The sequence below is a fragment of the Antechinus flavipes genome, chromosome X (assembly GCF_016432865.1).
Source record: "Antechinus flavipes isolate AdamAnt ecotype Samford, QLD, Australia chromosome X, AdamAnt_v2, whole genome shotgun sequence".
Taxonomy (NCBI): Eukaryota; Metazoa; Chordata; class Mammalia; order Dasyuromorphia; family Dasyuridae; genus Antechinus; species Antechinus flavipes.
Genome location: NC_067404.1, coordinates 57,488,761 through 57,604,831, shown reverse-complemented (window position 1 = coordinate 57,604,831; position 116,071 = coordinate 57,488,761). Strand labels below are relative to the sequence as shown.

Sequence of the window (116,071 nt, the reverse complement as noted above, 5' to 3'; positions counted from 1 at the left end):
GAGTATCCATGAGTCGCTAGAGCGACTTGGGCCACCTCTGCTGGACCAGGAGGTAGATTGAAAGGAAGGAATGCAATGAAAAGACCAACCTGCATATGTTTCTGTGAGAAGAGACATTCACCTCTTTGGGATCCATGTCCACACTGGAGATCCATGTAGGGCAGATTTTTCCATAGGAATATTGAAGAGCTTTGTGTCCTTTTGAAGAGAGGCTGATTCGTGGCAGGCTAATCCAGAAGCATTTTCTGACCAGACTTAAGAGTGTGTGCTGCCGTCTTTCTAGCCATCCCCAAATTTGTGATGCAGGCCTTGGAGAACTGGGAAAAAATCATTTATGTGGGAGTTAACTGGCATCATGTGGTTATGCTAAGTGTTAGCAAATTTGTTGACACATGTACCATCTTTCAGCGGGCAGAAGAGGGAGATCCAATGACAAGCTTAGGACTTAGTTTTCGGCTGGTGTAAGTACCTGATTTTTATTTATTTATTTATCGACTTCACAAGTTGTGTTTGGCTTCTCTAGGTGTTCATTTGGCAAACATCAAGTGTTCACTGTGTACTAGGTCCTGGGTGTACCAAGACAGACGAAACCATCCCTATCCTCAAGGACTTTACGATTAGTACCCAGCTTCTCCCTGCCCCAAAGTACTCCCAGCCGATGTTCTGACGTCCGAAATAGCCGCATGTGGGTTAACCCAATACCGGGAAATCTCTTAGGAACACCTTGAATGATGCAATTTAGCTTCCATGGTACTCTTACCATTGAGGTTCCTTTTTAGATATATACAATAGATACTAACATGTTTAAATCAGCTTTGGGGGTGGGGGTGGAGCCAAGATGGCAGAGAGTAGACAGGTCTTTGGCAGATCTCTTCTTAGCTTCCCTTAGATCTAACACCAGATCAAGCCTCTGAACCGGTTTTGGAGTGACAGAACCCACAAATAATTGTAGTGCAACAAATTTCCAGCGGGAGCTATTTTGTAAGAATTTCAGGAAAAGTCTGTCTAAATCAGGTCGGGGTGGTGGTGTTAGAATCACACAGTGCAAGGAGACCTAAGGCAGAGATGCCTCTGCGTGCAGGGGCAATCTGGTGAGAGGTGCTTGGCTACTTGGTCTTGGTTCAGAAGACCAGAAGACTAACTGTGGGACCTCCAATGCAACTACAGAAGGCAGAGAGCCCTGGAACAAGTGGGACTTGACCATGCCCACCCAGCATGGGAAGGAAGCCCACAGCCGCAGCCCCAGAGTGGCTTGAAGCACTGTCACTTGTAGAGGAGGCTGGGGCAATCTCCTTTTGTCCTAAGAACAGAACTCAACCTTTAGAAATGGGCAAAACAAGCAAAAAGAGCTCTAACCATAGCTAGCTTTTATGGAGGTAGGGAATAGGGGACCTCAAACCCTGAGGACAGCAAAGGCAAAACGGGTCCAGATGAAGTCCCAGAGGGTGATGTGAGTTGGTCTCCAACTTACAAGGTGCTCTTGGAAGAATTCGAAAATTATCTTAAAGGAGAGTTAGAAGGAAAATGGGGAAAGGAAACGAGAGCTTTGCAGAAGAGTTTGGAAAAGAGAACACAAAAATCGTCTGAAGAAAAGCAGTCCTTAAAAAAAAAAAAAAAAAAAAAAAAAAGCTCAGCCTCTGACGGCAAATAAAAATTTCAGAACAAGTTCAGAAGCAGAGAACGCCAGGTAGTTTTGTTTTCATTTTTGCTTGGGAGTGGAAAGCACACAGATGCGGATACTGTTCCCCGATGGGATCACTTCTCACACTTCTCCCCGGTGTGCTTTACCTGGGAGGAAGAAGGCCACATTGGAGGGCACCTACTCAAACCTCAGCATTAAGGAAAGCAAATATTTCCCAACAGTAAACATCTCTGTTGACACAGCTCCAAGTGGGCAAACATAATCCTTCTATGTTTGTCAACACAGAGCAAAGCAGTAACAGTCCCATGGGAAAGTACCCTCACCAAGGCTGAGGTTTTGGGAAAAAAACATATTCTCATGGCTTGTCTTTGCTGTGGGAATACACCCATTTTTTACACATGCCTTTCCCGACGGCCTTATAAGTGTGCAAAGTTGCACTTTGTAGATTGGGAAATTAAGCTCCTAAAACATAAGTGAAATTACCGCTCGTTTGGCCGGCACTCCAAAGCCAGAGGCATCTATGTGATGAAGCCACGGCCCAGTCTGCAAAGCTTATCTAGTCGCTTGGACCCTTGGTTCCCCTCACCTCCAACTCTGTGGTTGCCGGAGGAGGAGCGGGACAGCAGATATTTCCGTAGACTGGTATCGGCACAGCTGGAACCGAGTCCGGCTTGGTCACTGTGGGAACAGACGGAAGCAGACATAGCACAGAAACATCGGGGGGTGGTTCAATTTTGGGGGCAATCTTTCAAATGGGACCACCAATGTGGAATCATCCTGACACTGGAGTGGAGTGGGAATAATAAGTAGGCTAACTTGGAATAAGAGGCATAGGGCTTAGGACACCAACCACATCCCAATTATTGGGAAGGGAATGGAGAAGGGTAATTAAGATTGACGTGCATTTCATTAAAAATCATATGGGATGCACTGTTTGATATGTGGAACATGGGTTCCTGGGGCGCTATGTAGTGCCATCCCTAAAGTCAGGAAGATTCATTCTTGTGACTTCCAATCTGGCCTCAGACACTTCTTAGCTGTGTGATTGACTCTGGGTACCTCGCTTGACCCTGTTTGCCTCAGTTTCCTCATCTGTCAAATGAGTAGGAGAAGGAAATGGCAAATCACTCTAGTATCTATGCCAAGAAAATCCCAAATGGGGTCACAGAGAGTCAAGAACAACTGAAAAATGCTCGAACAATAACAACCACCATAGGTTGCTGATCCTTGACTTGAGTTGGCAAGAATAATATACGTGTTGTGCAAACCAAGGCTTGCCATGTTCACAAAATGGCAGTTTGGTCAGGAAGCAGCTTAAATTGATTATGTGAAGGATAATTTGCTTATTCTAAGCAATAGGGAATGGACTTTTTTGAGACTAAGTTTTAATGTTAATAACAATTAATGTTTATTTCCGTAGGATTGTGGTTTACGCATTGGAGACAGTCCCCAACAAGATTGTTCTCCCTAATAATAGTAATAGCTAACATTTCTATAACCCTTTAAACTTTGCAAAATGTTTTTCAAATAGCATCTCATTTGGTTCTCACAACAACCCTGAGAGGTCATTGCTATTAGTATCCCCATTTTATAGATGAGGAAATTGAGGCAGACACAGGCTAAATGACACGCCCAGGGTCACGCAGTCAGGACGTGTCTGGGGGAGCAATTAAAATCAGGTTTTCCTGACTCCAAATCCAGGGTTCTATCTGCTAGGATTTGGGCTTAGCCCACTGGAAAAAATCTGAAGTATTAGAAAATTATAGAACATTAGATTTGGAAGAAACCTTAGAGATCTGATCTAATCCTCATTTTACAGATGGGGAAACAGAGAGATGTGAGACTTGCTAAAGATCACGCTGAGCGTGGAGTCAGCTCGGTCCAGTGATCCTTCCATTGCACGACCTCGTATCCTTAGGTCTTCTAGACTGAAGGTAGCAATGCAGGAAGCTCCCAACCACTGCTTCCTGAATCCCTAGAGCCTTTTTCTTGCAAGGACCGTTAGGACCCAGATTATATGTTTGGGTCTCCGCTGCTTGGATGGGAAATGTGGCCCCCGAAGCCCCTAGGGGGTCCACTTCGGAACTCTTCATCAAGAAGTTCCTGAATACCCAGCTGTGGCGGCATCCCTACAGATGTTCTCAATTGACTTCGCCTATAGCCCATGATGCGGCTGCCTTTCCCCTCGGCGTCCACTAGAGGGAACTATTGTCTCAAGAATAGAACAAAGGGCCCAGAAAAACAAAACAAAACAAAACAAAACAAAAAACACCAAACCATCTGTTCTGTAGCATTTCAGGGGGTTATTCTAATTGATTCCGAGACCCCTTGGCTCCTGGCGCTGTGCTCTTTCCATTGCTAATTCTAGGATTTTCTCACCAGGGGATATGACAAGTTCTCCACTTTCCTCCTGTACCCTACAGTGAAGAGAATGACGGGACATGTGGGTTCGAGTTTGAACTGAAATGATTTTCTAGCCACGACATTTTATTCAAGTCTTTTCTGGACCGGCTTTTCCCGTAAAATGAGATTTGACTAAATGAAATCTATAATCTCTCAACTCTAGGTATTATTAATTTTTTGGAGGACATTAACTGCAGAGTCACAGCTCAGTTTTATATAGGGTTTATGGTGTATTAAGCATTTTGCATACATTCTCATTTTAACCCTCCCCACAATCTGGGATGAATGGCTCTTCTTCCCATTTTATAGATGATGAAACTGAATCTTGAAGGGGCACTTGGCCAAGGTCACAGTTAAGTACCTAAACTTGTACTTGAGCTTGTAAATTCAAGACTCAGTTCCTAAAATTCCAGAATCACATGAGGAAACCTTAGGTATCAGGGGTTCTTAACCTGATACCCATGGGAAATGTGGACAGATTTCAGGGGGGCCGTGAACTTGAATGGTAAAAAAAAAACTGTAATAATTTTTTTAAAAAAATTCCATCGTCATCATTTCGATCTGATTGGTTTTTTTTGGTAACCCTATGAATTGTATGCCTTTAAAGACATTATTATGAGAAGGGGCCCATAGATTTCATGAGATTGCCCTGGGAATTTCTGATATAAGGTTAAGAATTTATGAACTAGTCTGATTCCTTCATTTAACATTTTACTGACTTCTTGGTTTTAAAAATAACTTGAATTCCCAAATATATCCTTTCTCTTTATCTTCTCTCTCTCCAATAAGGTAGCCCTTGCAGCCAAGAACAAATTTAAATAAGAAATAAGTGAAATTAACTAACATATCAACTGAGTTTGACATTATAAATGTTCTGAATCCATAGGAGAGAGGAGGCAGCTAGCTCTGCAAAGGGAAGGAAGTTCCTTTTCTCTTTTTTTCTCTAGGGCCAAGCTTGGTCGTAATCATCCTGAATTTGAGGCTCTCTGTAACTGGAAGTCTTCAAGAAAAGTCTGGACGAACACCGGTTGGCTATGTTCAATTGAAACTTCTTATTCTGGCAGTTTTGGACTGAGCTCCCGTGATCACAAATCCTCTGAGGCTCCGGCTTGGCAGCCCCAGAGCTGTACTTTGCAGTTCCAGATCTTCTGGCTGCCTGTCAGGTGGTAGAAATGGGCAAGGCCCACTTTGGTCCCTGACTGCCGTCTTCCTAGCATAACAACCACTAGAGGAAGGCAGTTTCTCCTTGATGGATGTGGCCTTGGCTTGGAGAGCCACCATCACCAAGCCGGCACGCTCACTCTGTTAGTTTGTTTAGGGAATTCTCCTGATGTCAAGCCTATTTCTTCCCTTTTGCAACTTGGAAACACCTTCTCCTTTGATAATGCAAGAAAAGTTGATGACTGCCTCTCCTAACGTGTTCCTGGATGAGAATGCAGTACTCCAAATATTCTCGGATCAGGGTTAAGGCAGAGAGATCAGCAGCCCTCTCTTGGCCACCGTCTCCTTTGACACATAAGAGAGAACTGGCTCTCTGCAGCCATATCACAATACTAACTCAAATGGAGATTCCAATCCACTAAAACTCCCACATTGCCGAGTCACCCCCCCCCCCCCCCCCGCCCCATCTTGTCTTTGTTGCATTAACTTTGGAGTCCTAGATGATAGCTTTGCCTCTGATAAAGATGACTTTTGTTTGCTCTCCACACTCCCTCTCCTCTCTTCCTCTTCCTCCTCTTCCTCCTCCTTCTCCTCCTCCTCCTCCTCCTCCTCCTCCTCCTCCTCCTCCTCCTCCTCTTCCATCTTCTCTTCCTTCCTAGTTCTTCTTTTTTTCTTCTTTTTCTCCTCTCCCCCTCTCTCCCTTTCTCTCCCCCCTCCTCTCTTCTGTGTCTCTGTCTCTTCTGTGTCTCTGCTCACATGCCTACTTAAGTAGCAGAGCTGAAATTTGAACCCAGGCCTTTGTGGTTCAAATACAGTTCACTTTCCATTCTATCACACTGCCTCTGCTTGCTGTGTTCCCTGGAGCCGGATTCAGAGATTCTGAAGGAACTCTGGATCTCATGTTTAATAAATAGACCGTTGTATGGAGCAGAGAGCTGGAAGAGGCCAGCTAGTGACCCGAGGGGGTTCCCTGACCCCAGATGTACTTCCAAGCAGCACTTTTTAGCATAGGAAACAATCCTGTTGCTCAGGGGTTGAGAAATCAGCACCCTTAATTCTGAGAGTCTTTTGGAAAGCCATGAGTGGCACTGGGATGCCAGTAGCCATGTGACTTCCCTTGGATGACCAGGGGAGCCCGCCAGGTTTGTGGGGAATGAGCCCCCGAGGCAGACCTGGGCACTCTGAAACTGGACAGAGCCTGGCCATGACGACAAGTGAAAAGTCCCAGAGGACCCAAAACAAGGCTGAAAACCAGGAAGCATCAAATCAATGAACGTGGGATTTATCACTATGGCAACAGTTTTGGTTCATCCTGTGGCTACTCTTCTGTAACTGCAACAGGATCTGGTCAGGGAGATAATTAGATAGACCGGGTACAAATAAAATAATCCCCCCCAATGACACTGGTAATTGGCAAAGGAGCCTGTTAAGCCAGCCTTTGAAACCTGTGAATGTCTGCGCAGAGACTCCCCACAGACTGATCTCTTCAAAGGAGGGCTGTTTTAGTCAGTGGTAAAGATGATGACTGAAAGGGGAAGGAGAAATAAGTGGGGGACACAGACCTGGAGAGAAGTGTTGCTGGGAAGCTAGTGAACCCCCTTCCCCTCCCTCTTTGCTGTACCCCACAATTTGGTGACCTTTTGGCTGTGGCAGCTAGTGAGTGGCTCATCCTCTCTGAGCTGAGAATTGAATTCCCTGAAGGCTCTGGAGTTGAAGCCGAGAGGTGAGCATCAAAGTGGCTCCCGGGCCAGCGGCAACTAGCAAATGACCCCCAAAGCTGACAAAACCCAAAGGGACAGTCACTCTGGAGAGTTCCACTGCTCAGAAGTCTCCCTAATCGGCCTTCTAAGGACTCAGGGTTGTGGAACTCAAGGGTCGAGCTTCAGGAGCCTCACTACCTTGTAGAGAGGACACCTGTCTCTGAACAGCATGATGGTAGGGAAAGAACGAGGAAGTGGGATTTGGAGGACCTGGGCGGCAAGCTGTGTGACTGTGGGCACATTTAACTTCTTTCTCCTCTTGAAAATAAGGATGTTTTATTAGTGGTGTCAAACTCAGAAACAGGGGCAACACAGGGAACCCTGCAGGCCCCATCCAGTACTGACTTCTCTGTCAAAAGTAACATTATCTGTGTTTTACTTGTATTTGGATTTCTTTTATTGACTTTCCCAATGCCATTTTAATCTGACTCAGTCCCACCAGGGAGGGAGTGTCGTGGGCCCCGTGGCTAGCAGGCCCTTGCACCGGCAGCCTCTGAGCTCCATAACCTGGAGTTCCTTCTAGTTGACCGAAGGCTATTGAAGGCCCGAGCGGGTCAGAGAAGGGTAATTAAGGTGAGTTTCCCCAAGCCTGGGAGCTTCGTCAGCATGCTGTTGAAGGGCTTTGGGATTTCACCGGTCACAGCTGTTGATAGAACCGGTGAACTAGAAAGGATCCTGCATGAGACTTGGAAGTGTTCAGCTCTTCCCTGAGGGCCAGCCACAGCAAGCACCCGCTGTGGGCAATGGGGAGAGAAGCCCATCCTCCCAACTGCCCATCTCCAGCCTCCACTTCTACCGTCAACACCCAAGGCCCAGTGTCCCTTAAAACTACAGCAGAGGAGAGAGTGGTAGATGACGGCGGTCCCTACCGACTCAGCCTTCGGCTGGCCCGGCACTGTTTGACCATTTCTGGAATGCCAAGGGAGGATGTGGGCCTCAGGGGCCCAGGATGAAGCTGGCTGCTCACCTCCCATGGGCCAGGCTGTAACTAAGCATTGATTATTTTTTGGTATTTTTTAAATTAAAGCTTTTTATTTACAAAACATATGCATGGGGGGGCAGCTAGGTAGCGCAGTGGCTAGAGCACCACCAGCCCTGAAGTCAGGAGGATCTGAGTTCAAATGTGACCTCAGACACTTAACACCTCCTAGCTGTGTGACTCTGGGCAAGTCACTTAACCCCAATTGCCTCAGCAAAAACCAAACCAAAACAAAACAAAACAAAAAATATACATGGGTAATTTTTCAACATTGACCCTTATAAAACCTTGTGTTCCAAAATTTCCCCTCCTTCCCCCCACCCCCTCCCCATAGATGGCAGATAATCTGATACATGTTAAATATTTTAAAATACATGTTAAATCTAATATATGTATACATAGTTATACAGTTAACTTGCTGTACAAGAAAAATCAGATCAAGAAGGAAAAAAAACCGAGAAAGAAAACAAAATGCAAGCAAACAACAAGAGAAAGAGTAAAAAATGCTATGTTGTGATCCACATTCAGTTCCCTCCGTCCTCTCTCTGGGTACTACACATTGACTGTTGATTGCCATTGATTTTGGTTGTCAGTCAGAAGCAACCCTTCTCTGAGGAGGTTGCTAGGAGCTTGGAGCCCTCGGTCTGTCGAGTTCCCTGGCTCCCTGCACGGTCTGATGAAGCCAACTGAGCTCTTCTCTGAATTATATTTTTAAATGCATAAAATCTGAAGGTTTACAAAATAAGTCTATGAAAAGAAAGCTATTTCAATATTCTAAAAAGTTTGTAGACCTGAGGTTAAGAACCCCTGTCCAACCTCCTCCTTTTTCAGAGGGGGAAACTGAGTCTCAAGGGGAGTAGTGATTTTCCCGAAAGTCGTGCCCCCTGGATTCCAGCCCAGCTGACTGCTTTTTCTGCTATGTAATATCTCCTTTTGAGATTAGCAAGGCAAGTGCGCCAGCATTCCTGGCACCGACTCTTCCTGAGAGCAGAGGTAGTAATAGTCGGTTCGGGAAGCCTTCAGACTGATGCTCTGTGCATCGTGCAAGGTGATGTGCTGCTATGTGCAAGGTGATGGCTGTTTCTTGGACTGGATTTTGTCTTTAGGGGATGTAGCCGAGAGAGGATAGAAGGATGGAGTCCCGGTTGGCCCAGTTCTGTGCTCTCCTAACATCAATAATCACAGAATCTAAGTGCCGGGAGGGTCCTTGCAAGAGGTGAGCTAATCTAATGTAGATCTGAACGAAAATCCCCGATGGCTGGGCTCAGCTCACTACCCGGCAACCACCGCCTTCATCTTGTACTTGTGAAAAGAATCTTTGTCAAGTAATTTGTCTCTTCCTGTTCAACTTTGCATTCTACTATTTTTCCTTTTTTTGTTTTTTCTCTCTCTCATGGTTTTTCCTTTTAGTTCCGATTCTTTCACAGTATGATTAATGTAGAAATATGTTTGACGTGACCGTACATGTACAAACCATATTCTTGCTGTCTTGGGGAAGGGGAGAGAAAAGTTTGGAACTCTAAATCTTATAAACAGGAATGTTGAAAATTCTCTTCACAGTTAATTGGAAAAAATAGTATTTAGTAAAAACTAACCAAACTTCAGGTTATTAGATGTGGTCCCCATTTTCCAACTCCAAATCCGGCATCCTTTCCCCATCTCCAGCGTAGGGGTCCAGTGGCCATCTCCAGTGGAATGGCCCCCTCAGGCCTAAAGCCTACTGTGTTCACCAACAGAAGCCTGTTTGTGGTCCCCTTTTCCGGACCTCTCATTTCTAAGGAATATCCTGGACTTAGCTGCCTTTCTCCAGAGTGGGGAACATCCGGCCTTCAGGCCGTAAAGGGTCCCAGAATCATTTGCAAAGGCAACCGTGGGAGATGATGAGCTCAAAGCTGGGCACAGCCATCTTGAGTTCCATAAGCGGATCATTTTGTATGGCCCAAGAATGATGTCATCAATATCCAAACAGCCCTTGGCAGAAGGAAGGGTCCCCAGTGCTGCTCTGTGGCTGTTTCTTGCCCTTCAAAGACCAGCCTAGGGCACTGGTAGCCATTCAGATAGAAGGCTCCTCAAATGCAACCCAGCCTTCATTTTCCTAAATTCCTTCTTTTCTTTTCATCTTAAAGTAAGAACATCAGTCTTTCCTCTTGAATTTGGCAGTTCTTCTTCTCTCCTGCTCTTCACTGAGGCAGATCAGGACTTCAGTTATTACCACCCAGTCCCAAGCCTAAACCTGACCCAGAGGCCCACTAATTTCTGTGGTTTGTCAAGACAGCTCCCTCCCCTCTGGCTTCATGTGGGAGGCCTCAGAGCCTGGAAGGAAAGCTTGGCAGGCACATCCTAAGCCTATTGGGGCTGCTCTTGCCTTGATACTTTCCCCAGGAGTGGGCGATCTTGACTCCTGCTAAAGTAGGCTAAATGACAGCACCTGGACAGGAAACAGATGGGAGGGCTCATGGGAGGAAAGCAGAGGAGCTGGCTTCAGATTATGTCCAAACTGGGGGGGGGGGGGAGAAATGGATAGTAGAGAAGGACACAACTCCCCTGGCTTTAGGGTTCCCAAATTATGGGGTGATGCCATTGGAGGAAGGTTCAGAGAATGGGGCCATCTTTTGGCAAATGCTGCTGGGCTTTGTCCGGTTGCTGCCATGTGCTTTCTTTCCCTATCAGTGGCTGATTTGAAGAGCTCCCTACCCTCACACACCTTGATCTTCCTGAATGCTCTGGTAGGGTGACGTTGCCTTGATAGTGACAACGATGTTGTTGACTCAACACCCTGCCCCACATCTCCTGGAGGCCATGCCAGCTCTGCTCCCTTGACAGGAGTCACTTTCCCTGTCTGTTCAGTGGGTTCTACCCAAGCTGTTCGGGATGCCAAAACTCAGAATGATACAGGGGGGAGGGAACTCTGGATTTGGATCCAGAAGGTCTGGGTTCAAATTATATCTGTGCCACAGTGACTTGACTACTGAGAGCCTCAGTTTCCTCCTCTATAAAGTGAAAGGGTGAGATCTGATGGCCTCTAAAGTCTCTCTTGGTTCTGAATCTGTGAGACTGGGATCCAGCTGAAGAACAGTATCATTGGTAGCAAGCCAGTGGAGGCAGCCGGCTCAAGGTCTCCTTCGCCGGCTCTTGGGAGAGCAGCATTAATGGAGAACACTTAGCACCAGCCACCGTGGCTTGTGGAGAGAGAGCAGATCCCCCTAAGGAGAGAGCTGCTTCAAATTTACTTGGCACTGGAATGAGGTAGTGTCAGTGTATCCCTGGGGCAATGGGGGAGAAACGGTGCCTTCTGGACCCTCCAGACAAGTCTCTGGGGCGCCCCTTTTCTCTAAATCCCAGTTGTACTTCCTCTCCTACCTTGGCACTCTAGCCTTCATCTTGGAGAGGATCAAGAGAATGGGAAAGGAGGGAGAAGGGAGGAAAGCTGGCTCCATTCTGCTGCTGGGTAGGAGCTGGGCTCACTGTCTTGGCGGTGAGGGGGCTAGAGTGGGAGGACCTGGCCCAAGTGCCGACCCAAGTCACGGGGCCTCCACGGTTTCCCGAGTTTTTGCGAGGCTGCTTGGCTTGCTTCACACCTGGGTCGGTGGGGCCCATCGGGTGGGGGGAAAAACTGCCTGTTTGGAGGTATCCCAGTGTTCCTTGCTGCTTGGAGCCAGGAACTCTACTCATGGAGGCCAGCTCCCCCTTCCAGTCTTCCCCAACCATGCAACTAGTCCCTGCCCACATTTGGAAGTGACTTGCCCAATGTCACATATAGAACTAGAAATGACCCCTGAGGCTAGCTAGACTAACTCCCTCATTTTCCAGATGAGAAAACTGAGGTCTGGGAAGGTGAATTGCTTGCTCAGGATATCTGAAAGTAGCAAATCAAGCTGGGATTCAAACTCAAGTCCCTGTTTCCAAATTCAAGGCTATTTCCATTGTATGGTTTTTTTCCCTCTTGCTTCCTAATTAATCTTGAAAATGATGGGCAAGACTGGCCTTGGTTACTGGTCTACTCTGTAAGGGGGAAAAAGGCATGAGAAAGAGGCATCAATAGGAAAATAAGTCAGGTAACCCCCTCCCCCTTCCCAGCTTGCCCCAAAGCTGACCAGCAGGCTTCTGAAGGCACTGTGGGCCCTCCCACCCTCAAGTTTCTGTTTTTCCATATTCCTGAAGGAGGTGTCTGTGTATGTGTGTGGGTGGGTATCTGTGGCTCCCCTCCCTACATGGGAGCCACAGGCCAGGGGTTATGGTCTGGCTCAACTCTCTCCCTGCAGACTTGAAGGGGAGGGTGGCTAAGTGATGGGATTCATGCAAGCTGATTTCTCAAACTCTTTGCGAGACTGGCTGGCCCATTTCCCAATCGTGGAGGGCTGGGCCAGTCTCTGGTGGGCCGGGCTGTTTTGTTGGTTGTCCTAGCTTTCCTTGCCAGCTAGACCTTGGGTTCTTCATCACTGGCTCAGCGGCCAGCGGGAGTGGACGGGACTCTCCTCCAGCTTCGTACTTTTGAACATTTTTTCTCCTCTGTTGTTGAAGGAAAAGGTGCTACTGGCACATGTGGTGGCCACAGTTAGCATCTGTGCCTTCCTCTCCTTTCCCCCATCTGTGGCCCCACCCATGCTCCCCTCACCCATGGAGCATTCACAGCAAAGGGGTTGTCCCCCTGGTCCCATCTGCCCGTCATCATCCATGGCTAAGACCAGGAGGCCCAAGCCCTGGAGGCTCCGCTATGTTGCCCTGGGAGAGCATTCACAGTGAGGGTCTGTGGCCTTTTTAGAGCAGAGCATCCAGAGTTAGGGGCCGTCCCCCTCTCCTCCACTCTGATCACCCATGGCTAAAACCTGGAGGTCCTCAACACAAACATCTAAAGCTAGGCTACGTTGACTTCCGGAGCATTCGGGGCCAAGGTTTGCCTACTCTCCTACCGTCCCAATGTGTACACCACATTCGTGGCTAAAGTTTATTGCCAGTGGGTAGCCATGTCTACGTGGGATGGCAGCATACTTTCATGAGACTCTTGTCCCCCTATCGGCCATAAAAGGACACTAGGGCAAGTGATAGTGTTCCTGTTGGTGAGATGGGGAAACTGAGGCTTGGAGAATCTAGTCTCCCAGGTAGACTTAGGAACACCATCTCATTTGTGTCGCCAGCTCAATCTAGACAGGCACGGGGTTATGCTGTGTCTGTCATCCAAGGTGCAGCTCAGCCCAGCACACCCGCCCCCCCCCCCGGCCCCAGCTTTGGCTAGCCTCCTTGGATGAGGGCCGGCTACAAGTGTACCCTAAGGTCGAGGGCACATCCCCTGTTCTCCCTCCTGCTCAGGACCAAACTAGGTCTCAAGGCCCTGTTTTGATCAAGGGGGAAGTGATCGCAAAGTGTGTTTCAGTGGCACACACTGGAGGGGAATGGGCAGGGGAAAGGGGTAAAGGTCAAGATGAGGGGTGTCTATGGAGTGAATGGTGCTGACTGGTGGTTTTTGAAATTACTGGAGTGGCAGCAACAGAAGGATGGGCAGGGAGCCCTCCTGGCCCAGCTCCCAGGCCCCTAAAATGTCAGAGCTGGGAAGGAACTCGGAGGTCAGCCTGACCAGCACATCCCCTTTTGTCTTTGGCCCAGTTTATGCAGCTAGGGACTGACACCAATGCGCCTCCACGCTCTGCCTCTTAGACCAGTGCGCTCGCTCTCTGCCCTGTGGATTTCCCATTTCCACTCCCGGCGAGGAGGGTCTGGCTGGAGAGAGCACCCTTTGTGTCTGATCTTGATGGGGAGGGTCACTCCTCCCCCCAACCAGCCAAATTGCTGTCATCGGCCCTTCTTGCCTTCTCCCTTAGGGCTGGAGCCGGAGCCCGTACTCCCATGTACTCCCAAGAGCAGGGCAGCATTGTGGCCTTGAGCCTGATTTAATGTTTTCTTTAAGATATGGGGTAGGGAAAAAAAAAGCTCTGGAGTCAGAGAGCCTGAGTGTAAATTATGGTTCCCATGTTTTCTACCTATGTGTCCTTTGACGACTCCACCTATAGACATTTCCCAGTCACGTGACCCTGGGCAAGTTGCTTTAACCTCTTTTTGCCTCACTTTCCCTCGTCTGTAAAATGAAGGATTTGGGCTCAATGGCCTCCTGGGTTATTATCTTGTGATTCTTAGTCACTGCCTTTCTATGTAATCTTCTCTAAAATGAGCTGGGATGGGGGAGGTGGGGGAGTTGGCCCTCTCCAGTTCAGAAGCCTCTGGCCCTAGTGAGGAGAGGAGGCGTCGCCCAGCAGCTGCTATCTGATGGGCTTTGTCGTGGCCATCTTACCAGCTGTGGACCGGCTGGGTGGGTTGGGGGTGTATGTGGCTGTGACCCTGGCCCGGATAAAGAGCTGAAATCCTACCCTACTGAAATCTCTTTGGGGCCCTAGCCCCCATACCCACTCCTCCTAGGCACAGGTCACTTGTGGCTAAGATGCTGTCCATGTCCTTCTACCACCTCCACAGCGGACAGGCCATCCCTCCTATAGTTGCCACCATTCAGACCCGACCTTCTGGGCAGTGATCCCCAGGGCCCTGGAGTTATACCACAGGGGGAAGATTGTGTCGACCTGCATTCGGCACCTCCTCACCCTCAGTTGCTCAAGGCAGCTTCCTGGCCCGTTGCGGTCCCACATCCCACATCCCACAAAGTTCAGAGTACCAGGAGAAGGATTGTCACCTTTTAATACAATACTTGAGAGGTGTAGAATATAATCTCAGAATCTTCTGAAGGGCGGCTCTTGGTTGAGGAAGAAGGCCAATTTGTGAACAGCTGGGTTTTGCAAACATGACAGGAAAGCTCAGCAGATTGTAACAGCAGATTGAAGAGAAGGGAGGAAAATACGCGTGGCTACACAACTCTGTTCTAGGCAGTCCAGACGAGATATCCTATAGAGTAGACCCTGCCTCAATGCTGCCGAGAGCTCCCTCCGGCTCGGCCTGCTGACTCGGAGGTGGAGATGTCCCAGGATGGAGGGCCCGGGAGGGATGCTGATGTGAAGGCTGCACTCTGGCCCTTCCTGGAGTGGAGGCAGAGATGGCACTCTAGGGGAACCAAGCCCGAGTGGTCCTCTCAGTGGGGCCAGCCCAACAGCCTCAGGTCGGGTGAGAGGCAGAGAGGGAACTCTGGGGCCGCTGGAATCTTTCTGCCAGGCTTTGCTGCTGAGCAACCAGCTGCTGGAGGAGGAGGCTAAAAGGAGGAGAAGCAGATAGGGAGGACTCTTGGGGCTTCAGAAGAAGGCAATGTACTTTGGGAAACGGTAGGCCAGCTGGGCCTCGGGCAGACTCTGAAGCCAGCGGAACAGGGAGGCTCGGGGGTAATTTCAGGGACTGAGATAAGCACAAGACCAAGAGCGGGCAAGCTGAAAAGTGATCTTGGGCCTGCTCTGGACCAAGACGTGCAGATAATAGCCCTGTCCAGGAGAATCCGGGCTCGGGCTCGGGCTCGGGGCCTCCCTCTGGCCTCAGTTCTGACTGCTCAGTGGTCCCTCTGATCTCCTGGCCTGCAGCAGTCCTGAGTCTGGGTCTGTCTCCCTCCCAGGGAGAGTCACCAGGCAGAAGAGATCTTCTAAGATGCCAAGCCTTCAGCCAAAGGCATCATTGAACCGCCCCCCCCTCCTTGAGGGCTGGCCCCTTTCTTATAACTCTCAATGGAGCCAGCAACTGAGGCTACCATGTGAGGGAGGTAGGTCTGTTGCCTTCTCAGAGATGAAAGAGAGGAGAGAAAATGCTCATAAAAATTATGGGATTCACTAGCTTTGAAATCTAATGATTTGGGGTGATCAAACACAGACTGGGGCCTGGGGGGTTTCAGGGGGCTGAGGTGGGGGTGGAGGCGAGTGCTTGGATTGGGGGAAGGCCAGGGAGCAGCCTGTGACCTCGGGTGGTAGCTAGGAGCCGGGTGTTGGGGCTGAGTAATGAGCCCCAACAGGCAGAGCTGGGGGGTGGGGTGGGGTGGGGTGGGGGCAGAATTAGTCTGGCACCAGGGTCAGACAAGAAACCACATTACCCTGCAGGGAGAGTGAATTGGAGCAACCTCCCAAGGCTTTGCTTTTTTCTCAGCAGGGACAAGTAGCGGAGAGATGAGGCTGTCTGTCTCCCACCTTCCAGAAAGCGGCATCTCCTTTGTGCTGCTTGGGGGAGGGGATGGGGACAGGGATGGGGGGAAGAGAACAGCGACAGTGATCTGTCCCTTCCATCAGGTACTCCTTCGTTCAGAGCTTCGAGGCACTGATACCCATCTTGGCATCTTTCATCCAAGGGGAGTACAAATAAAACCTTAGAGGCTGGCCATATTGCAGATGGGGAAACTGAGACCCAGAGAGGACTTGTCCAAAGTCAGACCACCAGTAAGTGGCAGATTCAAGTCCAGGTCTCCAGATTCCCTGTCCCGCACGGTCATCTATAAGGTATGTTGGTGGATTGTCACAAAGCCGGCCTCCGCCATGTCGCGCCTCCCCAAGTGCCTCAAGTTCCATCATTGACAAATCATTCCTTAAACATCCCCCTCCCCCTATATCCTCCCGATATCCAATCCTCAATAGCTTTCAATGAGGGTGGGGGAGGTAGAAGAGAAAATAAATGCTTGATAGTTGAAAAAATATTTTAAAAAGTCATTTAAAAAAAAACCCTCATAAGTGAACTGAAGGTGGCCCCTGTCTCTAGCCCTATGGAGGCCTTTATTTACATACTCTTTTTGCAGGCTTTCCCAGGAATGGCTATCCGGGTGCACCAAGCCTCGAGGCTCGGGGTGGCACCGGGGATTCGGGACCACTGTCATAACTGACCAGTTCCAACAGCAGGCGGGAGAAGAAAAGGCCCTCCTCACCAGCGCGTGGCCCCTACTTCCGCCACCTGGCCAAAGGAAAGATGGGATGCTAGCCGCCCTAGGATGTTCCATTTTTGAAAGGAACGACTTTTTCCACTTGAGTCGAGAAGAAAGAATCCAATCCAAAGCAGCCCAACCCAGCCCCCTGCACGGCTCCATTTCCAATTTCCGCTCTGGCAGAGAATAAGGATTTGGGGATTTCAAACAAGACTGTGGCCTCCTTGGTCCCAAAGCCAAACTTCCTGCTGTTCACAGGGTCAAGCCTGTTGCACCCTGGGAGCCAGTGTACATACCGAGGCAAAGTTTGCACATTTGTTTATTTGTTCCAAACTCCTCCAGGATTTCAATGTCCATGGCCCCGAGCAGCAGGCAGCGAGGTCTGCTTTGACTTTCTGCTGAGGAGACTCTGAAGGGCCATCTTAGGAGTCCCTCTAAACCCTTTGCTGCCCCTGAGACTTCTACTCCCATTTTGCTGTTCTCGTGTCCCAGCCTTTGTGCAAGATCCCGGCCACTCACTAGACTCCAAATTAGGATTGTGCTCCCGTGGCCAACTTCCCCCAAAGACTTAGGTCACACACTCTCATTTGGGAGGCAGAGGTATGTTACATCACGTGGCCTTGGCTCATGCAGGCGAAGTGGGGTTCAGCCTTTCTGTCCTTCATCTAGACAGGAAGGGGGAACTTAGCCGACCGCCTGCAACAGGGGAAACTGAGCGAGGGCTCCCGTTTCCCCATGTGTCGGCAGGGCTGCCACTGGGCCAGCAGAAAGGCCGAGGGTGCCAGCCCTCTTTGTAGAGGAGGGATCAGGGTGAGACTGTTGTCGGTGAGGAATCTGAGATCAGCAACAGCCATCACTGGTGAGGCCCTAGGTATTACAGGTACCAGGAAGTCCGCTTTCTTCCCAGGCGGAAACAGAATGCCTGTGACAGGAAGGAAGTCTCCAAGCACTCCGAACAAAAGCCCGTGTTGTCTCATTCCTCCCGTGCCCACCCTTTTTGTTCAGCAAGGCTTAACAGGTCTTAGGCCTTGGAATGTCTCTGTTGCTACAGATTATAGGATTTGGGCACCAGAAAGGGCCTTAGAGATCATCTGGTTCAACTCTCTCCTTTTAAAGGTGGAGAAACTGAGGCCTCGGGCACAGAATGAACTCAGTAAAGGTCACGCAGTGACAAGGCTGGGATTCACAGGCAGCTTTTTGGACTCCAAATCCAGTGTTCCTTCCATGATACTGTGCTGCCGGAAAAGGGGCGGGAAGGGGGTGCCTGGCCAAAGGGGCCGAGGGCCCTGGACCGGGAAGAAGTGAGGCGCCAACTCTTGTCCTGGCCAAGGCCTTCCCGGCTGCCAGTTTGTAAAGTAAAACTTCATGGTTTGGAAAACAAGCTCAGTGTGGGATTGTCTCTTTCCCATGTTTGGTTGAGTGATTTTGTTGCAGACAAGCCAGCGTCCAGAAGGAAATCTGGAGGGGGCTCGCGAGGCCCTTCTCTGCCCTCGGGGCCCTAGAGGGCAGAAGGGGCAAAGGCCCCAGGGGCCCTCATTCACTGCCACGCTAATGATGCCCCAGAACAGCGGCGGGCCAGCGTGGGGACCCAGAAATGTGCACATTAAGACACAAAGCCAGAGGCCAGAGGCCCAAGTGGAGAGAGGCTGGGAAGGGGCCCTAGTGTGGCTGTTCCAAGACTAATGAGGGAATCTTCAAGTGGCCCTGATGGTTTCCTTTGTTCTCAGACCAGGGGCATTTCGGGTGGTATTCAGCAGGACTGCTGCCCAGGGCCCAGGCAGGGGCAAGAAGCTGGCATCTGCTTCATAGAGAGAGCCGTGGGCCAGGGCTGTCTATTCCTGGCAGCTTTTGTGCCTGCATTAGCTAGGGTCAGGCTCCCGCTTGGGTGCCCCTTGCTGCTGGGGACACGCCAGCTCCCTCATTTCACCTCCTAAACCGAGCAGCCCAGAGGGCCCCAGTGTGGCGGTGGGGTCAGGAGGGAGGCAATGGATTTTCCCCTGAACAAATGAAGGGGGACGATGAAAAGATGGTTCTTTGTTGTCTAATGAAACCTCCCATCCTCCTCCTCTGAGCTGCTCCAGACATTCCCTCCACGTGGCTGGGACCTGGGCCTTTCTCCATAACACTGACCCGTCATTACAGAGTCCGAGGTGGGTTTCTGGACGGGCCTGACAAACGCTTTAGAGTTCATCTGGTTCGATGCCCCCATTTTACAAGAGCCTCGGGAGGGGAAGGAATCCGACCAAAGTTAGACTGGCTGACAAATGACGGAGGCTTTGGATTTTGTATTCCTAGTGGAGTCGGTATAGGACCTGGCTACGAGCGCAAAGTTACGTACGAGGGCTCCTTGTGGGAAGGAGGCACGGGGACCGAGGGGCAATGTTTCTGAGGTCGGCTTACACTGGAGGAGGTCAGCTGTCTCCTGGGTAATGGGCTGACTCAACTATGGGCCTCCCTCTGCTACATGGTAATGGAATGGGACCAACTTGGGGATAAAGTGAGTGATAATCGCAACACTGGCCAGAGGTTTTGGAATGAGGCTAGCAGAGGCCCGGCCTGCCTCCGCCTCGTGCGGGCCAACATTCAAAGGTTTGGAACAGCCAGGCCCCCCTCATTTGCCGAGCGTCCTGGGGGCAGCAGATGGCAGAGCTCCCTATAAGCCCAGGGATTGTTGAACTTGAGATGAGAGGCAATGAGGTACTCCTGGAGGATGGCCCTCCCCCGCCCCCAACTCAGACCCCAGGGTCCGGAGGATCCATGAGGATCAACAGACAAAGAATAGAAATATTACCTGTGCCCACCCCGCCCCATCCTCACCCTGGGAAAATGGGGTTTGTGGAATTCAAAGAGTGAAAACTGGATGAAATCTCAGAGATACAAGAAAGTCCAATCTCGCCTCAATCGGGACATGGGGGAAACAAGAAGAATCAGCCTCTACTGCGACTGATCCTGGTCCACACAGAGCCACGTATGGCACTGGGTGGATTTGGTGCTGGTGGGATGGGATGGGATCGGACAGGATGGGATGGGATGGGGCAGACCACCCCGTACCTGGAAGGGCACGGCCTAGCACCTATAGCACAGTTCCTGGCACTTAACAGATGCTTGTTAGTTGGATGAATCACTCCCCTGTCCCAGCACCCTGTAAGAAGAAGACACAGAGGAAGAAGGGATGGGGGGAAACAAAGTAACAGGAAAAGGGAGAAGTAACTGCCTCCAAGGGAAAGGGGAGACACAGCCAGCCAACCATCAAAGCCTCCCATTGGTGTGGACAGAACCACTAGTAAGGGACTGCCTATAGCTGGGTGAGAGGTATCACTCAAAGTCACGGGCTACTGGAGCGATCAATGACATCTGAATTTGCCCCCGCCCCACTACTTCCAAAGAGAGGTGGACTGTGGGTGACTAACCTGTCATCACTTGGGGGCCTAGGTCTGCCCCAAAGGCTCCTGGGACCAGAGGGACCACTATCAGAAACTGGTTTCCACTGGTGACCTCCAAGCTGGGGCCAGGAGGTTATAACCTCCCCACCCTCACTGGGAGATCAGAAAATCTCTGGGGTGAGTTCAAAAGGCAAGAGAAAAGCTACCGGAGATGCTGCCCATCTCCTGGTGCTGGAAAGGTACAAGGCATTAAGTGGGGAGAACTTGGCTAATGAACACAGAGCACCCAAAAGGGGTGCAGGAAATGCTCGTGGCTGGGTTGAGGGAGAGGTGCTGGGGGTCAGAGGGCGAATGCCAGGGGGAGGCAGCAATGGGGGCAGGGCATTAGATGTGAGCCTCTGTGGCGGGGGCCCCGGGCAGCAGATCTCCATTCATGATGGTGTCTGAGGCCAGCATCTTGTCCTTGCTGGAGTCCATCTCCTGCTTCTTGGGCATCTTCCGATGGAACAGTGGGACAAAGAACAGGATTATGCCTCCGATTATGGGCGGCACGCCGGCAAAGTAGAAGGCCACATGGTAGTTCTCGAAACAGTTGTGGAGGAGACCTGCAAAAGCCAACAGAGATAGGACTGTCTGCCTTCCAGGTGCCCAGAGGAACCATGTCTCCTGTTCGGATTCTACAGGAGCCAGGGCCTTGGCAGGAAGTGTGACTTGGGGACCTACAGGATTTAGAGGATACAGACTACTGGAGCTAGGTGGGACCTAGCAATAGGGAATGTCAGAGATGGGAGGGAGCCTGGAATAGGGAATACCAGAGCCGGGAGTGAGATGGGAGGAAGCCTAGAACGGGCAATGTCTGAGCTGAACAACTCGAGGACACGGAGCACAGATAATCAGAGCTAGAACAAATCTTCCAAAGGGGCACTGGCAGTCCCTTTTAATTTCGGTCCTATCCGGCCTGAAAGCCCATGGATTCTTGATGAGGCCTATGGAAGTGTGACTGCTGGTACTTGTCTCCAGGTAACAGAATGCTCACAGATGGCAGGGATGAAGGCCAGATACTAACAGTGGCTCCTTAGCTGGGAAGTGATCACACGTGGGCCTCTGTCATGGCTCCTGAAGGCTACTTCCCTTAAGTAAATGAGTAGCCTGTGGCAGCTTTGAGGCCAGCCGTGAGCAATCTGGTCACTAATGGTAGCCTCCGTTCATGGCCTGCCCATCTCCCCTCCAGCGTCCAAGATATAAGAGCTGCTCTTCTCTTCCTCGCTCTTGGAGCTAAGCTGGAGTTCAAATCTGACATCAGGTACTTCTAGCTGTAGGGTACCAGACAAATCACCTGACTGTTGTCTCCCTCAGTTTCCGCAACTGTAAAAGGGGGATAAAACCAACATCCCATTCCAGGGGCGTTGTGAGCATCAGATGTGATATGTGATACTCTTTGGAAAATGCTTAGCACGGTGCCTGGCGCATAGCAGGCACTCAATAAGTGCTCGTTTCCCCCCTTCCCTGGGAGAAGGGCAATGGCCTGGTGGGATCAGATTAGATCGGTGGTCGAAGCAGGGCCTGTCTGTGGTGAAGAAGAAATTCCATCATGGCTTCTTGCTACCTCTCAGGGCCTAGACTCTTTCTGATATCCTTCAAGAAAGTATCTGTTAGTCCTGACTTAAAGTGTAAGCTCTCAGGCGGGGACGGTGGAGGGAGTGAAGTGAGCTGACAAATCTTTGGGCTTTCCAAGTCTAGAGCACTACCTACTACCCCACACCACCGTGCTGTTTGATAGTATCCTTCTGACTTTTACAACCTCTGCTCTCTGTTCTAAGTTCCCTTCTGGCTAAGACCTGGTAGTTAGAACATCTGTATTCTAGTCTTGACCGTGACCTTTTTTGGGGGAAGGACCCCAAGCTCTTTCGTAAAATAGTGGCCCGAATGAGCACATCCTCACCGCTTCTGCTGGCTTGGATTCTAAAGGCCTCCAAGTCTGGATGCTCCATGTTCTAAGATCTTTGGGAGGGGCTCTGCTTCTGTGGATTAGTGGAGTGAGAGGGTGGCCCAAGACCACCCCTAAGGTCATTTCAGACTCTGCCAGGGGGGATTTTAAGAAGGTGTCCAGTTTCTTCTGCCAGAGTGTTTCCACTGCAGGATCTCCTGTGCTCATTTACGTCACCAGAAATGCCCCCTTTGGATCCCAGGGATGGGCCTGGGGGAAATTCTGGGGTACAGCTGCACCTCTCTTCTTAATCCCACTCAAGAGATCACCTGCATTAGTTCCGGTTCACAGCCTGCCACTAACGAGGCAGATTCACCAGCTTCGTCCAGAGACTGGGAGGTTGCCCCAAGTCTCCATAATCCAGAGGCTGTGGCTGCCCTTCATCTCCCTAGATTAGCTGTGAACTTGGCCACGCATTCATAATGAAATCAGTGGATACTAGACCTATGAATGTACTGGTCCAGAGGGCACTTAGTTGCATCCCATCCTCCCTGAGGTATATCCCCGAGGAGCCGTGCTACACAAAGGATCTGTGATTTCATCCACATATACATACTCTCTGCCCACATACGTCCTAACCCGTGTGGAAATGGAGACAGGCTTGCTTAGGGTGAATAGGACCTTGCCCCAGGGTGTCAACATTGAGGGGGACCGCTGCTGCTGCTTCCAATCATTCAGCAACATAGAAATAACTTGGCTTAGCACCCAGTTAGAGTAGTTAAAATAGGGAGCTGCCGGAGGCCAGCTTCCTACTGCTTTCCCCATGTTAAATTGCTTGTTCAGACCCACCTCGCCCCACTTGGCTCCATCCCCCACAACATTCTCAGTGGCCTTAGCAGCAGTCGGCTATTCCTGCTCCATATTTTCTCTTCTACCTCCCTACCCCGAGTGGAGGCTATGGTTTATGCTGCTTGCCCAAGTGCAAAAATCACTGGGTATGGCTCTGCTGGGCCGGTGGTTCCCGTCTGGGCAGTCATTCAGACCTGGCAGCAGCTGGCATCGGTGGCACGCTTGAGAGGAGGTTGCTATTCAAGTGTCTCTAGTCCAACATGGCTCCATCTGCCTCTCTGTCTAGTATTGCATGGTTAGTAAATACAACCAGGTTCCTTCCGTCTTTCTCCACCTTCCTCCCCATCCCCTTCTGCTAGTTAGACATTTAGGTGCAATAACCAGATTTCCTTTCTACCTCTGACTTTGTCTTTCTTCCCTGTGTATTAAATAGTATTTGAACAGAGGCTTCCTCTGGGGCCTGCTGCTATACAGTCGGTCCTTGGAGAAGTGGGGAGCTCATCTCTGTGGGGGCTCCCTGGCTTCCTTTGCCAGTGCAGGTCCCGAGGTAGCCCTACCTGAAGAGATGATCGAAGGAGTCGGGACGAACCCCAAACGCATGGTCCCTGATGGGCTGTTTTCTCCCTCCCAGCCGAGCCTGTCGGTACTTCATCAGACTAACTCTCCCATGCATCTCCTACAGGCTGGAGCTAGGCTGGAAGCCTCCCTGGCTGGGGAGTAGTGGATGGTCCTTGGGCTCTCCTGGCACAGCCTCGGAGATCCCAAGGTCACTCTTGAGCTAGGATGAGGCCTTTTAGTTTTTTTTTTCTGAAGCGATGGGGTCACACAGCTAGTAAGCGTGCAAGCGTTTGAGGCCGAATTTAAATTCAGATCCTCCTCACTGTGGGGTCGATGCTCTATTCGCTTTACCACCGAGCTGCCCCTCGAATAAAGAAAAGGGCTTTATTCGAACAAGCTTTGGGTGTGCCCAGGGTCAAAACCTGTGCCCTGTGATCTAGCTTCTTAGAATTCTAACACAATTTAACTTGAGGTGGCGGGATCGCTAAGGGTTTCCCCAGCACGGCTGTCTAAGAGCACACAGCGCAGGAAGAAATGGCACTAGACACTCAGCTGGGCCGGGAAGCTTCCCCCCACAAGCACCCTCTATGGGTGGGCAGCCTCACCTGCTATGGGGGGCCCAGCGGTCATGGGCAGCGCCATCATGCCCAGGAGGTAGCCAATGGCCTGAGATGCCTGCATGGGCCCAACTAGTTCAAAGGCAACGGGCGCCATGATGGTGGTGAAGAAGCCGTCACACAGGCCAAGGAAGAGGCAGACTACCACGAGGCCGCCAAATCCCTTACACAGAGGGATCATCATGCACATTAGGCCCAGGAGCATAAAGGCGATGACCTGGAGAAAGAAAGAAGGAACCGGGTCAGGCAGCGTAGAAAACCAAGGGCCAGATTTAGTCCCTGCCAAGTTAGCACAAACCACCAAGACCTTCATGGCTCTGATACTCTCCTAGCCCTAAAATCCCATGGCCTAGACTTTCCACTGGGTTCTAAGGTCCCTCCCGAGAATGGGAATGTGATATCCTTTCAAAGATAAATGAGGAGGAAAGAAGCATTTATGAAGTGCCTAGTATATACAAGGTAGTGGGCTCATTACTTTACAAACATTATCTCATTTGAGCATTAAGGTTACTCTGGAAAAAACCATGTATTTCCTGTGGGCTGAAAGATTGGGGGGGGGGGTGTTTTTTGAGGCAAGTTAGCACAGCTGGGCTCTAGTGTGCATTACATCAGGACGTGCTCTTTCCAGGATATACGGGCTGGCTTTCTTGGCCTCTAGAGCAGGATAGCTCGAGTACCGGGAGCCCCCAAAGCTGTGGCCATCTTTGTGCCTTTGCTGCTTTCGCAGGAAACAAACCCAGGAGATTTGGCATGAGCAAAGTGTGGCCCAGCAGGCGTTTTTGGTTAAGGCACATTCTAGCCACAGCGTGCCATCTCAGGGCCTATCTCGGGGAATTTGAGCGGGACTTTCTCCTTCTGGCTTTGGTGGAGGCCAGGAGCCTACCGTGGAAGCCGGTGACCAGAAAGACCCGCTGGGACTTCCCAGTTGCTCCCGGGAGTCCGGGACCATGATGGGAAATGGGAAAACCGGTCAGTGTACCGTTGTTCTGGGGCTGAATGGAGTGTCCCCCCGGGAGCAAAAGCTAAGATGGGGGTGGCCGTAGCCCCATGGTAATTTGTGTGTGGAAAAAAGTGTGAAAAATATCGGAGGGTATTAGAGGCCTGACTGTTTAACACAATATGAGTGAAGAGATGCAGTTGCCAAAAAACATGAAGTCTTTTTTATACAAAGTATAACAGAGAGAGACAGAGAGGAGACGGAGACACAGAAAGAGCCGCACCCAGAGACAGAAACAGAGATACACAGAGCCAGAGAGAAACAGAGATACAGAGAGGGGATTGGCCGATGCCCGGGTCACATCTGCTGGACCGTCGTCCATTCCGGACATCTTATTTCCGGGCAAGCCAGAAGATGTGTGTCTGGAGGAAGACACCCTGGCCAGGGAAAGAAATGGCCGCCGTGCCATTGGGGGCTATGGTAGATGAAGTGGGTGTCTGAAGGAAGCCGTTCTTCTTGGGTCCTGAGGGCAGAGATGGAAGCACTGAGTTCTAGTTCTGAGGTCCAGGAGTGCAGGGGGGAGCAGAGACTTTAGAGTCCCATTCAAATCCCAGTTCAGATACTCTCTAGCTATATGATCCCGAGTGCCTCACTTCACCTCCCTATGCCTCAGTTTTCTCATCTGTAAAATGAGAGAAGTGATGCAATGGTTCCTAAGTTGGCTTCTAGATCTAGGTCGATGATCCGAGGAGAAGATGCTAACTTAATACAAATGAACAACCTGGTACCGGAATGACACAGCTTGGAAAAAGGAGTGAGCTCTCTGTCCCAAGAAGTACTCAAGCAGAGGCTTTCCATTTACTTTCAATTTCACATCCCTTCACTTGAAGCATTTTACTAAACCTACCCTGTGCCAGGGGCACATCAGACTGGGAACCTGAGACAAATCAGGAAACGGCCTTTGTCCCCAAGGATCTGTCCTTCTCCCCTTTGCTTTTGGGGAACACTTTTAGAGGCAGAGTGGTGCAATGAATAGAGCCCAGAACCTGGAGTAAGGAGGACCAGAATTCAAATCCAACCTCGGACGCTACCTATGGGATCCCGAGCAAGTTACTCCACCTCTGTGTCTCTCAGTTTGCCCAGCTGTAAAATAGGCACGATAGTAACATCTACCCCACGGAGCTGTTGGGAGGACAAATGAAGTTCACAAAGCCCTTTGGCAACCTTAAGGTGCTGAGTGCTATCATCCTCATCCTCAGTCATCATCATCATCAGTAGAGAAGATTCAGATGGCTGCTCTAGTTGGATACATGAACTCTGAGGTTTCTTCCGCCAGAGAGAGGACTGGGATTGTAACTGCCCATCTCCTTCTTAATAAGGGTGCACGGGGCGTCTGGGTGTGGCTGCCCCCCACCCCCAGAATAAAAGCTATTTTCATCCCATATTTTGGGGTCAGCTTAGATAGCAGAGAGACTGAGGGCCAAGTACCAAGTCATCTGTGCAGTGCCAGCTAAGAGGGGTTCTTTTTTGTTCTTTCTATTTCTTCTTTTCTTCTTTCGAGGTTAATAGGGTTAAGTGACTTGCTCAGGGTCACCCGGTCAGTCAGCGTGGTCCCATTTGAACTCGGGTCCTCCTGACTGCAGCTGGGCGCGCTATCCACTGTGCGGCCCAGCTGTCCCCGAAACGCTTTTTCTAAGGCTGGGAGGGGTCCGGGGCTTTCCCCGGCGGCAGCGGCCCCCGCCCTGAGGCCCCCGGCCCGTGGCGGGCAGGCACCGAGCACCCCGGAAGAGCCGGGCTGGGAAGCGGGGATCTCCCGGAAGAGCCCCGCCCTGTCCCGAGGGGACCCCCTCTCGTCAAGGCCTCAGACTCTGCAGGGCTTTCTGGGGCCCCTCCCAGCCCGGATTCAGGCGGCAGACCAGGTGAGAGAACAGGCTTGCCTATCAGCCAAGCCCATTAGGTCAATTAAGAGTTAATATCATTATATAACACAAAAGGCCTCATTAACTGACTTTAAAGAGTGTAATTACTGGCCCATTGTGTTTGGCTGCCTCTTAACATCCTCCCGGAGGCCTTGCCAAGGTTCCGAGATGAAACATCCCTCTTGGAACAGACGGAAAGCTCGGTTCCAGCCGACCTCGGGATCCTCCCGCGGGCACTTGTAGTCCGGGCCGCCCCGGGCTGGGGAGCCCCGCCTCGCCCCCGAGGCCGAGGAGCCCGGCGCTCCCATCCCCCACCCCAGACGCCTCCCTCCCGGAGGCCTCCCTTGGCAGAAAGGGGGCCGGGACGGCCCCGCCGCACCGTGACTCCGGGGTCTGCCGCCCCTTGGCTGCGCGATCGTGGTCCGGTCCCTGTCCTCTCTCGGGCCCCGCGAGGAAAAGGAGAAAATGTAGCCCTTGCCTCCCGGGATCGCTGGCAGGCAAAAGCTCGGCAAACCTGGAAGTGGCAAAGGCATCTGGGGCTGCTCGGGGTGGGGGGTGGGGGGCGGGGCCGTAACTGGGATTTCCACAGTTAAAAGGAACTTCTGCTGTGGAGAATCCCTCCACCCAAGCAGTTTTGCAACTATTTTGCAAGTGATCTGACATTCAAAGGTTCTCAATCCCAGGGCCCGGAAAAACTTAGAAAATTAAACAAACTCCTGACTTTACTCCACTTGGATTCTTTTCTCACCTCAGAAGTTTTAGTTCGCACAATTACAAACCCAGCTCCCGAGAAGGGGACTGCCGGAGGGGGCCGGGACCGTCGGAGGGGGCCGGGACTGCCGGAGGGGGAAGAAGGCCCCCAAATGCCCGGGCATGGGAGCTGACACCATGGGATCGAAGAGCCCCCACGATCCCAGACGCCCGAGCGGGCTCTAAACTCATCTTCCTGGCTCCGAGGAGGCCCCGGCTACGCAGCCCCTGTGATAGGATGGAGAACACCATCCGGCTCCAGCCGTTACCTTCCTATCAGAAGTGCCGCTCGCCATCCAGTGGGGACGGCTTTCACGTTGGGGGGAAAGGAGTTATTGATTAAGATATTGGGCAAGTCCCCTTCTTCTGCGGAATTGGCTTTCCTCTCTAGCACAGGGCGGCGGGAGTTAATAGTAGAATAAGGAAGATGATCAGAGCAACCATCATCTTGCCACCCGAGAAGGGGGGGGGGTTGTGAGAACCCAAAGAGCCTCGGTGGGACTCCATTATACTGTGTGGCGGATGCGGCCTCCCAGGGAGCTCTCTTGTCCTAAGGGACTATTTCTCCATTTAGAAAAGGTTTTCTATGGGTTTCCTTGCTCGTTACTCAGAATGGTCCAAGAGGGGATTTTTGAGCTCTGTTTTTAGAGAGAAGAAAACTAACATGTGGAGATGAGCAGTGGCTCGGCCAGCATTGCCCAGACAGGGAATTTCAAACTGAGGCCTTTGGACTCGGAATCCAGGGTTCTTTCTATTCCGGTGGGTGAAGGGGGTGCTGTTGGGCAGCTCTTGGGAGCCCTGTGGAAAAGAAGGCCTCTGGGGAGGTGGTGCTGGGCTACAAGGAAGGGGCCACCACCTCCCCACACCACTGGGAAGCCGACTTGGTCGGCTCCTCCCGAAAGGTCCCTCTGCAGCCAGCCTGGCCAAGGCTACTCCAGCCCCGATGTTCTATTCAGGTTTCCCCCCCGGGGAGACTAGGGAACGTCTATCTTTTTCCGGAGACCCGTCAACAACCTTGATTTGGGTTCAGAGCAAATGGTTCCCTGGGACATCGGTAGTGGACTACAGACCAAGTCAGCAGGAGGGAGGTTGGGAGGCCCGGGTCTCCGAGCCAAACCCTAGGCATGGAAAGAACATTGAGAACTTGGGCCTGCAGCAAATGGGAAAACCCAGATGAACATGGAAAAGGATGATTGGGCATCAGTGGAACTGCTGTGGCCCTCCGGACGGGCAAATAAAGGTCCTGTGGGCACTGATGTTCGGTGTTCTGTCTTGGCCCCATACTCTACTTTTCAAGGCTCCTCTCTGCCATTCCATGTTCTAAACCCTCCCCCCCACCCCTTCCCGGCCTAGCCCTGACATTCCCTGTTCAAACTGAGTTTCCCAATGCTAAAACCCTTAACTGACATTCGGTGTTCTAAGGACCCCCTGCTCGGGCCCGATATTTCCAGTTCTAATAATAACAATTTTGTTTGACATTTGTGTAACATTTTAAGAATTTCAGTTTCTCGTACCTTTTGTTACCCGGACCTCCACCAAATCCTGTCAGGAAGTACAACAGGGATTTGACTCCCATTTTACAAAGGAGGGAACTGAGGCTCTTTGAGAGAATATGACTTGCCCACACTCACATGGGTAGAAAGTGTCAATGTTGGGATCTTAACTTGGGTCCTCTTGCCTCCAAGCAAGATTCTATGATTACTGGGGAGTCAAGGCAACTCTGATCCTTGTGCCTTCAGTCCCCCAAATGGGAAGACTGATAATAGTAATTATTAACAATAACTTTCTTTGGAAGAGCTCAGAGAGGCTCATTTCATTTTTACATGCTCCCCGGGAGGTAGGAAGATAGCAATTTGTTGCCTCCACTGACTAGCTAGACACCAGAGACCTTGAAAAGCCCAAGGTTTGATGGAGAATCAGAGCCCAGAACCTCCCTCAGTTTGATTGGAGGGGAAGCTCTAACTGTTTAGCCACAGCCGCACTGCCTCACCTTGGAGTGTGTGGGAATCTCCTCAAAAAGAGTGTGTGTGTGTGTGTGTGTGTGTGTGTGTGTGTGTGTGTATGATCCTAAGATTGGGCTGTCCTCCCCTCCCCACCCTTGTTCCTCCCAGCCTGCCCCGATTCTTCCTTGCTGAGCAAGGTCAACTGGGCACCTGTAGGTAGATCTTCTTTAGGCCAGGAATAGAGTCACTGATCCGGCCGGATACCAAGCGTCCGATGCCCGAGGTGGCCCCGATGCACACCAAGAGGACCCAGGTGTCCTTGATCATCTTCTCCCCGGTAAACTGCTTTTCCACGTACTTCATCTGAAATGCACAACCCGGCCCCGGCCCCAAGGAAGCCACAGTGAACTGATTGGCACGTGTCCCACCTGGCTTTCCAGGGAGAGCATCCTCCTCTCTGGCCATCTTACGGCCTGGCACCAAGTTCCCCGGGCTCGTGGATTCCTTAGTGGAAACGGCCTCATCATGGGAGAGCTTCAAAAGCCCGTTCTGTGAAGCCCTGCCTCGGCCCCACTCTGCCACCCCAGCCCTCCCCTCTGCTTTTTTTGCATGTGCTTGGGGAAGTTGGCCCTTGGCTCCATTTTAAGGCATGCACAGAAAAAGGGAACCCTAAGTGGTGCTGAAAGTGGGGATACTCTGGTTATTCCTTCCGATCTCCTTCCCCCTCCCCCCATTCTTCTTCCCCTGGGATCCTCCAATCTCAGCCCTGGCTCCTTTCTCTCTGTGAATTTCAGAACTGGCAGCCAATTCAGATGCCATCTGAGTCAACTTGTCCCCGTGCAGAGTTGCCCTCTAATGCATCCGGCTGCCCCCTGAAAATGGCTAGTGAGGGAAAGGACCTCGTGACTTCCAAAGGCAGTTCCTTGCCCTGTGGGCCATATCATACCCAGTGCCTCGGCTCCACCCTCTCTGGCCCCGTCCCCCCCTTCTCCTCGACAGCCTCGGAAATCCCAAGAGACGGGGATTTGTCCTTCGCTCGAACTCCACTCGTTCCCCTCCTAGCCCTGGCTCCTTCCCTCCGGTCCAACCCGGGACAGCGCCCTGGCTCTGCCAGCCTGAGAGGAGGCTGGTTGAGGTTTAGGGAGACGGCTCACCAAGTGCACGTAGGGGATGAAATAGCCCAGAGCTGCCGTGGCGATGCCAAATGCCCAGATGCGGTAGGTTCTGTGATAGAAGACCCTCATGTTGCAGTAGTTGGTCAAGTGGCCCAGGCACTGCTGCCGGAGGCTCCGGCCCAGCTTGGCCCGGGGATTGTGGGTTGTGGGCAGGAGGGGCCGGTAGGTCAGCGACAGGAGCATGAGGACCAGCATGAAGATGCTGAGCACCTGGAGGGTATGTGCCAGCTGGATCTTGTCCCCCAGGATCTTCATCAGGAAAGGGAAGGACATGGAGAAGAGGCTGCTGGCAGCAGCTACCACCCCATTGGCCAGCCCCAGGCGCCGCTGGAAGTAGTGGCCCAGGATGACCAGAGAAGGCTGGAAGGCAAAGGAACTCCCACAGCCAAACAGGATGCCATAGGTGAAGAAGCGGGCTTCCAGGGAGCTGGAGAGGAAAAAGAAGGGTGGTCCTAGGTATCTTGGGCTTCTCCAGCTCTGGGGTCATATGCTGGCTTCCTTCACTCCTCCTCTTTTATCCTCTGTCCCTTCTTTCCTCCCTTTCCCCCTCTCTTTCCCTACCCAGAATCCAAGAGGCCACTGGCTGCTCCCCACTCCGTTCCCACCCTCATGCTGAACACAGAGGACAAGGAAGGCCAGATGGTGGTGGGGAAAGCCTTTCTTTTCAGGGCTGGAGACTTTGACAGGAATCTCAGCCCTGCTACTACCTAGCTACGTGACCTGAAGTAGAGAAATGCCGTAAGTTTTCCAGATTTCTCAGTTTTGCTCTCCTTAAAAATAAGATTCCCAGGTTGAGCAGGCAAGGTCAGAGTTCGCACAGGCTTGGAGAAGTATGACCCTGGGGAAGGGCAACCGGAAAGACAGTCATTATTAAGGCCATTGAGTTTTGCCCCATTTTCCAGATGAAAAACTGAGGCTCCAAGAGGTCAATGAGTTGCCCAAAGTCCTACAGCTAATGTTTTAGGTGGTATTTGAATGTGGATCTTTCTTACTCTCAGTCCAGTGTTCTAGCCATTACAGGGTGCTGTCTCTCACAGAGCTGGGGTCATTGGTGAGCATCAGGCCAATTTGGGGCCCCCTGTGTTCAGGCCACCTGGAGTCTGGTCAGCAGAAGCCATTTGATTTCTTGTGACTTGGGGGCAGTTTAAGCCAACAGAGCTCAAAGCCCTCTTCGATTCGCTACAGCCCACTGGGGAGGCCGGCTTGGCCATCATCCCTTTTTCTTCTAGATAGGCTCAGCCTGGTCAGTTGAGAATTGGTTGGGGTTTTTTAGGCCTTTGAGGGAAAATTGAGCAACCCTTCTCATTTCCCTACTGTTGGAAAGTTAGCCTTCACCCCCAAACTGAAGTGGAAGGAACCTTAGAGCCACTGCCCAAAAGAAGAAAGAAGGAAGAGGAACTAGCTGGGAGGGTTTCCATAGCAACCATCACCATGGCACTCCATCTCCAACATTGCCAGGACTGGGCCGTTGATGCAGGCAAAGTATGAGAAGGAGATAAATAAAGCCAAATGCCACCGGGCCCTGTGGATACTGCCAGAGTGGGCACGCTGGCCAGGAAACCTTACGATGGCCATTTGCCAAGTTACTAAGATAAAAGGCCAGAACTCTGGAGCTCAGTTTGCTCAATGAGTACACTGAGGAAAAGCGAGGGGGCATTCTGAGCATCGATCATGGTGACAGAGGGTATTCAGACCATACCCACCAGCATCCCCAGTCCTGAGGGACAAGACACCTTGGGCACCGTTTGGCAGACTTAGAGATTGGCTAAAGTGGATGGGAAGAGCCCCTAAGTTGATCCGGAGCTGCTCCGGACTCAGAACTGTTCACGGCCTCCATCGCCACTCACCCCACTTCCTTGCCATCTGAAATGACTCAAAATTCTGAGCGATACAACAGGAAGGACAGGTTTGGGCCTCCTGCTAGCAACCGAAGCTACTTTTCCATGGGAAGTGAAGCCAAATAACCTGGTCATTGGTGTGACTGGAAAAACCGTGAGTTTTGGACGCAGAGGACCCAGATTCAGATCTCACTCTGCTCCTTATTGCCCACAAAGCGAAGGCATCGTATTTCACGGCCTCTGAGGACCCGAGCAGCTCTGAAACCCCATGGTTTTTGGCTCTGATGATGCACGTGTTCACAAGAAAAGCCAAGTCGTGGGGGCTTAGGGGCAAGATAGGTCCAACTGCAAGTTCTTGCATGAGGTGGTCCCTGCCACTGTACCCCACCCCCATTAGTGAACCCATGTGGACTGGAAGGGAAATGGGATCCTTATGTGCCTAGTTTGTTTACACTTTGCTCGGTCTTACAAAACAGCTCGGTGGCGAGCAGCGGAGGGGCCCCGCCTCCATCCTGTCGATGCCCGGGGCATGGCATTCCACTGGGGCACATGAGGCCGGATGCTGCAAGGGTCCTGAGAGGCGCAGGCAGCCGCCCCGTCCCCGGGGCGGGCTCCACGGGGGGTTTCCCCTTTTTTCCGTCCCAATCTGATGGGACAGTGCCAAACCTTTCTCTGCCGGCCGAGTCTGAGCTTTGCTAGCAGGCCGAGTGGGAGCTCGGGTGGGTGGCCGGAAATGTTAGACTCATAAAGAAAGTTGGCTCACCCTCAGAGAGCCCAGGACCATAAAATAAATGTTGTTTTTGTTTTTTTTTAAAGCGATGACTCTTCTTGAGGCTACGAATCCCAATGCCAGGTACCCTTCTGGAAAGAGATTGGTGGGGATGGGGGGATGAAAGACAGCACAGTACAGTGGCAAGAACACTAGATCTGAAGCCTAGAGAGCTGAGTTCAGATCTTGCCTGATGCTTCCTATCTGTGTAACCTTGGACAAGTTTTTCTCTCTGCCCAAACTGGGCCTCAGTTTTTGCCTCTGAAAACACTGGGGTTTGGATTACACGATCACCTGGGTCCCTTCTGGCTGCGATGCCTCTTCCGACGGCTCTTGGATATTTAGCTCTGCTCACCTTTCTCTTGCATCACCGCCCCCATCTCCTCCATCTTCAGGCAGGTTGAGTCTCACATCGGCCAGATTGATAAGGAATCCCCCTGATGACCCCCACTTTCCCCAACCCGAGGAAAGACTTGGTGATTGACTTTTCTCCCACTCATACCCACTGGAGAAGGAGGGCTTTGTGAGCCAGGAGGCACCTCTATCTACCGGGGGATGGGGGGCAGATCCAGACTGCTTGGGGGTGACTTGGGCTGGGGGTGGGTCACTGTTTCTACAGCTGATGGACAAACCAGGATAGTGACAGGCTGCCACAACGGGAAGAGATTTGATTTCATCCTTTTGTTTGGTCCCAGGGGCCAAATTAAGAGCAATGGGTTTAGGTGGCAGAGGTTGATTTTGAGGGAAAACTTCCTGCCAATGAGAGCTGTTCAGGAGTGGAGAGGCCTCCCCCTCTTGCCTGATTTGTGGTATTCAGGCTTCCTGTTCAGCCTGGATTCAGTGCTTCTGCAGAAGTAAGGCAGATGGGTTCTGTGGCCTGATCCCAGCCGGGCATACTGCTAAATATTCCCATCTCTTCCTCTCTCCTACTGAAAACTGGCTCTGGCTGGCTCTGGTTCTACCCGGACCCACATCGTCCAGGCCTGGAGGTGGCAACTGGAAACAATCTAAAGCAGAGCCACGGACATAAAAGCACCTCGAGGTGAGTTTGCCTCTTCATAAGGCTGATGTGTCCTCAAGAACAGGCTCAGAGGCAGAGAAACTGAGTTCCAGTGGTAGCTCTGCTACCTTCTGCCTGTGTGATCATGGGCTGCTCCATTTCCTCTAGGAATGGTCTCCCGGCCCCCTAGCTCATAGGAGCATGATGATGACACACAATGGGGTCCTAGAGGAAGCGGTGCGGCCCAGTGGAGAATCCTGGCTCTGAAGTTGAAATTCTAGCTTTGCTCTGGCTGAGCTGGACAACTTATCTTACCCAGCAAGGCTTCGGTTTCCCAAGTGTAAAAATAAGGGATCTGGACTACAATCGGGAGGCCCTCATCTAGAAATGTCAATGATTATATTTCAGTGCAATTGTCTTTCTTTGTAACCCAATGTAGTTTCTTTTTATGCATTTAAAAACCCTCTCTGCTAAGGGAGGCCAGAGGCCAAGGGTCTAATTCATAAAGGAGGTTAAAACCCCCAGGATTAGAGAAAGGCCTCAAAGATTCTTTCTGGCCCATGATCCCATGAGTCTGCTTCCTATCCCCTGAACCCCACCAACTGACTCCACGGGCACTCCCGGGAATATCCACGGGGTCAGAAAAGGAGAGGTGCCACCTTGGGCTGGGCATGAGTATGGCTGGCAGCCTTTCCTCCCATGTTGGCAGTTTTCTTTATCAGAAAAGGAGGGCGACTTTCTTCTTAGGCCCTCAGTATGGGCTTGGAGTGTCAGCGTGGTGTCGGATGGTACAGAGAAGTTAGATTCAACTCACTCTCTGTTAAAATGGGAATAAATGCATTTGCTAGCCACCACACAGGACTGACCAGTTTTGAACGAGCCTTAAAGCAACAGAGAAGTAGATCATTTGAGAGCTACCTAAAGGTCAGGGTCCACGGGAGAACCAAGGACAGGGAAGATGGGCACCTAGATTTCAGGCCAAGTCAGTGACTCCCTGTACCGGCCATGGAGGGCAAGGGGGAAGGGGAAGGGAAGGGACACGGACTGGGCTTGGGCAACCATGGTCTTACTTGGTGAAGGAACTGCTGAGGAGGCCAATGAAGGCGACAGCTGCCCCGGCCGTCGCTGGGATTCTGCAGCCCATCCGGTCGGTGAAGATGCTCACGATGGGGGAACACAAGAAGATCATTCCCATGGCCAGGGCTCCAACCCACGCTGTACAGAGACACCAAGGATAGTGAGACCCCCTGGATTAGGCGAGTGCCTCCATTGGAAGTCAGCTCCAATTCTGAGAGTGCCTCCCATATCATCACCCAGGCCATCCCCTCCCACCCCAGCTTCCCTCCACGGCCACATAGTGACTTAGTGACCAGAACGTGGTCCTGGTCCTCCAGCTGCCAGTGCCTGAGAACCCAAATCATCAGGATATTCCATCCAAGACCTTTCCCACCACTTCTTCAGGGGAAGGAGAAGCGGAGCATTGGGGAAGACACTACGGGACAATGAACTTGGATGGGGAGACCGAGAGCGTGGACTCTTGTTCCAATGCTTGATCACTCTCGAGATTGTGGGAAAGTCAAGACGTCATGGGATTTGGAACTGGAAGGAACCTGAGAAATCATCTATGTTCGGTTTCCTCGTTCTACCAGTGAGGAAACTGAGGCCAGGAAAGATTAAGTAACGATAAAAAGGAGAAGGTTGGCCAGATGACCCCAAGGCTAGGAATCCTCTTCTCCTCAGACTGTTACCACCTCTCTGTTCTCTCTTCTCCAGGCTACATAATCTTAGCTCCTTTAACTTTTCCTCCTCGGTTAATTGCCAGCCCTATAATTATCTTCCCACTTTCTTCTGAATGTGTTCCAAGTTTGCAGCAGCAGCAGCAGCGGCAGCAACAACAAGAAACACTACTCTGTTACCGGTAGTGGGATCGATCTCCTTTGAGTTGTGAGGGGTTGGATGAAACGGTGAAATACTGGTCCCTCAAAACTCTGCTCCTTCTTGCGGCCTCCCCAGAATCATGCTCAAGCTAGATTACCCAATGGTTAGTGCATGCTGTTGGGGTGAAATAAGCTAGAGCCCCGTGAGGGCCAGTTTCTTTGACTCTGCTTCCTTGCTCCCCCCACCCCCAAACACTCAGCCCAAGCTCGGCTAGCTTGTCAATGAATATGGTAGGCCCCTGGAGAGACCAGGTGAGGGAAAGAATGGCCAGACTGTTTGGCTTAATGGAGAGGTTCACCATATTTGTGTTTCATGTTTGATATTTTCTAAACATATGGTTTTAGGCAAGTCACACTTCCTCTCTGAAGGTCTCAATTTCGTTGTCTCTTTTCAATTTCCTTGTCAACCCTCTACAAGAGGGTTGAACTAAATAATCTCTACTATGGACATCTCCAGTCTGTATCTATAATTGGATGATTACTAGAGTAACTCCATCCATGGTACTGAGAAAAGTCATCCCCTGAGATGTGTTTTTTCATCGTTTCCCATAATTCACTCCAAATTCAGAAGAAAGGGGATTTGCAAATAAACAGCCCTATAGGATGACTACTGTGGAGTGTCCAGTTGCTAGTGCCCTTGATCGCAGAGATTGCTTTATACCTACTTTTTCTAGGTTGTCATGGTTTATCTGTGTAATCGAACGTAAGCTCCCGGAAAAAAGGAGCTGGGTTTTCTCCGTCTTTGTATTCTCAGCATCTAACACAGGTACTGGCGCATAGAAGGTGCTTACATTTGCTGAAAAGCACCAATAACTTGGGCACGAAGGACAGTGAGACGAGGGAATGTGAAACGCTCAAATCCTAACATATTACAGCTGGAAGGAGCCTTGTTTATCATCTTCAACCTCTCTGACTCCCAAGTCCAGCCTTGACAACACTTCTCAGAAATTTGAAGGGGAGGGTCCAGGTGATAGGTCGGAGGGAGTCTGAGGGAAAGATCCCTTTTACTAGAGAGGGAGAGTCGGGGAAAGCTTCTTGGAAAAGGGGACATCTGAGTTTGGTTTTGGAGGAAGAACTTCAACAGGTGGAGACAGGTGTTAGGGTGAGTCCCACTGGGGACCTGTGTGAGTAGTGACAGCCAGGACAGGAGATGGAGAAGAGTCTAATGTGGCTGGATCTTTTACTTGGTGAAGAGGTGCTAGGGAGAGTAGAACCAGATTGTGAGGGTTCTTGAATAGCAAGAATAAGAAATGATACTTTAATAAGTTGTGGGGGGGCCTTTGAAGGAGCCAGATTTCCAAGGCTTTCCTTGACAATTAGCTCTGAAATGACACATGGATTTGTTACTAGGTAGAAAAGCACTTAAAAAAATTCTCTTGCCTGTTAGAGTGCAAAGGTCATTGAACTTAAAGTCAAATCCCAACTCTTCTGCTTAATTACTGGGTTCCAGAGCAAATAAATGGTTTCCCTTCTCCTCAGTTCCTCTATTTCCTCCACTGTCAAATGAAAGGAGCAGTCGAGATTCTGATCTTCCTTCCTGTCCAAGATCTCATGATCCTTGCTTACTTCCAGCTCCCAGCACCCCCTTTCCCCCCAATCAACCAATTCCTGAGGGAGGGCCTCATTCTTTGAGAACGCCTGTTCTGCCCTGTGGAACTCCCCCCCTTCCTCTCCCTTTCCCTTCCCCCTCAGGTCTTGAGGATGAGCTATAAATATATTCACACATGCGCACTCTCCAACTCTTTCATCCAAGTACTTCAGAGGAGACCCTTCTCGCAGCAGGCCCACAAGCTCCTCTGAGGATTGTCAGGAAAGAAGGGGGAACCCGCAGGGAGCTGACCCAATGTCTGCATTCCATAGGCACCCCTTTCCCTCCTTCCTCGGCTCCGATTAAGGCCCTGGGGAGTAGTAAACATGTCCCACCAGCCCTGCCTGCTTCCTTACCCATGGGGCTCCTTCATACACACACACACACACACACACACACACACACACACACACACACAGACACACACACACAGAGACACAGACACACAAACACCCCTTCTTCCTCAGGCTCCCAGGCCAAGGCCAGTGCCTTTGAAGTTTCTGGGGAGACACTCTGAAAAGAACCTAGGGATCCAGGAGGGGAGAGATAACAGAGACTCCCTCCTCCATCTCCCCTGCTAGGCTGCCGCCAAACGACTCTCCAAATTAATTACGGGCCTTCAGGAATCGGTGTATTCAAAAGCATTCTTGTCATAAGTGGGGGCCCGACGCTCAGGCTCAGGGAGGGAGGAGTGGAGCAAAGCCAAGGATAAGGGAGACAGACCCGGAGGGGGGAGGGAGGAAAGGAGAACGAAGGAAGGAAGGAGAGAGGGAAGAAAATAAAGATGGAAAGAGGCGGGGGAGTGAAATAAGGGAGAAGGACCGAGACAGGGGAAGGCAGGAGGGCGGGAGGAGGAAGGGAAGGGGAGAGGGCAGAGGGAGGTGGGGGCGGGTTGGGGGGCAGCGAGCGCCGTCCGAAGGCTCCGGCTTAGTAGCAAGGTGGGCGCAGTCCAGAAAGAACAGCTAATAGGATTAAGTGGTCAGGCACCAAGTGCAGCCATCCGAAACAGCTGTACCCAGCGCCAGGGAGGGGGCCGCCCCCACACCGCCTCCAGAAAGTGGATACTGTGTCTCCTGCAGTGTCGGCTCCCCCCCCCCCCCGCCAATCCCTAGCCCCCAGCAGCCTGGCGGGCTCTCGGGAGAGACGTTCCAGATGGCTGGAAAATAGTAGTGGGGGGCCTCGAAAGCGCCGGCGGGAGCACCCTGGGGGGCTTGTGGGCACCCATAGGCCCACGCGGAGAGGCTGGGAACCATGACTTGAGGTTTTAGTTTGTGCTTGACTCACCCTTGAGATCCTGAGCCAGGGAGAAGCCATGGGATGGGGTGTGGTGAAGAGGGCACGAGTTGGGTAGCAGTCATTACAGGGACCTGGATTTGAATCCCACCCATGCCACTTTCCAGAGAAATCGCTTTCTCTTTCCAGTTTCCACCTCAGAAGTGTTAGAGCAGGTGCTTTTTCAAAGCTTTAGGTCCCTTAGAGACCAACCCCCTTTTTCAAAGCAGGAGAGTAAAGGCCCGAGGCTAAGTGATCTGGGACAGAGTCACAGTCCAAGGAGCTGACTAGGATCCTAGATCACCGAAATCCTCCAGTGGACAAAAACCCTCTAGGCCACAGAAGAATCCTTCTGCCTTGTGGGAGTACCTGGCAAGAGCCCGAGAAGGCAGAGTATAGAGTGTTGGTTCCAGAGTTGGTGGAGGGCTTTGGAGGTCTGTAGGAGACAGCACATGGACTCGGACCTGTCTGTTCCTCCCTCAGCTCTCCCTAAATTCACGCTGCCATTAGCTGCTGGACTCCAGGCTCAAACATGGGCTGCCAGAATGGATCCCACCCAGAACCAAGCATGCTTTCATACAAAGACCCCAGACTTGAGTCTCCTCTCTTGGTTCACAGGCCAAGCTACTGAGTCATCCCAAAGTGGAATTAGACAGCGACAAGCTCCTCATGCCAGCAACCGCGAACATACAGGCCCGACCACATAATCTTCAATTCTCCCTCCCAAGATGACCACTTTGATCACGTAATGGCCCTACTCAACCTTCCATGGCTCCCTATTGATAGGTTCAAGTCCAAAATCCCTAGCCCGGCGTTGAGGACTCCATCCCTCTTCCCCTCCGATCTTGTTCTACTGCTTTGTCTTCCACCACTCCTGATTCATTGGCGTCAGTCTCCTCGATGGCCTCTAGCATTACCTGGATTGGTTAGCCTCCGAGTCCTTTTCATTTCCTTTCATCCTTCTGCTCATCCACATCCCAACCATCCTTCACAGCTCAGTGGAAATCAAGCCTCCTCTGGCAAACATGGCGATGGAGTGTTCTCTGCCAGCTTATCAAGCATCTTTTAACTGCTAAATCCCACGGTCTTTCTGCAATCTTATTCTTTTTGATTTCTTTCAGGCTTTTGACACAGTTTACCACCATCTCTTCCTACCGAGATACTTTCTCTTCAATTGACTTTCATCTTGGTTTGACTCCCATTCGCTCCCTCTCAGTCTCCTTTGCTGAATCCTTTTCTTCCTGCTTACTAAAAGACTCAGTCCTCAGCCCTCCTGTCCTCTCTCTCCGCTCTCTTCCTGGCGATCTCATCAGTTTGCATGAGTCCAATGACCAACTCTAGACAGATGACTTTGAGATCTCTATCTCCATATATCCAGACCCAGTCTCTTTCCTGAGCTGCAATCACACATCACTTGGCCATTCTGGAGGCATATCAGATCTACCACGTTCCAAAGGAAAATCAGAATCCTTCCTCCCAAATTCATTCCCTTTCCAAACTTGCCCATTACTGCTGATGATACCCGCCATTCTTCCAGTCACTCGGCTTCAAAACCTCAGGATTCTTCTTGATTTTGGATGAATGATGCTTCCACCCCCACTTGGGATTTATTCCATCCACCTTAACTCCATTCAGAGCACAGCTCAGGGGCCATTCCTGCAGGAGGCCCGTCCAAATCCTTTGCAGATGCTGGCACTTGGTCTCCTTCTTGAAATGACTTTGTATGTGCTTTGTGTTTAACATATGTTTAACACGTACACTTAGGTAAGTTCCTTGAGGGCAGGGGCTGTTTCATTTTTGTCTTTGCATTTCCACCGCCTAGCCCAGTGCTTTAACAGATGCTTGATAAATTAATCGAATGAGTGTAGGGGAAAGTGCCCTGGGCTGGGAAGAGAGGATATTTGGATTTTCACGAATCAGTCAATCAACATATATTAAGAGCCTCCTCTGTGCCAGGTACCATGCTAAACATTTTCTCTCTGAGCCTCCACTTCTTCATCTGTATAATGGAAATGTTAGAAGAGATGATTTCTATGTTCCAAAGCCTTTCTTCCAATTCCATCGCAGTTCCCCGTTCCAAGGCCCTTCCAATTCTCCAGAATAGGTGTGAGGGAGAAATGATAAAAAAGCCCAAAGAATTGCAGAGTTGGAAGGGCCCCGGGAGGCATCTGGACCAATCCATGGCCACACACACATCTACCGGTCGAGTGCTCATCCGGACTCTAACTGGATCTGCCATCACTTCCCAAAGTAGCCCATTATTCTATTTTCGGCCAGCTCCAGCTAGATTTTCTTAAGTGGACCCTCGATGGTCATTTCTGTACCTTCCCACTGTCCTCTAGGACCAAGCAAAGGAAAACTAATTTTGTATCCAAACGATAACCTTTCAAACACTTAAAGATAATGATTCCATTTCCCTCTCCTCCCCTATGTTGCCAGGTAACATCTTCATCCTATACCTTGATTCTCTAGTGCTGCGATTTTATGTATAGCCTCTGTAACCCATCTCCAGGCTCTGCCCTCTATTACTGAATCTCATACCAAAACCTGGGAACACCAGATCTGGGAGGAACAAGGAGGTTTCCAATGACTTATACGAGGTCACTCGGTAGAGAAGGATAGAATACTTGGATCCTGTTTCCAGGCTGTTGTCCCCGGATGAGAACGAGGGGACAATTCGACTGGAAGGATGAAGAGTTAAATGGGCCTGGAAAGATACTTGGGAGCCAGATTGTAGACTGTCTTAAATGCCAGCCTAAGGAGCTCGCAGCTAGAGAAAATGGGGAGCCACCGAGGGGTTCAGAGTGGGGGGTGATGTTGTTACACTTATGTATTTATATAATATTTGGGCAGATGTGTGAAGGATGAATTGGAGAGGGGAGAGACTAGAGTTCGATTGGTTAGGAGGCTATTCCTATAGATCGAGGAAAAAGTAACAAGGCTCTGAATTAGGGTGAAGGTAGTGAGGGTGGAGAGGAGTTGAATAGATCTCATGTAAGCAGGTTGACGAATTAATTCTGGTGAATTAACCATTGCCTTCCTCAGCCTCTTCTTTAAACATGGCAAAGCCAACCCCTTAGTCGGAAAGAGTTTCTCGGGTGCATTGCTTTCTGGTAGAAAGGAGAGACATGCAGCAAAATAGGGACTGCAGGTGAGAGAGAGGGGAGGGGAGGAGATGGAAGAGAAGGATCACCAAGAAGGGACCTGGGGGCTCTATGACAAACCTTACCCCTCTCACAAGTGGGTGGCTGTCAGAAATGGGAGATCTTGGCACTTGGTCTAGGTCCCCCTCTGGGAAGAGCGAGCCTGGGCAATTGAGACTCGGTTTCTTCATCTGCAAAATGGATTAAAAAGTCTTGTCCCATCTACTCCTAAGGGTGGTAGTGAATGATGCTTTTGGATGCCCTTAAAGAGACTCAGAAGAGTGCCCACTTTGCTAATTATGCTCCAGTTCTTGGGGGCTAGGCCATGTCAATGCTCTTAGAAAAAAAAAAAGTTAATTATCTTTGGATTCCAAGGCCTTAAGGACTGCAGCTCTCTCACCCCCCCCCCCCCCCCCCCCGGCCCCTGGTGCATACCTTTGCCTTAACTCTCCTGGTTACATAATAGAAAGTGATCTTGAAATGTTTCTTTTCTAGGAAAGGAGACAAAGAAAACCTAATAGTTTTAAGTGAAGGGCTCCAAATTTCCCTTGGTATTTTCATTATTTTTAAGATTCTCAGAAACCCAGAGTTAAGACTCTCTCCACCTTGGGGATTAGCCTCAGTGCCAAGGTTTTTGGACCCCCTTCTGACCGGGCCCCCCCCTACCTGGCCCCTCCTGCTCGGATCCCTTGGCTGGCCCCTCCTGAGAGGTAAGGAGGGCCCAGAAGATTTGAATGGGGAGGAGGGAACTTTCTTCCCTAGCCTGCCCTAGAAATGGTGGGGTCAGTCCCCCTTTAGACTCCTGGTTTACAATTCTAGCAAGGCCTTTTGCTCTGAGTTGGAGTGTTTTATTCTCTGACTTTAGTGGGTAAGTCTATAGAGAGGCCTGGGAAAATGGGAAAAGTCTAGGGAGGCAGAGATTTTGAAGGCCAACTTGGGCCCCTACTCAGTTTCCCAGAATGAGTTTGTGAGGGACATTTTCCCAGTATTCTGTCCTCTCGTGGCCCCTTACTGAGACTAAAGCCGTCAGCCTCCAAATCGGAGTTTAGTGTCAAACCACGCCAATGAATCCCTTGGGGATAATAAAATGATTGGGGATGGTTAGATAGGTCTTTATGATAATATGGCAGCTCTTTCACATCTGAGGTTGAGCTCCTGAAAAATGGTATCCCTGTTTCCATTTGTATCCCTGGTGCTTAATAAGTGCTTTACACATAGTAGGCACTTAAAAATACTTTTTAAAAAATCCATCTATCTATCCATCCGCCCATCCCAAATATCTGTTGAGCCCCATAACAGTCTTGTGAGGGATGAATGCACAAACTGATTGTTCCTTTATAGATGTGGAAACTAAGGCTACAGAACTAGTCATTGGTAAGGTCCAATCTTTGGTTCCAAATCCAATTTTCTTTCTGGTATGTAACACGGGACCCTGGATTAGCAGTCACAGAATATTAAAGATGAAAAGGGCTTCAGAAAGCATCTAGTTCAACCCATGCCTGAAAGAAATTCTCTTCCAAGGCATCCCAACTAATTGGTTATCCAGGCACTGCTTGAATACTTTTAGTGAGTGGGAACTCACTACCTTACCCCCCTCCTCATCCATTTCACTTTTGGACAGTGGTGATTGTTACTGGGTTCTTCCTTGTACCAAATTTAGATCTGGTCTTGGTTCTGCCCTCTGGCGCCAAGCTAAACAAGCTTCACCCTTCTTCCAGAAAACATTTCTTCAGACCCGGCTCTGAGCTATCTCAATGCCAGTCACCCACCATGTCACCTCTCTGAATCCAGTTGGGCATGTTGAACTCCAGTTGTGGGGGGTGGGGGTGGGAGAGTTTCCTTAAGAAGTCTCTCGATTTCTGGGACTGTACCAAGGCCAGCTGGGAAATGGCAGCAACAGATGGGCTCTGGTAACGCAGAGTGGGTGGGAGCGGGGGCGATTTCTCAGAGCGTCAGCCTGCCATCAGCGATGGCGCAGTCTGCCAGGCTGGGAGGTGGAAACAGCAACGCTAACAGACCCACCCCCTCAGCTCTCTCCTGCCTCTCCCCCCTTCACCATCCATAGCAGCTGTGTGTGTGATGAGCGGGCCCCACCTTTCCCCATGGGAGGAGATGGACAGGCCTAGTCTGCTCTTCCCAGACTCCCACATTCAGCAGCAGCAGCTTGATAGCATCAAAGGAAGCTGTGCTTTGGAGCTGGGAGAGACCTTAGGGATCACTTATACCAACTCCATTTTACTTAAGAAGGACCAGGGGTCCTGAGGGAGCTAACACTGGACTCAGGCATATCCCCAAGCATCCCGTGTATCTCCCTCCCAAAGTCACGGTGGCCATAACCTTGCCTTCAGGCCTCCCTTCTCTGCCATTCCAGAGTGGCATTTACTGCCCCTACCATTTCCATGGTACTTATCATGGAATTCTTGTGAAAGGTACCATGGTCTCATAGAAAGAACATTAGGTTTTTAGTCAGTCACCACATCTGCAACTTGGGGCAAGTATCTTCCCATTTATGATCCTCAGTGGTCCTATCTGTAAAACGGATGAAGACGGTCGAGCACACTGATTCTCAAACACTTTTGGCCCAGGCCCAGCAGGGCCCGAGCATAGACCCGAGCACGTGCTTACAAGTAGAAGCTCCATAGAATTGATGGCACCCCCTAGGAAAGGAAACTCAATGGGCTTAGCTGGCTTTTGTATCCATGGGGACAAATACTTCAAACAGGCATCGGGCCAGGCCCTGAGCTGACCAGGAGAAAGTAAGTTGGATTGCCTTTTTGGTGACTGCTTCTTGACACAGAAACTCACGTTTCTAACCCCAGTGTTCTCCTAGTCATACTAGGAAGTTGTGAGTCTAGGAAGGCCACAAAACCTTGAAAGATCAACAGTGCCCTTGGATTGCCTCGTGGTGGCTGTAAGGAGGCTGGGCCCATCACCAATGACGAATTTGGGGCAAGAAGACATCAAATATTTAAGGACAAGTTTAAGTGGACAACCAGGTGGATCGGTCATATGTCAAGAATGATTGGCCACAAGTGGCTAGCTGAAGCGGTGTCCTTGGAAGAGACAAGGACAAGGGGGCAAGGAGGGAGATCTAGGGTGGATTTCCTGGGCCATGGGCAAGAATCATACAGGATGAAAAGGAAATGGGGTGTAATCTGTACTGGTGAAGGCATCTCTGAATCCTAGAGCAAGAAGGGATTTCACAGGCCATCTAGCCCAAGCAATATCTGCCCAAAGGCCCTTTTACCATTCCCTAAGGAGCTGGCACCTAACCTCTGCTTGAAGACCTCTAGTAAGGGCCAAATCTACAGTCTCCTAAGGTAGTCTCTTTCACTTTGGGCCACCTCATCAGGAGGTTTTTGTGGATAGCATATAATTGACCTCGTGGCAATCACCTCCCAAGTGACTTCTCTCAACACCCCTCAGGTGCTCAGTGGCTGTCAGAGCTGGGGTTTGAAAGGAGGCTTCAGGGGTTTTGGATTGCTTGTCCGAGCCCCCAAGGCTTCTCCCTGTAGAAGTCTCTGAATTTTGTCACCTCCTGGTCCCTGAGCTCAGGAGATGGTCTGCATTCGGAGCAAGGCCTTTTTCAAAGAACTCCCAGCACTCCCATTTATCATCTCATTTGATCCTCCCAGAAGCCCTTCATTTAATGGGCCCAGAAGCCCCATTTTCAGCCTCCCACGCTCTGTCAGAATACAGGCCTGTTCCAAATGGTTACCTAACTTCTTTCTTTCATTTCCACAATACTTTTCAAAACCCTGAATCCCAAGGAATAATGGGGCCTCTGGCTGCAAACACTCCACTCCCCTACTTTCTTCTTCCTTGGCTTGCTAATAAAAATAAAACCAATTCCTGTTTCTAGGCCTCTTGGAGGTTTACAAAAAAACAAAAAAAAAACCTTTCCTTACCAGAGCCATGGGAAATAGTTGGTACAAGCTTTCTTATCCTCATCTTTCAGAAGAGGAAGATGAAGTTTAGATCAGAACAATAGCTTGCCCTGGATCCTGCAAGCAGCAAAGTATTTGAACCCAGATCCAGCCTGCCAACGCGGGGCTTCTTTTTGCTCCAGTTCACCCCTGCCCCTTTCCTTACTTGCCAGTCCCTGGAATGTTAGGATTCTTCTGGAAAGTTCTTCCCCAAATTCCTCTTTGCTCATTTGCTGGTCTAATTTTTACTTGTTTTCTCCAGGACCCAGCCTTGCCATTTACTAGCGGTGTGGTAAGTCACTGGAGGATTTCATGGAGGAGATGAGAGGTTGGAATAGTGTCTAAAGTCTCTTAAAACTCTACCCATCCTAGCATTCTAGGTCCAAAAATGAGCTTTCAGCCTGTTGTCCCACTGTGCTGAACCTCAGCTTTCTTAGCCTTAGAGTAGCAATGATACCACCCAAAGAACCTATCTGACAAATAATTTTACAGAAAGGATTTTGTAGACCTTAGAGTGCTAAGTCGATGTCAGCCAACATTTTTCCTTTTCTTTCTTAAGTTTTGACTGTGGGCCTAGCCTACTCACTGTTTGGGGGGTTACCAGAGGAATATTATAACCAGTTGTGTTAAGTTTCCATCCTGGGAGTTCAGAAGAGGTTGAAAGGCCCTATGCCTTCTGCAGGCCGCCATTCTCCAAAACACCCTCACTCTATACCCCATTGGGCCCTCGCATACTTTGGGACTGAGCTCATTGAGGCAGGGCCCAGGGCAGCCCAATGACCTAGAGACACCCTGGCATGGGTAGGAAGAGAGAATTGCAAGGACGTTGGTTCTCAGCTTTCCCTGGAACAAGTCCTCTCTGCCAATGGGCATGGATTTCACCACCTGCCTCAGGCTCGCTGGAGATCCACAGAGACAGAGCTGGGCCGATACAAAGGGAAAAGTCCCTTCCCTCCAACTTAGCCATGTTCAAGGCTGACAAAAGCACCTCAGTCAACTTGGAAGAGCTTCTTTGATCACTAGCCTTTGTTAAAAGGCTTCAATTATGCCCCCTCCTAGAAAGTCATAGGGTATAGAGCTGAAAAGGTCCTCAGATGAAAAAAAACCAGGAAGCCCCTTCCCTTGGCTCCAAGTTGGGCTGAACACCTTGTAGCACCTGGCACATTAGTAAGGGCTTAAATGAGAGTTTGTTGACTGACTGAGTGAAGGGGCTGGGGCTAGTTTCCTTTCCCGTATTTCAGGAGGGAAGGCAGAATTTCCAAGCCTGTTATCATGGCCCTATTTCTGGACACACCTAACCTTTAAAGGGCCTCTAGTAGAAGAGAGAGGTTCAGGGAATTGTTCAATGCCTCAGGCCTTCTTTCAGGCTCCAAAGGCACCAGCCAGTCTCTGACAGGGAGCAGCTGCAATTCAGATACTTCCCAGGGTACTTGGATCCCACATGTTGTAGCCACATGGGAGCCCATCTACTCGGCTCCCGGCCGAATCCCTCTTTGATTAATTAGGTAATTATAGTCAGAGTGGCCAAAACTTGACAAATCTGGCCCACGGGGGTGGGGGCGGGATGTGGCTGTTTCCTTTGGAAGGCAGTGGGGTATAGTGGGGAGCTCTCGGATCTTAGACTTTAGCCAGTCCACGCATCTCATGGTACAGAGCAAGAAAATGTCGCTGTGGCTGGAGGTCAGAAGACTCAAGTTGCGCCCCTCAGCACGTGCATGACCTGAAGCAAATCACTTCCCCTCACAGATCCTCAATCTCCTCATCTGTTAATAAGGTGGGGCAATCATTTTTGCACTGCCCAACTCACTGGGGTGTTGAAGGAAAGGACTTTATAAACTACAACGCCCTATGGAAATATCAGCTACAATAGCCATGACGAGGGCGATGGCTTGGGTTCATATAGCGCCTTAAAAAAATCCTTTTTATCATGAACTTAAATATCAACAAACATGAACATTTCCCTATACAACAAAGAACAGAAGAGGATTGTATTCACTTGGCATCCTTCTTCAAAGAAGCCCAAGTATTTTCATGTCTATTATCTCACATTCTCTCAACAGAAGTGGCCATCCCCATGTTACAGATGAGGAAATTGAGGCCCAGAGAGGTGACATCCAAGATCACACAACAAAGTTAATGGCAGAGCCAAGAGTGAGACTCAGGCTTCCTGGTTCCCATTACAAAGTTTTATGAGCTAGATCATACAGCTTCCTGTTTCCGGAAGTCTGTCTTACAAATGGAGGGTGGCTCAAAGCCTTGCTGCAGGCTACATATACAGAATAAAGGTGGGAACTTGGGACAAAGGGTTGAGGTAGACGGAGATAAGACATTGCCTAGGAAGGACTCCATCTGTGATTTTTTTTAATTTACAAATTTTTTTTTAGATAACAAGTATTTATTTTCTCTCCCTTCCACCTCCTTCCCCTCCATTGAGGGGAAGAAAAAAAGCTACCTGGAATTTTGTTCTTGCTTTTCCCCATTCGCTTGGAAAACAAAAGGATCTCAGAGAGTTGAAAACATTAAGTTGCCTCGGACCCAGATAATTCTCATGGGGTTTCTTTGGCAGAGATCTCCCCGAAATGGGTTTGGGGCCCAAGATTCCAATAAGGGTATTAAATGGGAGTTACTAGGAATTTCTAATCCTGAATCAGATAGATGTCTGGCACGATGGATTCCAACTCGGTTCCATACCCAACAGATTCAAAGACAAATGAAATCCCTTCAGGCTCTACTTAGCAGGTTGGCTAGCTGTTCAGAGTTTCAAAAGAGCTTGGTCCTTGGAAGAGAAAACTCTCCTTCTAGAGAAAAAAAAGACAACCACAGCGAGCATTCTGGGAATTGGCAGGTCTCCCTCTCTCTGTAAGGAGAAAGCAGCTGAGCTTTTCCTCCTAGTCAGATACTGTGTACGTAAAGGACCTGCTTCTTTAAAAGAAGTAGAACTCGGGCTTTTCGGTTCTATGCAACAAGAGAGATGGTACAATCAATATGTTTCTTATGGGAAAGAAGTAACATCTCAGCTGAGCTCCCTAGCTGAAGCCAGAAACCAGAAGCTGGAAACAAAGAGAGCCCCACAAATGCCAGGGCCACGGAGGGATGTCAAGCATTCGTCACAAGACCAACAGAACATTTTCCGGTAGAGAGTACATGCCACTCGGAGCCGTTCAGTCCCTGAGCATCTATTAAGCATCTGCTGTGAACAAAACACTGGGGTTACGTGCTGAAGATCCAAAGGAAGATGGAAACGGTTCCTGCCCTCAAGGTGCTCAATTTCTAAGAGGGGCAAGAACATAAAAGTAATTTAGTCCATACAAGATAAATATAGGGTTAGATGGACAGCGAGCTCACAAGGGAAGGCACTTGTAGCTACAAGGTCAGGGTTGGGGAGGCCAGGGAAAGATATCCTGCAGAAGGCAGAATTTGAGCAGAGTCTTAAAGAAAGCTAGGGGAACTAAGAGGTGGAGGTGAGGAGAAAGAGCATTCCAGGGATGAGAGACAGCTTGTGCAAAGGCACAGAGGTGGGAAATATAGGGCCCTCTGCAAGGAAGAGTCAAGTAGACTGGATCATGGAGTGCACTGAGGGGAGCAAAGTATGAGAAGACTGGAAAGCTTGGAAAAGGTCATCTATGAAGGGTTTTACCAAACAGGGAACTTTATATTAGATCCTAGAGGTATTCATTAGGGAGTCACGGTTTCTTGAATAGTGGGTGTGATGTTCAGATGTAAGCAGTGGGGAAAATCACTTTGACAGCTAAGTAGCAGATGGATTGTAGTAGAGGGAGACTTGAGGTAGAAAGACCAAACAGCAGCTACTGTGATAGACTAGGCCCGAATAGATAGGGGCCTCTAGTAGGGTAGTAGCTAGATGAGTGAAAAGAAGGCGGTACATGCACATATATGTATACATTTATACCTATATGTCCGTGTATACCTATATACATGTGTATGTGTGGGTTATCAGTTACAAAAGCTGAGTGATAGGACTTGGAAATAGTTTGGAAATGTGGGCTGAATGTGAGTAAAGAATGGAGAATGACACCTAGATTTCAAGCTTGTGTGACTGGGAGGATGGTGGAGCCTCGAAAATTAAAGAGAAATCAGGAACGTGGGAGGGTTGAAGGGTAAGATGTATTCTGTTTGGGGCGTGTTGAGTTTGAGATGCCCGTGGACTGTCCGGTTCAAGGTGTCTCAAAAGGCTCTCGGAGATGTGTGACTAGAGCTCGGGAAAAAGGCTGGGCCTGAATTGTGTAGTCTGAGGAATCCTTTGCATAGAAATGGTCACTGAAGCTATGGTGGCTGATGAGATCTAAGTATAGAAGCAAAAGAGAAGGCCCAGGCTAGAGCCTTGACTGGAAAGCTGTTAAATATTTACTTTATTGAAATAAAAATCTACCCCTGGGTGGTTGAGGTTGACCATCTTTCTAGCCTAAGAGATCCTAAGACATCCCATCAAGGTCAGACAGGAGTCCATTGTGGGGCAGGGTCAAGACGGGAAAGGGTGGTCTGTTCTTGAGTTCCCTCTGAATCCAGCTGGGCTGGCCCCTCACCTTGTGTCTGACGAGGAGCAACTGGCCCATGCCAGGGTCATTTCTGGCCCTGTCTCCGTCACCCAATAGAAGAGCCCTGCAGCTGGTTAGTCATTGTCCCCAGGAGGGCAGGTAAGGACAGATCATAACCTGACCAAGGCAGTCATATGATCCGAACTTTCTCCCCTACCTCCTCCCGACAGGTCAGGGTTGCTGACTGGTCATTACACAATGGCTCACTCTGTCCTGAATGTTAATGATTACAGAGAGCAGGGGATTCACCACAGCCTGTGGCATCTGGTCCTCCACAGCAAACTCTAGCCCTCCAGGAGACAAGGCAGGATTGGGCTTGAGCTCAGTGTACCCGCTCTAGATAAGCTTCCACGGGGCACAGGAGCCTGTGGAGGGGGAAGAGATAGAAACAGGAGCATATGTAGCTAAGCCCATCGACATCCAGTCCCCCAAAAGGATGGGTTGTGGTAGTATCAAGAACAAAAGGAATATCTTTCTCCAATACAGCCTCCATACTCCTACCTTTGCAATCTTCCTCCGTTATACTAACTATGCTATTTTCTATCAGAAACCTCTCATAGCTCTATATTACCTATTTAATTAATCTAGAAACCAGAGCAGGGAGGTGATAAAGTGAATAGAATGCTGGATCTAGAGTCAAGAAAAGCTGAAATCAAATCCGGCCTCTAGTTACTTACTAGCTAGGCGACCTTTGGTGAGTCACTTAACTCTGTTGACCTCCAGTTTTCTCATCTGTCAAATAAGCTGGAGAAGGAAATGAACCCTTCTGGTATTTTTGCCAAGAAAGCTCCAAATGGGGTCATGGAAAGTTAGATTCAACTGAAAAAAAATTAAACAATAGCTAGAAACCCTTGACTCTAGCATTCAAGGCCCTCCACAATCAAGCTCTAGTCTATCTGTCCACACTTATTTCCTATTCCTTTTTTCCCCCACGAAATCCACGTTCTCATCAAATTAGATATTCCTTATTCTCATTCTGTTCTCTCTGGTCTCTGCTTTTGTTCACGTGGTTCCCTTGGAATAGACTCCCCACCAGCCCTCAGTAATAGTCTGCCCCTTCTAGCCTTATGTGTCCACAAATGTCCTTCATATGTCCACAAATCCTTCGTTGTAGTTTGGCATCAGAAAAGGCTATCCCTCTTCCTGTGGCACTTTGAGCTTGAATGAGTGAATTAAAAAGAATTTATTAAGTACTTATTGTGCCAAGCATTAGAAATCCAAAGAGAAAAGTAGACCCCATCCTTGTCCTCAAAGACCTTACATTCTACCAGGGGACACAACCCACAGGAGAGCTCGGCGGCTAGGTGATTGGAAAGTTTCAGGGTCTTAAGGGAACCACAAATGCTGAGGCCTTGCCTTTAGGGTCATTTCCACTGACGAACCGGTTTCTGATGCCGAACCACTGGACAATGCTAAGGCCTTGAGCATTTCTCTCGCTCTTGAATCAGAGCGAGGATACCTCACATATGTTATATAGTAGGCACTTAATGAGTTAAATTGAATTGAATTGAAGAGGGCCCAGAAGACGGTATATTAGTCCCTTATAGTCAGAGGCTGGGAAGCTCCTCGGGAGCGGGGGCCGCCAATCTCCTCTGAATACGAATATGATGTACTTGGTAATTCCCCACACCCCAGTCCTCTGTTAATAATAATAACTAACCTTTCCGTGACATTAAGGAAAAGGCATTACCATCTGCTTTTCCTCTATATCCTGTGGTCTAAAGGACTCTGGCATTTGCCTCATAGCTGGAAGAGCTTTTCTGTGTGTCCATTGTGCATAAGTTCCCAAGAGCAGGGATGCTCTTACTTTTCTATCTGTATCCCCAGTGAGCCCTTGGTATAATGCCTTCTTTGCCCACAATATTGTACTTAATAAATGCTTTTTCATTCACTCATTTCCCCTTGAGGCCTACAAAGTGCTTTCCTCACCAGAGCCCTGAGGTGGGGGGGGGGAAGTGAAGGTTGCCTCATTTTACAGAAGAGGAAACTGAGGGGAAAAGGTGTGACGTCACAAAGTTGTTAGATGGCAGAGCCTAGATGAGGACTTGGGTCATCCTTCCATTGTATCTGGCTCCCTGGGCCCATCTGAGCTGAAGCATTTCCTAAATAAGGTAATTGGGAGGAAAAAACATCTTGCTGGCCGTCCCTATCAAGGCAATGATGAGACTGGGTTCTTCCAATTGCACTGCCCTGCCTTACCTCTCGGCTCTGTTCCTCTGGGATTCTGGGCCCTGGGCCTTTGGACGCTTCCAATAGGGTAAGCTCTGAGGACACCCTCTAAGGGCCGGCTTTATTTTAGAGTGATTATTCTGTTGGGGATCTGCAGATGAGGTAAACATCTGGGCTCTCCTGTATAGCTGTGGCAAAGAAATTCCTAGACATTCAGACTCTCAGGCCTAGGCTTGTCTTGCTAGGGTAGTCTTGCCAATGGGTTCAGGGCCCCAAAGAAATCAGGAGGTAATGTTAAAAAAAATCCCAGAAATCCTTGTTTTCCTGCTGGGAGCTCTGAGGTGCAAAGACTAGAGCATGAAATGTTAGAGGTGGAAGGTCCCTGAAAATGTAGAGGCAGCTTCTTGCCTTGTCTGGTCTAGGAGGGCAGAACCAGGATGTGGGGAAGACACTGAGATAAGACTCTGGCTCCCGTGGGTCATAGAGAACAGAGATGGTGAGAAAAAGGGGGGTCTGGTAATTTTAAGATGAGCCCAATAGCCCTGCAGGATGGGTGAGAGGAGGAAGGCCCTGACGGGGCAGGGATGCTGGTGGGAAGTGATGAGGGTGGTGTTGACTGTGAGATGGATTCCAGAACATTCACTAAGACTGAATGGGCAGGGCCTGAATGCTACATGTTGGGGATGAGAGAGGGGGTAGAGTTTTGGTCTTGGAAGCAGAGCGTTAAACCCTGGGCCCGGTAATTTCTATCTCCCCCAGACTTGTCTGGGCGCCGTCACCTCACTCACCTTGGCACACCTAAACCGAGGCTGAGGGACCAAGCAACAAGTAGCCACTGAAAGCTCATTTGAGGCTGCAGAACATCCTTAAACTGGCCAGCTCAAGAGGTAGGCAGTAGCCATTGCCAATGGGCCAATGATGCCGTCTGCCTCTCTTCCCCTCCAAGACCACAGATCGGATTGGAGTTGAGAGTCTGGTTTCTCAAATTGGCCTTTATACTGGGGCTGTAGAAGTGAGCGTGTTCTAGATCCCATCTAGAGGACTGGAGTAGGCCTAGGAAGTGCGGGCCTTTCCCAGGGCTCTTTCTCAGTGTTCCTCAAAGTTCTGCACATTCTTGGGGAGAATTTCATGAACTGGGCTGTGCTGTAAAGTGCTGAAGGTCTTAGGCATAGAGAATATCAGAGGAGCAAAAGGACCGACATTTTCCTGAGCCCTTTTCCATTCTGGTCAAGGGGCCAGGGCGAAGGCCACCTTGGGTTCTAGACTGCCTCTGATGATGCTTTAAGGCCAGAGGAACAGGTATTCGGAGAGAGACTTGCTCTCTCCCTCTCAGTGTGTGGCATTCCCTAGAAGGGGGCAGGGAGTGAGGCCTCCAAAGCAAAGCAGACGCTGTCTGTTGAGACATGTGCTTTTTGGAGGGGGTGTCCTTGGCCTTGCCAAGGCAGACTCCTTTGGAAAGAAACGCTTGACACAAAAGATTAATTAACAGGTTGGGCCTTGGTGTCTAGCAGGAGGGAACTGAGCTGGATTCAAATGGAACTTTCAGAATGGAGAACCAGGCTACAGCAGAGCTGGGGCAAAAATGTGGCATTGTGGGAGGTGGGCACCAAGTCCCATGACCCCCCTCCCCTTTCCCCTGTGGCTGGGAGGCTATATTTATCCATAAGGGAGCAGGAGAGGTGGGTTTTTTTTCCAAAGGGAACATGGGCACTGATTTCCTGAGTATTCAAATCTCCTGGCCCTGGACCAAAGCTCTTTCCATAAAGAACAGAAGGGCACGATCGAGAGTGGTGGAGGCAGAGAGGGGCACAGCTGATGGGAACATCAGGTTCTTGCCACCCTAGGGACCCTTCTTAACTCCACACATCATGCTCATCAGCCTCTCTGTGCTGTTGCTATCGATACATCAGTTCTGACTAGATTGTATTGTCCCCTAGTCTGCCTGGTCGCTATCATACCCCCTCATCTTGTCCCCATGCCATCTGCCTTTTCGAGCCAGGATCTCCAACTGAAGATGAGCAGGAGGCCAAGGAGAAGGTCTACAGGGAGGTGAGGTTGAGACGTTTCGCTCTACGGGGGTAGCTTCAACCCAGGCAGTCCTTAACGTTCCTCATGTCACCAAAGCTAAAAGCGTGGTCTATTGGGTGTTCTCTTCACATTTCATTCAGGAGTCTGGCAACTAGTAAATTGCAGCAGAAAGAGCACTGGGGTCAGAAGGTCTGGGTGCAGATCTCGCCTCTGTTGGTAGCGGTGCTGTTGGGACCGATGACATCACAGGGTGACGTCTCGACTTGCTCGTACGCTGGATTCAAGTGAGGCAGAATTACCCGACGCTGTCAGCCTCACTCTCTCTTCCTGCGTCACCGAAGTCCACAGCAGGACAAAACTCGGGATGACTGTGGTGATGGCTCGGGATGCGATGGATGACCTGGGGTCTTTGATGTTTGACTAAGCTCTACGGTCTCCACGGTAAATGCTTTAGTCACTTTCATGGCTCTTGGAACTAATTGTTCTCATCCGTCTGTTCTGTCAGGGGAAAAGTGGTCACACGGTTGGGGAAGACATCCCCCTAACTCACCAAAAGCTTTGAGGCCCATTGGTTCTCCTTGGCCTGATTCGGCCTGTCTGCTGAGATGGCTTTACTGGGGTGTGGCTGCTGCCCGTGCTACCAGCTAAAAGTTGGGGAACAGGGAGACAACCAAAGTATCTACTCATCGTGACCTCTGTTATTTGTTAGCTGTGTGATCTTGAGCATTTCCCCCTTTCTAAAAAGAGGGGTTTGGGCTACATGGTCTTTAAGGTCCCTTATGAGGTGAAAGCCTGTGATCCTAGAAGTACCTACTCACAGAGGAATTTTGAGATTATTAATTTCAAACTCTCATCTCTTTTTAATAAAAAGAGGCAATCGAGGCCCAGAAGATGGAAATATTGGTTTAAGGTCACCCATCCAGCAGCAGGGATACGACCTCTCCCCCAAAACTTGAAAAATTCCCGGCTAACTCGACTAACCTATGCCCTAGCTGGCCTGAGAAACAGCTGGAACCAGATGCAGAACAACTGGCAAATCACACGGCTAGAATGAAGTACTTCCTGACTTACTGTAGTTTTCCTTTTGAGACCTTGATGTGCTTTCTAACCCAAGGAATAGGCGATGCTTATTTCTGGCTTTACCTCCTACACACATAAAAACAAAAGGTGTGGCTCAGAGAAAGCAATGGTATTGGCCAGTGACCAGTTAGTCCCCGAGGCCACTTTAAACTGGATTACAAATACAGGCCACAGGAAGGAAATGCTTCTCCTGGGCAGAGAAACGGAACAGAACGCCATAAGGTAGAGGCCTTGCTGGCTCCCTGGCTGGCCCCAATTCCAGCCAAACTGAGAAACACCCAGGAGGCCCATACCGTGGGTCACATGCTGGGCCGGGCCCTGCCAAGCTAACTACACAAAGCACCCACACTCTGGGCCCTGTCCTCAAGAGGCTTCCGTTCTGTTGGGGGAAATCAAACATGGCAATGGATAAATGCGGGCATGATGACTGCAGGAGGGAAAAGAATGCTCATCAGAAGGCCTTGGAAAGGCCTCGCTTCAGATACAGCTCCGGATACGAGGCTTCAAGGGAGCTAAGAAGAGTCTCAGCTGATCTGGCAGAGCCTTCTAAGACATGAGGATGGCTTGGACAAAGATATGGAGGAAGGAGATTGAACACTAGGGAGAAAAATTAGGGAACAGGTCAGTTTTGCTGAAACGGCAAATGTGTGAAGGGAAATAACATGGGATAAACCTGGAACAGTATAGTGGCTACAGGCTGCGAAGCTCTTTACGTGTCAAAAGTGGGAAGTTGTCTCTTCCGGAAGCTTTGGGGGCAGGAGAATGACAGGGCCAGCTTGGAGCTTTAGGCTACACTTGGGTAGAAGATGGGTTATTAGGGAAGAGAGCCTGAATGTAGAGTCCAATTAGGAGGTGGGAGGTGGCGGCGGGTGTGAGCAGAAGAACGGGTTAGATATAAGAAGGGCTGATACAGAATGGATGAGACATGGCGAGTGATTGGCAGTGGGAGAGAGACAGAGAGAGAGAGAAGAAAGTTAGGTTGCAAATCTGGTGATGGGAAAAATGGCAGTCCCCGCCACAGAAATCGAATTGTGGAGGAGGCTTGGGGAGATACCTCACGAGTTCTGCTTTGGATCTGTTTGAGAGATGCTCACGGGACATTCAGATGGAACTGTCCAGTAGGAAAAGAAGGAGGCTGGCTGGATAGATTTCAGAGTCATCTTCCTAAAGGTGATAACTGAACCTGAGGAAGTCATCAAGAGAGATGATCTAGAGAGAGAAGAGAGAGGACCTCTTGGGTCCTCTTTCTTCCCTATCTGGGAAAGGATGCCAAATTTGAATTCAAGATTCAGACCCGTCTCCCTGAGGGCTCTTTCATTCCTTAAGGCTGCTGTGCCCCGGGTCTGCTTGGGGAAAGAAGGAAAGGCCTGATCTCTGCTGCTTCTGTCTCCACTGCCATTCCCTTTGCCTGGCTTTTGGGAAACTTGGATTCTCCTAGCTGAATATTCATGGCAAAGTGGAAAGATCTCTGGATTGAGAATCGGAAGACTGCTCCCTGAATCCCAGTTCTGCCATTTGCTAGCTATATGACTACACAAATCATTTCCTATCTCTGGGCTTCAGCTTCCTCATATCTAAAATGGGTAAATAGTGCTATCTGCCTCGTGGGATTGCTTTCTGCTTGTGAACTTTCTAGAACTATTCAGTGGCGAAAGAGTATACCAACTGATTTCTAGGATCCTCTTCCTCTCCAATGTTATAATCTCTCGCCGAGTTCAATAACTTACTTCTTAATGATGCGTAACTTAAACGATTAGTCCTAAAAAAAAAAGGAGGCTGGGGTGACCCACGGGGATGCTGAATTATTTACAGGAAGGAGTGTGCCCCTTCCCATGTCAAATTTTCAGGATGAGCACTTACACCTTGGAAATGGACGAATCACTACTTGATTTATTGTTCTGCTCACTCGTCTAGACTTAAATGAGTGATAGAGATTATATTAATGATGCGGCCTAAACTTAGAAGTATGTCATGGGTACGCCCCCCTTCCTCTTCTCCTCCAGAACCAGTTGTTAAACATTTTACTAGCAGACCCCTGTTAGAGAACAGCAGGGGTAGATGAAACGGGAAACAGAAAAAACCTTCTACCTTTACAGGGAGACACACAAGACCTCTTATGGCAGAGTGGAGAAAGCTGAAATGCTGTGGGGATTAAGGGAGGAGAAGGCTGGAAGGGATCTCAGGGGACATTTGGCCCCATGTGTACCCAAAGAGCAATGACATGTAGCTTTTAGAGCATTTAGAGAGGTGTAGCCTCTTTGGAGCATCCTCATCAAATACTCATGCAGCCTGTGCTTGAGTACCTCCAGTGATGGGAAGCACACTACCTCCAAGGCAGCCTCATCCACCTTAAGATCTAAAATTAGGGAGAATTGGGGGAGAATTTGATTCCCCTGAGCTGAAATTCACCTCTGCATTTTTTTCTTCATTCCACCAAGCACAAGAAATCTAATCCTCTTGCCACGGAGGCTTTTCAGTTTCTTGAAGACAATTCTCACGTCCCGAATCTGGTCTCCTCCGGGCTAACCGTCCTCCTTTCCTACAGATAATTTGGAATTCCCTGATTGCCGAGTCTCTAGTCCCCCACGATACTGACTGATTTCCTCTGGAAACACTCCAGCTTGTAAAATTTAGTGCCTGGAACTGAGCCCAGGAGCAGGCTGGCCAGGATGTGGGACCCAGAACCGTGGCCCTCTTCGTTCTTGGAGGTCAACGTGACTAGGCTGGGAGACGAGGAGCAGGCAGGCCTGGAGAACCCGGGGAGCTGAGAAGCAAGGCAGGGGAAGGGGTGGGGAAGGCAGAGGGAGAAGCGGGTGGGAGGCCTGGGCTTGGCCAGGCAGACAGCTGTGCTAGTATGACGCTGAAATTACATTTCGAAGTCATTAAAATTAGTAATGGGGAGGGGGAGGGGAGGGAGAAGAGAGTCATATTTCCAAACAGTCATGAAACTGGAAGATCTAGAATATGTTTGTGGAGGGGGAAGAGTACAATTGTGAACCCCATCCCGAGGCCCAGGGCAGAGGCCCGGAGGGCGGGGGGCACGGGTTGGCCACAGAGCTATGGGGCAGCTGTGTGGGTGGGGAGCCAGGCCTGTTTGCCATTACTCTCCATGCTGACGGCCTGCTGTCCACCCTATTTCCCTCCCCCTGTCTCCACAGCGGGGCACAGCCATGAGACCAGTAATACATGTCTGAGTGGCCCATCCCATATGAGGGGGGAGGTAAAGAGCCAGCATTCTTTCCTTTCCTCGAGGCGTCACAGAGCCTTAAGCAGAGCTAGCGTCAAAACCCCAGCTTCAAATCCTTTACCAGTAACTCCCTTTGTAACCTTGGCTCATTTATTTGAGCTCAGTTTCCCCATCTGTAAAATATGGCTATTTGCCCAGCTGACTTCCCGGAGGTATTTTTTTTTTTAAAAAGCAAAGTGCTACTCCATAAATGTAAGCATCACCCTTCATTCCTATTCAGCAAATAGCTGAATTTACAGCTGGCTCTGGATGGAGAGCCCTGGGTCAGAAGCTGGGGAAAACCTAAAGGAGGGTTGAGATACATACAAGTTGCTCACAAATGATACAAGTCCCTTCCCTTCTTTAAACCTTAGTTTCCCTGCCTGTCAAATGAAGACCTAGGAATATGTGACCTCAAAAAATGACCTCCCTTTTGACTCTGAAGGCAATGATTCCGGGCCATGTTGACTGATAAATATTAGGAAAAATGAGAGGCTACACAAGAACACTATCAAATGATCTGAGCTCCAAGGAGGAAGGGATCACTTTCAGCTAGGGGAAGAAAGACTCACTTGCCCAGGCCGGCTTGATTCAGCCCAGATTGACAATGAGCCCTTCTCTTTCATGGCTGGATACAGCTGCCTCCTTTTGCTATAGAGCAGTCGCTATTATCTCGTCCGGGCTGCCGTTGCTTTCTAGGGGGACAGACACTTTGTTTGAGCTGTGGGAGATCTCCTTCTTTCCCTGGCTTCCTTCTCAGATGCCCCATTATGATGCCCTAAGCTCCCAAAAGCTATGGCAGTGGGGCTCCGACCAGAAGGGTTTAAAGTACAAGGCTGGCAAGGCCAGACCTAGCCTGGAGCAACGAGGGCTTTGCTTAAGGCGCCACGTTGGGGAGGCACCCGACATGCTTCTTCTCCTACCACCTTGTCCATTGCAGTACTGACTATTACTTGGGCTGCCACCCCACAGTAGCCGGCACCACCCCTGCTCCTTTGTGAGCCTTAGCTCTCCTTTGTCCCTCCAGTTGTCCTGCACTTCCCTTTCTAATGGGCTCTCCGGAACCTTCCTCATCGATGCCACTCTCCATTATCCCTGATCTCTTTCCCTCATGCTGCTTCTAATGTTCCATAAAACCTAGTTTTCTCCCAAAGACACCACATCTCTTGGTGCCATATTGAAAGCCAGATGCTCCTTCCTTTAAAACAGTCTCTGACTCCCCCAAGGGCCGAGAAAAGTACCTGGGGTCTCCTTGTTCCTTCTGTCACTCTCAGACCCCCATTCTACCACTGTGACATAACAATAATCAATAATCACCTCTCTCCCCTTAATTTCTCTCCAGCCTGTCCAGGTCCTTGTTGATGCCCTCTATGGAGCTCTAGGTTCCTGTTCCCTCTTCCCCAAAACTTCAGCCCTTGGTTCACAGCCTTCTGTACTTCAATTCTTGAGAATTCTCAACCTCTTAGAATATTCTGGCCTCCCGATTTCCTCAGTCTCCTTAACTTCCCTGGTCTCTGTTTCCTGTCTATCACAAATCATAGGGGGATCATCGCACCATCACTCTGAACCCAGCTCCTCTTGAGCCTACTGCTTCTAGTCTCAGAATCCCTCATTATGGCTCTGGGACCTAGTAGTTGCCAATCTACCTCCAAGGACCATTCTTTATCCAAGAGAGGCCATTTAGGAAACAATATCCAAAGGTACGGAGGGGGAGGCCTCCCCCAGATGAGGTCAAACATGCTCAGTATGGAGTACAAAGCTCATGGTAGTTTTTTTCCCCCTCCATCAGTGACAAATTCTTTCTTCCCCTCACCGGGGGGGAGGGCGGGGGAGCGCCTCACCATGTTGTGGCCAAATCACAAAGAAGCCAGAGGCTGGGCCTTTTTTTCCTAGCTCTTTAGTCTCATCCCCCTCACAAGTATGGTTTTGTAACTGTCTTGCCCAAGTCAGGGTCATGGAGGAGTCTAGAACTTTGAGGAACTTTCTGCCTCCTAGACCAGGCCTCTAAACTAACAGAGAAGCAAGCTGTGAGTCCAATAGAGATTCCATGTGAAGGTTACTGTATAACCTGCTCCCCACTTCTTTCCCTACAATGCCTATTCAATGACCCTGAAAGTTTTCAAAGGCCCCATTCAATCCATTTCTCGGGATCTGGCCTCCTGGGCCAGGCTCTCGAGTACCCAGCTAGACCTGGCACCTGTCCCAATTCCCCACGGAATGTTGGGACCTCCCTGGGCCTGGGATCCTGAGGCTGAGTGGGAGGTGGGGAGGACATTGAGAAATTCATTACACAGCGAGTGCCCTTCTGCAGGTTGGGCACTGGAGGGGGCAGGCTCAGCTGCCAGCGCCCCAGAGGACAGATATCCCAGAGGCCCCACTGGCACCGGGCCCATAGAGCCTTGGGCCACACAGAGCAATGTCATTGCAAATCAACTTGAGGCAGGGAAAGAAGGGCTCTCAGATCAGCTAGTCCTGCCTCTTCATTTTACAGAGGCGGAAACTCAGGGCCAGATAGAGGAAGGGATATGTCCAAGTGAGTTAAGGGGCAGCAGGGCCAAATGGTGGAGTCTTGGGAGATTTTCAGTGGTGACCTTCCTGTCTCCCTTTCAATTTGGAAGCATTTGTCCAGGACTTACCGAGTGCCAAGTCTTGTGCTTGGCACTGAGGGCACAGAGATGAAAAGTGAAATCACTTCTTCCCTTAGTATCAAGGAAGAAGATGTGAACTGTCAGAGTTTTTTAACCGTGGTACTGACATTCCACTTAAATGACATGTGCACAGTGGAGGTCAAACAGAAGGGACGAGGGGCATCGGAGCCGAGTTTCGAGGGAAGGACAGGGAAGGGGAGGACTACAGTAGGTACAGGTAAGCTGGCGTGTATATGATCCGGGCCTATGCAAATCCAGGGAGTATGAGACGGAGGCAGGGCGACGGGGAAAGGGTCCGTCAGCAAAGCCAGCGTCAGCATAGGCAAACGAGCCAGCGGTCTCCACACGTGACCGGCAATGGGTCCGCGGCTTGTGGATTGCAAGTCTCGGTATCCACAGGCAGAAAGAGAAGAGCCCCCAGACCTTGAGATTGAGGATTTGGGAAGCCCCAGGGAGTAGCAATCATCAAAGCAGCTTCACTGCCTTTAGAGATCCTAGGAGATCCTAGATCCAGGGGCCCCGAGGCCGCCTGAGATACTATAGAGGGTCCTGAAGATCCAGTTCTCTGACCTTCAAAGACTGAGAGGGGCTACCACTGGGAGGTGGAGATCAACACAAGAAGCCAGGAAACCGAGTGAGCTCAAGCAGGGCTGACCACCCTACTCAAAAGTTCACTGGGGACAAAGCCTAGTCCAGACACAAAGCCCCAATTCAGGAATTAAAGCTGGAGAGATGAGTAAATCAAAGAAAACACCAATCAGGACCAAAAGTTCCTTATAGACCCGGCGGTCCCCCCAAAGAAGGCACCATTAATTCTATAACAAACATAATTACATATTCAAAGGAAAAGTGAATTTTCTACAAGGATGACACGGATATAATTTAAGAAATTATGCAAAAGAAAAAGCTCTGGAAGAAAGAATTGGAGAAAGAGTAAACAGCTTAGAAGAGGAAATGGAAAAGCTTACCCAAGTAAACCTTGGACACCTGAAAAACTAGGCCAGGGCAAACGGAAATCAATGACTGCTTGAGACACCAAGAAATACTAGATCAAAATCAAATGATAGGGGAAAAAAACCAGAAGAAATGATAAGAGTTTGGATTGAGAAAACTAATTGACCCGGAAAACGGGTCAAGGCAATTTAAGAATCACTAGATACCCTGAAAACTGTGATTGAAAAAAAGAACAACCAAAAAAATCTTTGAACATTTAAGTCATAAATGAAAACTGCCTAGATTAGGACAAAGTGAAGATAGAAAGAAGCCATTGATCGTCTCCTGAAAGGAACTCTAAGAGGAGAAATGCCTGTAATAGCATAGCCCACATCCAGAGCCCCCCTGTTCTTTCATCAGAGAAAAAGTACTGTAAACATCTAGAAAAATCATGGCTAGTCAGAAGACCCTGGTTCTCATCTCATCTCTATCACAATCTAGCCCTGGAAACTGATGTCAAACACCCTCAGGGCTAGTTGCTTTTTCTTGAAATAAGACAACGAAAAGCCTCGTGGTGCAGTGGGAAAGAGTCCTGGATTTAGGGTCAGAGGGCCTGGGTTCAAATCTTGCTACCTACATAACTTCAGGCAAGTCCTTTCTTTCTGGAACTCAGTTTCTCCATCTGTAAAACAAAGGGGATGGACTAGGTAACCTAGGATCTCCTCCAGCTCAAAATCCGAGCCAGCAAAAGTCGATCCCAGGCCTCTCCACTGCAGGACAATCTAATCACCCCGACAGCAATTTTCCCTCCACTCCCATGATGGTAGCCTGGAAAGTCTGGTGTTCTCTCTCGGGATGCAGCTGAGCTAGAGTAAGGCTGGGGGCAGGGCTGATGTGTATGGAGCATCCTTTGGTGGAACATCGGCCATTTCATTCCTGCGGGGAGCTGTCGGGACATATGGTGACCCAGGTCAGCCAGGGCAGGGAGGGGACTATCTCCTGACTGAACATCCGCCCCTTGGAGTGCTCCACTTTGGAATCAGTAATGTACTTCCTGTTTTGAAACACTCTCTAGGCCCCTGAATCTCAGGAGAGCACATCCTCATATTGTTTCTGTCAGGATGGGGACCCACAGGAAGCTTTACCTTTTATTAACAACCCGAACAGTCTGTTCTGAGGCAGCCTGCTGTCCGAGTGGGACACGGCCCAGAAGGCACACCCAAGACTCATCCTTTATTAAGCATCTGGACTCACACGATGACTCTAGTGGGTTGGACCACCAGGAACACTTGAAGCACACAGAACCAACTACGGGTCTCCTAGCTGGCAATTTGTCTCCCATCCTTGGGAAAAAAAGAGAAATGGATAAAGGCAGAGAGCCCTATGTCTGGGGCAGACAGCCAAGAGCTCAAACTCAATGACAACTTTTGTAAGGAAAATCCAAGAGAAGACAGAGCCCCACAGTCACAGACCACCCGGGTGGGTTCGGTCACTCAGCAAGGACTCGCTGTGTGCCTGGCACTCTCTGTGCTGAACTCGGGGATACCCTCAAGTAGCTCCTGTTCTAACGGGGAGACAATCTGCAAATGATGACATGTGCAGAGTATATAAAGTATAAATAGAAAGCCTTCTGAGAAGGGAAGGGGGGGATTTTAGTGTAGTCTTGAAGGAGGCCCGGGGGAAACTATGATGCAGAGAGATCAAGTGGGAGAACATTTGAGGATGGGGCACAGCCAGAGCAAAGACAGAGTGGGGAGATCGAGTCAGGGGAGTGAGCCGGATCGGGCAAAACTCACTAGGGATACAGCTAGTTGGGGGGTGGTACAGAAGCTAACATGCTTCCTGGTCACTTCCTCTTTAATCAGTCTTGCTGACTAGATGCTAAGTGAGTCCAGTTACTTGTTGGTGAATGTCTCTGAGATTCTCAGTGGCCTTGAAATATATGTGTGTCCGGGAGCCAAACCTTGTTCTCCCCAAGCCCCAGCCAGACAGAGTTTGGCTTGGCATCCAAGCTCCACCGCTCGCTACCTGTGTGGCCAGAGGCAGGTGCTTTTCCCTCGCTAGGCCTTGATGTCTCTGGAAAATTGAGGTGGGGCCAAATGGTCTCTGAGGTCCCTTCAAGTTGGAAATCCCAGGATCACACTTCCAAATCCTCAAGTGGGAAACAGGAGGTGAGGCAGAAGGCCAGTCCCCAGTTCCTCTCTGCCTCATTTCTTTGCACTTAAGTCCTTCAAGCTCCAGTGCCGGCTCCCCCGATCCAGCATCTGTCGACTCTAATGCCCCATGGACACTGATCACTTACTGATCTGTAGTACCATCTTTTCACGGATATGGGATCTCCCCCATTAGCATGGAAACTCCTCGATGATAGGGATTGTTTTTGCTTTTTCTTTGTATCTCCACGGTCTGGCACATAGTAGGCACTTAATCCGTGCCAAAGTTATTTTCCGACTAGTTTGTATTTATCTTGTATTCCTTTGTAGTTACATGTCTTCTTGTTTAGAATATAAATTCCCTGAGGACAGGGACCGTGTTTTGTCTTTTTGTTTGTGTCCCATCCCCTACCACATAGTAAGCGTTTTTAAAAAATCCATCAACAAGCATTTCTTGAGTAATGTTTATATATTTCTTAGCTCTCCACTTGACCATAAGCTCCTTGAGGATAGGGTCATAGGATGAAAAAAAGGAGAAAAGATCTTGACCATCTACTCCTATACCTTAATTTTCTATATGAGGACTCCGGGGTACAGAAAAGAGAGATGATTACTCAAAGTCACATGGCTATTTTAGTATAGACAAGGAATTAAGATTCCAGGGCTTTTTCAAATGCTTTTTTATATACCGCATAGACTACTATATGTTATATTTCCTTGTACCCCATCCCTCCCCTCCTCCCTCTGCCGTGGAACGATGCCTTGGAAATAGGTGTTCAAGAAATGCTTGTACATGAAGATGATGATGTCAAATTTTAGTTTGGGGAGGCCCTGGCCACTAGGAGAGTCTAGGCGGAAGCAGAGAAATTTGGAGATGATGCTGAGATCTTGGTCTTGACTCCATTTTTTATTAGCCATGTGATCCTGGGCAAGTCCCCTGTAGTTCTCTGAACCTTAGTTTCCTCTTCTGTCAAATAGGGATAATGGTTTTTACCTCACAGAGCTATTTTATGAACTTTAAAGCACTTGGGAAAACAGGAATGGTCCTTGTCAACTAGTCACCCAACAGACAGCCTGCCCTCACTCCTGTAAACTATTTGACTGCTTTGGTTCTTCTTGGGTGTCTCTTCCATTTTTATCAAATGTCTTTCCTGTAAGGCTAATGATGCAGCCATGTTGAAATGGGGCCACTGTTTGGTCCAGTGCCAGGGTCCCAAGAGGGCATGGGACTCGCCTCTCCTATTAGGTCGATCAGGTGATGACTTCTCTGTGGCAAGAAGTTGGAGGGGAGCTGTAGCATAGTTGGGCTGAGAGGCTGGACCCCTCCACCTTAAGACTCTGGACCAGGGGTCCTCAAACTATGGCCCATGGGCCAGATGCAGCAGCTGAGGATGATTATCCCCTCCCCCAGGGCTAGGAAGTTTCTTTATTTAAAGGCCCACAAAAGAAAGTTTTTGTTTTGACTATAGTCCGGCCCTCCGACAGTCTGAGGGACAGTGAACTGGCCCCCTATTTAAAAAGTTTGAGGACCCCTGCTCTGGACAATAAGGAAATCAGAGAATGTTAGAGCTGGAAGACATCTTTGAGAGGTTCTTAACCTCTGTTGTGTCCCAGCCTGGGGAAGCCCAAGAGACCCCTTCTCGGAATCACAGTTGCAAATGCATCAAATAAAACATGGGTGGATTCCAAAGGAAACCAATTCAAATGAAAAAGTTACCAAAATCTTAAAAGAACACATTTAGAGACCTGTGGTCCAACTTCTGCATTCTACAGTGGAGGAAACTGAGGCCTAGAAAGGGCTAGGCACAGCAGAACTGACATCAGACTCCAGGTTCCTTCAGAGCACAGCCATCCAGGAACGAGGACCAATGAATGCCCCAAGACGCACAGCATGGGCATTTTTGCCCTTCACTCGTGTCTGACTCCTCATTTGGGATTTTCTTGGCAGAGATACTTGTGTGGTCTGCCACTTCCTTCTCTGGCTCGTTTCACAGATGAGGAAACCGAGGCAAGCAGGATGAAGTGACTTGCCCCAGGGTCACATGGCTAGGAAGTGTCTGACACTGTATTTGAATTTGGGACCTCCTGACTCCAGGCCTAGAGCTCTATCTACTGAGCCATCTGGCTGTCCCCCACAGGCAGCCCCAAGCAGAGGGCAAGATGAAGTGAGGGAGCTGGAGAGCTGAGTGTTTGGAACTGGAGAGAGAAGCTGTGATGACCTCAGATCATTTTTTGCTTTCATCTCTTTGCAGCTCATAAAGGTGGCACATCTGGGCTCCTTCGCTCCCAAGTCAGACCCATCTGGGTGTGGTTGGTCTTCCCACCCCTAACTCTTTGGGAGAGCCAGCCAGAGCGCCCCCGAAGCAGACGAGGATGTCCGGTTATTCCTGGTCAAGAGGACCTAAATAGTTCTCATTCCCAAAGGGTTGGGAGGGACCTGGAGAGGGGAAGTTCCGATGTTTGTAGGCAGCTCGGTCTGTGCCTCCCCACCCCTGTCTCCCACCTCAGGTCCCCATTCCTGTCTAGAAGAGCCCTTACGAGCTCGTTAGAGGATCAAAGAATCAGAACAGGAAGGGCCCTTAGGTCATCTCCTTGCAACTGTCTCGTATGATAGACAAAGAAACTGAGGCCCAGAGAAGGCAAGCCGCTTGCCCCTTGCTCCTAGCCAGGCGCTTTAGCCACGACGATGAAGGTCCCGGCACCCAGCCCTGGCTAAACTCTGGCACTACTGACACTGGTAATTCGCAGCCCTTCAAAGAAACTAATACTCCCATCAGCCCCAAGCTTTGCACGTGGGTCCATTTCCAAGTCTGCCCCGGAAGGCTTGGGAAGCCAGGGCCTCTGAAAGCCCTTTCACCAACCCCGTCCCCATTCTGACAGCTGTTTCCCACTGTAAGGCCAAATCCAATGCTCACAATGGGCTGGATACTGGCTGAAGTCAGACACTCCGCTGTTGCCATCTCCCTTGACTCAAAGATGGTGCAATAAACCTGGAACACACTGTGCTGGAATCCATTCCCCACCCACCACCCCTCGCTAATGTATTCACAGGCTCACAGAATATCGGAAAGGGAAGGGGACGGAGGACGGCAGGGTCCGATGATACCGTGGAACGGCAAGCCGGAAGTGTTGGAAGGCGACGGCAGTGCTGGGTTTGAGATCAGAAAACCTGGGCTTAAAAACTTGGCCCGGTACTTGCTCTCTAGCTATGTACCCTTGGGCAAATCATCTCCCTTCTCTGGGCCTCGGTTTCCTCCTCCATAAAGTGAAGGTGTTGGACCGACCTATCTCTAAGTTGCTGACGTCTCTCGTTTTCTAGATGAGGCCCAACGAAAGGGAGCGAGGGGGCAGATGTTGGCCCAAGGGCCCCCAGATTGTGGTGGAGATAGTAGGGCCGGTCCCAGGATCCGGTTCTCCTTTCTCCCAGCCTGGAGCCCTTTCTGCTACTCGCTTCTCCCCCTCCCCACCCCCACTGCCACCCCAAGCTTCCCTTCTCTCTGGCTGGAGTCCCTAATCTCCACACCATTGGGAGGGAGGATTTCTGCCCAAAGCCTCCTGGGGAGGAAGCAGGAGAGATGGAGAATCCAGCCCCCAGGTGGTCTGGGAAACCAAGAGCCAAGGCTTTGAATCACATCAAGCTTTTCCATCCCTTTATTTGGATAAAGATCCCAAGACTCCAAAGCCCCTGGCAGGATGTTTGTGCTCTTCAGTGGCAGCTGAGCCCATGCAAGAGGCGAGAGGGAGTCGGGGATCAGAAAATTACCTCCTTGTAAAAGTAGGTCACCATGTGCGTTGCCTAGCACTGCATGTGAAGGGCCCGCCAAGCCCATCCCGGCACCAGTGGCCTCTTTCAGCCTGCCCTCCTAGACCAGGGGATGGAATTGGAGGCAGAGGACCTGGGTTCGAATCCTGAGTGCTAGGGGTGAGCTTGGGCAAGCAGTACAGTGTAACGAGTCACAGGACCTCTGCATTCTGCTACTGACTGCCTGTGTGACTTTGGGCAAGCCGCTCCACCTTGCTAGGCCTCGGTTTCCCCAACTGTAAAATAAGGGAGAAGTTGAACTAGATGGCCCATGCGGTCCCTTGTAGTTCTAACTCTATGGGCCTGAGACTTATGGGGGCGGGATTCACTAGCTCTGACAAGCTCTCCCAATGGGCTTCCCTCCCTGGTGGTGAGGTGTGAAGAGATGCTCACACATTCTTGTAAACACTTCTCTATTGGCCTCTGAGAGGACTAGGAGAAAAAGCTCATGGAGGAAGAGGCAGAGTGGCATTGGATTGGGGAGATGTGCGAGGGTTGTTATAGGAGACAGAAAACAGCTGCTCTCTTGTCTTAGCAGAGGCCCGATTGGGAGAAGAAAACCTTACCATGGAGAAGGAACGGCTGAGGTTAAGATATAAGGCCTCTGGCCAAGCATCTTCCCCTCTTCTACCTCCGGAGCGTCCCACACACTTTAGCCAGGATATGTTCTTAAAGCTGAGATCTGGTCGTGTCCCTCCTTGGTTTAAAAACCTTCAATAGCTCCCTACTGTTGCCTAAGCATAAAGTTCAAACTCTCCTACCAGGCATTCAAGGCCTCACATTACAGGGCACCACCTTATCTTTCTAGCCTTATCTCATAATTACTCCTCTCTGTGCTACACTCCCGACACCCTGGCCAGGCTCCCAGTCACTCCCGACAATCCGGGCAGCCCCCAGTCCACTCTTGGCAGCCCAAACAGGCCTCCCATCCACGCCCGCCTCCTTGCCTCTATTCACGGCACTGCCTGTACTTAGCCCTCATACGCCCTCTTTAGCTGCTAAGTTCCAAGCCATCCTTTGAAGCCCAACTTGGATTTCACCTCCTCCAGAAAACTGTCTAGAAACCCATCCTTGGTAATAATTTGACCCCTCCGATCTCACCCAACCCTTCACCTTATCCACCTCTGACGGGCTCACCACATGTGCGTCTCGGCCATCTGCGTCTGTGTCCTAGCGGCTCCAGGAGGGCAGGGAACCGGGCTTAGCTAAGCTTCCTATGGGCAGCTAGGTGGCACAGTTAATAGAGTGCCGGGCCTGGAGGTGGAAAATTCTGAGGTCACATCTGGCCTCTGACACTGATCAGCTCTGTGATCCTGGCTGAGTCACGTAACCTTCTTTGCCTCAGTTTCCGGATCTGTAAAAATGAGCTAGAGAAGGAACTGGCAATCCACTCCGGTATCTTTGCCAAGAAAACCCCAGTCGTACGTGACCGAAAACGACTGAACAAGTTTTCTGTGTCTGCCAGTGAACAGCACAGCCCTCTGTATACAGTAGGAGCCTAATACAATTTTTGCATCATATCTGTGTTGAAGAGCCATCATTGGACTCCTGCTCCTTAACTGCTATCAGCACCTGTTCTGCCTTCCCTCTTGACCACCCACTTGGCTTCGAGACCTTGGCCTTGCTCTGGCCCACAGCAAAACAACCTGGCCCTCGTGTTGATGTCCTCACTCTTTCCATCCTGATATGTGTCCAGCTCTCTCCTGGTCTCGGTCCCCATATTTAACCAGGCCTGTCCCGTTCCAGCCCAGAGTTCTGACATCCCCCCTCCTGCTGCCAGACCTGAGGAAAACCGGCCAGGTTTCTGTCACCAGTGATGCATCCTAACTCTGCCCTATAACTGGGATGCTAAGGGGAGATAGGAATGGGAAGGGGTGAAAAGGAAGGGGAGAGGAAAAAGCGGTCATACGATTAACCCAAGTTAACAGAAGAACGGCGTAAAGTGTGTTTAAGCATTTAAACTTCAAATAAAGTTAAAGACCAACTAAGCTGTAATACGCCCAAGTTGTCATTAAAATACGCAACTTACGTGACTTTACCTATTGCTGAAGACACTAAAGCTAAGGTACAAACTGGGAGAGGAAAAAGCGCTGAATTAGGAGTGCTACCTTGCCTTCGGTCCCAGCTCTGTTCCTTGCTCTCTGGGCCATCTGACCAGTCCTTCTGTATCCCTGATGGTAAAGTGGGTGATTGGGTTCGATAGAGTCTAAGTCCCTGAAAATCTTATGATCGATCCTATGGCTGGAGGAGGTGTGATTGGGGCAAGACACGATCATAGAGGGTCTGAGACCTTAATGCTTAAAACAAAGGGAAAAGGCTCACGGGGGACACAGGCCGATCAACTAAAAAACCCACCGTCCTCGGGAAGATCCTCAAAGAACAGCTACCCCAGGTGATACTGAGTTCACCCAAAAGACCCACCCACTTTGTCATCAGCATCCGGCCTTTTGGAAATCCCATAGGCTGTTGGTTTTCTTTTCTTTTCTTTTTTTATAGCTTTTGATTTTACAAAACATATGCATGGGTGATTTGGCTGTTGGTTTTTGAGCCAGACGAAAATCTGGAACATGGCCTAGTGCACTGGCCTCATTTTCTAGGTGAGGAAACTGAGGCCCAGAGGGGGAGGTAGAGGAGCCTGAGATCTGAAGCTCTTTCCTTTGACTGTAATCATTTAGGAGCTCTTTTTACTACCCTGCTCTTGAAAACTTCCCTGTAATCCATGCAGTGCTTTCCCTCTACAGCACCTCAGCTCTGACTATCCCCTCTCCGGGACAGAGGGAAGGCTCTCACATGGCCACTGAATGGAGATGTCCCAGGAAGAGGAAGGCCAGATGGGCGGAGATCACAGAACGGAGCCCTAGGGGCTGACTTCCTTCCTGCCCTCTCCAAATAGAAGGAGTTCTACAATATTCTCCCAGGCTTCTCGCTTTCTAAAGCTTTGATTTCACATGAAAAACCACACACGCACCAGTCGGGGAGACTGTACAAGCACATTCTTGGGCGCTGACTCACGGGTTGGGGTGGCGGAGGCACCAGGGGGTGGTGGTGCAGGGGGAGCAGTGTCGGGAATCTGAAAAGACCAGCAAACAAATGGAGGCTGGTGGGGGACTATTCTATGGGAAGGGGGAGGCCACGCCACCAGTTTTGTGCTCCCAAGGGAACACCTGGCCATAAACCCAGGGCCAAAAAGGAACCATCTGGCGGCCTGAAAAGGACATCGGGCTGCCCTCCATCCCACTCATGCCGCGTGTCTTTGGGAGGCCCGAGGATGCGATCAGACCCAAAGAGTGGTGCACTGGCACTTCGGAGGCCAGGGTCGAATCCCCAGCCTACTTCTTGCTCCCCACATTAACCTCGATCAAATGATTTCTCTCGTTTCCTCTCAGTAATCACCCAAGCCCTGAAGTCTCTGCCATTGGAGAGAACTGGGGCGCTTCTGCCATGACCTCCTCCAGAGTCTCCTTGTGGGGTGGAGGGCCCTCCCCACTCAGGAAGGCTCTGCCAGTTTCTACCCAGGCAATGGCTTCCGGAACCACGGTGGTGACATTTGTCTGGGGCCCAGCCGAGCTAGGAAGACTTAGTTTATCCCCAGTGAGTTGGTCCGTCACCAGTGAGTTGGTCCATCACCACTAGGGTGACTACTTTGTAAGGAATTCTCTGGCTCACAGTAGCCGGGCCATTTTAAACAAAGCAGAGTTCCTTAAAGTCAGAATATTAACTGTTCCAAGGGCCCTTCTGGAGCAAACATTTTACAATCTGCATTCTAAGGTTTCAAGAGTGCTGTTGGACTCGGAGTTAAGGGAGACTTGGACACAAATACCGCCTCTGACGCCTGCTAGCTGGGTAACCATGAATATGTCACCTCAATTCCCCAAGCCTCAGTTTCCTCATCTGTAAAAGAGAGAATCAGAAGCCCTAGCATATCTGTCTCTGTCATGGTTGTTGATGTAAAGCCAAACCTACTATATCTATTTTGGTGTCGGCCATAAAGATCACAACGATGGTGGGAAAGGTGCTCCAAGGCGCGCGTGTGCTCACCCCTGGGCATCTCCGTGTAATACAGCTCTTCCTTCAGGGGCCTCGAGGAGGAGGAAGAAGGGACTAAGGAGATCAAAACCAGAGGCCACAGATGAGATGGGATGATGGCATCTGGAAGGGATCCGGAATAGGGTTGGGGACAAGCTGGGGGGAGGCCAGGGAGGGAACTGGACTAAGAGGCAGCAGGACCCAAGGAGGAAGGTAGCAACCTCATGAATCACTGCCCACAATACTGAGAAGACCTTGCAAAATCCACTGCTGCCTCAGGTTGGAGGGGAAGCGTGTGTATGTGTGTGTGTGTGTGTGTGTGTGTGTGTGTGTGTGTGTGTAAGGACAGGGGTGGCTAGGAGCCAGGGAGTGTGTGTGTGAGAGGGGAGCCTTCTCTGTCCCAAGAGCTGGGCTCGGCCTACTGCCAGCTGGAGAAAGGCCGACAGGCACGGGAGGTAGAAGCTCTTTCCTAGCTTTCCTTCTGCAGGCTAAGGGTGGCAATGAGCATTGGGAGAGCCACAAATCAACTTGGAAAGAGGCGAGATGGGAACTCTAGATCTGCCTCAAGGTCGACCACTCAGGAAACTACCATAGCTCCCTAGTGCCTTGAGGATAAAATATGAACTCGACTATTTGGCTTTTAAAAGTTCTTTATCATTTGGTTCCCAAACTACCTGTTCAACTTGGTTATGCACAAATTCCCTTCCTGTACTTACTGGTCCAGTCACGCCAGCTTCTCGTTCTGCTTCCCGTACCATCTCCCATCATCCATCTCTGCCTTTGTACTTCCTGGAACGAACACCCTCGTCACTTCCGCCATTTAGAATTTCTTACTGTCCCAGACTCGGAAGGTGGGACCCAAGCTAAGTCTACCCTGCTGCCGGTACCATCCTCTCACTTCCTGTGTTCTAGACACACATACATACAAAATCTCTCACTTCTCACACATTGGCCATGAGACCCTAAAAGTAGCAGACAAGGCGCTAGCCCGCCTCAGGAAAGGGACTGGGAATATCCTTCACCAGTTAAATCACAGGGCCAGGAAACAATTGTATATCCATATGGGGATTTGTATCATGTCTTCCATGATAGAATGTAACCTCCTTGAGGTCAAAGAGAATTTCATTTGGATTTTTGTATCGCCTAGGACAAAACTGGCTACCTGCTGGGTACTTCATATATGCCTGTTGATTCATTGATTGGGCCCTGGGCTTCCGACTTGAGTTCTGCTTTTTTTCTTTGTTGGTGATGGTGGTGGTAATTTTTTTTTGCAAGGCAACTGGGGTTAAGCGACTTGCCCAGGGGCACACACGGCTAAGAAGTATTAAGTGTTCGGCCAGATCCAAATTCAGGGCCACTGTTCTATGTCCTGTACCATCTAGCTGGCTCTGAATAAATCTTCTCCTCTCTAGGGCTCAGCTCCCTCATCTGTAACGTGAGACCTTGGACGTACCAATTTTAATCTTCGATGATCTCTGTCATTCCTAGCTCCATGTTCCCTCCCAGCCCTGACATTCCACGTTCTAAGACCTTTCAGATGTGATATTCTCTGTTCTAAGGATCCTCCTGCCCTGACATTGGGCGTTCAATGTTCTAAGATCCTGATCCAGCTAGAACATGCTATGTATGTTGCAATGTTTCAACTCTAATGTTCTCCATACCGGGTTCTAAGGTTCCTCCCAGCTCTGACACCGAACGTGGTAGAGCTTCTAGGCTTCTGTTGGGGGGAAGGGGAGGGTAGAGTGGGCTTGGCCTCTGGGGCCATGACACATGCTGAGCTTGTCCTGCAGAGGGAGGGGAAGAACACTGCCCTTCAGAGTCGTCCAATGGGCCGCCCTGGCTTTGGGAGTCAGAGTATAACCCCAGAGTCAGGAGCCAAAGTGATGAGATTTCCTTTGTGCTCGCTTTTCAGGGCCACTCGTGTGGAGTTTTAGAAGCCCGTGAAGCCCCGGGGCCAGCCTTTACCTGGGGGAAGGCCCAGGAATGGATTTCCTGGCTGCTGGCTCTTGTTATAATTCGACTTCCCTCCCCCTAATCACGATGACCTGAATTTATCAAAGGTTGTGTGCCAAGGATCTCCAAGCACCTCACCCACATTCTCTCCTCCGGAGCCGTTATCTTCCATCTTACAGATCTAGGTGACTGGTCCAAGAGCCCACGGAGGGATGGGATGAAGAACCACTGTTAGAAGCCGAACCCTCCAGACTCCCGGTGAGGGCCAGGATTTCTGCCCTCTCTGTTGCCCTGGAAGGGTGGGGAGAAGGATGCCCCACCTGATCTCACTGGGGTATCTAGCCTAGTCTAGTTGGGGGAAAAGTATGAGACAAAAGAGATACCGAAGGAAAGTGACTTGATCAACGTCTCTGCTTCTCTTTTCTCCTCCTCCTCCGTGACCCAGCCTAGCATAGAGCTGAGTACATAGTATGTGAGCCATAAACACTTGTTGATTGATTGACTGATGAAATATAACCCCTCCTGTTTTTTTATCCCCTCGGGGTTTTTTTGTCTGTTTGCCAGGATGACAGCTGGCTAATCTGAGAAACCAATCTGTGCTAATGGGTTAGTAGGTGCCGAGGGCCTAATGTGAGCGTATGTGGCTATGGCATTGCCTCAATTTCCAAAGAGCTTATTTGAACTGTAGGCTGATGATGTTTGTTCCCATTTTCCAGATAAGATCATTGAGGTCTAGTGAGATCAAGTGGTGGAGCCAGGATTAGCACTTGATTTCCAAGTCAATGATCTTTCCATACTAGTACGCTGCATGGGCACAGGGTGCTAGGGAAAGATCTTGCCTTAACCCAAAGGAGAGAGTTTCCATTTCAGGCCCCATGGCAGGGGGATGCGGTGAGACGGACCACATGGGTCACTTCACACTGACCGCAGGCAGCTACCTGGCCAACGGCCCCCCAAACCGTTCCCCCACCTCCGCTCTCCTCTCCTCCGATGCGATCTGTCGTCGCCACCCGAGTCATCGCTCCACAGCACAATCTCTGATCGTGGTAGTCTACCCGCCCGACATCCCTACCCACTGGGGAAAAAATCCACACTCCTGAACTTGGCACCCAAGACCCTCTACTTCGGCACCCCATCCCTATGCTTTTCCAGCCTTATAATATCCAGAATCATAAAATGTTAGAGATGGAAGGGAACCTTAGATGTCATCTAGTTCATCTCTCTCTCTCGGTGGGAAACCGAGGCCCAGGCCTAACTTCAGGTTACGTGACATCCGTCTCTTCTGACTCTTTGGTCTAATGTTCTTATTGCTAGAGCACACCACATACAACGAGGCCCAGCTCCCAGCCTGAAGTGATCCATCCCTTCTTCCCTAGAACCCCCATCCCACCTTGCTCGAGCCCATCAACCCCTTCGCTTTCCATTTGGTACCATAGTACATTGTGTTGATCTCTCTCCTGGTTGCCTGGGAGAACACCCGGCTTGATGTTTCACTCAGCCTTGCCATTTTTCTTCTCATTGCCTTTGCCATTGTACCTGACCTGTTTCCATCTCCTTGGGAGATTAACCTGCTAATGGATTCTGGGCTCATGTCACAGTAGATGTCCGAGGGTTAATGTCACCCTCTCCCTTAACACATGGACCTTGGATTTCTTCACTGAAAAGAGAGAGAGAGACTGGGGGGAAGGGGTCGGACCTTTTAATGGCCTTTGTCCTGCATCCATGGTAGGGCTGACCCTGGTAGGGCCATGAACTTTGGGACTCATGACAGAGCTGTCATATGTTCCTCGCGAGAGTTTGGGACCTGGGCCCAAGTGACCATGACCTTCTGAATGGGCTGTGGGATCCGGGGAGAGAGGAAATATGGAGAGAGTCAGTCTTTCTTAAGCACCCATTATGGGCCTGAACTTGTTACAGGTGAGATGGGGGATCCACTCAAAGTCTAAAACAAGGGAAGTAGGTGGTGTAGACTATGGGCCAAACATAGGAGTTGGAAGAGCTGAGTTCTAGTCCTGCTTAAACCATGTGACCTTAAGTAAGCCATTTATCTTGTGTGCCTCAGTTTCCTCACCTATAAAATAATAGGTTGAGATTAGATGGCCTCAGAGGTCCTTTCCAGGATTAACATTTTATAGAATTTGATGCCTTTGTTACTGTTTGAGTGGTCGGCCCTGTTAGCTGAGACTGATCAGATTATGCCAAGGGAAATGTCAAGGAGGATGCACTGAGCAAGGGATCCTTTGGGTTGGCAGTTATGATGGAGTCAGAGAAATCAGGATGAAATATGTGTAAGAATGGTAATAAGTGGGATGTTTAAATGGCAGCCAGGCTATTCAGCATCCCTTCTCCTTGGCTTAGGGAAAGAGTACAGGACTATATAAGTCTCTCGGGTTCTGGTCCTGTACAGGCAGATTTCACTTTATTACTCTTTGCAGATAGTATGGTTTTTGTTCCGTTTTGTTTTTTACAAATTGGAGATTTGTGGCGACGCTGCACTGAGCAAGTTGATCAGCACCATTTTCCCAACGACATGTGCTGACGTTGGATCTCTGTGTCACATTTGGTAACTGTTACACTATTTCAAACTTTTTCATTATTATTATTATTATTAATATGTTTTGGTGATCTGTGATCAGCACTCTTGGATGCTACTTGTGTAACTGTTTTGGGGTGTCACGGATCGCACCCATATGAGATGCTGAACTTGATCTCCAACTGTTGTGTGTGTCTTCTGACTGCTCCCCTGACTGGCCAATCCCATCCCTCTCCCCGTCTTTGGGCCTTCCCATCTCCTGAGATACAACGATATTGAAACTGGGCCAGTGAATAACCGTACACCAGCCTCTATTAAGCATTCGAGCGCAAGGAAGAGGCGATCGACTCGGCAAACTTCATCTTTGTCTTATTTTAAGAAATCGCCACAGCCGCCCCGACCTTCAGCAGCCGCCACCCGAGCGGTCGGCAGCCGTCAGCGTCGACTCGGGACCCTCCACCGGCAAAAAGGTTGCGACTCACCAATGGCTCGGATGATTGCATTTTTTAGAAAGAAAGTATCTTTTAATTAAGTATGTACATTGTTTTTTTAAGAGCTAATGCTGTCACAAATGTAATAGACTACGGTACAGTGTAAACATATCTTTCATATGCACTGGGAAACCCAAACATTCTTGTGCTTGGCTTTATTGTGGTGGTCTGGAACCAAAGTCACAATATCTCCAAGGATGGGTGACCCTGGCCAAGCTATTTCCATTCCCCAGACCTCACTTTCCTCCTCAGTAACACGAGAGGCTTAGATTTGAGGATTTCTAAGGTCTTTTCCAGTTCTGGTATTCTGTGTTCCCCGAGGGTTCATGTTCTCTGTCTCCAAGCTTTGACCATCTGTGCTCTAAGAGCCCCCCTGCCCTGCTCCTGGCTCTGAAAATCTCTTTATGCCAAGGTCCCTCCTCATTCTGATATTCTCTCTATTGCACACCCTCATTTCAGGTCTGCCTTTCTCTGGGTCCCTCCCGCTTGTGACATTACGTGTTCAAAGATTCCTAAATCCTATGATCTCCTGGATTCAGATCCTGGCTCTAATGACCACAAATCCTGTTCTCTTTCTGGACCTCAGTTTCTTTCTCTGTAAAATAAGAGGGTCAGCCTCTACAGGCTCCTTAACTCTAAATGGAGGCTCTTTTCATTCATCTGCCACAGTGGCTCCACGCAAAGCAGGCACTGAGATTTTTTTAAGCTGCCATGGAAGTCATGTCTCTCCTATGAGACCCAGATGAGGGAGAAGTGGAGTTTTATCAGCATTCCACATAGAGGCAGCACTCCTCTGGCCTCTCCCCAACCTGGCGGCACCAGCCTTGCCTTTCGGGAGATCTGCCCACTGGTAACATAGTGCTCCTGTGCCTGCTAGCACTCATGCTAATTGGAGCCAATGTTCATCTGCTCCTGTGTTCGATACGGGGTACCTCCAAGCCATCAGAAGCATCTCACTTTAGCAGTCTCAGTCTCTTTCCGGAGCTCCCCAGACAGAAGGATTTTCCAGTGCCCAAGGCAGCCATGCCTGATCCTGAGAACAGCTTGCCCAATCTGGGTCCTAGGGTGCCACAAACTGCCCGATATAGAGGCCAGAGATCTGGATTTGCATCTTGACCTGGACGCAGACTCATGGTGTCATCCTGGCCAAGTTACCTCTTCTCTGAACCTCCCCCGGCAAAGGGGGCTAAGTCTCCGTGTACCGTCATGTAGATCACCGATGTGAACCATTGCTATTGGCATCAGGACTGCCCACATCGATCGCTTAGTGCTATCTTGAGAGGCAAAGTCATTGTGGTCATAGCCTTGAGTTTGCTATGTTCTCAAGGTCTGAGCAAGTCATTTGCCTTTTGAGTTTCAGACGGGAATCTGTAAAATGGGGATTTTAAGACTCTCACCACTTACTTCCTACAGTGTTGAGAGAACCCATGAATAACTCCATTTCCGTAGCACTGAAAGATTTCACTGGTACTTTCCTCCCAAACCCAGGCACTCCCACCGTGAGTCTGGCATTACCCAGGCAGGCCAACTCATCACCTCGATTGTTTCCTGCATCGGGGCACTCAGAGTGGGCAAGATAGAGAAAAGCCCACATTTGTCCTCCTGCTGGTTCTCCTCCTCACTCCACCCTCACCTGGAGCCAAACTCTTGGCCCACAAGAAGCAGACAGTCATGCCAGCAGGGGCATGCTGGGGCCCATGGGCCTGTGATGAAATTCGGGCCTGTGACGCAGAGGATAGGTTGCGACGTGGGTGTGATAGAATGGCCCAGGGATTGTGTGCCCCCTGGCCCCAACCTACCCTGCCGTGACCCGGGTCTGAACTTTCTTCTGCATCATCACACCGAATGGGCCCTGGGGTCCGGGGTACCAGGTGGAGAATCGAGACCTGGGTTTGAGTCTTGTTTGGGTTTGTGCGTTTAACAAGGTTGGGGAATCCATGTCCTCATGAGAAAAGACACGTTTTGAAGAGATGAAATAAATAAAGATGCTGCCAACAGAGAGAATAAGGAACAGATCACATCCCTATTCTGTACAGGGCCAAACTTTAATCAGGGCTATTTTCTCCTTAATCAAGTCTTTTCTGTTTCTGAGGGGGAAAGACCAGCTTTGAGGGCTAGACAGAAGGTCTGGAACCTACCCATTACCAGTTTCTACATTGACCAACTTACAAGGCGGTCACTTGCTAAGTTCCTCAGTTTGCTTCTCTGTGAAACAATCAAATGGACAAGTTCTCCCCGATATCCCCTGTTCTAAGGTCCCTCTCTGACATTTCATGTTCTAGATTCTCTCCGTATGCTAAAGTCGCTTCAAGTTCTGACATTTTGCGAATCTATCACACTAAATACATAGGTCAAAACCACATGTACTTGACACAGGCAGTCCTTGAATCCTACACTGGTTTACATTGTAAGTAGACATGATGAAACTTGCATCCATAGAAAGAATATTATAATCAGAGGTTCCTGACGGAGGGGCGAAGGACCACACACGTGAAAGGTAATTTGCGCTAAGTGAGATTCTCAATGCACTACCCGGTCCCGTGACCACAGAAGCTTTTCAAAGTGTGGGGGCAAACCAGTGAAAGTGAACAATCACACACACTTTAATATGCTCCAGGATTCAACTAAATGCTACCAAGGCTCAAGCCATTTTTTTTTTATTCTCATATATCAGAAGGCAAAAGAATAACAACAGGGTGCTCACAGACTTCAGAAAGGCTTCTTGGGGAAAACTTAGGAGTCAACAAATCGGAGAACGTCAAAGCCGAAAGGGAACCCAAACGTGATCTCAAACCCAGGAAGTAAATGACTTGTCTGAAGTCTCAGTGCTAAAGCCAAGATGGGAAGCCAGGGCTCCTGACTCCCCAAATGGCGCTCATCCTACCTTGCCGAATGGCCTCACCGTGTATTGATAACAAGAACTCACTATGGGGAAGGCTGGATCAGTCAGATGTTATGGATGGCTGGTGAATGGGAATTCTGGGGTAATGAAGAAAACTTTTCTGAGGGAAGTAAGTATTGAAAGAGTAAGGCCTGCTCACTCAGAAAAATGAAACCGAGCCCAAGATCCTGCATCCTGAACATTTGAACCCAAAATGAAGAGGAGGGAAAGGGAGGGCTAGATTCCTGTTCTATCCCAAATCTCACTGTGGAATGGCTCAGGGACAGGGACCAACCTTCCATAAAATAAGTTCAAGAATCAGCAAGCCGAAAAAGCCTTCTTGGTCCTTTGAATGCCCTTGGATCCTTCCCACCCGGTTATTCACGGTTATTCCCTTCTCTTATCACCTTCACTGGTCGGTCCCTCACTGGTCGGTCCCACCGCTGGCCCGCAATTGGAATACTAGTAGTCTCGGCCCAGGAAGAATCCCAGAACCTCTTGGTTTGAATGGTCCACATCTAGTCCTTCCCATAGTTAACAAACCTCTCCTCCATAACATCCTCAACAAGTGCTCATCTAGCCTCTCTGCTTGAAGACTTCCAGTGACAGAGAACTCACTACCCTGAGGCAGTCCATTTGACTCTGGACAGCTCTGATTGGTAGAAAGTTTTTGTTCCTTATCCCAAGCCTAAATCTGTCTCTAAATCTAAATCTAAATCGGTTTCCCCTACTACTCTTGGTTCTTTCTGATGGATCTAGGCAGAGCAAGGTCAGTCCCTCTTGTAATATGATGGACCTGACAGGTATTTGAAAACAACTCTCATGTTCCCCGAGTTTTGTTTTCCCCAGTTCCTTCTACTGATGTGGCCTACTACCCATGTGAACAAGTGTGCGAGTCACTTATCCGGGCCTCGATTTGCTCATCTGTAAAATGAAAGGTCTGGACTTCTAAGGTCCCTTTTAGCTATGAGCTCATTTCCATGAGGATTTTTCTGGGGGCATGCTAAGTAGGAGGAAGAAGGAGAGGCTAAGTTTAGGTGGGAAGGGTATGGCCCAAGGGCAAACTCAGCTGCCAACCCCAGGAGTTCCCCTTCTCGGGATAAATCAAGGCCCTTTCAGTCTGCCTAACCACAGGCTGCTGGCTCTGGGCCTGTTCTAGCAGGTGACCTAGTTAGAGGGGTGTGTAGCTGAGGGAATCAGAGAGCTGATGAGCCCCACCGGGAGTTACAAAGCATGCCAAGAGGGATCCTGAAAAGCAGAGCAAAGAATGCCCTTGGGCACCCACATCTCACAGGAAGGAGAAGTCACTTGCTCCTGGGCTCCACAGAAAACTAAAAGCCCACGGCTGGGGCTGAATGGGGAATCTCTTCGGGTGGTACCCAGCCAGGGGAGCAGAGGGCAAGAGGCCTGCATGCACACCCAGAATCATCTGAGGTGGAGCTTAGAATGGACGGAGAAGGGCGATGCTGGGAGGGAACTTGGAACAAGAAATGTCAGCAGTGACAGGAAGCTTAGAGCAGGCAATGTCTGAAGTGAAGGGGACCTTGGAACATGGCATGTCAGGGCTAGGACGGGGAAGATCGGGGCTGGGAGGAATCTGAGATCATCTAATCCAACCTATTAATCTTCCCGAGGAAGAAACTGAGGCCCCAAGAGGAGAACGTGATTTGGCCAAACTTTCCCAGTAAGTAAGTGATGGAATCAGAGTCTGAACCTGGATTTTCTGACTTCTAGCCAGGGCTCATATTCTGTACCAGGCCAAGAAATGGCAGGATGCTCTTGAGCTCTATTTCCAGGCTATCTTGAAGCTGGAGCCTCACTACTCATGGCTCCCAGAATAATCCTTTAAAAGCAATTGCAGGAGGTGAGAGGTGAGGACGAGGTGGGGGGGGAAGGCAGGGGGCCAGGCTTGGGCAGGGTGAGGCCCGGCCTGCAAGAGCAAGAAGCATGTCTGATGGGGTGGGCGTGCAAGAACAGCTCCCAGGGGCTGGCTTGGAGCTGGATAATTGACAGGGGGAGGCATTTTTCAGCAGCTGTCATTATGCTTCCATTCAGAGTTGGTGGGGCTGGCATGACGAGAACAGGGCCCCAAATCCCCAAGACAAACAAACCCAAGCCTGGCCCGGGTCCTGGCTTGGGGTTACCTGCAGCTGGTTAATCCGCCTTGCACAAGGCTGATCCCCCCCAGCTCCCAACTGAGGGGAGAAAAGGGTGAAATCCCATAACCGGAACCAGTTAGTTCACGGTACTTTCCGGTTTACAAATGTTCCCTTCCCTCCCTGAAGCTATGCTCTGTAGGAAGGGAGTGTAAGCATCCTGTCCAGTTCATAGAGCAGTTCACTGAGGCCCAGGAGTTGGCTCAGGTGCCAACTGGGCTTCATGGAACCCAGATCTCCTGAATGAGTCTGCTTTTCTCTAGTTCTAGCTTTGCTCCGCTTCACTTACTGCATGGGCCCCCCTGCCCCACCGGCTCATGGACTGTTTGAGCTGTGGGGAAATTTAGAATCAGCCAATTACTTTCTTATTGGACAGAGGAGGAGACTAAGGCCCAGAGAGGAGAACCGACTTGCTCAAGATAACCCAGAGAAGAGAAGGAAGAGGCCAGAGCAGAAGCCAGATCTTCTGATTTCAAGGCCAAAGTTCGTTCCCTTCCCCTATGTTGGGTTATAGGCTGACAAGCTGCTCTCTGCCCAGTCTCAGAGATATAAATTGGGCAGGAGTCACTTCTGCTCCCATATTTAGTCCCCAAGAAAAACTGAGGCACAGACCCAAAGGTACAATTCATACTGGCAGAAGAGACCGGCAAAGGCAAGCCCAGATAGAGGGTGTATGTGTATGTGGGGGAGGCTGATTGGTTGCTGGTCGGAACAATAGAAGTTTCTGAAATGAAATGATATTGGTGGGTTGGAAATCTTTTGTTTTTTTATTTTGCAAATCTGGAAATCAACACAGGTGACTGACCGAAGAGTAGGAGTCACCATTACTAGTGTCCTTGGCAAAAAGCAGCAAGAATTTCCTTCATCAAGCTTCGTGCTGTCATACGTTGATAGGTCCCGTCTGTGTGGTTAGGAGTAGGTAAGAGGGCAACTAGGGCTGGTCACTCACCAAGGGGAAGAATCAAGCTACCGATCTAGGTACCATCTTTGCTCACTCTGTCTCGTTTCCCCATAGCCGATCCAGCAATTTGACCTTTACGACATCTATTTTTTGCACCCCCTCCTCTCCTCTGATTCAGCCACCTTCTGGTGCGGGCCCTCCAGCAAGAGCCTGACAAATTGGTCTTCTGAACTCCAGTGGCTCCGTACCCTCGTCTCTCTTCCCCTCAACTGTCAAAGTGATCTGAAAGCACAAGTCTAAATACATTGCTCCCCCACCCCGACTCAACAAACTCCCCTGGGGTCCGATACAAAAATCTTCTCTGACTTTTCCATTCCTTCACCACCTGCCCCTTTTCCATTCCAGGCTTTGTACAACATCTGGAGCACGGTGTACATGCTCGAACCACATATCCCGAGATCCAGTGCAATGGTCTGCTTGCCTTTTCTTAAACCGGGTGCTCCATCTCCAACTCTAGACATTTTTGCTAGCTGACCCAATGCCCGAGATGTTCCCCCTCGTCACCTCCAGCTACTGTTGCCCTGTAGATCTCTGGGAGGTGCTTCTCTGTGGAATGGCTGGGAACCGAGCGTCCCCTCCTTGTTCTCCCACCTTCCCAGATATGGCTTCTGCAGCCTTTTTCAACAGATTTCTCTCGCTCGCCTCATGAGAACCATCGGAAAAGACTAAAGTGTTGCCTTTAACTGAAAAAAGAACCTCTAGTGACTTCTGTGCCTTTCAGAAAAGTGGCCCTCCCCTTCTCTCCTGAGCCAAGTGTTTCTGCTACTCACTAGCTACCTAATGAGCTCCTCCGGGAGTTGGTTTCCTTATCTGAAGGCAGTGTGGGAGCATTTGAAGAGAACTGAGGTTGGAGTCCAAGGCCTTAAGTTAGAATTCCAGCCATGCTGCGTTACCTTGGACACACTCCCAGGGCTTCCTTATCTTATGGTGTATTGGAGGAAGGCCCCTTGCTGACGTTATGCTCACGTCCTCTGGGCTCTTCCAGCTCCCAAGTTCCCATTCCCATAGAACCTTAAGGTTTCCAAAGTTTCCTCACAACAGCCATAAGATGGGGGCTGTGAAAATATCACCCTCATTTTGCAGATGAGGAAACCGAAGCTTTGAGAAGTTATGTAACTTGCCTAAGGTTGCATGGCTACGAAGCATTGGAACCAAGATTTGAATCCAGGTCTTCCCATCCAAAGTTATCCCATCCTATTCACATCTTGGCATTCAGAAGGTGCCGAGAGTACGTGCTTTGGTCACTGCCGGATGGCATCCCGCCTCCTCCCGTCCTTGGGAGAAGATGGATGGGCCATCAAAGCCAGAGCCAGGTGACAGTACGAAAGGAGCTCATAATTTATGCCTTCATCTGGTGCCCCTGCCTCCTCTTCCCGAGTCTCTCAGGCACCTGGGGTCCTCTCCCTAACTCTCATCACCTCTCCTCTGTGGCCAAAGGGAATCCCTGTGGATCAATCTCTGTGTGGTCACAGAAGGGTGGAGGTGGGGGGGGGCGGGGACAATCATCTTTCCAGCAAAAGAGCACCAGTGGAGAAATGGTTGACCTCACTCTGCAGACAATGGTTCCCATTCCTCGGGCACTTTAGAGTTTATGTGGCACTTTGCTCAGTGGTTCCTAAGTTTTGGATTCTATATGTATTTCTATCATATCGCAAGCCCACGACATTGGTGAGACGAGGACCATAGTCACATTTTACTGAAACCGAGACCTAGAGATTCATCATCTTGTTTTACTATTACTTGTTCAGGGTCACTGAGCTAGCAAGAGAACTGGAGTTGGAGAAGGAATGTGAGCCCATGGTCTACATAGGGCCTGCTTGTCAGCATAGTAGGGAGAATACGGCTTTGAGACAGCTAGAGTTAGAGAGGAATTCGGGGAATCCTTTGTGCCTAGGACCGTGCAGTGTCATTGACCTGAAGGCACTGAGAGGTATGGGGGGATGACTAAATTGGATATTGGCTGATGGGATCACCGTTTCTAGCGGGGATTCTGAGGAAGTCAAAAAGAAAGAAAGGGCTGGTGAAACACAGGCCAAAACGTTGGATGAGGAGAGGCAACATGAAAAATAGATGAACTGTAGTTGGGCCATCTGTGTTATCTGGGCCTTGACCTCTGAACCTCACATATTCCTTGTGTTTGTGTCGCCCGGAATCCCGGATACACGCACGGTTTCTTCCAGCTGTGACTTTCTCTGGTGGACCAGGAAAAGGTGGGCTGGTGGAGGTGCCACATCGCCCAGGATGGGGGTGGATGGGAAACAGTGTGCCATCAGGAAAGGAAGAGGTGACAAAGGACGCCTGGGCAGGGACGAGGTAGGGGGAGAGAGTTTCCCAAAGAAGCCCAGCCAGTTTGCAGGTGTTGCCTCCGATCAGCTGGCCTGGGCAACGCCCTTCCCAGCCTTGGCCAGTATCTGCTTCGAAGCAAGCTGGCCTAACCACATGGCTCCTTGGAGTCACAAGACCTAGAGCCCCCAGGCCCTACCCAGCAGTCACTAGATACCCCTGCCCATGGCCCAGACTTCCCTTCTTCTCCCAGTCCGTGAGTCATAGCAGTCAGCCCTCAGGCTGTATCAGCTTCTGCTCTGTGCCAGGGGTCAGACTGGTCTCTGACTGGTCAAGGAAGGACCGAGGGGGGTGAGGTGGGGATGGTCTTTAAGGAGGGTCATGGATAATCGAAAACAAATAGCCACACAGGCCCGATTTCTCCAACCCTGCCGTCTCCGCAGCCCCCTGTAGGCATGTAAGGCAGAGACGGCAGCTGCCCAGGGCCCCTCTTACTGGGTTTCCTAATTTGCCAATACCAAGGAGACGTTTCCTGTTTTTACATTGGGAAAGAGTTACACAGTCCAGGCCCAGAGCCCAGAGCTGGCTCTTGCCTGAGGTCCGGAAAGCAGCTCACCTAGGACCTGGAGCCAGGAGCACAGGGGAGCCCAGCTCCAACACAAGAAGGGGGCAGTTCCTCTACCCCTATGCTGGGAGGGAAGAGTTCAATGGGAGAGAGAACAGGGCTAAGGGCCAGGGCTCAGACTTAGCGTCATATTGGCACCTCCCTGGGCTCCCTCTCTGAGCTGCTTGCCACATGCCCAGCCTTGAATGGGACAGAAGAGAATAAATACGGTATCACAGGATTGAGAGCTATTCAGGAAACTTGCAGACCATCAGGTCAAACCCCATGGACAAAACTGAGTCTCATACATGGAAAGATACTTTCCCAAAGCCACACAGCAAACCAGTGGCAAAGAATGGGAGGCAAAGAATGTTTGTGGCGGCCCTGTTTGTAGTGGCAAAGAACTGGAAAGCAAGTGGCTGCCCATCTGCTGGAAAACAGCTGAATAAGTTATGGTATAAGAATGTTATGGAATATTACGGTTCTATAAGAAATGACCAGCAGGATGATTTCTGAGAGGTCCGGAGAGACTTACACGAACTGACGCTGAGGGAAATGAGCAGGACCAGGAGAACATTGTACATGGCAACAAGATTATGTGATGTCAATTCTGATGGACGTGGCTCTTTTCAACAAGATTCAGGCCAATTTTAATAGACTTGGGATAGAGAGAGCCATCTGCATCCGGAGAGGGAACTGTGGGACCGAATGTGGATCATAACACAGCATTTTCACTTTTTTGTTGTTTTATTGTTTGCTTGCTTTTTCTCTTCATTTTTTTCCTTTTTGACCTGATTTATCTTGTGCAGTATGATAAAGGTGGAGATATGTATAGAACTGCATACGTTTAACCTATACTGGATTACTTTCTGTCCAGGGGATGAAGGTTGGGGAAGGGAGGAAGAAAAATTGGGAACACAAGGTTTTGCAGGAGTGAATGTTGAATATGGAAAATAAAAAGCTATTATTTAAAAAAAAAAAGAATGGTAGACAGGAAAAACCCTGCTTGGAGATGCTGGGAAGAATTCCTGCTTTGGCCAGTGGGCCCAAGCGGATGCCCTCTGGAGATACATCCGATTCTAGGCTGTTCTGCAAAGGTTTTATTGACTGTGAAGAACTCGTAGTCTGACCCAGGAGACAAGGTTAATCACAGGACCTGCCAGTTGAGACACAGATGGAACCATCTATGTCTTGCTTGCTCCTATTAGAACCTGAGCGCCTCCAAAGCCGGGACTGCTTTCCTATCTGTATTCCCAGCATTTAACACAGTGCTTTGTACACAGTGAGCATTTGCTAAGTGCCTTTTCATTCCTTTATTCCTCCATAAAAAACTTAAAAGCTGGAAGGGCCAAAAGAAGGGAGAGATTAGGGTCAGCTGATGCTATCAGGGAAGGCCTCGTGGAGAGGAGGCCACTTGAACTGGGTCTTGAAAGATAGGGATGGATTTGCATAGATGAAAAGAGGGAAACAGCATTTGATGATTCCTGAGAACACCAAGACAAAGGCTTGGAGGTTGGACTTAACTTCAGCATTAGCAGGGAAGATGAGGAAGGGCCTGACTGCAGCAAATGTGACATGTTGAGAAGGAAGGGGGAAGATCCGGTTCAAGAAGGGATATATCATCATATCGGGCCTTGAAAATCATACAGAAATACTCAGACATGATCTGTTAGGCAATAGGAAGCCATTTTAGGTTCTTGAGTAGAGGGGTAGCCCATTAAGTAGTTGTCTGAAACTGTCAAGCTTAAAATTTCATCATCTGTAAAATGAGTGTTGAATGAGATGATTTCTAATTTCCCTTCCAGTTCTAACATTTTATATCCTTATGGTTCTTCTAGATCTGTTAAGTAAAGACATGCAAATGGTCATCTTGTTTCTGGGTATTCTGCCTTAAAGCAAATCTCATCTCTTGCAAGATGAAGCCCCGAAGGCCAGTGTGTGCCGCATCTCCTTTGGCCATAGAGATAGATGGCAGAAATAGAGAATGTGAGAAGGGGAAGGGCCCTTAGAACTGAAGACATCCGAGTCCCAGATCTCTTTCTCCTGTCCAACTCCGCTCCGGCTTGGCCAATTGTTTGTTGGACAGCTCCACCTGAATGTCCCACAGGGAAAGGGAAAGGGAACAGGTGTTTATTAAGTGCCTACTATGTGCCAAGCATTGTGCTGAGTACTTTACAAATATTATCTCATTTCAGTCCTGAGGCACCTCAACCCAACATGTCCAGAGTGACACTGTAAACCTGCCCCTCCTCCAAACTTCCCTCCTTCCACCAGTTACCGCCCACCTTCCGGTCTTCCAGGTTCAAAATCCTGGACTTAGTCTTCCTTTTTCTCTTTTCTCTACTCCCAACTCTTGTTCTGAGGTCCTGCCTATTCTATTTCCACAAGTCTGATCTATATTCCTTTCTCCCACCACAGTGTCATCATTCCCCAGCAGAAATATTAGAATGGACTCCCTTCCTCCTACCTAGAAATAGAAATGTGTAAATAGTTACAGATTTATATATATATATATGTATACACACACACACACATATATATATACGTATATAAATAGGAGTGTGTATATATGTGTGTATGCATGTATGTATATAACTGCCAAATTGATCCTCCTATAGATCTTTTTCCAGTAACATTTTATTTTCCAATCACATGAAAAGATAGTTTTCAATCTTCACCTTTGTAAAACCTTGGGGTCCAAATTTGTCTCCCTCCCCCAAACAGCAAGCAATCTGATAGAGATTCAACATGATGCACAGATCTTTCTATCTTACTTCTCCAACTTTCAGTGGCTCCATATCACCTCTAGAATGAAACTCGAGGTCCTCTGCCTGGTGTTTAAAACCATCCATACTCAAGATCCAGCCTTTTTTCCCATAATTCCCCTCCATTCTAGGAAAACTGTACTCCTGGCTCTTGGCTGAACTCAACACGCTGTATCTTCACTCTTTTTAAAATGCTATTGTTGCTGAATTATTTCAGTTGTGTTCAACCGTTTGTGATCCTACTTGGGGTTTTCTTGGCAGAGATACCGGAGTGGTCTGCCATTTCCTTCTCCAGCTCATTTTACAGATGAGGAAACTGAGGCAAATAGACTTAAGTGATTTGCTCGGTCACATAACTAGTAAGTAGCTGCGGCCAACTGTCTCGTTTCTTAGGCTATTTTTGGATCATGTTTGATTTTGTTTGGAGTGAAGAGAGAACTGGCTTTGAAGTAGTAGGAAGACCTACTGACTGTGTGATCGTGGCCAAGCAACTTACTCTCTCCCAGCTCCGGTAGGCAATTCTAAGACTGGAAATTGGGAGAGGGTATTCCCCCACCCCAGAAGTTGTGTATCCCAAGGAAATCGCAGGCCAAGCCCCAATCTCTACCTCCATTTGGGATTATAAATGAAAATCAAAGGGGCAGCAAAGATTCTGTTCCTATTAGACTGTAGCAAGTAAACTGAGGCTGGGGATGAGGAAGAAGAGAAGGAGGAAGAAGAGCAGCAACAGCAGCAAGAGGAGGAAAAGGAAGAAGAGAAGGAGGAGGAGGAGAGGAGGAGAAGGAAAAGAAGTAAAAGGGAAGGGGAGGAGAAGGATGACGGCTAGTTCTGAAGACCCCCGTAGTAAGCTTTGGACACCATGCAAGCCATTACTTATGACTACAGGAAGAGGGGAGGGAAGAAGACATTATGGAAGAGAAAGTTCCCCTCCACCTCCTTAGCAGAAATTTGAGGGGAGCTAGCACCTACCCCCAACAACTAGAAGGAGATGTGTGCAGGAACCGAAGGCAGAACAAAGAAGAGCAAATGCCAAGTGGGGCTCGGGCCTGGGGCGGGCCTAGTGGCTGGCCAGTGACCCAGCTCCCATTGCCCTTTTGGGGGAAGGGGACTGCAATTAGCATTTGTGCTTTGACTGTCCAACCCTGTCCCTTGCCCCTTCGTTTTCCAGAGCATGCCCATAGAGTTTAAAGGACTTGGCCAAGAGTAGCCAGCAAGTAAATGGCAGGATGGGAACTAGAAGCCACTGAGCTTGGGGTCAGGAAGACCTGAATTCAGATCCAACCTCAGACACTAGCCATGTGACCCTGGGCAAATCATGTCACTGTTATCTGTCTTAGTTTCCCCAACTGTAAAAAGGGACTCATAATAGCCACCTGCCTCCCAGACTTGTGAGGATCAAATGAGATAATATTTGTAAAGTGCTTAACTTAGTGTACAGTGCCCAGCATGTAGTAGGTGCTTAATAAATGCTTGTTTCCTTCTCTCCCTCCCTCTCTTCATTTCTTCCTCCCTCCCTCCCTCCCTTCTTTCCTTCCTTCCTTCCTTCCTTCCTTCCTTCCTTCCTTCCTTCCTTCCTTCCTTCCTTCCTTCCTTCCTTCCTTCCTTCCTTCCTTCCTTCCACATTTCCTCTCTTCTCCCCCTGGAATTAGCTGCTCTGGCCCTTCCTTCTTTTATCCTGAGCACCAGACTGGAGATACTTAGAACTTGCCCTGTTAAGTCCTCCTTTAGTTTCTTTCCTGAGAGTGAAGCTCTATAACCAACCCCTGCCTCCCCTGCTCCTCACCCCGGGCTCTTTGGGAGAAGCCTGGGGATGCAGGTCAATGAAAATGATTCCTCTGGACATCTCCCAGGTGCTTTAAGATACTTTGTCCCCAGTGACCTTGACCAGCAGTGGGTATGCTCAGTACTTGCGTTCATTTGACAGATGAAGAAACTTATGAGTTTGGAGACTTAAGTGACTTGTTTGTGGGGACCCAGCTAAAGAGGGGAAGGCCAGGATCCAAATTTAGATGTCCCAACTCCAAAGACAGAGAAGCGTCTGGCTGCCCCACACTGCCTTTCCAAGGACAGCGAGAGCCCTCCCTAACCTCAGGCTCCAAGGGGGGTTGGGCCTGGACTCCCTGGCACCCACTTTCTGCCTTGGGCTGAGGCCCTCCATTAGCTCCAATGCTTGGCATCCCTCAGCTTCCTCAGAGTGCACCTTCCCCCTTCCCTCCTAACACCCATTGTTTACCTAAGACTTTAAGAAATAGCCGGATTAAGAGCTGGCAAGGGCTCAAGAGGCATTGTGGGCATTGTGACTGTTGCTATTCCCTTGGCATCCAGAGCCAAGTAGAGGAAGAGTATGTATGACTCTGTGGGCAAGTCTCAATTTCCTCCATTGCCAACTGAGTTGGACTAGATCTCTAAGCTCTCTCTCACCTTTGACACTTGCTGTTCTAAGGACCTTCCCAACTCTGCCATTGCCTCTTCAAAGATCCCTCTCAGCTTCTGACTGTTCTAAGAGCCCTGCTAGAACTCTCTGGAACATCCAAAGAAATGGAGGTACCCAAAGAAGACCTAGCAAGGAGAAAGAAATGCAGATTTGAACTCAGAGCAACCAAGCTCGAATCCCAAGGCTGAGCTGTGTGGAAACAAGTGGGACTGAGACTTTCTGGAAGCCAGGAACCCCAAGAAAACAGAGCAGCCATCCTCTTTGAAATAGCTTGTCCCTGACCTCTTAGCGAGGAGCCGGCCAACCTTGGGACGGTGACTGACCCTTCGTCTCTAGCCAGACTGGCACTCGCTCCATTTGGTTGTGCGTCAAGGAGTGTCCACAATGATGTGCAAACTTCACTCCACCCACACAGCGGCCTTCTAAGCTCACGGTCATCCCGAGCCCAGATGCCAAGAGCTTCTCCTTCCAGCGACCAAAGCCCAGGCTTCTCTCTGGCTGAAAGTTCAGGGAGAACCTGGCACATCAGTGGATCAACAGGAAATAAAACACACAGAACGAGAGTGAGCTAGAAGGAGGCCTAGAACGTAGCATGTTAAAGTCAGAAGAGAACTTGGAGAATGTGAGCTCTGGAATGGCAGAGAACGAGATCAGAGAATGGCAGGATGGAGACGGCCTTTAGCACCCGGAACAGCAGAGTCAGGAGGGACTTTTGACATCATCTATTGCAACCTTTCCCTCTATATGGGTAAACAGAGGCCCAGAGAGGGGAAAAGTATTTTCCAGAGCCTCACCTCCAAGCCAGAGATTCCATGTTTTTCATGCCCGACTTTCATGAATCTGGCCTCCAATTTCTTCTAAATGCATTACACATGGGCTGGAGCCTATTTCCATGGCTGGATTAACTGGATTTTTTTTTTAATCATCTCTCAATGCCCCCGTTGCCTTGTAAACGGAGCTATAAATACCTTGGGCATGGTATAGCTGTGGCTTTATTCGTGCTGTCTGTCAGCTCGCTCTTTGGGGTAACTGAGCTGGGTTCTGGGCTTCCCAGACATGTGGATGCCACCGGCTGCAGCTTTGATTATGGCAACGCCAACCGTCCAGCAGTCGGAGCGGGTGGGGGAAGGTGGGGAAGGGGTCCAGCGGGGGGGGGCAGGCAAGTTCCAAAAGCAGTAGGCAGGAGAGGGATCTGGGGGGTGGGAAACTTGGGTTCCAGCTCCAGCTCATCTGCTCACTCTCTTGTGCCCTTTGGGACAAATGGCTCTGTGCTTGAGTTTCCTTAACTTCATAATGGGGAGTTTTAGCCAGGTGATTTCCAAGAGTCTCTTTAAGCTCCAGAATCTTAAGGTTATTTAGCTTTTGTGATCTTGAAGAGCTGGTTAGGCGCAGCTAGGTGGCACAGTGGATAGAACAGCCCTGAGTTCAAATCCATCCTCAGACACTTACTAGCTGTGTGACCCCGAGCAGGTCAAGAGCCGATTAGTCTGGTATCTCTGGATTTTGGTGTCTATGTAGGTATGTGGGGGAGAAGGGAAGAGTATATAACTGAACACGCTAGTCCCTGCACACATGTGTTACACGTGCACTTCTCAGAATGGAGTTACACAACTCTGTGAACACACGTTTGTGCAACACATGCAGAAAGGGGAGCGATGATTACGCTCCACGGGATCTCAGTGGCCATTGAGTCCAAGCCCTTCATTTGATACATGAAGAAACTGAGGCCCAGGGACACAGGAAGTGACCTGGCCAAGATCATACGAGTAGGATGAAGCGGAGGAAGGATCCAAACCCAGGGCTCCGACTCCTAAGCCCGTGTTCGTCGCCCCCGTATCTTGCCTCTGCTTGTCTGCTAAAGGTTTTGGCAAAGGAGTCTTCGAGTCTCGGCTTCTTCAGCTATCAAATGGAGATAATGATCCTTCCGAGGATCAGATGAAATCCTAGATAGGAAGAGCTTTGTAAACCTTGAAGAGCTAGGGAAATGTCATCAGCGATGATAAGGGTAACGACAGTGATTGCCAGCAGGTTCCCATGGTGAGGCAGACAAATGCAAGGGAGGGGAAAGGGAGGTTCCCAGCCCTGGAAACCGTAAGGCGCTAGAGAACCGAGTAACTGCTCTTCCTCATCTTGGTGATCTCGGGAAAGCCATCTTACCTCTTGGAGTCTGAGAGGAATTCTAACGATCGTAATAACAATCGCAATAAATTTGAATAATCGTCATAAGCCATTTAGTTAGAACTTTAAAATTTGGCAGCACTCTCATGTACGTTCCCTAGCAACTCTGTCAGCTGTTACCTTGGGTGGCTGTTGCAGCTAAGTGACTTAGCCACGGTCACTCGGCTGCAAAAGAGAAGAGATGGGACTGACCTGAGCCACGGGCATTCATTAGGCACCTACTATGTGCTTAATATTACTCTTTAAAATGGTTCCTGCCCTCAAGGAGCTCGCCTTCTACTTGGGGAGACAACACGTTTGCCAATGGGTAAACACGGGATACGGAGATAGAGGTTCCTTGGGATGTCATCGGGATAGTGAATGCCAGATGAGGAAGCTCCCCGCGTCCTTCCAGGTTGGCACCTTCTCGACAATTTATCATCTTAAATGGTGGCCCAGAATGCCGAGAGGCTGTCGTCTGCCCAGGGTTATCAGTCAGTATGTGCCAGAGGCGATACTTGGCCCTACATCTTTCTGGCTGGGAAGCTGGCTTTCAAGGGACAGGACACATATTAAATAAATACACAATGAGGAGAGCAAGACACTAACGACTAAGGAGGAAACAACACTTGGGATGAGCCTTGAAGGGAGTAAGTCCAAGGGACAGAAGTGAGGAGCGTGCCAAGTCTGGAAGATAACCTCAAAACAGGCAGAAGACGGAACGGCACGGTGGGGGTAAACCGAGCAGGCCGATTCGTGTGCTGGATTGAATGCACGAGTGGGAATGATGTATCAGCCTCAAAAAATAATAATCAGCCTCAAAAGAGACTGGAGTGGGGCTGTAAGAGCCTTGAAATGCCAAACAGAAGATTTTCAACTTGATCCTAGAACCACTGGAGAATCACTGGAGTTAGATGAGTAGGGGAGGCCACAATCAAGGTACAACTTGAAGAAAATCCCTTTGGTGGGAAGACGGATAGTTAGAAGTGTGAAGGTACCAGAGACCCTAAGTTCAATAGGAAGGGCCTCAAGGTCAATAGGGAAGCCCAAAGGCCAATTAGAAGGTCTTGGCCAGGTGAGAGGTAACTAATAGGGGTTTTGGACTAGAGTGGCTGTCATGTGAGTAGAGTAAAGGGAACAAACGTTGAGGACGTAGAATTTTCAAGACTTAGAGCTTGCTGGGGTACGAGGTTGGGGGAGAGGGAAGGGTGAAGGATGGCTGACTCCCAGGTTGCCAATATGGGTATCCACAGGAACTGAGATCTTCTTGAATTGAAATGCAGTCTTGCCCCGAACTGCAAAGCTACCTCCTGAACCAGTGGTGACAACACTCCCGTCCCCGACCTCCTGTGCCAGTTTTCAGAGATGCAGCCAGGAGAGCCCAAATACTTTGGGCATGGTACAGCTGTGGTTTTATTCGTGCTGTCTGTTTTGGGGTCTTTTAAGGCTTGTTGATGGCAGCAGCGGTGGCTGCGGTGCCTATAGGCATCCCTGGAGTTCCTCTCTCTCTCTCTCTGTGTTTCCAGGTCACCTAGTCAGACCGGTTCCGTGAGAGCCTGCCATGCCTGATGATGTCACCATGGAAAGAGAAACTGACTAGGGTTAGGGGGAGGGGGCTTGTGATGCCCAAGATTCCCTGGAGATGCAGGTAATGGGGCAGCCCTCGCATCCTTGGGCTTCGGGATGTGGTGAGAACTCCCAAGTCCAAATGATGGCTCTGCTGCTATTTGACTCTGGGACTTCAGGCAAATTGTTCAACCTCTCTGACCCTCAGTTTACCCAGTTGTAGAATGAAAGGGTTGTCTTAGATGAGCTCTAAGGTCCCTCGTTGCTCAGCACCACGACCCCCACCCAGATGGGCCCTGACCATCAGATGCACAGACCTGAAGATACCTCTCTGCCAGCTTGTTTTTCCATGGGCAGAATCTAGGTCAGGGAGAAAACACTATGACTTGTGGAGAACAGAACTTCCCACACGCTGAGCTAGACAGGTAAGAGACGCCAAAAGACCCCAAATCATTGGGTACATACATAGTCAACTGAGGAACCAGCTCATCTGCTAGAAATGCTCCCTCTGTCTCTCCCTTGTGGTCTCAACGTAGAATCGGAAGACATCGGAGGAGAGACAAATATCCTAGAACGTGAGAAGTAGGAGGAACTTTGTCACAGAGAACATCACAGCTGGAAAGGACCCTTAAAACATGCAACAGGGAATTCCAGAACCGGAAAGGACCTTAGAGCGCAGAACCATAAACTCAACGAGCTGGATGGGACCTTAGAGCGCAGAACCATAGACACAGTGAGTTGGATGAGACTTTAGAACAGAGAATTTCAGGGCTAAGGAGGACCCATAAGGACCGTTTATCCAACCCCCCATTTTCAAGAAAGAAAAGACTCAGCGAGCCCAGTGTCTAAGCCGAGCTGACAGAGCCAGACCTCTTTGACTACCTCCACTCAGGGACACAGAACTTTTCATTGTTGTTCAATGACACTGACTGATTTCCCTCCTGGGGCAAGTGAGAGGGAGATTTCCTCCTGTCCTTTCAGGCTCAGTTTTCACTTGGGAGTGAAGATGTAGGGCCTGAGGGACAGAGAGAAACCCCTGGGCTGGAGAGCTGCCTCAGCAGGCTGATCTCTTAGGGACTGAGACACGGTGTTCATTGCAGTAGGTTGCGATGCTTAGGTCCAAATTAGTCATTTTCGTTTCCCTGCGATGCCAGGGTACCCCAGGCTCACCCAGCCTGGAGTTGGGCTATCCACACGGACGCACAAACAAACACACCTGTACTGGTGTGCATCGAGCCTGGTTCGAGGGTCACAGGTTTCACCGGCCCTCTCGAGCGCAGAACTTTCTAGAATCCTTGATATGAGTCGCCTGGGGGAATCTGGAAAGGCTCCCCTTGGGTTGGACTCTAACTGGCAGTTTGCTCATCTGTAAAATGAAGATAATAATGCTTCCTATAGTATGGGCTGGGCTGGAGAGCTGCCAAAGTCTTTCTCAGCTCTCAAATTCTATTTCTGTGAAAGCCACCAGGATCGAGAGATCCCTGTGTGCTCAGGGGAACCTGGGAGCTCATGGAGTGTGTGTCTCACTATTCCACGGCAGAGCCCAGGGCTGGTCACAGAAAGGCCGAGCCCTCTCTGTCGCTCACTAGCTCTGGGACCTTGGCAAAGGGAGAACTGAGCTTCCCTTCCCTCCCTCGCTAGTTGAGCAGGGCTAGGAACCCCCTCCCCCTGAGTGGCAAGACGAAGGTTGAAAAAATGGTTCCCAAACCTTAGAAGCAAAAGAGAAATCGACGAGAATGACTGTTATCGGCCCCGGAGCCGGACCCCGTCTCGGCCTAGGGAACGGGGGAAAGCCCAAACTCCTTCGCCTTCCTCCCGTGCCCCCAAAAGCCTGAGAGGCTCTTCTCTCCGAGTCTGGGACCCAGCACTCCAAGGAGAACATGCCTGCCTTCAGTTCCAGGCATTCTCCCAGCTGCTCACTTTGGGCCCCTGGGGGCTGTGAGCGCCTGCTTTCTTTCAGAGCACTCCCTTCAAGTTCTCCGGGCTCGGTGCCAGCATGCCAACCTATTCGAATCAAATCGCAGGAGCTAAAGCTGGAAAGGGTCACAGGGATCATCCATTTCACCCCCTTCATTTTGACAGAGGAGAAAAATGAGACCCAGAGAGGGCCACGGGCTTGCTCAAGGTCACAGACAGAGTTAGTAGTCGGCCCAGGCCCTGGATCCTGACCCAGATCCCCGGAGCCCAGTTCCAGAGGTCTGGCCACACACTACACTCCATCTTCTGAAAGGGTATCTGGGCTGCTGACTTGATGGAACAGGTGCTGGGCAGCGTGCTATTTCATCCCCCCCTTGGCACGGTTCTAGTTTCCTGGCCAAGTGCCTATTAGTACCCCTAGGCCCCTGGGCCCCTTCCCCGAATGCCCCTCTGGCTCACTTCCTGAGCTTCTCCAGGCTCCTCCCCTGCCCTCCCTCGGTCAGGCAGAGCCGGCCCAATGGGGAAGCATGACTCACCGGGGCATGTGTTTAAGCTGACTGCTTCTGGAGAGTGTCCAACAAGCACCTCTCCCAGAGGTGCTTCTCCGTTTAGCTGAAGCCTTTAAGGCGCAGTTCTTGTATCACCTCCTCTGGATCTCTCGAGCAGTTCCTCCCATAGGAGCCCCAGATTCTAGACGCGGCTCTCCTGCTAACACGCTATGTGACCTCATCTGTAAAGTGGATTGAGGCTGGGGTGGGGGGTGGGGGTGATGCCGGCGGGGAGTCAGATTCCAAGATATGTAAGGTTCTGGAGATCGCAATCCCATCATCTGCTAAAAAGTCATCCCTGATCACTTATCCCACCCTCATGATGCACAGAGGCTTGGGAGTCAGAAGCCCCACTTTGAATGCTGGGTCTGCCCCTAAGTGGCCATGACATTCTGAGGAACAGTAAGGGCTTGCCTCTCCCTGGATTTTCACAGCGACCCTACGAGGTAGGCAGGTCAAGTGTCTTTATCCCAATGTTGGTGAGAAGTGAGTTGCCCTGGGTCTCTTAGCTAGTAAGCAGTAGAGATGACATTCAAATCCAGTTCTCTCTTCATCTCCAAGACCATGGAGCCACTTTCCATTACATCATCCAGACTCTTATCTAACTCTCCAGACCTCAGTTTCCTTTTCTGTAATATGGGGAGGTTGGACTCAATGGTTTCAACGTCCCTTCCATTTCAACATTCTAGAACCCTCTGAGTCTCCAGGAAGGTTGCTCTCCTTTACCGCCTTTTCATCCTTGTGTGTTAGGAAAGACCCTTAATTCACATGACAAATCCTACACCTCCATCCTTCATGATCAAGTTCGGGGCAACTTCCTTTAGGAAATCCTCCATGACTAATCCATACCACAGTCATGGCTCTTTAGGGGCCAGGAAACAGAAGACTCAAGGCAGTTAGATATCAAAGGAGACAGAACATCGGGAAGACCCGAGTTCAAAGCCAGCCTCAAACGTTTCCTAGTGGAGTGACTCTGCAAAAGTCACTATCTCTATTTGCCTCAGTTTCCTCATCTATAAAATTAGAGGTAATAATAGCACCTTCTTCAAAAGGTCATCGTGAAGATCAAATGAGATAATTGCAAAGCACAGTGGTTGGCACATAGTAGGTGCCATCTATTATTATAGTTACTGCTCTCATCTTCGCTATACCATAAGCTTTCCTTCTCTGGGCTTTGGGGGGCCCGGCTAAAGGAAGGGTCGACCTTACCAAGCTCTAGTAAGTGTCCTTCAACTTGGGAAATGCTCCATTCGGTTCTTCTCTTGCAGACCACCCACAGTTTTGGGGATCTGGCATTTGGTCTTAATTGACTTAGCACTTGGTTAGACAGTGTTGTTGAGGGTACGTTAGTTCTCTAACTGGATAATGAGTTCTGGAGACAGGAAGCACAATTTCTCTGGCTTATTTTTCACTGGAAAGTAAAACACACAGCTAGGAACCCAGTGGGGACGCAGAAAAGACTTCAATTGAATATAGACTTTTTCCATGAAGGTGCAGGTAAAATACTCCAGCTTTTCCTGCCCGCCTCCTCCTCCTCCAAAATGCCGGGAACAAGGGACCGATGACAAAGTAGTTCTCATTTAGCTATTGACCTCTTCAGCCAAGTATTGAGCAATTGGGACTGAGTAATTTGGGTAATTGTCCCGCTCAGAGACTGGTAGGCTAGCTCATCCGCGAGGGCCCTTAGAACTGGGGATGTCAGGGCCGGGAGGGACCTTAGAGCGGAGACCATGGCACAGGGAGAAGGGCATATTCTATTTGATTTTTATCTCTATGTTGTTTCTCCGCAGTAAGCTCTTTGAGGGCAAAGACGATTTTATGTCTTTGTCTCTATTATCTCCCGTATCTAGCACAGTGCCTGACCCGTCCTTATTAAACATGCATCAGATTAGACCGAATTGAACAAAGAATGATGGAACTGATTAGGTCCTTAGACAGCATCTAGTCCAACCTTGTCCTCCTCAATTCCATCCCCCCATTCAACATAGAAGGAGACTGAGTCCCAGGAGGTCTTGCCCATGCCAGATGAATTTGATTGAATTTAACTTGAGGATCCGGAACTTAAATGATACAAAATTCTACTCCCTTCCATTATCATTTCCTAGAACACCTTAAGAGCACTAGTACCCTACAGCCCTTGGGGTTTATGAGGGCTCATCTTTCAGTCTGTTTCTCCTCAGGTTTTAGTAAAAACTGCCCTCCTCTTTCCTCCCCGCCCCCCAGTATTGTAGGGGGTTGATGAGTTGCCTGATCAGGGTAGCTGAAGTGAGCCTTCCTTTGGGACTTGGAAATACCTTCCTATGGAGTGTGGACATGCGCCCGTGGCACCTACTTGTGAGGGCTGGGGACATCTTAAGTCTGTGCTGCTGCTGCTGGTTAGAGGTACCCTTTTGGCTGAGATTCCTCCTGCCCTTTCTGGGAAGATCTGAAGAGATCTGAGCACAGGCCAGATGGAAGCTAAGATACAGGGCAGAGGCAGGTGATTGAGAAATCTGTGGAGCTCTTTCCCTTCTTCCCCCCAGTCGATAGAAGTGACCCTGGGGCAGAAATCTCTGCTACAATTCTCCATTCTCTTACCCACGAGGCTGGAGAGATTCAGGGAGTTCCTGGACTAGGTTGTTACATAGTGACGGCCGCTCTTGGTCCCCAGAAGGAAAAAGAAACATGGAGAAGAAACTATGTTAAACCTCAGCCCTTTGGAAGTATCTCAGGAGTTTCTAAACACCAAGCCTCCTTGAAGAGTGAAACTGTAGGAGCCATGACAGGAAGGACAAAAAACCAAGAACTTGGCCTACTGTTCTTCCAGTGAGATATTGGGAAGGAAAAGTGAGTTACTTCCCAAGCAATGCAAAGTATTTTCTTCCTGGGGCTTATACTAGGGAGGGACGGAGGCCCGTATAGGTCTCGGAGGTGATTGGGATAGTCAGAATGCTGAAGGGGTCACCTCCCTAGCAAACTCGGGTTTCTTTCATTTTCGGGAGAAGTAACCCCGAGCCTAAGGTGACACTTTGAGTCTGGAAGACCATATAGGTCTAGGGAGGAAGGTGCGCCGCATTGGGAAGGGAGGATAATTGTTTATGAACATCCTGTTTGTAGTATGAAATAAAGGCCGTCCTTTACTTGGTGAGCACTGTTACCCTGACTGCTTGAATGGGAACTGAGGATCCTTTTACTCATGTGTGGAAACGAAAATCTAAGCTATATTTTGTGCTTTCCCAAAGAAAGTGGGGAGGAGGGAGAACAAAGAGATGCTTTTTGCGAACCTTGAAGATTGAATCTGGTTCGTGTAAGCTTGGAGCTCGGGGTCCCAAGTAACGAGTATAAGTAACTCCCCTTTCTGGACTGTGGATGTAAGCCAGGTCCTTCATTTCATGAAGAGCTCAAAATGGACCTCTCTTCTCGGTGGCCCTCCCGAACAAATCCCACTTCCGACGTCTCTCAATGTTCTGGCAGTCTCGGTACAGCTGGAACTGGTTAGGTTGGTGTCGATGGGTTTCAATCACTGGGGCCTCCATGTTGGATTTTTTGTTTGTTTTTAAGTAGGAGTTTGTCCCCTTCCCTCCCTCTAGACTGCAGAGTTCCTGAGGACGAGGCCCACATCCCTGCGGCCCGCCAACCTCCTGTCCCAGCTTCCACTTGGCACCAGAGCTTCTCCCTCTCCACCCACCCCCCTGTTGATGGGGATTAAGATGATAGGTTTGAAGTCTTGCCCTAGCAGGGGAAGAGCTCCAACCACTAGTCCTTTGTTCTTTGCAAAGAAAGGGAGGACTCTTTTTTTTGTTTGCCCATAGCCTAGCTCCAACTGCGTGGTGGGACCTCCCCAGACATTCCCCTGAGAAATATTTGATGAAAGTGGTCTTGAACCCCTCCTCCTCCTCCTCCTCTCCTTCCTCCTCCTCCTTTGTTTTCTGGGAACCAAAATCCCTGGTTCCCAGATTCTGGCTCCCCAATATTCGGGGATCCTAAAGCCTCAGCTTTAGGCCCTATATTCTTCAGGCCCTATATCCTGTTTAGAGCACAAGGAAACCCCCAGAGCTCCAAAGGAGACTACAAAGGGCTTGATGCCCCCCCTGTGCTTGAAGAGAGACAGCCCCTGGGCCTTTAGACTCTAAATATCCCTTTCCTCCTTCCCTAGTACCTGCTGTTGAGCTGAAAGTTCAGTGAGAGACCCCTGGGGAGAAACGGACACCCCAGGCCCCCCCTCAAATCCTCTCCCGCCCTCTCCCCCTCTACCTTTGGCAATTTGTAGCAAAAGAACTCAGTCGTCGAGTGGAGGTTTGCTGGTTCCCTGCCAAGCGCTGTAAATATTTCGCCATGCCTTGTTTCCGTGACTGTATACAGTACAGACTTTTTTTTTTTAAGCTTGCCATGTGATCCTAGACAAGTCACTTTCCTGTTCTGGGTCCGCGACTATGAAGAGAAGCCATTGGCCTCGATGCTCTTTCGGGCCCTTCCCGGGTCTAACTACTCTCCCAGGTCCCTTCCAGTTCTGATAGTATAGGATTCTGGATTATCCCAACCACACACGTTAGTTCCTCTCGCTGGGTTTCCTGGGAGCCCAGATACGAAGCAAAGGCAGCCAGTCCTCTCCTGCTTCGGGGCCCCAGCTCTTGTTCCCAAAGAATCCAGCGGAGGAAGTGGTGGGACAGTAAGCAGGGGCAAGACAAGAACAGACTAGCACAGTGGCGAGGGGATAAAATAAGCCAGGGGATGCCTGCGTGACAGCAGGAGGGAGCTGGGGTAGCTCCTCTGAGAGAATTTGCTCAAAGGAGAGAGGCTCAGTTCATGCAGTCATAGTTTTAAAGGTTCTCATTTAACATTAGAGGAAAGAGGTCCAAAGAGGGGAGGGACTTGTTCAATAGGAAAGACAGGATTTGAATCCAAGTCCTCTGACCAGGTGTATGCATAAGACATGATCGTGGCTCTGCTCCCAAGGCTGAACTGGAGTAGAAAGGCCGGAATAGTACAGATCATCGGCAGAATAAGGCCAGGGGGTGGGAAGTGGTCCAGTGCCCAAAGTTCTGTCTTTTATTTCTGCCTAAATGACTGGGCGGCAGTGAGGATGGGCAAGGACTCTCCTCTTGGGTTCTTGAAACCCAGCTCGGAGACTGTACTTAAAGGAGCCGGGGAGGCCTAGATCCCATTCCCCGCATGTTTGGGGACGACCTTGTGGCCGTGCCATCCAAAGATGGCCTACATTTCTGAGGTCAGCCATGGTTTACAAAATGCTCTACATTCCTTTATTATCTCATTGGGCCTCTGAGGGATGGAGGGAAGGCTGCCTTAGCCTTCTTTTATACATAGGGAAACGAAGGGGCACAGTAAGTGGCAGAGCTGGGCCTTCCCCGGCCACGGTCTCGGAAGAGATGACTTCATTGCCCCCTTCCTTCTCTTCCTACCGCTTGAGGGGCCGGAACAGCAGAAAGGACCCCCGGTCTCTCTGGTGGAAAGAGCCCTCTCTGCGGTCTGGAGTGAAGACCTTTACTCTACTCACTAAGCCAGAAAAGTCCCTCTCCTCACACCTTCCATCAGAGCATCCAAATCCCCAGCGGCCAGGCGGTTCTCAGAGCATGAAAGGGCACAGTTCCGGAGAGAGAGGGGGAGGCCAGGGCACAAATACAGCATTGCATTTGGCAGCACACACCTGTGGAATCTCAGCTCTTGGACTCATCAGCTGTGGGACCCATGTGACTCTTTACCTCCCTGCTTCCTTCTCTATGAAATAAGGCCGAATATATTTGAATTACCCCAGGACTGATGTGAAATAAAGCGAGCAGTCAACAAGAGATTAAGCCATTACTATGTGCCAGGGATTGCCCTGAGTGCCGGCAATACAGAAAAAGGCCACGGTCCCTACCCTCAAGGAACTCAAACCCCAAGGCACCAGATGAAGGGAAACAGGCCACTGTTCTTCTACCCAAATGAATTCTTATCCCCTCTCAATCGGGATGTGAGATGCTCCACTAGGGAAACGGGGTTTGGAAATTGGCTACTTCCCCCAAAATGGAAGCCCTAGATAGGCCCTCTCGGCAGTGGCCGTAAAGAAGCCCTTGATATGTCCCCTCTGGGCCCAGAGTCAGGAGACCCGGGATCGAGGCCTGGCCGTGACACCAACTTGTTAGATGTTGAGTAAGTCGATTCACTTCCCTGGGTCTCAGTTTCCTCACTTGTAAAAAAACAAGGGGGGGTGGTGGTGTGCATGATAAGTTTTTTATTCCCTACCTGATGATGCTACAGGATCATAAATTTTGAGTTGGAAGGGGCCCGAAAAATTCACTGAGCCCAACCCCTTGCTTTTTACAGATGAGGAAACTGAGGCTCAGGGACAGGATGTGAGTTGCCCGAAGATTGTCAGGAGGAGGACTAGAACTCGGGTCTCATCACCAAGCTCAGAACTCTCCGCTGTCCCTCCTCCCCATACCCCATGAGTTGGAGTCAAAAAGCTCCATACCTCAGTTCAGGTGCTGCTGTTGTCCCACATCTGGCACTTTGGGCACACACACACACACACACACACACACACACACGCCTGGCAACTCTCTTTCTGTGTTCATTTGGACTTGTCTAGGTAAGGCTAGCGGGCCTTGTTCACAGTTAACACTCTGCACATGTTCTGGGTTCAGCATCCAGGATTCCAGCCGTGTGGCCACGGGCCAAGCATTTCTTCCTTCATTTTCCTCATTGATAAAACGCCAGGGTTGGCTTAACCGGGCCCTCTCTATGCTGTGCTCACTTCCCATCTTCAGTCTCTCCTGTTCAAACACGATGACCTATTTCTGCTACGTTTGAAGGGTCACAAAGTACTTTCCTTGCAGCAATCATGATAGGAGGGAGGGTGAGAATCACTGCCCATTATATAGAGGAGGAAACTGAGTGCCCAAGCTCCTGGCCTAGTAAATGCCAAGCGTTTGGTCTCCTGCTTTGAGTTGTGTGCCTCTACCTGGGGATAGGCTGAGGGGCACCAGCTAGCCTCTTGGAAGAGCTCAGTAAACCTTTTTTTTTTGTCGCCAAACTGATGCACTCGGTGTGCACATGGAAGTATGTTTTTATTCTCCTTGGCTTATTTGTTTGCTTCCTCACCCCCACCCCCACCCAGGGCATGGCTAATGCGGAAATTTGTTTTGTACCACTTCACATTTGTAATGGGTTTGGGATTTCTTGCCTTTGTAATGGGTGGGGGAAGGGAAGAATCTGGAACTAAAAATCAAATTAAATTGAATTGAAAATAGATTATATATAAAAAACAAAGCTACAATAAATCTTAAAAAAAAAAAAAAAAGGAAAAAACCACATTTTCTGGGTGGAGCTGTGTGGATTTGCTCTGGCGATTGACCTGAAGCTCGAAGGCTTTGGAGCCCAATGCCTTTTTTTGTAGAAGAGGAAGCGCCGATAGTAAGTAGTGGCACAGGAATTCCAAGCCAGGTTTCTAGGGCCTCCCAGCCCGGTGTGCTTGCAACGATCCTGTGACTCCCTCCGGCTGGCGGTGGGGAAGGGGAGCACGGGAGTCTGGTTAAGCACCGCTTTCCGGGCATCGTACTGGTGGGCTGCTTGCAACAAGTTCACTAGGTGGTTCCAGTGTCCTTCCCCTTACTCAATAACCTGGGTCTCTGGCACCTTCAGGATCACACAGCCCCCTGTCGGGAACCCTTCCCCACCTCCCCAGCTCCTCACTTTTGCAATCTTTACACCTTACAGTGAAATCCAATGATGCTGGCTTCCTCCTTCCTCCCCTCTATGTCTCCAATCTGGTAATATTCACTGGCTAACTGTCCCCCCACCCCCCTCCCCTGGCCCAGTGAGCCCTCTCTCCTCACCTCAGCCTTCCGGCTTCCCTCAAGTCCCAGCTCAAATTCTACCTGCTATAGGAAGTCTTGAAGGGATCTTCCTTAATCCCAGGGCCTCGGGTCTATTTAGCATTTCCAATTTATACTGTGTATAATTTGTTTATACATAGTTGCATGTTGTATCGCCCTCCTCTTCCCCAACCATGAGACTCTTTAAGAGTAGAGACTATATTCTCTGTCTTAGCACAGCGTTAGTATATGCTAGGTGCTTAATAGATGTTTGCTGCCTAATGGTCATCTAGTTCTGGCTTAACTTTGAGTCCCTCTAGTCCCCGGGGACTGCCCTTCCTGCCCAGCTACTCTCTGGAACCACTGGGCAATGTGACACCTCTGTTATGAGCAAGGTGTGGAGGAGATGGGGGGAGGAACGGGGAGCCGGACAAGTGGACGTGACATCTGTTCTGTAGCATTTGTCCTGGTACTGCCCCTAGTTCCCTCTATTACACAGGGAATGGGGAGCAAGCCCCGGTAATTTCAATGACCCCAAATTGCAGAAAATGTAGATGTGGGGGCGCCTGTATTCTTAGGCCATGGGGGAGGGTGTATCTGTTTGTATATGGGGTGATATGTGACAGTCTATAGAGATCCATCAAGAGAATGGAGGCCATGTCTGAGAAGGGACACAAATGCTAAAAGGGCCTCTCTAATGGGGGTTCTCTCTTGATAGAATCCCAAACTCCAGCTGGAAACCGGAGAGACCGAGGCAAGTAGAAAAGGGGTCCAAACGTTTGAGTCATCAAGTCCAACCTCTTCATTTCACAGAGAGGGACACTGAGGCCTAAAGGGGAAAGGACATCCAAGATCACACCGCTAGTAAGTTCATGGCAGAGCCAGGATTGAAAACTAGATTCTCCGTGTGATTCCAAATTCAGAGCTCTTCTCAGCCTACTGAAGGTGGAACAAATCTGTGCTAAACAGGACCCGAGAAGGAACCCAGTTGTGGAGGAGAATGTCCTTCTTCCAAGGCCCTGCTCTGCCCCTGGGAACCTTGGAGGGGTCCCCAAGAACAGGGCCTTCTACCCAGAGCTCAGCCCAGGCCATTAGCACCCACAGCACCACCTTCAGAGCAGGAAAGAAAACCCCAAGTACTGTGCAGGCATCTCGGGAGGCCAGGGGCTGGAGAGCCAGACCACTTCCTCCCAGGTATAACTCCCTATCTCTAATAAGGGAGACCTGGGAGATGCAGGGGAGAGAATGGGGAAACCATCTACGTCATGATGTGAATTTCACCAACCCCCTCCACTATGTGTGGTTCATCAGCCCCTCCCCATTCAAGGGGGTGACATAAGATTGACCACGTCCCTTTGTGGATCTAATAGGCCTCATACTCAATCCTTTTGCATTAGCCTCTGAAGATATAGAATATCCCACGTAGGAAGGACCTTAGGATGCACGAGATGTCAGAAACGGGAGGGAGGGATGGCAGAGGCTCAAGAGCCCTTAGAAGCACAAATATCCAAAGTGGGAAGACTGTTCAGATGGAGGAGGTAAATGTGGAAAGGGGCCTTAGAACAGAAGAGGTCAGGGCTTGGGAAGGGCCTTAAGCATTATGGGATCCAATCCACTCTGGAAGGAGCACAGGACTTAAGAGTAAAAAACCCTAGGTTTAGATCTTGGTTTTGACGCTTGCTAGCATAAGCACCCTCGTATGTGTTTGTGTGTGTGTGTGTGTGTGTGTGTGTGTGTGTTTGTGTGTGTGTTTTAACAAAGCCCACTGTTGTATTGAGCTTAATGAGTAAACCCTCATCCCTTTTCAGGCTGAAAACCCATCTGTTTGTTTAGTACAAGTCAAGAGAGGAAGTGGTTTGGGGAAGGACACTGCAGGAGAAAGAAGAGCTTTTCTCCTAGGAAGCTGGTGTGGACACAAGACCAGAGGGCCTTATTCTTGCACACCACATACAATAAAAATCACTGCTAAATGCCTCGGGGGAGCAGGAAGGGCCACAGGATGTTCTTTTCTGAGTTGGAAAGGACCAGGGGAGTCATCCAGCCAACCTCCTCATTTTCCACAGGAGGAAACTGAGGCTCAGGACAAGTCACTGGTCCCACATCAGGCTAAAACTCAATGACAGGGCCGGGGCTAGAATCCAGATCTCCCAGCTACCCACTCAGGGCTCTTTCCCAAATGTTAGAAAGCCAGAAGTTTATGAGTATCAGAAAAATCTCAGCTCAGAAAGCCCGCAGAGTACTGGAAGACATGCCACATTAAAGCATTGGCCTTTGAGGCGCAAGAGCCGAGTTCAGATCCCTGCTCCTTGCTTACCAGTTGTGTGAGTGGGCAAGTCACCTTCCTTCTGTGGGCCTCAGTTTCTTCCTCTGCAGAATGGGGATGGCTAGCAATCTTAGAGCACTATCGTGATGAACAGGGAGCAAGTGGAGGCAAAGCAAAGACCAAGAATCACTCAAGCATTTGTAAGTCTAACTAGACTTTTTAGGAAGCAGCTCCCAGACTGGGAAAGCCATGCAGACACACCCCACCAGGCAGCCCATCTGCAGAACCTCTGCCACACTGCTCCTTGCGGAAAGGACCCACCCTCACACAAAGGCCGAGGTGGCGGTGGCAGCGCCACGGGCTCTCCACACAAAGGACAACAATAGCCAGTGTCTCCACGGTCCTTCCTCTGCTCTCCTGCTGCCCCCACCCCCAGCCCTCGGGCATCCTGACACGACGTCATTCGCCTACGTGGGTGAGTCACAGCTCCCGCCAGGTGAGTGGGAAAAAATCAGACGTCACAGAACATACACCGAGACGCAGACTAGCAGAGCACAGACAGGCAGAGCGGGGAGGGACCTGAGGAATCAGAACTCGCAGCCTGTGGCCTCCCCGGATGGGCCTCTCCCGGGTCTCCAGCCCCTCGGGATGGGTAGCTGGCCTTGGGGAGGAGGAGGTCCAGAGCTTGGAACCCACTCCGGTCGATAGGCCGGCCTCCTCGGAGTCAAGCAAACCTGAGACCAGATCCTACCCTAGTCACTTAGTATATGTGTGACTCGGATTTAACTTTTCTCGACCTCAGCTTCCTCATCTGTAAAAAGGGATTAATCATAACACATACATCCCAGGATTGTTGTGAGGATCGAATGCAAGTCAAAAACAGGCTCCCTGGAGTCCTTTTTAGCCTTCCCTGGGATCCTCTACCTGATCCTCCCTTCTCTGAGTGGCAAACAGCCTAGACCTCCCACTAGGTTGGCATTTTTTAATGGCCCTATAAAAGCTGCTTCTTCTTATGCCCGGTCAGGGGTCTACGGTTGCCTAATTCTAATAGCTGCCTCATTCTGCCTTTCTCTCCGGCTCCAACTAATTGAGGCTGTTCATAACACACGTCGGCACCGTCATTAACTTCTTGATCCTGGCCTTCCGGGGCCGCCTCGTGCAGCCCACCGGGAGCCCACGCTGGGCCTCCCCGTGGGCCCCCGTCCAAGTAACACTGTGGGGTTCCGGCGGCCGCCAACCCCACCGTACAGACCACATTTAGTGCACCAGATCTCAAGGTGTCGGGATACCAGAAAGGCCACCCCATATGATGTGAAAGGCTAGATTCTGCTTCTGCTTCCTGCTAGCTGGTCACTGTCCCCTTCATTCTCTGGGCCTCCCTCATTTTCCTCTTCTGTAATGGGAGTGGAGAATCTGATCGCTAAGGGCCATCCCGAGGCAGTAAGGAACAGTGGTTAGACAGCTGGCTTTGTACACACACATACTGGCTTCAAGACCCTTAGCAAATCCCTTAATTTCTCAGTGTCTCAGGCAAGTCTCTAAGAGCAGAGAGGTTTTAGATGTTAGAGATGCTGACAATCTGTATTTGGAGAAAGGCTTTCTTCCCGTGGGAGTCCCATCCTCATTCCTAAGGTTCTTTCCAGATCTGGATTCTCTGAGCATGGTCAGATCGGCTTTACTTGGACTAAAGATCACAGAATTTAGACAGAAGGGCCAACTGTCCCATCCCCTCACTTTTTAGAGGAGGAAACTGAGGCACAGAAGGGAAGTGACTTTCCTAAGATCACACAGGCAGCAAGGTCTCAGACCTCTAGGAACAGTGTGGTATTGTCCCCCTTATTTTTCTGCAACTCTAGAGCTGGGCTGTTTGTCATGGGGACAGAAGCACCTAAGCACTCTCCATCTCCATCCCATTGAGACTGGCTGGGGAGGGAGAGAAGAATGTTCTTTCTCCCAGGGGCCACTTGGGGAGGGGGAGCCCAGCAACAGCAGATGCAGTGATTTCTATGGGTTTTATGTTGCCATTGCCACTGGGGGAGGCAGCCTCCTTTTTTCTTTGGGTGGGACCAGTCTTCCTGTCCCCATGACCCCTCCACACACACACACACACACACACACACACACACACACACACACACACACACATACACTCTCTCTCTTTCTCTCTCTCTCTCTCTCTCACTCACACGCACGCACACACATACACACTCACACACACATATACACACACACTCACACATATACAACACACTCACACATACACATACACACTCACACATTCACACACATATACACACACACTCACACATATACACACACATTCACACATACATACATGCACTCACACATACACTCACACACACTTATACACACACACTCACACACATACACACACATACACACACACTCACACATATACACACACTCACACATACACACACACACTCACACATATACACACACACACTCACACACATATACACACACACTCACACATATATACACATACACTCACACATACACATATACACACACTCACACACATATACACACACACTCACACACATATACACACACACTCACACATATATACACATACACTCACACATACACACACACACTCACACATACACTCACACACATACATGCTCACACATACACACACATGCTCACACATACACACACACACACACACACACACACACACACACACACGGGATCCCCAAGGACACACGGGTCTCCTAACAACTGGACTGCCTGTTCTGTTCTCTTGGGTTTGGTTCCATGAATCTCCTTTAGAGCCTCCTCCAGAATGGGCTGAGGGCCAGGCCCCAGCCTGCTCCCACCCCCCTCCCCACTCAGCAGAGAGGGCACACCCAGGGGCCGCAGAGGCAGCCCATTTCACTTCCAGGTTATCTGGCGAGACTTCAAGTGGACAAACGAACACAGGCCTAGGGCCCTGGAGGAGTGAAATCACAGGGCCATAATAATAATTCTAGAAGCTCCGAATAACACTGATAAAGCTCTTCCTCCCAAGCAGGTGACATAGGCCGGACAAGTTCTGTTACCAACTTCAAGTCCCAGGATGCCGTACGATGTTTGGAATAACTGAGATAAAGGGTCTTGCCCAGGCTCCTGAAGTTGGCAAATGCCAGAATGGGAATCCGAAGCCCGTTTTTTTGCTGACTCCGAATCCAACCCCTTTCCAATCGTGGGACATGCCTCCTTAAATCGGGTGAAATTAGAATCATAGTATTTTCAGTCTGCAAGGGATCTCAGAGACATGAAGAAAAATGGGCAGGGGCCACCCCTCCCCCATGCCTCCAGGAAGCGGAGGGAGACTTTATTTAGGTCTGGCCTCCCGCTAAGGGTCCAAACACAGAGCCGGTGGTCTGATCATTGCTGGGTCCCCACAAAGACGGTAATGGCAAAATCTCTACCGCCGCTGGTAGCCACAGGGCTGGAGGAAAATGAGTAAGAGGGGGTATAATGAGTAAGGAAAACGAGGAGGAGGAGGGGAGCATGGTGGAAACATTGTTTGACTTAGCTGGAATCGGGACACTGGGTTGGAGGGTTTTTTAAAATTCAGTTTTATTTTCTTATCAATTTGGAAATCTCTCCCTCCTCTCTTCCCCCTCCCATTGAGAAGGCGAGAAATCGGAAAGCCATCATCATGAAGGAATCCTGGGTAGTAGGTTTGGGACTCCAGGCAAGTCACATGGTCCCAGGGGTTTGGTTCTCCAGCCTTTTAAGAGGCCTTTTAACACTGAGCTCTAAACCCTGTTGTGCCAAGGAGATTGTGTCTGGATACTCCTGCCCTTAATTGTGGTTTGCAAACACACAAGTGAATGTGGAGGTTGCGAAATTATGATTTATTATCAGCCATTATTTGATTTGTTTACTTTTTCATATACCTCTAAACTAAGGGTCACATCAACATCTCGCTGGCTAAAAGGAGCCGCGAGTGGAAAAGGTTGGAGAAGCCCTGAACTGGTGGAACTCGGGTATTTCTTTTCAGCATTGTTTTTAAACTATGGAAGAAAACGCCATTCCCGAGCTGAGTGAAAATGAAAGGTGAAATTGTTTTCCCATCTGAAGTCACAGCCCACCCCTAATCTAGCCACCTGCTCCCTTGAGGGCCCTGGGCCTCAGGGTCACAGCCCCCTGGTCTACAAGGTCCCTTCCATAGTCTAAGATCTCTTGGGCTCCCAGTACTTGGAATCGTAAGCCCCCTCAGGCTCTCACATTCTCTGCGGGACGGTCCCTGGCTTCACTAACGTTCTGGGACGCCACGAAGGCCGTGGAAATCCGCAGAGAGACGGTTTGGAATTTCCAGGGTGGCCTCGGTGGGAACACCAGAAGGAACTCATTCGTTGTGTTTGGGGGTCTGGGGAGAGGCCACAGAGGGACTGGACCCTTATCTGTTCAGGAAGGGCTAAGGGGGGGAAATTCTGTCCCTTCTGAAGAGCCAGTTCTTATGGAGGAATTTCCATTTCAAGCTACTCTGTGCCAGGCCCGGGGCTGAATCCTGGTGCAGCCTCCTCTGCCCGGCAGGGCAGCCTCTCCCTTCTCCCCACCCTCGATCCCTGCTATCTTCCCCCTGGGCACAGTCCCAGGGGCACAGCCAGGAAGGGGGTTTCTGCTGCCCATCTGCTGCCAGCAGCTGTGCTGAGGTTCGTCCCCACCCTACTCCAAGCTACCAAGAATCCTGTCCAGGACAGCTCTCTGATCACCAGCTATAGATAGCTCACTCTTCTCCAGCACCTTAAAAATCTTCTTCTCTCATATCTACTCTGAAAAGTCATTCATGTCCCCATTTGACAGATGAGAAACTGAGGCTCATTGAGGAAAACCAAAGTCATTTATTTAGCCAGCCCCCCCCCCCCCAAACAAACTATAAAAGCTCTCTGCTGCTGCTGGAGGGGGCGTGGTGATGGCGGGGGAGGAGGAGAAGGAAACAAAGCTTAGCTAAGGGAGCTGTCCTCGGAGAGTAGAAAACATCTACAAAAGATCACGGTCCACCAGTGCACCCAGCTAAGGTTCCACGGATGGGCAAACCCGGGTCTCTGGGCACTACAGCTGCTTTCCACTGCACCCCACAGACCTTGAGCTAAGGAGACCTCGGAGCTTTCAGCTGGAGGCCCCTGCGGGGCCACAGGCAACCTTGGAAGTGGGATGGAGTTCTGGCTCCCACTCCTACAACCCTACAGCTTAGCAGTTAGCACACCGGGGCCCTGGAGCAGGCCCCAGAAGCGGCAGGGGTTTGGGGGAGGGACACCGAAATAGGTCACTTAGGAAGGGGCTTCTGCTCCGACTCGCATCCCCACTCCCTGTCTAAGGTAATAAACTGGGTGTTCAGTCTGGGAGCAAGGCCCCAGTGATGGCCTCTTGCAGGACACAGAGGGACCCCGTCTGTCCACTTAGTCCTTTGGAAGCCCTTTGTCCATTGGGAGAAAGGTCATCCCCAGGCCTCCTAGGTGCATCTCTTCCCCCACTCCCATCCTCAAGGTTTCCCTGGGGTCAAGAGGGAGGGCGGCCTGTGGCTCCAGGCCAAACCCAGCCGGGGCTCAATGAAGGCCAAGGTCAGCTTTAGTGTCTCAGCTGGGCATCCTAGGCACCTTGGGCCAAAGGATACTTTCCCAAGCCTTCATTCCCTACCCTGGGCAGCCTTCTCTTCGACGTACTCAGCAGCAGGCTTAGGCCCCTTTGGTTTTTTGCACCCTCGGAGCCCATGTGTGGGTTTAACAGCAAAGGGGCGAGCAAGCGGGTGCTGGTGATCGCGGGTCTGAGGTTTGAGCGTGTGCCCGCGCGAGTCTCTCGCATGTGGTGACTTAGGAAAGAAATGGAGACCTTTGCCCCGCAGCCCTCAGCCAGCAGCCACCGGGAGGATAGTCCCCACGGCGGCCCTGTGGTGTCGATCCTTGCAATCCGCTCGAAGCCCGCAAACCCCAGCTCCTAGTGCAGGGCTGGGAATGCGGGGGAGGGAGCGAGGCAAGCCGCTGCCGAGCCCCGGCAACTGGGGGAGGTGGAGGGCACGCTTTGCTTGGACTGCCCCGAGGGCAGGGGGGAAGCTGGCAAGGCGAGCTATAACCGGGCAGAAAAACCAGGCGCGCGCCGCATACACACGCAATACAGACACGCGTATATACACACATACACACCCGTACACACGCACGCCTGCCATGTGCCCCTGTGCGCGCCGATCCGCCAGAATTTCTAAAGCATTTCTCAGGCGACTGGCCCGCGCCGAGCCACGCCGTGCCCACAGAAGCGGATTCCGCTCTTTGGAGAGCTCAGGGACCCGGTCGGGGCTCACCTCCCCGCTCCTCGTCTCCACTCGAGGAGAGAATTAGGTGGAAATACTGTCCCTCCCCCGCCCCCACCCGCAGCACACACATACACACGCACCGAGTATTTGAAACAAACCCCGGGAGGTGAGGATGGAAATGTCTGGGAGGAAAAAAAGTTCAGGGCTGCCAGTGGGCCGGCTGCTCCGAGCTCTGCCTGCCCCGGGGACCTCGGCCGCCGGCCGCCACGGCCCGAGCCACAGGCCCGCTGCCGGCAGTCTGCAGAGACCGGGGCCACGGGGGTCCCCGATGTCAGGACCGGGCGCGGCAGGCGGCAGGCGGGGCGCGCAGGTGGGTCGGGAGTCCGCCCTCGGGGGGCACAGACGCACACCCCAGCCCACACCGGCCCCTAGCCCGGAGACGAAGACGGGGGCCCGAAAGGCCGGCCAGGTGAGCGCCGCGGAGTCGGCGGCGGGAGTGGGGCTGCAGGGCGTGGGGAGCTGGGGGACACTCACCTGCCTTAAACTCTTGCTGGCTTTTCTCCCCTCCCTCTTCCTTCAGCAGCATTGTGTAGATGATCCCAAAGGAGTTCTGGATGCCGAAGATGGAGCCGTTGCACCAGGTGGCGGCGAACACCACGAGCCAGCCATAGCCCCCCTCGGGGGGCTGGAAGCCCGGGCCGGGGCCGGAGCCGGGGCCGCGGGTGCTCACCGTGAGCTCGGGCTCGGGGCTGCTCGCCGGCTCCTTCTCCTCCTCCTCCGCCTCTGCCTCGGTCTCCCAGGGCCCCTTCTCTCCTCCAGACTCGGGGCTCCGCAAGGCCATCGCGATCGCGATCGCGGGTGCGAGCGCGGGGTGCCGGTGGCTGCACGGCGCGGCACCGCTGGGCTGGGCTGGGCTGGGCTGGGCTCGGCGCGGCTCTCGGCGCAGCGCGGCTCGGCGCGGCGCGGCTGTTGTTGTTGTTCAGGCTGTTATTGCTCCTGCCGCCTCCTCCCGGCCCAGCGCCCTAGCTGCCCAAACCGTCCCGCGACAGACGGTCCCTCATACTCTCACCACCACCACCACCTCCTCCTCCTCCTCCTCCTTCTCCTCCTCCTCCTCCTCCTCCTCCTCCTCCTCCCTCTCCTCCCCCTCCTCCTCCTCCTCCTCCTCCTCCTTTTCCTTTCTCCTCCTCCTTCCTCCTCTCCCTCTCCCCCTGTCATCCCTTTCTCCTCCTCCTCCCTCCTCTTCCTCCTCCCTCCTCTTCCTCCTCCCTCCTCTTCCTCCCCCCTCCTCTTTCTCTCCCCCTGTCATCCCTTTCTCCTCCTCCCTCCCCCTCCCACTGTCTGCAGTCGCTACAGGCTTCTTACAGCTTCTCCTCCTCCTCCTCTTCCTCCCCCCCCCCCAATCTGGGGCCCGCCCCCTCCCCTCTATAGCCAAACTTAGCCGCCCTTAGCCTCCAGAGGCTGACGAGAGCGGGAGACGAGGTCAGAGAGGAAAGGGAGAGGTCAGACTAACCCCTAGTCCCCAGTCCTCCCGGTGGGTTAAGAGCCCGGATCCCCTGCGGGCAGAGAGGGGTGGAGGT

The 116,071-nt window shown here is 50.2% G+C and overlaps 1 protein-coding gene across 1 annotated transcript; it reads right to left on the bottom strand.

Moving 5' to 3' along the window:
• Positions 1-14,610: 14,610 nt before the first annotated feature.
• SLC16A2 (solute carrier family 16 member 2) lies at positions 14,611-115,567 on the bottom strand. The gene is made up of 6 exons (XM_051969349.1): positions 115,026-115,567; positions 35,502-35,646; positions 30,804-31,251; positions 29,860-30,012; positions 24,089-24,317; positions 14,611-20,754 (listed from the first exon to the last, which is right to left on the bottom strand). The coding sequence occupies exons 1-6, from the start codon at positions 115,330-115,332 to the stop codon at positions 20,534-20,536; spliced, it is 1,503 nt and encodes a 500-aa protein (XP_051825309.1). The 5' UTR covers positions 115,333-115,567; the 3' UTR covers positions 14,611-20,533.
• Between the last annotated feature and the right edge of the window lie 504 nt (positions 115,568-116,071).

Coding starts and splice junctions, on each gene's coding strand:
- SLC16A2 (XM_051969349.1), bottom strand. CDS start 115,332: ATGGCCTTGCGGAGCCCCGAGTCTGGAGGAGAGAAGGGGCCCTGGGAG. Junction 30,013..30,803: donor TCATCCCCTACGTGCACTTG/GTGAGCCGTCTC, acceptor TGTGCATTTCAG/ATGAAGTACGTGGAAAAGCA. Junction 24,318..29,859: donor TAAAGAAGATCTACCTACAG/GTGCCCAGTTGA, acceptor TTCTTTCTCCAG/GTCATCGCCTTTATGCTCCT.